Here is a 144179-nt window from a genome sequence, read left to right as displayed (position 1 = left end):
TCAAATTGAAACTAAGGCCAAAATACAAGCCTGTCTGGCACCAGCAGATACAGTGTATTCAAATTTAAAGAATGCACGTCATACATCTGCTATCCTGTTCACAGAATCATCTATGCACTAAAGGTTCCATATAGGTCTCAAGAACTGTGCACATCCTGTAACAGGGTTGAATGAACATTGTCCTCCCGATCAGAGCCACACCTCATTTTAGTGTAAACGTCACAAATCCAGAGCCTTAAGAGTTACTGCACAAAGATGGACAAAGTAGGCACACAGTCTGGACGATAATGTTGTTCCAACGTTATCATAACGCTCCCAAATTCTTGTGGAAAACATCATGGTATTATTGCTTATAGAAATCAAGGCCTTTTGTTCACATAAGGTCACTCGTGCATTTGGCTAGAATCAATTCTTTATTCAAAAAGAGCATAAACCTTTAATAAGCACAATAGGAACATAATACACCTCACCATAAAACACAGTGACTGTACAAAATATGTACAAATTATATGTTGTTCTAGGGTGTGTAGTATAAGTTTTCAGTGAAATGGTCCCAAACTTTAGGTTGGTTCTTCTTCTGTTGCGCAATTATTCTTCACAATGTAAATGATGAAGCGACACTGCACCCAGCAGTTCATGTTATGGTACTGCAGTAAAAGAACAACCAATGATACACCCACTTATTGATAGCCCCGCCCTCTCATGCCTGATACGTCAGATTTAAGATCACTACTTTCTGGGATAACCTAAATGGTTTTGATTGCTTTTTGACAGGATGTTGGGATCCAAGGTTCGGGATCCAAGATTCGTGACATAATTGATAATGTTGACGACAAAAATTGTGTTGACGGTTCTTTTAAAGGTTCCATGTCATGCTATTTTTCACCCATCTCCATTTGTTCTAAGAACTCTAAAAACATAGTATTTGAGGTTTATTTTCCCAAACTCGTCTGTTTTCCAGAGTTTTAGCCTCTGAAAAGCCACTTTCAGAGCAACTCTACACAAACGTGCTGATTTGCGGCCTACTTATGCATATTCATGAGTGGGTTTGTCTATAGACGGGACGCTGACTTCCTCCTCCCCGCACGGTGACGTAGGCCCAGAGGACGGCCCTCCCTCCTCCCACCCACTACGTAGTCGAGCTCATGCTGCTTTATAAACACGAGACAGAGCGTGGGGGCGGGGCGTTCACCGGTACATACATAGACTGTAGAAAATACATACATAGCACTGCGCGAAGGTCGCTGAAATTCTCACCTTTGTGGGCGTGTCTGTTTACATGTCAATCACGGCAGAGAGCTTCCTGGAGGCGCGGCTTCTCCAGCTCAGTGCTGCATCAAATTCGTCATCAAAGTGGGAATGCGTCATCAAATTGGAGCGAGGTGTTTGTGTTCACCCTGCAGTAAGAAAGGAGCAAATCACCCTCTAACTAACGATTGAGGGAATCAATGAAAAAAACACTTTGGGCCTGTGTATGAAGCCTTAATATTACTTTAGGATGTTTAAAGCACAGAAAAGTTCATTTAGTGTAACATGGGCCCTTTAATGTTGTATATTCATAATAAAATCAGGCCGGCAGCTGCTTTCAGCTTAATTTTTTCTGCAGTACCATACATGAACTGCTGGGTGCAGTGTCGCTTCATCATTTACATTGTGAAGAATAATTGCGCAACAGAAGAAGAACCAACCTAAAGCCTCAAAAGTTTGGGACCATTTCACTAAAAACTTAGACTACACACCTGAGGTAGAACTAACAATCTAACTAACTAACTAACTAATCTGTGACATAAAACTAACAGTAATATGTTAGAATCAAAGAAGAAAAAGAAGAAGAAAAAAAAAAAGTATTTTATCGAATTTGGGAAAATGCCTCTTCCTCTTTGTGTGTGAAGGTTTGACGCTCTGGCAGATGAGCCGAGGGCGGCCGTGCTAGACAACACGTTCATGGGAGGATCGTGCACAGTGAAGAGGCCTCGTAGCACGCTGCTCTACCACAGAGTTCCTCACAACTTTAAAGACTTTGAGATCAAGGTAGGGCCTGCACTAATGGTTCTAAGGGTTTGTGTGTGTCATATATTTTTGAAGTACTTTTGTATCTTTTTTTTGTTGTTTATTTGAACATTTGTAGTCGTCTTGTATGTTTTTGTAGTTATTCTCTGTCGTTTTGTTTTTGTTTTGTGTGTTGCAAGTCATTTTATATATTTTTTTTGTGATTTTGTGTAATTTTCTGTTGTTTTTTGTGTACATTTGTTGTCGTTTTCTATCATTTTCAGTTATCTTTGGGTATATTTGTAGTAATCTTGTATGTTTTTGTAGTTGTTCTTTGTAGTTTTGTTATCGTTTCATGTGTTCTTGGAGTAATTGTGTGAATTTTTCTTGTGTTTAGTAAATTCTGTGTATTTTTTGTGATCATTTTGTGTGTTCTTGCTTTTTTCTGTGTTATGTGTCAATTTGTGCATACTTTTGTTCTCATTTTGTGTTTGTGGAGTCACTTTGCATATTCTTGTCGTTTTCTATAATTTTTTGTTGTTTTTGTGTATATTTGTGGTCATCTTGTATGTTTTTGGAGTTAATCTTTGTAATTTGGTTGTCGTTTTGTGTGTTATGAGTAATTGTATGTTGGTTTTTTTTTCGTCATTTTGTATAATTTTCTGTTGTTTTTTGTGCATTTTTGTTGTCGTTTTCTGTTGTTTTGGGGTATATTTGTAGTCGTCTTTTATGTTTTTGTAGTTGTTTTTTGTAGTTGTGTTGTTGTTTCGTGTGTTAAGACTCATTTTGCAGAATTTTGTTGTCTTTTTCTATGTTTTTCTGTTGTTTTTAAATTATATTTCTCGTCATTTTTATTGTTTGTAGTCATTCTGTGTAGTTTCGTCGTCGTTTTGTGTGTTAAGAGTCATTTTGTGCCTGTTGTTGGCATATTGTATACTCTGCTGTTGTTTTTGTGTATTTGTGTAGTCTTGAGTAAGGAAGTACATTTATTTATATAGAACTTTTCACATATTAATCACAAAGTGCTGTACAAACAAAGCTAAAATTAAAACAACAGGAGCAACATCATAAAAGGATAATAAAAGTTAAAAAAATCAATTTAACCAAAAGCTTTTCTGAAGAGCGCGGCCTTCAAATGCTTTTTAAAAGAGTTCACGGAGGGACTGGTGCAGGCTATTCCAGAGTCTTGGTGCTCCAGCCTGGAACGCCAGGTCACCCCGGGTTTTAAAATGAGTTTTTGGGATCGTAAGGAGATCCTGGCCTGAGGAACTAAGTGTGCGCCCTGAAGTGTAGGTGCACAAGTCAGTGACCATGCATCGCATGGAAAGTCAGGACCAAAATTTTAAACTCAGTGCAAAATTTGACTGGAAGCCAATGAAGACTGGATAGAATGGGGGTAATGTGGGCTGTTCTGGGTGCACCGGTCAAAAGTCTGGCAGCAGCATTCTGAACAATCTGAAATCTCTTTAGAGTCGACTTGTCAAAACAGGTTAAAACAGAATTACAATAGTCAATGCGTGACGATATGAACGCGTGGATGATCATTTTGAGATTGGATTTCGACAAAAAATTCCTCACTTTGGAGATATTTCTCAGACGATAAAAAGGGGGAACTTTTTATCAGGAGCGATGATCAGAGTTTCCGTTTTGTTAGAATTAATCTGCAAATAATTCGATGTCAACCAGTTTTTGATAGCAGATGCACATTCCAGGAATTCAGATAAGAAGTGAAACTCTGAGTCATTGAAAGAGCAATACAGCTGAATATCATCTGCATAGAAATGATAAGACGCATTTTCAAAACCACGTATCAATCGACGAAGAGGCATCAGATACATTAAAAACAAAACAGGCCCCAGAACAGAGCCCTGGGCTACTCCTCATGACAGGTCGGACACATTCAACATTACGTCGTTAATAGTAACATTAAAAGTTCCTCCATTTATATGAGAAGTAAACCACAGTGTTTTTGTGTATCTTCTTTTATAGGTTGGACAGGCTGAGGACTTCAGCATTGACCCTCAGCAGCTTCACGCACAGTCCATTGATGTAAAGAACTCCAGGCAGCGTGGTGACTCATCCTCGGGCAGCTATTTCCTTCCCTTAATCTTTTACTTTGGTTCACAAAGTCGACAACAGACTTCCTCCAATCGAGAAGCTTTTAAAGCCTCAAAGACAAAGGTGAATAAAGTGTCCACCCACAAAGTCACAATATATTTTCAACACAAAGGCCATGTGAGGGTGTGTGTATATTCACATTTTTGGAGAAAACCCTCAGGATGAAGCGATGGAGGCAGCAGAGATGAGGCATTTTACCAACAGATGATTTCTGATTTATGATCACAGTAGCGATGTCACAGTGTGCAGATTTTAATTGTGCGTTATGTTTTTTTTCATAACAAATATTCTAAAAACAAATTAAAACGGTTAAAAACACCTAAATAAATATTCTAATGTACTTAGGTTAAAGTTTAATTTCAGTAAAAGGTAAGTTATCTAATATAGTGCAACCCGTGATGTCACATTGTGCAAATGAGATGCGAACATTTACTGTAATAATAAACTTTTCCTATAAATCAGGGGTGTCAAACTCATTTTAGTTCAAGGGCCAAATACGGACTTGTTTGACCTGAAGTGGTCCACGTATTTTAGGTGAGAGCAAATGATGTGTTCTGTTTTTCACTTCCACATTTAAATAATATATAAATGATAAAGTACTGTATGTGAGTATGTCAGTCCCTGCAGGAACTTCACTTAAATTACACTGATTTGGGGAATTTCATGAAAAAATGTAAGGATAATTTGCCAGATTTGAAAGAAAATTGATGTTTCATGTTTTCTCTATCATTTTGCCTTTCTCGAGCCAACTGTGATGTTCTAAAGCAGGGGTTCTCAAACCTTTGAGAGACCGGGGACCCCCACTGTACCTGAAGGTGGTTGAACACAGACATGAACATTGAAGAACAGTCTTGTGTAGACAGGACCATCTATAAGGAGGAATAAAGCGGAGAGATTTTTGGGGTCCATTCATAAAGTCAGCAAAATGATGGTCCATTGTTCTATGAATCTGTGATAACCACATTCATTTATTGATCTGAATAATATCCACTGTTATCAAGGAAGTTTATTATCATTCTCACCGTCGTGTTTAGTCATCTTAAAAATGTAAATCCTTGTTTTAATCAGAAATCAAATGGGTTAAAAGTGACCAAAAATTGTGAAAAATGTTGTGATTTTAAAAACAGAAATTGGTTAAAAGTTGCAAATTAGAGTAGGGCAAAAACAGACAGAGAAAGTGGTAAAAATGGGTTCAAAGTGTCAATATTGGAACAATTAGTTCAAACTGGCAAATAATGGGCATGACAAATTGTGAATGTGGCAAAAAAATAAGCATGAAATAAGGTGAAAAGTGATCAAAAGTGACAATAATGGGTCAACATGTGTGACATTAGGTGTTAAAAGTGGTGGAAAGGGTTTTTAAGTGTAGACAATGTCTTGAAAATGTACAAAAAAGGCATTGAAATTGAATGGAGAAGTAGCAAAACTTTGAAGTAATGGAGCAAAAATGCATTAAAAGGAGCAAAATTATGGCAAGAAAAAGTGATGAAAATAGGTTAAACTATGGCAAGTTTGGTGTAGTTGCAGAAATAGGTTAAAAAAAAGGGAAAAAATGGGCTCAAATTGTTCAAAAAATATTCTTCAGGCATCTGGAGACCCCTTCCCAGTGTCTTGCGACCCCAAATGGGGTCAAGACCCCAAGGTTGAGAACCCCTGTTCTACAGGACCAGATTTGGCCCCCGGGCCTTGAGTTTGACACATGTGCTCTATATCAATATTTATTCCCAGATGTCCTTTTTTTGCCCTCCAGGATTCTAAGTTTTTCCGTGTGCACCAAGTTCTTCCAATATCCAACTTCACCATGAAGGACCCAAGCGACCTGGTGCTGTCGCTGCCCTTCCTGCAGTTCCTCCAAGCCCTTCCTCTGGACTATAACTACGCTCTGTACAGGGACATCTTCCAACGCTTTGGGACACACTACTACAGCTCTGGGAATCTGGGAGGACACTACGACCTGCTGTACCAGTTCAACCGAGAGGAACTCAAAACCTCCGGTACATAAACACAACACAACGCTGAGATTTTTCCTGCTAATGTGATTTAAAACTGATTGTTGCATTAAAAAGGTGTAAAATTACAACTCAGATTATATAACAGACCTGTTATGTATTACAAAGCTGACAGTGCCTCTTCCCTTCCACATGTGGCCCTCGGTCTACATTTTTGCGTCGTCAACAAATAGCACAAACCCCCAAAAATTGTAAATTAAGAAGTTGGATTGACTCCGAAACTCAACACAATTCATTAAAGGACAGAAAAAAATACACAAAATGTCGAGAGAAATACACATCTACATTGAAAATGCACAAAGTGCACAACATACAAACACAAAAACATACAAAACCCAACAAACAAATGCGTGGAATGTCAACAAAAACACACACAAATAGTGAAATACCACCAAAAAACATAAAATAACAACATAAACACTATGGCGCGATGAGCATTTTTACTCCAGGGATGGTGCAACTGGTCTACATTTGTGCGTACCTGAAAAATAACACAAACTCCCCAAAAATTGTAAATTAAGAAGTTGGATGGACTATGAAACACCAAAATGTTTCGAAAAATACGCAAAACAACTGAAAAATACCCAAAACCATGACAAAAATGCACCAAAACAACTCCAAAACCATACAAACTCCTTGAAAAATGCATGTAATGTCAGCAAAAATACCACAAAAAAATATATAAAATAACAATAAAAACACACAGAATGTCAAAAATAAAAATGCACAAAAGTATACAAAAGAAAAACACACAAAATGACTTAAAATACACAAAATGATTCCAAAAACACTCAAATCTATTGTTCTTTCCTGTGTTAATGCTCAGTTTGGTCATTATTCTAAAAGCTGACATTAATGTTGATAATGTGGACCCCACTGTAATAAAAGTTGCAAATTCCTCATGTATTCCAATCAACAGAAGAAGAAATAATATTAGAATAGTGCTTTAATTAAAATTTCCCACACTAAACAACGTGAAAGATTGATTTAGAAATAAGCAGTTTAACAGTGTGTGTTTTTCTACTGATGGAGCAAAGCCGGGTCACTCAGTTTGTGATGCTAGCTTCTCATGCTAGCTTCAGGTGACCATACATTCAGTTTTACCTTGACCTTTCCCCTTTTCATGTCTTGTATGGGGATATTTTACAAATTAATGAAATTGTCCAGGTTTCCCACGGACCTTGAACACATCTCTGGTCCCGGTGTGACGGTCTGAGTTCACATCGGTCTGAGATCGGTTATGAGCATGCGCACTACCGGAAAATGAATTTATGCTACTACCGCTTAGCTTTTTTCTACTTCTGCCGTGCTGAGATAAAAACAAAGCTAATGTTATTCGACGAGTGCTGAATGGCTCATTTTTTTGTACTAAAATGTACAACTGCTCAATGTACGAGGCAGGAGAGGTTCCAACGCCACAAAGAAATGATAGACAAGTTAATCTTCTTCATGGTGATGGGCACGCATATTGTATATTTCATGTTCTGTAACGTTACAGTTTTAATTTCTCGGAGTCAATGTTTCTCATATTGTTTCATTGATTGATAGATTTGAAGGTTTATATGAGATTATTATAATGCGTAATAAAGGTGATTGACTTGAGTCATCACTGATTTCCGATTTTTTTTTTTTAAATCTTTGTTATAAAAACAGAAATGAATCTTTATACCTCATGGACAATAACAACGTATCTATTATTTTGTTGTTACAAGGTAGATTTAAGAAAACGTTGAGTAATTTTTGAATATGCCGAGGTCGGCCCAAGTGTACGGTGGCTGGGAAGTGTCAGGTGAATGCATTTACAGAAACGAACACAAATGGGTCACAACACGAACGCCAAAAGGTCACAACACGAATGCAAAATGGTCACAACGGAAGTGTTTCCACTACGGAAGTGTTTGTGACGGACCGGTATAGGGATGTAACGATTCACTCAACTCCCGATACGATTCGATTCACGATACTGGGTTCACAATACGATTCTCTCACGATTTTTACATTTACAAAATGGGACTGTAGACAAATTTTTTTTTTTGGGAAAAAAACTATAAAATACTGTATTATTTTCCTTATATTTTTCATTGTCAAAAGAATTCCTTGATAAACTATTCAAAACAATGCAATTTAACTAAAAATAAATCTTGAATTAAATAAATAAAGGAATAATACAAATGAAAATGAAGCCTATTAATTTAAATTCTGGTTCTATAATAAACAACGCAAAACTGCATAATAGTTCTTTTTCTTTTAAAAGTGCAACTGAAAATGTATTTTGTGCCTTAACAATTGGACTTAAAAAAAAAAAAAAAACGTCATTGCACTGATTTACGTCATATTTGTTTGGACCAGCAGAGGGCGCTGGTAACACAGTGGTCGGTTGGCATGCAGATATCTTGCAGTGAAGAAGAGAAGCTATGCTAGCAGACAGAGCTAATAGAAAAACGTGACTTTTACAGATATTCAAGTAAGATTACAGATATTCTTTCGGTGCTAAAGGGGTAATGAATCATTTATTAACATGTTTAAGAGTAGAAGGCAGCCAGAAAGAAAGTATTAGCAGACTCCGCCCGCCGCCAACACTTCCGGATAGCGCCATCTGCTGGTTAAAAAAAGTACTGCGATTCAATTGTCAAAATCGATATCAACCGTGATACCTATGAATCGATTTTTAACTGCCTTACGATTAATCGTTACATCCCTAGACCGGTATTATGATATGATAGCCTAATATGAAAAATATAAGAGTATCCTAATCAACTTTTACTTACTTTCATACGTGTTTCGATGTCTTCTTCTCTGTTCTCTGTTCTGTTAAAAACATCCGCCAGAAACGTGTCGGTCTGTAATACTGGTCCGTCGGATACACTTCCGTTGCGGAAACACTTCCGTTGTGGCCATTTTGCATTCGTGTTATGACCCGTTTGTGTTAGTTTCTGTAAATGCATTCACCTGACACTTCCCAGCCACCGTACAAGTGTCCTCTTATTTGGAAATCAAAATGTGGTCACATTCTCGTGCTAGCTTCTCGTTCTAGCTTCTGCTCCCCTTTTTACCACTGACTCATCACAACAAACTTTGTTTTAAGTCGAGCCGTTATTATTATTCTTCACACTATTGGACTGATTAATAACGATTGGTGCTTTTTTTTTTCAGGTGAAACTGAAGAACACACGGAAGGCTGCTTGAAGAAAGAGAGCACATTAATTCTGATCATCTACAACCAACATAGCAGCGCTAACCGATGTCGAAATAATCGGATGACTGAGAAATCCCAAGGTTGGCCTGCAAAAAAAAAAAAAAAAACTAAAACAATGTGGATTGTCAAACTCAGGTTTTCAATTTTGTTTCTTTATATAAAACTGTTTGGCGAATATGAACATGAAAGTATGAGAGAGTCATCATGAAGCCAGTGTTTGGATGCTGACAGGACTTTCTCATTCTACTAATTAGTTTCATGTTGCTGAATAAATGTGAGTTTAAACAAATAAAAAACACACGAAACTACAACGAATTAGATTTGCCAAAGAAAACCCTGAAACTGATCAAAGTCCATACATGAAAACTGTTTCTTGGTTTTATTAAGTGCAAAAAATACTGCTTGATGTCAGTCAGCTCCTACTTTTCTCAGCATTTTGCAAAAGCCGTTGTCGTTAAAGTTGTACCTTGTGATTATAAAAAAAAGTTTTTAATTGGTGTGTGCCAAGCTTTATTCTTTGTAGATATCCGAAATCTTGGAAGTTTGTTTTATTTAGAAAATAAAACACATATAAAATAAAAATAAAAATCTCCTTTTTTTTTTTAAATAATCATTTTTTTCTTGATTTTTTTTTCCAGGGTCGTACATCCAGTCAGCAGAGAAGTCTTTCTCTATGGTGAAAGGAGGTCGAACCAGGGAGGCCGAGGCTCTGGCTAAAGAGCGCCAAGGCGCCACTCCGGACCAAGAATCCTTCAAGAACTGGGCAAAGTCTGTTCTGGACAACCCGGCTGTGGTGGACTACAAGGTGAGCTAATACCTAACGATGACGTAGCAAGATGCTACGTTAGCTCAGGTATGTAGCCTGTGCTAATATAGCAAAGGGAACTAGGGTTAGGCCAGGGAGGTGTTGGAGTCAAGTGAAGGAGTAATGCGCGCCAAAGTGGCAATTTTTCGAAATAAAATATCCAGAAGACTCATGATAATAGAAGACATTTAGCCTCATTCACATTCAGAGGGCCAAAGTTGAAAAAATTTGTCTTCTCCCTTTTTTGCTATTCCACATTTTGTAAAAAGTGGATCGGTCCGAACAAGGTATCAGTGGAAAGGTCTGGTCCCCCCAAGTCCGAATATGTGCATCATTCTTGGGTAGAGTCCAAATTCCGCCTGCTAGAGCTGAACGTACAATTTTCGGAACGAAAAAAAGTGCTCATTACAAAATGTGTTATCAACGGACATGTTTTTTCCCCTGAGTCCGAATATGTGCTCGGTTTTCTGCTAGAGCCTGAATTGCCCTGAAAGTCAGTGCTTGTTGCTCAGAGGCCCATCGAAGGTACCATGGGCATCTCTGGTGCCCCTTTGGACAGATTGGGTACCTCCTCCCTGGGTAGAGTTCTGGCTGCCAGGGCCTTGTCCCTCCCATCGATTTTCCAACAAGTTATAAGCGGAAAGGTCTGGGCCCCCTGAGTCGAGTCCCAATATGTGCATCATTCCTGGTTAGGGTCCGAATGCGTATGCTGGAGGCCCTTAAAGTTCTGTTTCCCTCTACCAGGGGTAACCTTGGTCAATGGGAGTTGGCGTCTACATCCATATGCATGAAGGCCCAAAAACGGCCTGTTTTTAGAAGCGGTCTGACAGTGACTTTTCAGAGGGCAAAATCTCAGAAAAACCAGCAAGTTTGGGAAAATAAACCTTAAATACTGTGTTGTTGAGGTTCCTCGAACAATTGGAACTGGGTGAAGAATAGCATAATACTGGACCTTTAAGTATTTATAACTGTTTGCTTTCTTCATAGCACGGTACCAAATGGTCAATGGACCAGTATCGGTAGGTGACCCAGAGTATTTCTATTCTGAATGTTAACGTCCACTCCTCTGTGCAGCTGCTCCCCATCATAGACCTGGTCCGAGGCATTTCCTGCGCCTCCACGAAGCGCCGCCACCTGAGGAGAGCGCTGCGTCAGTACCTGGAGGAGTTCGACACCTGCAAGTGTGCTCCCTGTCCCAACAACGCCAGGCCTGTGCTGTCGGGCACAGAGTGCCAGTGTGTCTGCCAAACTGGGACGTATGGCACCAACTGTGAAATACGAGCTCCAGATTACACCTCCGGTAAAAAAACCTGAAAACCTCCTCCATTACTGCCCAATATCAGGATCTGATCCTACGAGATATCTTTGTGTTTGTCTTTAAAGCATTTGTTTTGGTATTTCTGGGATGTAATGATTGAATTTATTCCTTTGTTGTGAATGTTGTGGGGTCAAGTCCCAGTGGAGCTCATTAAGGTGTTTGGTTTTAGTCCCATTGTCTTTGTCTGTTCATGGGTTGTAATCCCTTCTTGTGTATGGCACACCTTATCTTGTCAGTGTGTAAATGTTGCGGCTCTCGTCTTCACTCAGGTGACTCCTATCCCCTGATTATCTTCCCGCACTATTTAAGTAGTGCTTGCTGACAATAATCAGAAATTATTCTGATTTTGTGTGTCCCATTTTTAACCATTTAAACTATTTAATTTCAACTGTTCTCAACTAGTTGTAGTACATTTGCACTGCCAAAAAAAATGTTCTATTTATTTTGAAAAAGGCTTTTGTTTTGGGAAGAAGTATAATCAAATGAAAGAAAAAGAAGTAGAATTTTTTTTAAATATAAATGAATTGTTAAATGAAAAAGAATGGATAAATAATAGTTAAAAAACTGGAAAAAAATCTTGGGAAAAGTGAAAATAAAAAGGAGTAAATCAGTACATAAACTGATACAGGCTATAGATTATTGGTGCCGTGTCTTAATTTTTCCTCAAAACAGAATGATATGAGGATGATTCTTTGTTATCATCGGCTTTTGAAAGAAATATTTTTACGCTTTGTTCTAGATTAAAACATTCCATGAAATCCGACTTCATGGGTTCTAAAAATGTGACTCCCACAGAGGCAGTGGATGGTTACTGGAGTTGCTGGGGCTCGTGGAGCCGCTGTGATTCGTCGATGAAGAGACATCGAACAAGGAAGTGTGATAACCCCGCCCCCCTCGGAGGAGGCCAACTGTGCGACGGTCCGGCCAGGCAGCAGGACACCTGCCACATCTCCATCTTTGAAAAGTAAGAATAACTTAAGCCTTTACGTTAAGAAAAATAACAAATAAGAAAAAGCTCGGCTCCTCGATCCATAATATACAATGGTCTGATGTTTGTGTTCACACAGCAAACAAATCAATTGAGCCTAATCCCTGGTTTGCATCTGGACTAGAGTCCAGTGATAACTTCACCCCAGAGCACTTTAAGACTCCCACACACAAATAGATACAAAATGATAAAGAAAGTACACAGTTATTTACAAAACTCACAAAATAACAAAAATACACAAAATGTCAACAATATAACTCAAAAGGGAGACAAAATGCATACAATTACAGCAAAAATACACAAAATGAATGAAAAATACAGAAATGACAAAAGAATAAACAAAATGACACTAATAAAAAACTAAATTAATTGAATAAATAACACAAAATGATGGACAAAATTCAGAAAATGACAACATAAATAGTGGAACAACATTCACAAAATTAAAGAAAAATGCACAAAATTACAGCATAAACACAGAAAATTAGCCAAAAAATATACACAAAAGACAAAACAATAAGACAAAAGAATACACTAAATGACACTAATGAAAACATAAAATAAGCCAAAAAACACACACACACAAAATGACAGAAATATACAAAAAATGGCTCCAAAACAGAACATATGGAATCAATAATACCAAATCAAAGAGAAAATGCAAAAAATGACAACAAAATTCACAAAAAAGAGACAAAATGCACAAAAGTGCAGCAGAAATCATAAAATTACAGCAAAAACTAAATTGACAAAGAATACACAAAAGAAAAAAATAATCCACAAAATCCAAACCCAAAATGGCTCCAAAAAGATGGAACAAATGGAATCATTTTTAAAAAATATATAATTACTTTGCTTCTTAGCTGTACCTTGGAGCACAGAGGTAAAAACAAACATATTTATATGCATATCATCAATGTATTTAAATCAATAATACATACATAAATTTAGTCAATAACACAAAATACAGAAAAAATATACAAATGACAATAAAATACACAGAATAAATCCAAAAACACACAAAACAATAGAAATACTAGTACAAAATGACTCAACACACACACAAAATGACTCAAAAAAACACATAAAACATCAACAAAAACACACACAACTGAAAAAAATGTAACGGTCCCAAATGACTACAAAACACACATAATGACTAAAAACATATGAAATGACATTTATTAGCTATGATGCAAAGCTAGAAATAGCATCAAAAAACACACAAAACGAGAAAAAACATAGAAAATGACAAAAATACACAGTGTGACAACAAAAATACGACAACTAATACACGCAAAATGACTCAAAAACCCAAAAAAGAACAACAAAACACAAAATGACTACACACATACGAAATGACTACAAAATTTACACAAAAACACGCAAAACAACAACTAATACACAAAAAAAACATAGAAAATGACTCCAAACTTACTAATGTGTTCCAAAAACAAACAAACTGAAGGAAAAATATATTCATTGCAAAAAGACATCAAAAACAAACAAAATGACAAACTAAAGAAATAAAATAGAATAACAAACCCTTTTTTCTATGCTGTGTTAATGCTGCGGTTGGTCTTTGTTCTAAATGCTGACATGAACCTGGTGATGTGACCCTCAGATCAGATGTTGTTTTGTGGCCCCCGCTGTAATAATATCTGATGCAGCTCATTAAAACAAGTAAAAAGACGAGATTTTGAAGTGAGTGATTGAACCAGTCGGTTTGACCTTACAGAGGGAACCATAGTGGTTGTTTCTGGTATCTCCTCTCAGACAGGAGACGTGTGATAATGATGATGACTTCACGGTCGGCTTGAAAGACGAGCTTCCTCCTGGAGTGGAAGGATGTCTGAGGCCCAAGAGTCCTGCCAACAGCTTTATCAGGGTAAAACCAGCAGGGCACTGGTTTGAATGGTTTTAGCTTCCATTTGCAAAGCAATGAGATGTTTATGTTTCAAATAGGTTTTTGTCATTTAAAGATGTTTGGATTGTCATTATGTGCAGCTTTTAATGAAAAGACACACTTTGATCTTGGGACAGAAAGCAAAGCAGTATTACAGTTTTGGTGAGGATGAGGAGTTCAAGTGCTTCACTGGATTTGACCTGGATGGTTTCCAGTTCTTCAACTGTCTTCCTGATGGGACGTGGAGCCAGCCCAAAGGCAGATGTGTCAGTAAGTCCACTAGAGTCCAGACAGTAGAGCAGACATATGCAACTGGCGGCCCGGGGGCCACATGCGGCCCTCGGTCTAAATTTGTGTGGCCCCCAAAACAAAATTCCAATTCATGAAGTTGGAAGTTATATGAAGCCCAACATAACACACAAAACTCCAGAAATACTGAAAACTACAGCGAAATGCACAAAATGTCAACAAAAGTACACAAATTGATAACAAAGACACAGTATACACATGAACAAAAATGACTACAAAAACAACAACAACACACAAAATGCCAATGAAATTGCACAAAATGACAGAAAAAAACCACACAAAGACAACAATAACACACAAAATATACAACAAAAAGCGCACATAATGACTCACAAAAACACACAAAAAAAGGCAACAAAAATTTGCCACATTGACGAGAAAATAGACTAAATTAATTCAAAAACACACTTTGGGGTGGGTTCACTAAAGGTTTAGGGGTATTCAAATGTGCGCAAACGTCACTCCACGTGCTGATAAGGGGTACAAACCCCAGGGAATCAAGACTGCTCGTGTTCCGCGCGTCGAAATGCGCCCACAATCCATTTAGCGCCTTTCCCTCTGATTAATATGTAATGTAGGCAGATCACATAAGGGGAGCAAAAAATTGGGAGGGGGGATGCACTTAATTTAATGCAGTGGACGCAATGCAATTAGGGCTCTATTCTCCCATGCGCGTAAGTCCAAAAAGCTGTGATCACTCAGCTGCTGCCGTGCGATGAATTAAAACTGTGACAGACGCAGACTTCTGTCCACGTTGGTCAAAGTGATTCAACTATTTTCATACGTAAAGTCACAGTTTGATCCACTACAGAGTGAAACAAGCTGTCATATGCAGATGAGGAAGGACCACAAACTGTTCCCACACATATTTTAATGAGGCTCAGCTCAGGTCACTTTAAACCATTTATATTTAAAACTGTGTATTATGGAAGCCAATAGTTGTGTTTCACTGCAAACATCCCTCTGTATTAAAGCAGGATGCTCTGCAGCTCATCTAACTCAGTCACGCTTTACAGCGATGATGATGATGATGATGATGATGATGACTGCAATAATTTGATCAATGATCTCATCAAATCAACCTGTTACATTGTTTACCAATGAAGGCGTTTCAAATTAAAAGTGAACTTTATCATTTTCACGGATTTCAATGACATTTACAAGCGTTGGGAAAACTCCAGGTTCTGTGATTTCTAGACAGCCCAAAAAAATGACATCACTGCCTCCTTTCCTTCAAACCCGCCTTTATTCACACATACGCGTTTTAGTCTACCTTATGCGCGGTAGGCGTGTCAGCAGCCTGGACCAGAGAATACGCATAGGAGAGTGATTAAAAAGTGATTAAGTCCAGACGGGAGAATAGACTCCTTAATGAAACCAGGAACTGTTTGCGGTGACTGTTTCTGCGCCGAAAATAGTTTGACTCACTGGCAGGTGCCAAGTCACACACAGAGATTATGGCTGCAGTGAATGTTAACACATCACACAGCAGAGGCCGATGGCATCAACAGATTATTGATACGTTGATCAATAGGATGGTTTCTGTCCAAAGTTGCTGCTGTTTTCCATGGACTGATGAGAGCAAAGTTACAGGAACTGACGGAGCAGCCACATTAAATTAGGGGAGTTTATTAAACAACACTTTTGTTTGCTTTGTTTTCTACATTTTTGAATGTTTGTGCAGCATACAGAAAAGTCCACCTGCCTCCAATTTAACTTCTTCAAATGTAATTTCGTGCTTCTCTGCACTCACTTCTTCATGTTGAACGAGCAAAATGTTCATTTGTATAGGGCGGTCTCAACCACGTTTCGACGCGCACCAATTTGCGCCGCGATCTTAGTGAATTCCCCACAGCTGGTGAGGAAACAGCGTCACCAGAGGTTTAGGGACGCCCGTGGTTTACGATCCTCTATTTCAGATGTTAGTAAATCTGCCCCAAAATGTCTAAAAACTCTATAAAACACCAAGAAAACCCACACAAAAGGACTACAAAGATACAACCCTTTGTTCTTCCCTGTGTTAATGCTCATATTGGTCACTATTAGTGAGGATGCTGGAGGCATCCATATGAAGGTAGATATGTTGCAAATGGGAGAGCTTGTAGGATGTGATGTGAGCTTGTACATAGAAAAAATCCACACACGTGAAATACATTTCATGTCATGCATGATCTGAATGTGAAGTCACAAATAAAAATATTCACAAATGTGTAGATTAATATTTACACAAAGCTGCAAACTTGTAATCCAACATTTATTAGCATGTTTTTTTAATTACATATATTTAATTACAACCGTAACTCTTCGGTTACAGCTTCTCGAATATGCCGCGACAGATGCACAAACTACTTTTCTTGCGTGAATCTGTGCTGCTTGAGTTTTGCAACACGTTTGTGTGTGTGTGTGCGTGTGCGTGTGTGTGTGTGTGTGTGTGTGTGTGTGTGTGTGTGTGTGTGTGTGTGTGTGTGTGTGTGTGTGTGTGTGCGCGTGTGCGTGCGTGCGTGCGTGCGTGTGTGTGGAGGAAAGGAGGGATTGGGGACGGAGCGCTGTGTCGCTTTAGCGCACCAGCTGCTGTTATAGGACAGAGTCCGACACAGGGTCATTGTTCTGCACTGTAAAGGCAACATGCTGATATTTGCCTCTCCAGATTGTTTGAAAAAGGTGGTTAGATTCATGGAGAGTGATTCTCCTTGTTTAAATGTAGGTAAACGCTATGTGAAGATGAGGATCTAGAGCTGACAGCTGATGCAGTGGCCAAGCGGTTCATGTATTTTACAAAATCTACAATCTTTCTTTATTTTTCCAGACCGTTCACATACATGTTCATTGTTTTATTGCTTCAGATTGTAGATGTCAGCTCTCGATCCTCATCTCTACATAGTGTTTACCTAAATTTAAACAAGGAGAAGCGCTCTCACATTCTACAAACTCACCCATTTTGCAACATATCTACCTTCATACATCTATAGTACTATTGTAATCTGTTTTTTCTTCCGTCTGCGTTAACCCCTCCTACACTTATTTTGATAAATAAACTATCAAAAAATTCAGAAGGTTCCTGAGATTTATGCTTGTACTTCTATAATTTGTAACTTTTAAACTTTTTGACTTATTAAATTTTTTCTTTCCCATTCATTTCTATTGGAAATTCCAGATTTTTCCATTTTTAACCCATTCATCCATCCATTATTCAACCGATTTTGACTTTTTTCAACTATTTCAACTTTTTCAATCCATTTCAACCTTTTTCAACCTCATTGCTAATGCTATTGCTAGGTAATGTTTAGCTAATGCTAGGTTAGTGTTAATGTTATGCTATTGCTATTGCTAGGTAAATGCTAAAGGTAGGCTGATGCTAATGCTAGGTTAACGCTAATGGTAGGTGAATGCTAATACTAGTGCTAATACAAGGTTAATAATGATGCTAGACTAATGCTAATGCTAGGTTAATGCTAATGCTAGGTTAATGTCATTGCAGGGCTAATGCTAACACTATGTTAATGCTAATGGTAGGTTTATGTTAATGCTAATGTTAGGTTTATGCAATTGCTAGAAGAATGCTATTGCTAGGTTAGTGCTAATGCTAGATTAATGTGAGTGCTAGGCTAATTCTATTGCTAGGTTAATGCTATTGCTAGGCTAATGTTAATGCTAGCTAATGCAAATGCTAAGCTAATGCAGTGTGACTTGGGCCAGCACCTGCATCCTCACTTGCATTTTCTTCAGAAAATGCAAATATTCTAGATGTAAATGCTAACATAAATGTCGATAATGTGACCCTCGGATCAGACAATCACATTTTTGTGGGCCTCACTCTGTTAGAAGTTGTTTGTCTCAGTAGAGCATCCTAACCCCTAACCTAGCCTGTTCCCCCTGTAACCTCCAGGAAAGATCTGCCTTCCTCCAGAGATTCCTGACTTCGTGACCCTGACCCATAGCAAGGAGGAGTACAATGTGGGGGAACGGGTGGGCCTGAACTGCAAGGAGGCAGGTGTGTTTCCCTTCCCGCAAGCTTCCTTTTGGTGCAGAGACAACCTCATGTGGGAGCCTCCTATTCCTGCTGACCTTCGCTGCACTAATGGTACGTCCAGCACTGATGCTATCCATAGAATACTGAACTGTTTTTTCCTCCGTTGTCGCTAACTCCTCCTGCACCGTATTTCTGATGTTGACAAATAAGCTATCAAAATATTCAGAAAGTTCCTGAGATTTATAATAGATTTATACTTTTATAATCTTTCTCATTCCTTTCATTTGGAAATTTAATTTTGTTCAACTTTTAAGCCCTTTATCCCAAGACATTCTTCAACTCATTTCACAACTTTTTTCAACTTTTTCAACTCATTTCAGCTTTTTTAATTCTTTTTCGACCTTATTGCTAATGTTAAGCTATTGCTAAATCATTGCTTAGCTAATACTAGGTTAATGCTATTGCTAGATTAAAGCTAAGGCTAGACTAATGTTTATGCCAAGTTAGTGCTAATGCTAAAGTTTATGCTAGATAATGCTAATGCTAAGCTAATGCAGTGAAACGCGGGCCAGCACCTGCATCCTCACTTGCATTTTCTTCAGCAAATGCAAATATTTTAGTTGTTATTAGGGGTGTGCATTGCCATGAATCTGACAATACAATCAGTATTGCATGTCACGATACGATATAGCCTAATACTAAACAATACGATATACATTGCAATCTATTGCGATAACAATGATTACAAATTACAAGTAAATGGTAACTAACTGTAATTCAAGTATCAATTTCAAAAACAAGTGATATGTTTATCAAAATGTGAAATTACATTTTTCAAAAAACTTTAACTTTTGTTTCTACAACAGATTCGGATCATGTTAAAGAGTAACTAAAATCCTGCTCTCTTCTGACCTGCCACTAAGAGAGAAATTCAAAAAATGACTTGATTATGGGCGGGGCTCCTGGAGGAGTTAAGACACGGCAGGTCTAAAATCTCAAATGAACAATCTATGCTATGCTAACTAGCTACTACTAGCTACAATCCAACCAACTCACCACAGATTGTAGAGCCGACAGGTGCTAGTTTTTATAAAAAGGGCGGGGCTAACCGTGCTTGTTTGTGATGCAAGATGGTCCCAAAACGTCACATGATCTTGTTTTCAGTCAATAGCAAAAATCAATTGTAATAGCCTGGTTTCAACCCATAGAGGGCAGTCACTCTGACATTTTACAACGAAATATACAAAATTAAAATACTTTGACTAAAATGTTGAGAGGTGGACCAGGATCAATCAACAGCACTACTTCACACCAAATACGTTTGTATTCAGCAGAAGAAAGTGGTTTTGGGGTTAAGTTACTCTTTAAGATCTTAAAGGGGCAGTATTATGAAAAAAAAAATCACTTTATAGTGGTTTTGCTACATTGATTTACATTCCTTTAGCCTCATTCAGAGGGACAAAGTTGAAAAAGTTCTGTTTCCTCCTTCCCTTGTTATTCTACATTTTTTAAAAAGTCAGCTCCAAACGGGCGAGTTGGAATAGTATAATACTGGACCTTTTAAATTATTTTTTTTAAAAAGTTAAATAATAAATAAACTAACCACATGCATCTATAAAAGTGCCCAGAATGTTTTATGAAAATAAAGTGCAATCAACTTCCAACTAAAATGCATTGAGGTGTGAGGTAGTTTAACAAGGTCTGATGTGGTTCACTGACACCTAGTGACTGGGCGTTTACGTGCTATGCATATGTTAGCGCAATTTAACGGTTGTTTTTGTTTCAACATTTTTTGGATTGATATGATAATTGCGCAGTGATACATTGCAATTTATATCGCTGAATGGATTTCCTCTTACACCCTTAATTATTATGATGTATAATATAATACAATGGTTCTCAAAATTTTGGGTATTCCACTTTGAACTATAGTTTTCAAGCCCCACCTGCACCCATCGCCCCCCAAATAAGCCTGACAAATAACACATTTTCAAATATATTGAACTTACAGGGAACCTCATATTTCATAATAAATCAAAAACTAAATTAACTAATCACCTGCATTAAAAACAAAAAGTGCAGTAGTCAAAAATACAGAAAATAACAAAACATTGTTTGGGATTTGTGCCAAAAAGCTTAAGAAAACAAAAAAAAGGAAATTAATAATTTAAGTCAGCTATTGAAAGTTTGCTTATTGTTCTGCTTCATGTGAAATACATGCTGACGTAAATCCTTATTTTTGCACTTGAGTTCCACGTTACATTTAGTTTTTGGTCCAGATCTAACGCAGGCTAATAAATTAATGTTTTTTTAAAATGTTTGATAAATGTTTAGGCTATTCATTATTACTTTATTTGTGTGTAGGTGTTTTGTTTAGTGTTAATGAACTTTATTGTCAATGAAAATGTCCTCCTGTCTTATCTCTATTCCCCACCAGGGGGCGCACCACACACTTTGAGAACCACTGATGTGATGTAATGCAACGTAATATACTACATTTTATAAACATATTATAATAGTTTATAACACCTTATAAAGTAGCATAGTGCAATATAATACATTATAATATACTAAAGTACATTATAACAAAATAAACAGTATAATATAATGTATTATAATGTGATTTTATATAGTATTATAAAATACTCCTTGGTGAATTGTATTGAATTTTAATAATATTGAATAATCTTACTATCATTGTTTAGTAATTTACGTTTTTTAGTTGGAAAATGGCTCTTCCACATTTTTCATGTCTTTTCCTGACAGTCTATGGACCAACTGTTTCATTTTTTTTCATTGGTGACTGGAGCTTCTGAGGGTCCCTCACATGGTTGATGCGGGCGACCTTGGGCCCGCGGGCACCATGATGATGACCCCTGATATAGACAGTATATAGTCACTGAGTTTGTAGTGTATAGTATGGAGTGTGCCATTTCCATCGCAGCCTAAAACTCTGATCCAGCCACCAGTTGATTAGCACATAGCATGTAGCACATAGCACGTAGCTGCACGAGCCAGGGTCAAAGCCAAGGGGTAAGGTGTTTCCAGGTTAATTATCGTTTCCAATTGTTCCATGGGACTGATCAGGTATCAGTCGTATCATTACTGAGCAGGGCTGATGTTTTGTGTTCGTGCAGAGCAGCCGTTTGTTTCTGGAAGTCAGTGCCGTCCAGGGAAGAAGCTGCAGGACTCTCAATGTGTGTGTGTCCAACGGGAGAGCTGCCTGTAAGTGTTTGAGCTGCTCGGCGAGCTTTATTCTCTGCCCTTTCCTCACACTGTGAGGATAAAGAATGAAATATCTCTGTGTGCAGCTCCGAGCCTGACGATCTGTGCGTCCTGAACACGAATGTTGGACAGCTTACGTCCATGTCGCTCTGCTCCTTCCACGCTGGCCGTTGCCACGATGACCCGCTGTTTTTTGTCAGCGAAGGTGTTTGTGACTCTAGCGATTTGCAGAAACTGGATTGGATCCAGTTCAGAGCCAACATGTCCTCCAAAAGCTCCGTTCAGGAGCCTTGTGATCTCAACACCTGCTACGAATGGGAAACCTGCACTGGTGAGTTTGGGACACAAAGGTTCGTACTTACTGTTTGAAAAAAGCTTAATGCTTATTGGTGGATCAGAATATCAGGACATGTGTGCTGGTAAAGTCCAGATCTAAACATTTGTTGTCATTTTGTTGGTTTTGTTTTAATCCTCCTATTATCCTCAAATATTACTAACACATTTGACCCATGGGGTCATTTTGACCCCAGGGATATTTGCATCCAGGAAAAGATTTTCAGAAAATTGTTGACCAAGTTTTTGTGTGAAACCTTGATCTGTTCTCTAGCACCATCATCAGGCCAAACTTCTAAGTTAAAATGAACTTATCTTTGATTAGTTTAAATCCAAATCTTCTCAAATTTACTGACAACATTAATGACCACAAGAGTATGAACCCTATAGGTTGTGGTTGTGATATGAACTTTCCTGCAGCGCCACCATCAGGTCAAATTTTCAGTTTTAGAGTTAGTTCATTTTGAAAATCTTTCATCCAAATTGTTTCTAATTTGGGGTGCACATTCGTGACTCTCACACAATGAACCATATTGACTGATGTTGGTCTTTCCAGTTTTGGAAGGGACAGTGTCTGCTGGAGGTTCAACACTCTCACTGTCATCAGATGACAAAAATCAGGGTCCTTCTCAACACAATCCTCTGTCCCAGACACATCCTCCTCTATGTCACTTTCACTGTGAAAGCGCTGTTCTAAAACCTCATCGACAGTAAACCTTTAACTTCACACATGGGTCACACACAGTTTTACACAGCTAAAACAGCTTGGGGTCATGAAATATGAAGGAAAAAAAAGTCAACTATTTTTTTTTCAATAATAAACATGGACGGAATTCAAATCACCTCCAAGGATAATAGGAGAGTTAATATAATTTTTCAAAAATATTTTTCTGTCATTTGGTGTGTTTTGTTATTTAAGAGCTTTTTTGTCGTTTTGTTTATTATTTCTGTTATTTTTGTGTATTTTTGTAGTCACTTTGTGTATATTGTCACGGCAAATTTGCGGTTGACCTCATTTGGAGACATGATTTATTGTTCTGGTTGAATGATTGAGTCCAGGCGAGGCATTGATGATTTTATAAAAAAGATTTATTATAAAATAAAATAAAAAACGAGTAAAAAAGAAGCTTCCATCCTGAAAGAATGAAAGGCAAAAGGCTCGTGGCAGAGCAAAAAGGCAAGACCCACTCTAACTAACAGTTTCACAGCTTAAGCTTTTATACAGATAACAGAAAAGTTTCACCCTGAGGTGAGGAGAAGGAGGGAGTCAGATGTCCAACAGTAGAAACATTTGAGGATGATGAAGACGTGTATATTATGAGGAAGGTTGGGCGCCAGTCTTATCTGTCCTTGATAGTGTGTGCGTTCGTGTATATCTGCATGTGAGTTTGAGTTTTGGCCTTCAGCAGAGACTCTGTGTTGCACTGAGTACATTACGATCTGTACTGTTTAATCTAACATGATTCAGCTGTTCAAAAGTGCGAAGAGTAATGGAGTCATCATGTATTAAAACATGACAAATTGTACACATGAACACACATTTGACGATATGATGATGAATATAAAAACTGGCATAACAATATTTTGATCATTTTTAGTGTTATTGGAATCATTTTGTGCATAATTAGGCTTACAGTTGCTCATGTCTGGTGGTAAAGGGATCCTCCAGTTTTTACAAATGTTGCCTAAAACCTTTGAAATGCACCTATTAGAAGATCTATGCCTAACAAAACGTATTATTTTGAGAGCCTGTTGAAGGACTCCCACCCAAAAGGAGTTGTGTCCTCTGGGTTTGTGTGTCTTCAAGAGTCCATGATTTACTCGCTAACTTCAGCCAAGAGAGCATCAGCAAGGGAGAGTAAAGGCCCCTTCGGAGAGCTCCTCTTCTCTGCTTCACTGTCTGCTACCAAACCACAGAGTTTGGAACTGTCGCCCTTCGAGTCACAACTGTTTTTATCCTCTTTCGGTAAACAAGAGGTTCACGTCAGCATCTTTAACTTTTCCTGGACATTTAGAGCAATCAAAAGCAGCACGCATTTTGACTAAAATAGCTGCTAAATGAGCTCAAAAGTAGGCTGAATGCTTCACTCCAATAGCAAACAATGGAATGTTTACAGGCAGTGCAGTGGGGCCGTGAGACATCAGTCAATTCAATTTCACGATAGTAGAACACAGGCTCTAAAAATGTAAAGTTTATAAAAGTTAGTGAAACAAAAATGGTACAAAATAATGTGTTTTGTTAGGCGTAGATCTTCTAATAAGTACATTTCAAAGGTTTTAGGCAACATTTGTAAAAACAGTGGAGGATCCCTTCAAGATAATACATTTTTCCTGTGTCGAAGATAAAAGCTCAAATGCTTCTTTCCCTTCTCCAGCTGAAAAGCAGTGCGCGTGCCGACTCGCGCTAGAGTGTCCCAAAGACGGGACGCACATGTTCTGTGTGAAGGTGGGGAGGAGTCAGAGGACTCTCAGCCTGAACGTCTGCAGGGTGGCCACCCTCAAATGTTCCAACTCTCAGTTAGAAATCGTCAACGAGGGAAACTGTGAGGCCCGATGAGCCGCAGAGGTGAATCCACGCCGCGCTTAAAGCATAACTTGCATCTTTTTATTACTCAATGAATTTTGCAGTTATAAAACTAAAGAGGTAATTGAAAGGGGCCATTTTTAAAAATTAAAATAGCAGAATCAGAAATACTTTATTTATCCCAGGGGGACGATACATGTGTTCCAGATGCTCAAGAAATATTACAAATAAAAAGAATAAACAAAGAAAGAAAAAGAAAAAACGTACATAACTAAGTAAAAATTGTTAATTAAATAAGGATTAAATACAATAAATAAGGATTGGATACATGTATATACGTAAAAAAAATCATTTCTAAAACCTTATCCTTTCTTTGGGGATTACATTTCATGTTTTTACTCCATTGACTGGCACAGGTCTGCTGCCCGGTGATTGGGGACCCCTGGGAACTTATAATTAAAACCAAATTTGTTTTTGTTTTTTTAGATGCTCCTACTTATTTTCAAGATATCTTGTGTATTTTCTTTACATGTGAACATGTAGCAATGTTATGAATGTTACATATGAAAAAAAAAATTCAAAAAGTTGCGCTGTTGTATAAGTCGGACCCTCGCTTTTCACTTTAAAACAGTCACAACTTCATCATTATTAGATGCATGGACTGCACAGTATTTTACATCTTGAATGTATTGATCCATCAACTCATCATCATCCACCATTTGTATAACCTTCTCTCATATGTCAGTCAATGTAAGCACCCAATAAAAGAACATTTTCCATTTGTCTGCACAATATTTTATTAGTTATTTGATCTATTTGGGTTACATTTATCAAGTGTCCCTACATGTAATGAAGTCTCACTGAAAGAGAGTAGTGACGATTAAGATATTTCATTAAATTGACTGTGTGTGCATTGATTAATTATCATAAGGTGCATGTGAATTTGTGAATTTTGCATTTATTTTGGTAACGGGGTATTAACATAGGTAGAACCAAAATGGCAATACAATACAGTATATTTAAATACACATTTAATGTTTATATACCGTAATGCATAAAAAGTAAATAAAAGAGCAAAAACTAAAATACAGAGCAGAATACAGAACTGTACATACACACAATTTTAATGACAAAAGTACAAACACTGGCTTATGAATTTTACCCACGTTTAACAGTGATAAAAGTGCTATTTTTCTTTAAAATGAGTTGAAAATAAGTTAACGTGACAAGCTCTTGCACATCCTCAAACTAATGTATTTTATATATTGTACAGTTTTACACAGAAATATGAAAAATAACATCTAACAGTATTATTGATATTATAACCACTGATGTTTAGGTAACAACAATCTTTCCAAATTAAAAACATTTTTCAAAATTAAAAAAAAATTACAAGATGACGAGAATTCAATGAGAATAATTTGCTCATAAATTGCAGCCAACATTCAATTAGAAGCTAAAAAACGCTTTCAGGGAGTGCAACCTTGGTATTTGTTTAATCCAGTTGTTCTCAAACATTTCAGCCTGTGACCCCCAAAATAAAGGTCCCAGAGACCAGGGACCCCACTGTAGCTGAAGGTGGTTGAACACAGACATGAACATTGAAGAACAGTCATGAGACAGGGCCATCTATAAGAGTTGTTTGTTCTATGAATCTGTGATAACCAAATTTATTTATTTATCTGAATAATATCCAGTGTTATCCAGGAAGTTTATTATTATTTGGGCCATATTATTGGAAAAAAAACACTAAAATTGGTGAAAAATTGCAAATTAGAGTGGAATTAGAGTGATAACTGACAGAAAAAAAAAAAAGAATTCAAAATTTAATGATTGGTACAATTACTTTCAACTGGAAAATTATGGCCATGACAAATGGTGAATGTGTTTAAATTAGGAAGAAAAAGAAAACATGAAATATGGTGAAAAGAGGTAAAAGTGGTGGAAAAGGTGGTGAAATGGGATTTTTTTTAAAAAAACAGAAACTTGTTAAAAGTTGCATATTAGAGTGGCCAAAAATGGGTAGAAAAAGTTGACAGAAATGGGGGGGGGGTGATTTAAAAAAGGTAGGAACTATTAGTTTAAACTAGCAAATATTGGGCATGACCAATTCTGAATGTGGTTAAATTGGAAAAAAAATAAGCTTGATGTGCAAAATGTGCGATGAAAATTTGATTGAGAGGTTGAAGAAAAGAGAGTAATGTAGCAAAAATGCAATGAAAGGAGCAAAAATATGGCAAGAAATAGTGATGAAAATAGGTTAAAATATAGCAAGTTTGGTGAAGATTTGCTCAAATTGTTAAAAAAAAATTCTTAGTTTCTTGAAGGCATCTGGCGACCTCAAAAGGGGTCCTAACCCAAAGGTTGAGAACCCTTGGTTAAGTACAACAAATTAAATAAAAAGTGCTAAACATCTTTAAAATATAACAATGAAACTTTCTTCTGGTCAATAATTATTGCAAAAGTGATCAGTATTGGTTGGTGACGCTTTAACTGATTAGTGAGTGGAACAATCTTCTCCTTCCTTTTACTGTGAACAGGCGTCGATACTGATCACATTAATCGTCTCTCCAGCGCATCGTCTGGCTCCAACCTCACATTCAGTCATCGTCATGGAAACACTATCAACACCCACGCTGACACACAGTGCGTGCGACTCCTTCGGGCAGTTTCCTTTTGACCATGAAACAAAGTAAAGTGATTCTCAAACACTCCCAGTTTAAAATCATTAACATGTTAAGTGACTCACCATCGCAGCTCATCCCCTGTTTGCAGTCCGCACACGACGCTTCCTCTGGCCAGCTACACTCGTTTTTGTTGACCAGCGTGAAGCGCCGCCCCATGCACTGCAGCGCCCCCAGTTGACAAGTTCCCATCAATCTGGCTCTCCCTGAACCAATCCTGGCACAAAGCTGCAGAGATGTCCTGGAAAAGCAACAAGGTAGGGCCAGTTACGGATCTGGACCATTTCCATAGTTAACAAATCTGATTACACCTCAACTTACGTGCACTGGAATGGCATTTTACACACACAAGCAGCTTTTACAACTGACTCCCACGGTTTACATCTCAGTCCAGGAGGGAGTGGTGTTGTCGTGGGTGCTAGGTTATGAGAAACACACAGGTAGATCATTATGAGAGGTTTGGTATAGATATCTAGTGGCATCATATCTAGAAAAATAAAAAACAAAAGACTTCACTATCAAGAGACATCAATATTGAGGGACATCAATATCTTACGAAAACGATATGAAAAGACATCGATAACTAGAGTTGTAGTTGTCAATATATAGAGACAGCCACATCAAAAGACATCAAACACTAGATATATCAATATCAAGATAAAACAATATCTGGAGACGCCGATATCTGGAGACATTATTATCGAGATACATCAATATCTAGGGAAAACAATATCAAAAGACATTGATAACTAGAGACATCAATATTCAAATCAATGTCTAGAGACATTAATTCCTAGAGAAATCAATATCAAAAGACATCATATCAAATGACATTGATATCAAAATACATCAATATCTGGAGACATCAATATCTAGAGTCATCGATTTTAAAAGATCAATATCTCGAGAAATTGATACCAAGAGACACCAATATCGAGAGTCATTGATATTAAAAGATACCAAGAGACACCAATATCTGGAGACATCGATATCTACAGAAATTGATATCAGAAGACATCGATATCAAACAAAATTTTAAATCTTGAGACATTGACATCTAGAGACATTGGAATCTAGAGAGATCAATATTTAGAGTAATCGATATTAAAAGACATTGATATTTAGAGACATTGCTATCTAAAGCCATAAATATCTAAAAATATCGATAGTAAAAGACAATGCTATCTGGAGACATCCATATCAAAAGACATTGTGATCTAGAGACATCAGTATCTCAAAACAGTGATACATGGTGACATCAAAAGATTTTATTAATAGAAAAATCTAGAGATGGATATATCTAGAAAGATAGATAGAATACAATACCGAGAGAGAGAAAGTGAGATTGATACAGTAGATTGAGATACAGATCTAAAGATAGATACACAGAGGAACATAGAGCAGGATACATAAGAGATAGCTAAAGACAGATATCGAGACAGACAAAATATATCTCAGGACACAATAGAGAGCTCTAGAGATAAACATGGTCAGTATTGACAAAGTAATAAAGTCCTACATTTTATCTTATCAGGGTGTTGATGATTTTTAAATATGCTTCCGGCAATCAGACCTGATAAATTACATTTATAGCCTTAGTTCCACTGGTTGAAACACAGATGTTCTGGGGAAAGTTCCAGCTGTCGAAATGTGTCCGTTGGTTAAAAACTGACTTACAAAACTTCTTTCTTTGTTCATTGCACCGTCAGAAGCTTACCTGCGGTACACTGAGCCCCAGCAGGGGACGGAGACCACTGGAGACTGGAACTACATGTCACCTCTGTCACGTCACCACTAAGCAACAACCCCTGAGGGCAGGACAGGAACACTTTGTCTCCAATCTGATAGGCTGCTTTGATGGGTGTGGCTGTAACTCCGCCTTTTAATGTCGGAGCTGTACACGATTGGACTGGAACAGAGAATGTTATAGTTATAGTTATTCACATTCATTCAAAAATAACCTTAAAATATTTTTCTGAACAGATGTATTCCTTGAAATACAACCGAAGGAGCAGACATGTAGTACCTTTGATTCTGGTGTTTAGCAACAGCTACAAACTTTTTTCTTTGATTTTACTCTTTTAGTGCTTTTCCCTTCATTTTCTTGAACATATTTAGTTATTACAACAAACAACACCAGGATGTGTTTTGGAGCTACCTTTGATATATCTGAAGATGGTATGTAACTTCTTATTCTGCACTCGAAGGGCCGAGCTTTCCCGTGATTGTGAAAAATAGACGGAAATTGTCGAATTCACTTCCTTTAAATGGAAATAGCATAACTGATGTTTTTATATCACGGTTTTCTACAGGTACCATTAAATGGTTTTAATGTTGCACAATTTAGCATGAAAGGCTGCAAGTTTGCAGAATATCGTTAGCTAGTGGTTATTGCATTACCCAAATAACTCAGTTTTACAACCTTTCGCAAGCTGTAAGTGACGTCAACACTCGTTTGTGAGGACATACATTTGCAATCCATTGCTCCTCTGCTCCAGGTTTGGTTTTCAGTACATGTAGCCAAAGCATTCCCACTGAGGTAAAAGCCATCTATGCAGGAGTACTGCACTCTGCTTCCCACCAGGTACAGATCTTTGGGATCCTGTTAAAGAAGTGTCAAAGTGGAAAACGGTTTTAAGTTACTCTGGGTTTTCTGACTGGGTAAAGTGTTTATTTGGTTTTTTAATAATAAAAACATGTTGAAGTATCACCAGAATAAAACCGTTTCGAAGACTCGGAGGCAAACCACAGGTTTTAGGAGATGATACAGAAAGACCGAAGCATTGAGGCTCCATCATTCTGTGAGCACATAAGATAAAAAGAACATTAGTTAGAAATGATTGGGATAATGTTTGAAATGATGTGCCTCGTGTCAAACCTTACTGTAAGTGCTGAATTTCTGAGTCCTCGCACTGCGTCTGCTCCAACTCCGGTCCAACGCAGTGCTGCCCCCCTCTGCTGGGGGAGGGGTTATTGCAGCTTCGAGTCCTCGACCTCTGACCTCCAGAGCAAGACGCCCAAGCCGACCAGCAACTCCAGCTGCCGTGGATCACCCCTGAATGAGAGAACGTCAATCATTTATTTCAATCGATCCTTTTTTGTTTGTAAAACACTTTTCATACACAGATCATAGTCCCTTCTTGTTTATTGCACCCCTTGTTTTGACTGTGTGTCCGTGCAGAGAGAATGATACATTTTCCTCTGTTCCCAAACAGGTGCGGCCCGTCTCCCTGATTACCTGCACTATTTACGAGTGCTTGGACACTGTTTTGCTGTTTCTTAAGGACTTTTTAACAATATTAATGAATAATATTTAATACAACACATTTAACTAAATCAACTTGTCAAACGTAAAATAAATAAGCTAAAGAATGTGGCCAGTATTGGAGTTGGACCTCCTGTTGGGAAAGGCAAGGATGTCTACTTTTTACTCTAACTGACTCATGTCTTCACCTCTAATTAATTCTCCTCTACCTGGTTGCTCTCCGATGACAGCTCCTCGCTCACAAGCGCTGCCGGAGGTTCCCGGGCGGCACACGCAGCGGCACACCGAGCCCGTCAGCAGAGGCTGCCCGTTGTTCCGGCAAGGTCGGCAGTGGCACGGATGCTCCTCGGATAAGTAGTCCTCAGTGGCTCGTTTCAGGTTCAGCTTCTTCAAACCTGAACACTGCACCTCTTTCACCAGTTCGTACAGAGGCCGAAGCTAGAACATCAGATCAGAACATTCCCGAAAAAAAGCTATGGAAAAAGTGAAATAAAGAAGCTAGCACAGTGAGTTTGGACAGCTCTACCTTCTGCGCGATGACGTCTGGGTAGTCTTTGACGGATGAGGCCCAGTTATCGTAGTTTTCCCCGTTTGTTTCTGGGTTTTCTAAATCCAAAACACTGAGAGCAGCTGTTAAGGATGGATCTCCTCCAACTGTGTTGGTTTTAATGTGAAACTTGTTCTCACCGCCCTCTGTTAAGAAACACAGACAGGGAATGGTTTACGGCCTGTCGACGTTCCTTAGCTGTCAGAGTTGAGCTTTCACTCACTGTCGTTTGACGATAGGGAACTTGTCAGTTTTTCACATGTGATTGTGATCTTCTTTCTGAACAAGCGTCGCTTCACTTTTCTCCAACACCTCTGGTACTCTATATCAGTCGTAGCTTCATAAGAACGGTAAACACAAACAACAGCTCAAATCATTGAAATGAAGGCTATAAATGTTCAACAATTGTTTCAGGAATACTTTAAGTCCCCTGAGTCTCTTCACAATTCATGTTTGTAGCTGTGTATATGCATATGTACACTTTGTTCCATATACTATTGTTGCAAAGTCGAAGCGGACTGCTGCCACCTCTGAACCTGGTAGCGCTGGAGATTTCTTCCTATAAAAATGGGGAGTTTTTTCTTCCCACTGTCGCTAAATGCTTGTTCATGTGGATGTTGTTGGGTTCTTTCTTTCTTACTATGGACTCTATTTTTTGTTATGCGCTTTGAGATTAATTTGTTGTAAATTGTGCTATATAAATAAAGTTCAATTGAACTGAAAAGTCATGATTCTAGTTTTATTGCATTTATTGTTTGAGTAATAACCAAGACACAGAAGGATTCTCGTCACGGTTTAAGTATTGTTGCAGAGCCATGGTTGGGGTATAGTTTAGTCTTTGTTTGGGGTCATTATTTAGGCATTGTTGCTGTTTCATGGTTTGGGTATTTTTGCAGTCATTGTTTGTGTTTTGTTGCCGATGCATAATTTAGGTATTACTGCCAAGTCATGAAGTAATAATGATAATAACAATTCATTGGATTTTATATAGCGCTTCCGTCAGTCTGCCCCAGGACAGCTGTGGCTATAATGACAGGCTGGGATGGCCACATCAGTATTGTTGCCGAATCATGTTTGGGTTTTGTTGCCGAGTCATTATCATACCATTGTTGCTTAGTCTTTGTTTGAGTATCTTTCCTGACTTATTGTTCTGGTTTTATTGCCATGTCATTGTTCGTGCATTGTTGCTGAGTCATTATGTAGTATTGCCGAGTCATGGTTTAAGTATGGTTACGGAATCATGGTTGGGTTTTGTTGACAAGTCATTATATAAACATTATTGCATAGTCATGTTGGTAATCTTTGCTGAGTCATTGTTCAGGTTTTGTTGCCGAGTCATGGTTTGGCGTCATTAATTAGGTGTTACTGCCGAGTAGTGTTGTAAAAAAACTTGATATAGAATAAAGTATCAATACCAAAAGGTACCGGATACAATACCCACTTGCTAAAGTATCAATGGTAAGCACCGTGTTCATCTCGTGTTTTTTTACCTTTTTTTTACCCCTCGCCTGTTTCAATTGACACAACTTTATTCGCTGCTGCAGTCACAGACACAGATGCAGCCCCTCCCCTCAGCTGCAGCTGAACAAACTATCCTATCATAACACTAGCTGATGTTGGCACAGCTGCAGCATGGCTAGTGCTGCTGCTGGGGGGCCTGCGCAACAGATCAGTTGGTTGGTAAAAAAAATATTGGTTAAATAATTTGGAAATGGTTTGGCTTCAGAGTGTCACTGTGTGCGAGGAGGGAGTGAGTGTGTGTGCTGTAGAGATCCGGAGGTGTCTGCGGGTTGATAACGTTATAAACAGGATTCAAAACAACTAGTTACCGTCACACTAGTGACGTATGCAGAGGAAGCTCAAACAATGCTTTTGTCGTTTCAGTAACAGTAACAAAAAAGTAACATTAAACTCTGTCCATGTGCTCCGTACGTATCAGGAAGAAGGCAGGTCTGACTCAACTTTAACATTACATTACCATGGGCCTTTAAAGGGACAGTCCTCGAAGGCGATCATTACAGCGCCTGTGTGTGTGTCTGTGTGCGAGCGCGTGTGTGAATAGTGGCAACTGTTTACATATTCTGTATCTGATAAATGCACAATTGTCAGTAATAATAAATAGATAATTGATAGTTTATTAAAATACTTAATTATACAGCACTTTGGTCAGCTGAAGTTGTCTTTAAGATGTGCACAAATGCACATGATTTGTTTTTTACATTTTGATGTTGTTCTCTACACCTCTGTTTTTAAAGGTCCCTGTGGCTTTAACTGACTTACCTTATTTTAAGTTTTTGCCTCTGAAAAAAGAAACTCCCTGGTAAGCTATGCTGTAACAGTTAGGGGAAAACCCATAAAAAAAACATCAATACATATTGAGTATTGTTATTCTGATTTGATTGTATGCATCAAAGCATCATCTCAAGGCAAGGGCAAAATATTGAGAGATATATCGTACGTCGTAATATAGCTTGAAAACGTTGAGATATCGCCCAGCCCTACCGTGGTATCGAAAATGGTATTGAGTATCGAGTTTGCTAGTATAGTTTTCTAGTATCGTGACAACCCTACTGCCGAGTCATTAAGTATTGTTTTCGAGTCATGTTTGGATTTTGTTTATGAGTCATTTTTTTAAACATTATTGCATAGTCATGATTTGGCTATCTTTGCTGAGTATTTGTTCGTGTAATGTTGCCGAGTCCTTATTTATGTATTATTGCCGAGTCATGGTTTGAGTATTGCTACAGAATCATGTTTGGGTTTTGTTGCTGAGTCATTTAAACATTGCATAGTCATGGTTTGGCTCTCTTTGACGAGTCCTTGTTTGTGTATTGTTAAGTCATTTTTCAGGTTTTTGGAATTGTTGCATAGTCATTGTTTAGTATTGTTGCTGAATCATTGTTTAGTGCTTTTGCTGAGTAATTGTTTATTTAGCACTGCAGTACAACTTACAGCTGGATGTGAACGCCTGCCGATCGAACTGCAGTAAGGCTTGGTATTCTCCACCCAGCGAGCCCTCGGAGAGGTAGTGCGTGCCGTATGTCTGTAGCAGCTGCCGGTACGCAGAGTAATCGTACGTCAAAGGCAACAAAAGCAACTCCTTCCAGAAACCTTCAGCCAGGGCCAGATGCTCGGGGGCGGAGTTTTGAAACTGAGCCAGCTCCACTCGGTTCTTCAGGACCAGAAGTCTGTAGCTCTGAGCAGTGGTAGAGAACAATACAGTATTTTTCATAGTCAGTTTTTTTTTTTACAGTTTTAGAGCATGTATAATTCTGTCTGTCTTGTTTGTTCATTTGTTTCCTACTCATTTACTTCTTCCAGCCTAACCTGGCAACACTGGCACGTCTTCTATTATTTATGTTCAATTACAACTCAATTATGATTATGGTGACCAGAATTTTTTCCAATTACAATTAAAATTAAAGCTGCAAGCAGCGTCGGACGGGTGCTCACACAAGTCGGGAGGTGGTGCACATTTGTCCCATATTAAAATATTCCCTCTGTAGGGGGCGCTAACACGCCAATGTCCGTTTTTCTACATTGAGATGGTTTTGGGCTGGGAGTTTAACAACTGATTCACATTTGACGCAAATCTGAGTTTGTATGTGCAAATGGGAGCCTTTTCCAAAAAATTTATATTTTGTCATTTTTGGCCAAAATTCATGGCTTCGCCCTGCAAATACTGTAAAAGTTAAAAATCTATGCATAGCATTCGGTGCCCCACATCTCTAGATTATCTCCAGCGATTTTGAACCCCGTCATTGAAACTCCCGAGGAGAAATGCTTTAAAATAGCAATTTTTCAATTTCAATCCAAGATTCTGGAACTTCCAGTGTATTCTTTTGGCGTGGTCTCAATCATATTTTTTACTTGTCTTGTCATGGTCTACTTCTGTGTCAATTTTCATGATTCTACGATTAATTCATTTTTTTGGCATATCCTATCTCGTAATGCATTTTTGACGTACTTGGGGGCGTTGGCGCGTCAGATTTTTGCATTTTTAAAACCGGAAATAGCCAGAAATTAGAGAAGCGCGCAATCTCATTTTGTTTGTATCATTGAGACTCTACATATTGGTTCAGTGGGTGAAAAGTAAGTGAGTTGGTTCCGACACCGAGAAAGAAAGAAAGAAAGAAGAAAGAAAGAAAGAAAGAAAGAAAGCAAAGAAAGGAAGAAAGAAAGAAAGAAAGAAGAAAGAAAGAAAGAAGAAAGAATAATAATCCAACCCAATAACAATATTTTCCCCTTTTTGAGTACCATGAACTATACATTTTCGGATAGCGCGGGGGCATGTCTACCACATGACAAGGGTCCCTGGTCTCTGTCGGGCTCGTGGGGTTTGCATAGACTCCGCCCCTTCCTTTGTAAAGCCCAATAACAATGTTTCCCCCTTTTTGAGTGCCATGAACTATACATTTTCGGAAAGCGCAGGGGCATGCCTACGATATGACAAGGGTCCTTGGTCGTTCACATAGGCTCCGCCCCTTCCCTGCCACTACAAGAGCAAGAGGCCCTTCACTAGCTCGTGGCGCTCGGGCCTAATTTAAGCAATTTCAATAGGTATCTTTGTCCATTCTGGGACTTCGGACCCTAATTACAATTAATATTTCCCCCTGAAAGTCCATTATAATTAATAAATCTCTTATGATAACAGGTAGGTTTTGATTCATGTCTTAAATTTGCTGTAAAATACACTAAAACATATCATCCCATTTATTTATCATCTCTTGGTTGGAATAACCTACGTACAAATACCAGACAAAGTAACTGAAGGACAGTAAGGAGGTATTTGTACTCTGATTTATGCTTTCATGTAGTATCATCATTACCTTATTGTCTGACAGCTCTTTGTGAAAGGTGCGACGGTCGTGTCCCACCAGGGCGTTGGTCTGGATGTGCTGCATATAAGTCCAGGAGCTGTCGTAGGACTCGTCGCTCTCCTCGTTGTTGACGTGAACCTGCAGAACCACAAACGTTAAAGAACGTAGCTTTAATCCTACAGTTACCACTGAGGCCGTCCTATGCTTCTTTAAACTGACCTTGTAAACTCCTAATTCTGAAAGAAAATGGCCGTTCCAAGTGGATTTGGACTGATTTTAATTCCAAGTGGAATGACTCCTCCATCTTGTAAATGTTTAATTCTGCTTTAAATTAATTCCGGTCGTTCTGTGCAAGCTCGTTCTGACGCGATTGTGACTTGTGATGACAGAATCCAAGATGGCCGCCCGAAGCAAGCGTTGTACTCGAGCCAAGACTATTTATTTAATAAGAGCCTTAAAAGATGTGGATGGAATGAAAATAATGGATGGACGGAAGCATAAACATGTGGACATTCACACAGACTTATTACATACACACGGACATCAGGAAACAAAGCTTCACTAATGACATGTGGATCGTCATAAAGTTCTCCTTCCACTCAGTGTCCTGTAGATAGAGGTAGAGCAGCCGCTGCACTAACCGCTGGCTTTGATTGGCCAAACATATGGTTGTACTCTATCTTCTTTCTCCTCCTCAGCTGACCAAAGTGAAACAGTCAAAATCAAAATAAAAGTGAAAACAGTTCTCATGTGGTCTTTTATGATGTAGCCAAAAAGAAAAGGTCATGTTCGCCCCCTGTCCAATCAGCTCCTTATCCAGCCCGCAGACCTAAAGCGGAATTGAACAAAGCCAAATAAACCTGTTTTCAATGTAAACCTCAATTCGGAATTACTGTTTCCATGTTAACATGAACCAGAATACTTTAATTCCAAATAATTTAATTTGGAATACTTAAAGCTGCAGTATGTACTTTTTTTTGGGCATCATTTCGTCAAAAATTCATAATCATTTTTCAGCATATTGTAATCCAAAGTGTTCGGAGTAGACAGTGAATCTCTTCTCCTTCTCCTGGCTCTGTAAATGAAGATTAGAAATCCAGGAGCGTGACGCTTGATGTCAGCCAATCAGAGATCTTTCTACAAACATGTGCTCCATGGGCTGTTTTTGGCGTCACTATTGGCTGCTCGACTGATGTCAGGCGCGTTCACATACCATCTGTGATGGCAGACAGTCCAGCAGAAGTCTCCATTGCGGCGTTAGACACAACAGTTACACGGAAAATCAAGTGGAAAAAGGCAGACCGAGGTGGAGAAGCAACAGAATAAAGTCACAAACATTAGGGAGGAACAAGCCCCTTTACGTCCTTGCGGATCCTTGTGTGTAAACAGAAGAAAAGCATATCTAAGATGAATTCATTTTACAGTCTGGATGCGGAGTGATGGTTGTCACTCTGCCCTCAGTAACTACAGAGTGATATGTGCATTCATGTCAGAGTCTCTAAAACACCAGAAAATACTCACATAATACTATATAAAGTCCATACATTTGTCCTTAGTCTCTATTGAGAAAAAAGTTGCAAAGAGCGTTCACAAAAGATACTGGTTAGGGAGGTTAAGTTTCAGTTTTGAAATGGAGCGGAGAGAGGTTTCTACATACTGCAGCTTTAATTCTGAATAAAAAACATCATGTAACCGTGGCCACTAATCCACATTGCTTGGTTGGCCATTGATTGTCGTCATGTTTTATGTGAACATTTTACTGGTGTAGTGATTACAAGGTGTCACCAAAGGACTCACCTCAAAGTTGTATCTGAGGATGTTCTGTGGCAGCCTGTAGAGAACCTGATGGTCTCCGCTAAACACCTTCCTGCACTGCCCTCCGAAGCTCCGGGTGTTGATAACACCTGCTCTGAGTTCCCCAGTTAGAACGTTGTACCTGCAGACACCGTCAACATCTTTTATTATAAACCAGTGGTTCTCAAAATTTTTTGGGTGTCCCCCCACTTTGAACGAAGGTGAACCTTCAAGCCCCACCTGCGCTTATCACCCCTAAATAATCCTGACAAATAACACATTTTCAAATGTATTGAACTAACAGGAAACATCATTTACATTGTTAATCAAAACTCAGAAACTAAATTAAACTAATCACCTGCATGAAAAATGAATGTAAAAGTGCAGTAGTAAAAAATACAGGAAATAATGAAACATTATTTGCAATCCGTGCCAAAAAGCTTAAGAAAACAAAAAATAAATTAATTATTAAAGTCAGCTATTAAACGTTTGTACAAAAATTTTAATTTCTGTTACTACTTATTTGTGTGTAGGCGTTTTGTTCAGTGTTAATGATCTTTATTGTCCGTGGGGCGCCGATTGCGTATACTAAAATAAACATGTTACTTTTGACCAGATTCAAGCAATATTTGTGAAATTTGTGATTTTTTTTTTCTTGTAAAAATACATTGTTAATGTTAAATCTAAATGTTAAATATTGAATTTAAATGTTACATTTAAAGATAAATCTAAATTTAAATGTTAAATCTAAATGTTAAATATTAAATCTAAATGTTACATTTAAAGATAAATGCTAAATCTAGATTTAAATGCTAAATGTTAAATATAAATCTTAAATGTTAAATCGAAATGTAAATTAATAAATCTACATTTTAAATGTAAATGTTAAATCTAATTTGTTTTGGTACTTCTTGTGAATTTGAATATTAGCCAAATATTTAGTTTCACATGTGACATTTATATTTAACATTCAGATTTAGATTTAACATTTATATTTAACATTTGACATTTGCACCACTCACTTTGAGAAGCACTGTAAGATTACTTAAAGTCTGTGTAAAGCAGAAAAAAAATTGTGTTATGAGTTTGTTACACCACAGAAACGTGTGTCACTGACCACTGAACCAAATTTAAAAGATGAAATCCCTGAGTATATAAAATTAGGTCTCAAAATTTTGTTACAACAAGCATTTAAATCCAGAACACCGACATTTGAAACACAGTTTGTGAAGCCAAGCTCTGCAATTATATTCTAAATGGTTGAATGGCTTTGTACATGTTTTAAGGAATACATTTATGACCTATTTAATGTGTTAAGAAGAAAATGTCAAAATTTGCTGTACACGGTCTTTAACAAATGCTCTCTGCTAATGTTAGCAAGCCCTCTCACCCTCTGCCCGTCAACTCAGAGTTAGGCAGGGTTTTGTCCAGGTCACACGAGTCCGACCCGTTGCTTTGGTCACACCGTCGCTCATCCAGGCCGTCTTCACAGTCCTGGTCCCCGTTACACACCAAAGATTGGCTGATACACAAACCTGCATCATCATAAATAAAGATTGATGGATTGATCAGTGTTTCAACAAAAAGTCATGACTCAGCATTGTTAGAGAATAACACAATAGACTCAAATCACGGTTGTGGTCAATTACAATTTTTAATTTCAATTAAATCCTGAATTAACCATGTCCAATTACAACTCAATTATGATTACAGTGACTGGCATTTTTTTCCAATTACAATTAAAATGACAATTGTTAGTTTTCCCCTGAAAGTTAATTACAATTACCTTCTCAATTACTAAAGTTTCAAATACAATTCAAATTACAATTGGAATTTTCCCCCTGAAAGTCATTTACAATTATGTTCTAAATGACCAAAGTTACAATTACAATTAATCACAATTTCGGAGCCTGAAATAAATAAGCTCCTAAAATGAATCCTTCCTCTTGTGTTAGCTTTCTGTTAGCATCTCCTATGATAACGGGTCAGTTTTGATACATCTTAAATCAGCTGTAGAATACAGTAAAAAAATATTGTCTATCATCTAATTTGTTTGTCATCTCTTGGTTGCCTCGTTGGGATTCCTAATCAATGAAAATAAATATTGGTATTGGTGTTTTTGGTGTGGGCGACTCAGCCTATTTTCTGTCAGTATAGCCTTCGATTTCAATTTTTTTGAAATTGTAAAACCATCCTCCAAAAAAGTGACAGTTAAACTTGATATGAAACATATTTTATTCATTGTTAGCTACGTATGCGTAAGCCATAGAACTGTAACATAGTTATACATGGTTCTCAAATAATAATTGACAATTTTTATCGAATTTCCATGCCAATTACAAAGTAAATTTTATGAAGTCATTTACAATTTAATTACTATTACAACAGCAACAGTTTTTTCAATTATAATTACACCATAATTGTAATTAATTATCATACAGGTTGAGATTTACCAGAAGCGCAGCGGAATCTGTCTCCACAGCCCATTTCCAGGGGACATGTTTTATCCGGGATACACGATACCGTTTGTGCCGCACTTCCTGCACATGGCGTTCCACCAAACTGGGCGTAAACAGCGATGTGACGAGTTCGTACCTGGAGAGGACAAAATTTTAAATATGAGGAAGACATTAGAAACCAATAGTGCAACAGGAGAAAGGGTTAAAAGTTCAGTTTTACATTTTGAGTACTGCAACACCGCCCTCTGGTGGTCATTGGGAATATGGTCTCAGCAACGTAGAGGGAGTTTTATGCCACAATCAATGTTTATGATTATGATTCTATTAGTCAACAAAACTGTGATTGCCTGATCTGAGGGCCACATTATCAACATTCAGGTCAACATTTAGAAATGACTAATCTGAGCATTAATACACGAAAGAACAAAGAGTTTTTGTCATTGTGTATATTTTTCTCATATTTGGTGCATTTTAGTTGTTTGGTGTGATTTGGGAGTATTTGTATATATTTTTGGTATTATTTTGTACATATTTTTGGTATTTTGTACATTTTCCACCAAGTTTGTGTGTTTTCTGTTGTTTTTTGTGATTTTATAGTAATTTTGTGTATTTTTGTTGTCGTTGTGAAAGTTTTTGGAGTCATTTTTGTGTATTTTTGTTCTTGCCTCATACTTTTATTGTCATTTTGTGTGTTTTTTGGTGTCATTTTGTGGGTTTACTTTTAAGGGCTGCACAAAACTAGACGGAGAGCATCACAGACTTTAAATGTATAATATCGAGATGTTAAATACTTTGATGCACTTCAACATCTTTGAAAGTGAACCAGTGCAGTGTTAGCATTGTAACGTAGCACCTTCGATCTGGCGCAGCCGTCACATTCAGACCACTCTCCGTAGGATCCCCATCTGCAGTTTACACGCTGCTCACACCTGAAACACAGAGGGCGGGATCATCAGGCAACTGAAGGCTCTTTAGCTCCTCCCCCACAGCTCAGAGACCAATCACAACGTCTCTGTCAGGTCTGCGTCCGATTAGTCCCTCCTATCTCCTTTTGATATACAGCAGTAGTCCCTCGTTTACGTTCCAAAAAAAAGTAGTCAGCTTTATTTGTTACAATTACTATACATGTTTTAAAGGGGACATATCATGGTTTTAAATCCTTCCTTTTTACATATAAATCATACAGTTGTGGTCTATATAAAGCGGAACTGCAATGCTTGGGTCTGAATTCCTCATTATTGTAGCTCCACCCCTTTTCTACCCATTTCTGATGTGCTTCTAAGAGCAACTCCTTTTGGTGTGGTCTCTTTAAATGCAATTGAGACACTTCATACCCCGCCCCCTCTCCAGGTTCAACTCCACCCTGCTCGGCCATTTTTGTAGTTTGATAGAAGAGATACGGCTATGTAGCGGCTCATAAACTTTTTATTAACAGGTTATTTACAAAATGTCAACAACAGAAGACTTGTCCATCCAGCCTTACATGTTCCAGCCAGAGTCTGACCCAGTGGACCGAGATGAAAATAAAGATGATGAACCTGCAGAACACTAACAAGTGAGCTAACACAAGCACCGAGCTAACGCTAGCGCCAAGCTAATGTCACAAAATGCATTTTAATACAGTCTTTTTGGAGACAAAAATGGCAAAATGAAATGATGAAAACTTTAGACTTAAATTAAATCACGTAGGCCATATCATCAAGGATCTAAAACGAGCACACAGCGCTAACATATGAAGATGGTGCAACTGCTAATGCTAACAAAACAATGACAGGGACGTCTTATCATCACACTTTTTAGCGTTATTTACAGCTTACCGAAGTGCTCTGTTCATCGTCTCCAAAGATAGAAGGAATTGAACCCTCAATCAGACAAAGTCTTTTGGCAAATCCTTCTTTATACTGGCGGAGGTTGCTGAAGCAGTCATCATTGAAGTGCTTCACGCACACAAAAATGACCTTACCCACAGATGTGGGTACATTTCCGTGAAAAATAAAACTCAACCAGGCACTTCGAAAAGGTTCTGATGCTGGGAGACATTTTGATTTCTCCTCTCGTAACTTCTGCATCCTGGAGCTTGGACTACAAAATAAAAGCGAGAAATAGAAATGGCGGATTGCTCGAAGTGTTGGGCCTGGAGTCGATCTCCTAATTTGGCAGTTCCGCTGACGTTATTGTTCAAAAAACGTAATAGAGAATCGAAAAATCGAAACAGATTGAAAAATATGACCAAAACAGAATATAAAGATATCAACGGAGCACCTGAAGAGATTAGTTTGAACTTTTCTGTGCTTCTAAACAATCTAAATATACATCAAAATGCATTCAAGGGCTAAAAAAGTGGATTTAGCATGATATGTCCCCTTTTAGGCTGTAAAACCCCTCAACACACACTTTATACTTGTTTAAACACTCTCAAAGTTCAAACCTTTGTAGATTTTAAAACATAAACCTGTTTTCAGACATACAGCGCTCCAGAGTCACACTGCTAGCGCTCAGACATTGATGTCAAATTATTATTATTGTTTTTTTTCATTGAAGCCGAATGCAATCAGAGCCTTTGTTGACGAAAACGATCACGTCAACATGGACACCGGGTCTGTTCACCCATTCAACCATGGAGTAGAAGCTGTGTGTGACCACCTGGAGCTGTATGACACGGTCTTTATAACTGGGAGTTTGAAATACTCAAATAGGCTGCAATCAACTACATTGGTTTATTCAAACATGACAAGCAGCTAACCAATCAAACTTTAATTTATATTGCACTTTTCAAACAAATCAAATACAATTCAAAGTAGAAGTGGACAAAATATAGGATGTAAAAAAAAAAAAATTAAAGATTTAGAAAACATCAAATAAGACAAAAATACATGTTGGGAAGTTAAAATAATAAAAGATAATACAAGCAATAACAATAATCATAGAATAATTAAATAGTAGTTAAAAGAATAACGTGATTAGAGTAAAACAGTAATATGATAATAAAAAATAGGATAAAATATGTAATGATTATCAATGGTAAAATGTTGATCAAACAAAATAGGATTAAAAAAAGAATGTCTAAGAAAGAATCAATAAATGCTAAAACCATACAATTATGTAACAGTAGATTACATAAAGGCCTGAAAAAATACATGTTTTAAGTTAAAAAATATCAATTATTTTTAGCTCCTCTATTATACTTTCTATTGTGATGACCTCTGATTGGCTGTGACCGTTTTTCAAATGACATTTAAAGTGACCAATCAGAAAGGAGGGGACGTCTATGCAATGCCCGCCAGCAAAGTGCCAAGAGATCGCAGAAGTAACAGCGAGCGCACAAATCGAGATGGCAAGCGTTCAGAAAGGCACCGGATTTGGCCCTTTAAAGACTTCCATGTAAAAAGGATCTATCAAAGGTTCAAACTGTATTTTTTCAGGGTTTTTTAAAGGTTCGTGAGTAACTTACCAAACTACAGAAGATAAAAGCACAAAAAAGGCTGTGACAGCAGAAACCAAATTCATCTGTGAAGTCAAAGACATGAGATTCAACTTTTTTTATTTACAAATGATCAACATAGATAATATTTCTGAAGGTTTGCAGGCTTACCTTCACGTTGTGCTTCTCAGATGTTCTTCTCGTGTGTTTTAGTTTTCAGAGTTCAGGGTTTTATAGATGAGGGAAAAGTTGCTCAACAGAGGAATTCCCAAACAGAGAAAAGCTTCAAAGAGAGCTGATGTGACATCCAGCTTTTCCTGTAAATTACTCAATAAATGAGTCCTGTTTGTCTCTGTGCTGTGAACAATCGTTGCGTCATGTAGTCTTGGCTGCACGGCTCGGCCAAAGGTTGGAAAAATAATCCAGATTAGGCAAATAATCATGGAACACCACAATCGCCTCTATTTGTAAAAGATTTAGAAATGAAATCACACACTAAAGATCATGGTGAATGGAAACTTGATCCAAAAAGGAATCAACAAAAACAATAAAATGACACTCAATTTATTATAAAATGTGTGACAAATGCTGGAAAACTAAAAAAAAAACTCGAGGATGTTTGAGTCAAAGAGCAGAAAAAAGTGCAACAAAAACCACAGCACCTCATATGGGCACGTATTTACACTATTTACATGCACAAACAAAAATATAATAATTGAAGTATCCTATAAAAATAATTTAATAACAGTGCATGGGTCAATGACGTGACACCTAAATATTTTAACTGCATTTCTTTTAGTTGAAAAATTGTTTAAATGCATAAAAAGACATCAAATATATAGTAACAGTAACTTTTTAAAAAAAAAATATTTCTTACTGATTTACTTTACTGATTTACTGTTATTCAAAATGCCAAAATATCATGTGCTGTTTTGACAGAATCTTGAAAATTATTCTAAATATTTTTTTTTTCAGTTCTGCCCTCTTTTAGTCAAATTATAGTCTTGTATAATATTTCAAAGTATTTCTATATTTCTTTCCATTATAATATTCATGCAAACCTCGTTCAATGATTCCCATTTGAAATCCTTATATGTAATTAACCCATGTAATAAACAACTATTATTATTATTATTATGATTATGATTATTATTATTATTATGCAAATTAAATCGGATTTTTTATTATTATTATTATTATTATTATGCAAATTAAATCAGATATTATTATTATTGTTGTTGAAATTGCATTTTTTTACAGTGTTGATATTGGCTGGTCATAAAAACAAAGAATTCTTCCAAAAGAACATTTTATGATTATTATTATTATTATTATTATTGAAATTGCATTTTTTTTTTATATTGACTGGTCATAAAAACTAAAAATAATTTTCTCAATATTATTATTATTACGATTATTTTATTATTATTTTTGATGATTATGCAAATTAAATCAGCATTCAACTTCAACATTTCCTTATGTATTTGTATGTTTGATAAAATATAAAAAATCATAACGTATTTCCCATGCAGTTTCCCACTGTCACCAGCAAGTGTCGCCATTTCCTTGATTCCAAAGACGTGTTCCCAGCTGTTTGTGCTTCAGTCAAACACACAAAAAACAAAGAGCCATGTTTACCAGAAGTATATATCTTTCTCATAAACAAAATAAGACTACATGCCAATCTATTCTCCACCATCATCCAAGACAGCTCTTTGTGCATAATCTCAACTCTGGCTCTAATGGAACAGCGGAGAGCAAGGCGTGTCGCTCTGTTCTGTGTGACTTGTAGTTGAGGCACATGGCCAAACTGTTGGGCAGTAGTCCTGATGAGACAAAACTGAAAATTGAATTAATAATTTTAACAATTGATTCATTTAGCAAATATGTGCTTCTTCTAATACTCTATATATTACAACTCACCAAGACAATTTTTTATCAATAGTCACTCCCAACAGTTTGGCTTTTCTGACCTGTTATATATCAACACCCTGCATAGAAAAGACATAGCCTAGGATCAGACCTCAGTTTATAGTTAGAACCTAAAACAAGACACTTTGTCTCCAGAGCATTGAGTTTTAGCTTATTCTCTGTGACCCAGTTAGAAACCAACACCAACTCTTCTTGACACAACCTGTTTACAGACTGAGCACGTTCCACAGAGAAATACATTGTGATATCATCCGCTTAGATTGTCATGTTTGCCTTTTTCAGTATATATGGCACATCATTAATAAAGATAGAATAGAGTAGAGATCCAAGGCAACTTCCTTGTGGAATACCACTTTCAAGGATTAGCGTAGGGGTGCCCAAATTATTTTCATTGAAGGGCCAAAAATCAATTAAGGTGGAGGGCCGCAGGCCTAAACTAAACATTCATGTTACAGCACATGAAATTGAATATACCAATAACATAACTGTGCAAAATAAAAACAATATAAATAACAAAATATGTAATTATATGAATTTAACAAAATGAAACAACGTACCCCGCCTATACGATCAAAACACTATGGGGTCTATTCTCCAATCTGGACTTAAGCGCTTTTTTGCGCGCCTGCAGTTACGCGCTTCTCTCCTATGCGTATTCTCCGGTCCAGGCTGCTAACGCGCCCACCGCGCTTATGAAGCCTAAAAGCGCGTATATGTGAATGAAGGAGGGTTGAAGGAAAAGAGGCGGTGATGTAATTTTTTTTGGGCTGTCTAGAAATCACGGAAAACTGGAGTTTTCCCAGAGCTTGTAAATATCATTGAAATCCGTGAAAAATTATAAAGTTCACTTTTAATTTGAAACGCCTTCATTGATAAACAATGTAACAGGTTGATTTGATCAGATCATTGATCAGATTATTGCAGTATGACTGAGTCACAGTTAAAATCTCTTTCCTTGATCATCATCACCTTCATCATCATCATCATCATCATTGCTGTAAAGCGTGACCAAGTTAGATGTGCTGGAGATATGAGGATATAACGCCCTACCTTTAATAATGAGGGATGTTTGCATTGAAACAGAACTATTAACTTCCATAATACGCAGTTTTAAATACAATACATTGTTTAAAGCAACCTGAGCTGAGCCTCATTTAAATATGTGTGGGAACAGTTTGTGGTCCATCCTCATCTGCATATGACAGCTTGTTTCATTCTGTAGTGGATCAAACTGTGACTTAAGGTTGGACGTAGTATGAAAATTGTTGAAGCACTGTGACCAACATGAACAGAAGTCTGCGTCTGTCATAGTATTAATTCATCGCGCAACAGCAGCTGAGTGATCACAGCTGCTGCTGCGCGACGCACAAGTTTGTGTGGCTTCAAATGTAACTAAGTCCATATTTCTAGTGCAATATAATGTTTCACCTTATCGGGGCGCTGCACTTATTCCAGGGTTAGAAGCGCGTAAGAGGAAAAGGACTTACGTACACCGGAGAATGCGCGTGAAGCCAGATTTTAATGGGAACGCCCAAATTTCAGGGCTGCTCCACCCACAGTGCGTAACTGGGATGAAGGCGCGCAGCGACTGACTTAAGTACAGGGGGAGAATAGCACACAACCAAAAACAGCGCCGCTGCGCGGCTTTTTGGCCTTACGCACACGGGAGAATAGAGTCCTATATTTTTGACCCTCAAAAAGTTTGCCCAAGACAGGTTAAATACTAACTGGTCTGCTGTTTGGTCCTGAAAATAGTTCTCTACTATTTTTAAGTAATGGAGTTATCTTTGCTATCCTCCGTGACTAAGGAAAAACACATTCACAAAGTCAAATGTATAGAAAATCGGCTCGATAATAATTCTGCTAGCTGCAATAATTTACCATCTAAATCAGGGATCACGAACCTTTCTGAAACTGCAAGCTACTTCAAATGTACTGAGCAATCCGAAGGGCCAACGGTTTAATACACACTTTTTGAATACTTAATTTTTACGGTTTCACTTTAAATAAAGGGTAAACTAATAAGGAAAACTAGCCTTAGGAAATATTTTAAAAATGTGAATTGTTAATTTTTGTTAAATGTCATAGGAAATTGTTTTTCCTTTATTCCAAACAATCGCAAAACATGTCAAATTTGTACAATTTAACAATTTTGTAATACTATACAAAAATCCACATTGCATTTGTTTTAAAAAGCATCTCATAACAATCTGCATCTTTAATAAAATTATATGCAACACTTAAATTTTACGTTTACATAATGTTTAAAGATGTTAATTTAATACAAAATCTTGTGAAGTCCAGCAATCTTTAACTCTACGACATCGGTCACCAGTATTTATCTTTTAGCTCGAAGCCTGGCAAGTAAATCCCATTTTATATGGAGCTCATTGGTTACTAGTGCTACTGTAAGAACCGGCCTGAGGGCCCCTCTTGTGGTCATTGCGGGCTACCTGGTGATCCTAAGGCCAGATTTTGAAGCTTTGGTTTTCATTATTAATGCTATGATGTTGTGGTCACTAAATCCAGTAGGTAGACACTGCTTTCGGACATGTTTCAGGGGTATTTGTACAGAAGTGATCCATATGCAAGTTGAGGAAAGTGAGGAATTTTTGTTAGCATATTAATTACCTGTGAGAAATGACAAACAACAGCTGTATCACTGTTTATTTTTCAAATTGCAATTGTCAGACAACTAATTAATATTCATATCTTCAATAAAAAAACATTTATTGACCTCTGTCTGTTAGATTTCACAGCACATTAAGTATATTGTAACGGTCAGTGCTGATCACCTGCTGTATTCAGTGCTGCTGTTTTCAGTGCTGCTGTATTCAGAGCTGCTGATTTCAGTGCTGCTGTTTTCAGTGCTGCTGTATTCAGAGCTGCTGTATTCAGTGCGGCTGCTGCTGCTACTTTCAACGACTACGGCCTGACTGTGTTCTGGGCCAGGTTGAGGATTCTGGGGAAGGACTCCCGTGGAACACACGGATAAAGAATGTGGGTTCTGGATCCGCAAACGAGGCCTTTTTCTTCTGTTTAGCAAAGATGGAGAATCCTTTGTGTTGGCGTTCTCTAAGCTACACTCTAAAAGGTCCGTGCTGTATTTTCTCTTCCGTTGTCCTGAGTTCGTGCTGAGTAGGGGGGCAGCAGAACTGCTGGGAGACTGGACATCATAAAGAATGGGTGCATCACGGATCGGTTCTGTGAGAAGCAGAAAACAATAGACCTCAAAGTTACAAAGAAACATCCATATGAGCAAAGTTACATTCAGCTTGTAAACAGTCTTCTAAAGCACAATCTGTTTATAAGTTAGCTTATAAGCTGGTTTATAGAAACAATAGATACTAAAAAAGATTATGTCTCGATGTTTAGTTTATTACTACATTTTAATCTTACCTTTCAGCCGCTTCTTCATGAACATTTTTTTTGATGACATGCGCGACAGTAAATAGGCAGAATTGACTGTATGGGGTGGGGGAATGACCCCATTCAGGCAGTGGTTATACCTGAAAAACACACAAGTGAATTCACAGTTCATTTTGACTTACTCAACAGTGGTGGATAAAGAACAGAAGCCTACTATTTAAGTATTAAGTATAACTCCATCTATAGATTGTAAAATTTCCCCAAGTAACTTGCTGATCAAAAATATATTAGAAAACATCTTGCCATTAGAGGTGGTCCAACAACTGTTGTATTGTTCTCCCAATGTATTTATATAAACTTGTAACCACGGTGCAAACTATGGGAGAGCCAGAAAGGTCCCCCTTAATGAGACATGAGCCCCTCTGGAGACATGATTTGTAAAATAAAATTTCGGGAGTGGGAGGGGGGGTGGTCACTTAAATATTGGCAAAATGCTGTTTTTCCCACGTATTTCCTTTATCGTTTTTTTTTTCTTTTTGTATTATCATAATCATGGATCATGTGTAGAATTAGGCTATTTTTAATGTTTTAATTACTGTGGCTCAGGTGGTAGAGGGGTCGTCTTCTGATCGAGAGATTGGGGGTTTGATCCCAGTCTATACCTGTCTATGTGTCCTTGGGCAAGACACTGAACCACAAGTTGCTCCCAGTGGTCGACTAGCACCTTGCATGGCATCTCTGTCCCATTGATGTGTGAATGTGAGTGTGAATGGGCGAATGAGCTGATAAGTAAAGCGCCTTGGGACTACTTCAGTGTAGGGATAAAGCACTATATAAATCAAGTCCATTTACCATTTACCATGTATGATTTGCGCATCACTATTTCACTTCAATAATGAAACCGGTCTGCATGCAGTTTTTGTCCTATTGGAAAAGTTTTGTACAGCAAGCAGAACATATCTCCCCACCTCATCAGAGTGTGAGAGGGGGTTTACTATCATCAATGACACTGACAGCAAAACCTGCAATAGACTGCGTGAAAACAGCCTCTCATCGCTCCCTTTTGTGGATCTTAACTCATCCAGTGCCAATGACGAGAAAACTCGTCAATTGCTTTTTTTTTTCACGGAAGTGTCTAGGATACACAGTGATGGAGTTCTACTGTCCATCGCAGGGCAACACATACACAGACAACCACTCACACTCACATTCACCACTACGGGCAATGTAGAGACTCCAATCAACCTAACAGTCATTTTTTTGGATTGTGGAAGGAAGCCGGAGTACTCGTACAAAACCCACACAGCACGTATGTGTTATATATTAATATATATATATATATATATATATATATATATATATATATATAACGTCATAATCAAAGAGGTGCCTCTCAATTTCAACTTTAAAGAGACATTTATTTATTTATTTATTTATTTATTTATTTATTTATTTTGAACAAACAAAATAACTGAATGGATAAAAACAAAAACAAATTTACAAATCATAATACATTTCATTCATTTGACAAGCGAGAGGAAGAAGCCTTGGCTTGTCAAGTCCTACCCCCATTCTTCACCACTAACAACTGCAAAATTCAATGAAATAAACTAAATTGACAATACAAATAAATACTCCAATCGAGGTATTGAAAAAAACAGAACAAAAATTATTATTATTGTATTATTATGATTATTGCATGGAGTATTTTACAATTGAAAAATGTTCATTTACTTATCTGTTGAACTGGTGATTTTAAAGAGATTAAATCATTGCTGTTATATTATAGTCCTCGTCTGACCGTTGATTTGAATTATTATACTGGACTAGGGAGAGAAATGTATTGTCACATGGTCACCCCCCCACGAAGAATATTTGTCACCAGCAGCCACTGAATGTAATCTCGTCGCGTTCAGTGTAAAGGCACCTTAATGATCGGTCTTGTAAGAGTGTGGAGGTGATTGACTCTGTAAGTTACTAGAAATCTTGTGTATAATCACCTGCCCTACTGAATGAAACTGGTGAGGATGTAGTATGTGTATTATAATGAATGGAAAAGGACTAAAATTGCTTCTTTCTTCCCATAGAAAATCATGCCTACTTGTTCATCCGCAGCTGGTATGGTTTTGTGTTCTGAAAAAGACAAGAAGATATTAATCAGATACTATCATAACTGTGGTGAGATGATGTAATCACATGCAGACGTGTACCTTCATAATGTCCAGACTTTCCGCTTTTTTCTGGAAACCTTGCACTGAGCTAAGCAGATGTTCTCCTTCCTTGTGCTTGTTTTTGAGCTGCTTAATCGGCTCGGAGGTTTTCATCAAATATGAGCTGAACTTCCTCTCCATGTGCTGGATTTGTTTTATGTTGTTTAAAGTCCTACACATCTCTGCATGCTGTTCCTTCAGTTGCCTCTTTAGTTTGACCTCTGCCTCCTGTGGACAACACAGATGGGAGTAATTCACACACAGAGCACACAGTGTAATAGCTCAAGTTTACAGTAAACACAAAATGTGATAGTTTCAAGCTGAAAGCTAGTGAAATTATAAAGAAAAGTTCATGGGCAGTGAATTGTGGCATGCAGGCTTGCTGGTTTCATTTTCTAGCTTTGTTGGAGTGTGTAAATAATATAGAGTCTATGGACCTTTATCTGCATCTGGTCTGATTCAAGCTTTTCGAGCTGCTCATAAATGCTCTGATTCTGACATCTCAGTTTGTTCTCCTGCCTCCTCAGATTGGCCTGTGGAAAGTAGAGAGAGATTAGACACATGAAAAACAAACGTGCTTAAAAGAGAAGAAAAAAACCCACACACAAACACACCTAAACTCTCCTATACCACTGTGTGACCTTTGGAAACCTGTCTTCTAGTTTGTAGTTATTACTTCCTCTAAAAGTCGTGGATAGACAAAGAAACCAAGCGGCTCACTCATTTGTTTGTCTCTAAACAGCGCAGAACCTAAAGTACGAGCATAAATACAGCTCTTATTGCAGCTGCTGGGAACAATCTAGTTTCTCTACAGGCTCATTCAAAACGGCAAGAAGATGAGTTTAAAATGTAGGATGAATATAATCCCCCTCGGTTTACTGCAGGAGATGGAAATCAGTCAGCTGAGAACATGGGAGGGCAGGTAGATTTTTTAATGAACTATTTCTGCATGGCAAAGGCATCATGGGCCAAATGGAAGAATTTGGAGCCAGAGTATGTGCAATAGGGTCCGGCGGGAGGAGCACTGGTAACATACCCATGTAGCGTACTGCCCAATCATAAATAAATAGTTTTATTTGTAAAATGTATATGTTTTTTTTTTATCAGATTCACCCTAAACTACCACATTAATAATTGACATCTTTACATAAGCTCCCACATGAAAGGAAAACAAGTATGGTTTAAATTTTCTACCTGTATTTCCTTGTGCTTTGTGCCCACATCGCTGACTGTGTGTCTTTGGTTGGTGCAGCGTGAGGTGCTGCAGGAAGGACACACAGCCACCTCCTCCTCTTCACAATAGAGCGACCTGTACTCCTGGTGAGTGGGACAGGTCCAAGCTGTCAGATCCTTGTGGGCCACTAGAAGGTGTCGCGGGGCAACACAGGACTGCCGCAGGAGCGTCTGAATGTGAGTTTCACAGCAGGGTTTTTTGCAGCATAGACAGACTCTCTTGACAGGCAGCGGTGGGTTTTGTGTACACAGCACACAGTTTAGCACAAGTGGGACTTGGGACAATGCACTCAGATTACTGACGTGCTCTACAATGTTAGCCAGCTCAAAGTTCTTCGTCAGTTCTGGTTTCTCCGTGTATGCTTGTTTGCATAACGGACAGTGAACCATTGTCTTGTCTTCCCAGGCCTTCAAGATGCAAGTGGTGCAGAAGCTGTGCCTACACGGCGGCTGGATGGGCTCTTTAAACACATCCAGACAGATGGGACACCGAAGCACATCCTCAAGCAATGATTTACAGATTGCTGCCATGACTGCAGCTCATTCGATGCTGATGGGGAGAGAGGCAGAAATGTAAAAAAGGAGAATAAGCGCTTGAAAAATACGAGCATCCTCAACCAGACTTCAGAGAACACAGACACAAATCAACCAAGTAAACAAACAAGCAGTGGAACTGATACAGTATGAAGTAAAGGCTTAACGTCCCAATGAGAGGACATTAACTTCTGGGGAACTGATTTAAAATACCTACATTAATAATGTAATGGCAAAACAAGTAAAAACTTTTTTTAAAAAAAACATTCCTTCTGAGGCCAAACCTACACAGAACTGGTTGATGATTTTAGAACTCATACAACATTAAAGGCTGATCGCTTTTGTGTGACCTCATCAGTTCTTTCTGAAAGAAGTGACTCATGAAGGCGATCAGTAGACAGATGCCTCTGGGGAAGACTGATATTTGGCAGTCGAAACATGTCAGGAGATCATTTTATTTATTATAATGTAGGAATTAGGGCTAGGCAATCTATCGAGATTGAAGATATGTCAGGTTTTTTTATTTTGGCGATATAAAAACTACAATATCGCATATAGCACATAGCTTATTTTGTATAAAAATACTGGTTTTAGGAGTCACTGCTTTTACTTCTCAGAACAGCATGAAAAGCTCAGTTAGATGGATTCATGAGTGTGTCCTAACCCAGACCTTCCCCATAACAAGCCACACTACAGAACTCACTCACACATGCTGTCCCTTAGAAGTGAAAAAGCCAAAAGTGCCACATATTGTGCAGCTGTTTGTTAATAAATGAGCCTGTGTGCCTCAAATTTAACCCAGAATTGTCTTTCTGTTCAAGACTTCATTTGAAATAAAATCATCGAGATTTATATCGTATATCACCATTTTGTGAAAATAAATTGGGATATGAGTTTTGGTCCATATCGCCCAGCCCTAGTGGGAATGTTGACAGCATTTTAATGTCAACAAAGGATGACCTACCAGATTCTGATCACCTAATTGTTTTTAGTAAGTGTTCTTGTCCATCCGTGGATACTGGAGCTTGGTTGGGGTGGTGGGACGGCTCGTAGCAGACACCAGAACATTTCCCGTATTTTTAAATCCGAAACTTGACTGGTATGGATCAAAGTCAATTTCCTGAAAAAGTTGTCTGATTAAATGAAACCCATGTTGTAACAATCAACACGAGTTGAAATGTATTTAAAGTGAAAAATCTTCACCCAGTGTTCTTTACTTTGAAAGGCTAGAAGAGGAAGTTGGTGGTCTTGTCAGCACCTAATGCTGAGAAATGAGCTGTCCATGTAATCTAAACTTAATGACCAGTGTTTGGAATAACGGCGTTTAAAAAAAAATGGCGTTAGGTAACGCTGATTGTTTTTCAGTAACGGGGTAATATAACTAATTACTTTTTACGCCGTTACAATGCCGTTATCGTTACTGAACGTTAAATGCGGTGCGTTACATGCATTGATTGAATAAACCGTGATACGAAAGCAACCCTGCTTTTGCAGCTGCTGTGAGGAGGTGGGTTAAAAACAAGGTGAGCGATTATGATTGGCTAAGGCGGCATCATGTTCCATGGTAGCCAATCAGATCCAGTGTTTTTACTCATGTGCCAACACACACACACACACACTACAGATTTGATGAAGCAGCCGAGGTGGCGAGCGTGGAGCAGTCCGATGAAAAGTTGGCATTTTTAAGGTGGCGATACAAACACTGCTTTAAATTAATTGTGGTCAAAGACAAGAACGTACATGTGAAGTGTTCATTATATCCACGAGTGAAGACTTTGTCGACATCCGTTGTAAGCAACTCAAATTTAATGAAGCACCTCACAATGACACACACGCATCTAAAAAAAAATCAGAATTTTTTGACATATAGCAACTTTTTTTTTTTTTTTTTTTTTAACAGTCTCGCAAATAGTTACTTTCCTTGGTAATGAGTTACTTTTATTATAGAGTAATTCAGTTACTAACGCAGTTACTTTTTGGAACAAGTAGTGAGTAACTATAACTAATTACTTTTTTAAAGTAACGTTCCCAACACTGTTAATGACACATTCACAAACGGATACTTTCCTTGAAAATTGTTTTGTACCGATATCAGATGTTCTTATTTCATTGGTCTGTAGAATACCAAGGTGATAATTGAACTATTTTATTGGTCAAAAAATTCTGAAGCCTTCAAGCAATATGTTTGAAAACGATTGGTATTTCTAACATAAATCTCAGAGTCATACAATTAAAGGTGAGGGAGCAGAGCCATGGGAATCACATTGACCAATACTTCTTTTAACATTTAACCATCCACTTATTCATGCCTGTTTCTTGTCTTTTTTTTTTTCACTAATGTTCTCTTTTTTCTGATGTATATTTATTTGTTTTTATCACTGCATTTGCTGCTGTTATTTGAACTCACCTTTAATTAGATGACGACATTGGTATTGGTAGAAGCACAATATCTCTAGTTTTGTTGTCTCTCCTGAAAAGGTGTCGTCTGCGTTTCGATTACCCTCGGAAATGCGCAAAATCTAAATAATAAATTTCGAAAAAAAACACTTAAATTTTGCAAAAAAAAGTTTTTAAAGTCGGGAGGTATTTCAGCCGTTTTGATATTGGAATGTGTTGCATAAGCGCCAATGGAAACGCTTTTTCCCCCAAACACACGTCACAAGACGTGACGTACTTGGTCACATGACCACTTCTCCGAGTTAACGTGACGCGGCACGTGTGAACAGAAGAGCAGACTGTGACATTTCTTAGCGTTTTGCTTGAAAAACAAAAAGATTACTGTCACATTAGACGTGAAACAACTCAGGAATACAGAGTGTTATAAGGAGGTTCTGAGCGTCCGTTTCCTGCGCTGAAGTCTTGACATGAATACTAATATAATACGTATTCATGTCTATGAGTGCAGTGCCTGTAGGAATTATGTGTTGCTGTAGAAAAAATGTGGGAGGTTAAGTCGCTTTTTCATAGATGTTTACATGAGAGCTTTAATTCAGAATAAAAGTTAAATCCTCTTTAAACTGACCTTGTAAAAACTCAATTCCTAATGTAAATTTAATTCTGAAACGCGCTCATGATTTTTTCTTATTATCATTACTCACCTTAGTTACAAACGTTAATCACTGAGGACCCATGCCGGTCAATATTTACGGGGTGTTGTTTTGAGGATATTAGACCCAATTTAGTCTTCTTCGTCTTCGTCTTCCTCTGTGTATAGTTTTACTGTGGTTGGCAACCAAGGCAAGGAGCTTTTACGCAGCCACTCGGAATTCTACACAGCTCTGAACTCATCCTGAGTTACTGGGACTACATGTCAACATTGAGCTGTTCTTGCAAAGCTGCATTTATGACATTTTTATATAATAATTCATGAATGTATCACTGCAGTCCAAAAAAATCTGACATTGCACACCCTTAAACCAAGCAGCAGCCATGTTAAAAGTGTCAGGTTAATCTGAGCCTGACTCGCAGGGATACTTTATCTCCATCTTACCTCAGACAGCTGGTCCCTCTCATTACATCAATGTCAATGGTGCATGTACTATTTACATAACCCTAACTTACTCAATTTTTAACCAATTTTCAAACAGTTTGATTTGTTATAATCATCAGAGACATAGCTGTCAAGTATCCCGTTTTGGCTGGGAAACTCGACTTTATATTCAATCATTATTTATATATAAAACATTTAATTGTTCCATGTATGTTACATTAGTAACTTCTAGTATAATTATAACTAAATACAAGACAGTGAAATACAGTCTATGTATTTATTTTAGATATAAACATCAGTATCATGTTATCTTTACATACTGGATCTTCGTTCTGTGAACTAGGAGTTGTTTAGAGATGAGGCTTCAAGGTTCATGGTTATTTTATTTTGTCTTTTGAGGTAAAGATCACATAAACACAATACAGTACAACACAAAATATGCACCCAAACAAATAAGAAGACAACAAACAAACACCCAAATCCCATCTGTCAGCAATAAAATCCAACCCAGCAAATAATTTTGTATTTTCACTTCTTCGTGAACATTTGTTTTCTAATTTATGGAATTTATTTTTATTTAGTCATGAAATAACTGGAAAAAAAAAAAAAAAAATCTTTGAATTTTGTTTTTAAAACGTTAAAAATAGCTTTTTGGGAATGAATTCTGAAAAACTTTTAAATAATGAGAGAACTGACTAATGAAAAAATAATTATGCCTTAAAGGCCCCTCATCTCACACTGGCAGATGCTTCAACTGTGTTTAGTTGAAAATAGTTATCTATGCATGCTTCTATTAATTTAAAAAAAGTTGGGTTTTTTAACCAGTTTGTCTGAAATCTCCACCTCGGAGAATGTTGGGCGAATTTCCATAGACACTGCTGCATGATTAATAATCACTATACTGTCGTACCAACAATTTTTAACATTGGTCAGCAACTCAACAGATATTAAAAAAATAATCAATGCAAGAGTACGTTTTATCAGTAGAAGAGTGACAGGAAAATCATTTTTTGTTTGTTTTGTTTTCTCCACACGTCCACTCATCTGAAATCTCTTGTAAATTCAACTAATATTTTCTTAGTAGATCCATTGTGGTATTTGGGGTACAATTACAATCTCCTCCTAAAATATAAAGACCCTCTAAGGCAGTGTTTTTCAACCACTGTGCCGCGGCACACTAGTGTGCCGCGAGAGATCGTCAGGTGTGCCGTGGGAAATTATCCAATTTCACCTAATTGGTCTAAAAAAAAATTTTGAAAACATATTAATTATTATCTGCAAATAATATACCATTGTCGAGTGTCCGTGCTGCAGTAGTGACTAAAGGTGCGTGCACACCGAACGCGACGGAAGCGATGCCGTTGCCTTAAATCGTCCCTGATCGGTAGTTTGCACATAGTGGTGCTTTTTTGTCAGTCCATCATTTCATCGCTCCAGCGACGCGATCACTAGGGAGCTGTGTGTGTGTGTGTGTGTGTGTGGCCCCGGTAACAGGGTAGAGACAGAGAGAGAGAGAGTGTTGATGACGTCTTTTTTTTCCCTTCTTGCTCCGTGTGTGTGTGTGTGTGTGTGTGTGTGTGTGTGTGTGTGTGTGTGTGTGTGTGTGTGTGTGTGTGTGTGTGTGTGTGTGTGGCCCCGGTAACAGGGTAGAGACAGAGAGAGAGAGAGTGTTGATGACGTCTTTTTTTTCCCTTCTTGCTCCGCTTCTACGGTTAAATGATCAACTTAACGGAGATATTAAAGGATGACTTCACTCAGAATGTGTTTGATCAGTAGTTACTGTGGTTTTAAAGAAATTTACCGCTTTAATTTTGAACCTGATACTTTGAGGAAGTAGAACAGCCTCCGCTGCAGCCGTCAGCACTGAAGCGGGAGCGGGAGGGAGGGGCTGCTGCCTCCGCTCTACAGACAGTGGAGGACGGGAGATATCGCTTCACGTCGCTTAAAAAGTTAAAATTTTTCAACTTTGATCATGCAAGTCGCGTCGCTGAGGGGGGGATAAATTGACGTTGCGTCATTTACATTGATTTTTAATGTAATCGCATCGCTTCAGTCACTTCAGTCGCGTTCGGTGTGAACCCACCTTGAGAGCGTAATCATGTAAAACTCTTCCAAAACACTAGGTGGCAGCAGGTAGCGAATTTCATTGTCCGTTGAGACAAGAGAATTAGTGAGGCATGAAAGTGACAGCTGGCTGTAAAAGCATTGTGGGTAAGCGAAACTACGGTGAAGTTTTTGAAGAGGAAAAATACCAATTCCGAACTGGGCCCTGGACAAAATTCGGACCCAGAAGAAGGCCCTAGTATGAGTGGAGGAAAGAAAGCAAAGACGGTGAGCTCGAGGCAATACAGCGAGAGTTATGTTTCATTTGGATTTACTTCCACCGGGGATGCAACGACATCGATCCCGTTGTGCTTGGTGTGTGGCGAGAAGCTATCCAACATTTTTGAAGTGGACATGTTAAGTGCACTTTTTATTTGAAAGAAGAAATACAAATGATGATAAAGTCCTTTATTCTTTGTGTTTATTTGATTCCTATTCAAGACACTTTGATGAGAATGGCTATATTGTTAATATAGGCTACAGAGTATCATTTTTTAACATGTTTGGCTGGTGGTGTGCCTCGTGAATTTTTCAATGAAAAAAATGTGCCTTGGCTCAAAAAAGGTTGAAAAACACTGCTCTAAGGTGAACACGGTCAGCAGAAATTTCTCAAAGAAGGACTGTGTATCAACATTAGGACCATAAATATTGACCAAGTTGATTTTCCGTGACGGGACATTTTCTTGTACAATGACTTGTGAAATTGACTTGTGTACCAGGATAGCAACCCTCTGAGCATAAGTATTATAAGAAGCATAAATCACTTGGCCCGCCCATCTTTTTTTTTTTTTTCCTATTTAGATATATCAGAGGGTTTCTTGAAGAAAAACAATTTTTGATCTGAGCTGTTATAATCTATTTATGACTTGTTTCAGTTTAACTAGTTTTCTGGCCCTCTGACATTCCAACTAGTAATCTTAATTTCAGAGCCGTTCACTGACTTCACGTTTCCAGTAGGTGACATATTTTTGAACAGTGGTAAGTTGCAATTGTTGTTGTTCAAAACCAATATATACACGTAAATATGGCACACACTAGAGGAGAAAATAGAAACAGCAAGAGCTGCTCGTGTAAGGGACTGAAAAAACACAGTTGTATATCAACTGCAAACTTGTGTGTCCAAAAGAGACATTCCCGAGTGGTGACATTATGAATGAAAAGGGAAAAAAACTTCCAAACACCTTCGAAAGAGGAACTATTCTTGAACTGGAGGAATGCTAACAACGTCTGGCAGGGAACAAGGCCAACACGAACAACGATAGAGAGGAGGAGGAATAAAAACAAGACAACACTGACTACAGATGAGAATACACAAAAAAGGACTGTTCAGAACAACTCAAGAATGTTTGACCAGAGAGACATGTAAACCCATGTAAATTTGCGATGGTAAAACAGGGGACGGGACCCAGATAAGCAAACTGCTTCTCTCGTCTCCTTTTTCGGCATGTACAAAAAAAAAAAAGTGAATGTAACCATGTCGGAAATAAACTGAATAAATAAATAAAATAAATAAATAAATATACACGTTAATACATTTAAGAAAATCAGTTTTAATATAAAACAGATGGAAAATGTTATGATGTTTTAACATAAAACAATAACCCCTCTATTTATGTTTTTTTCAAACATACAGAGTTGAACTAACTGAACATAGTGTGATCTTACTCCATCAAACCAATAGATGACACTCTAATGCTTCTGTGAGTCTTAAAGCTCGATGTAGCATCAGTAATAAATGGCTCTGGCTTTATGAAGACGTTAAATTCTTCTCTCTTCTTGATTCACAGGTACTGGTAAAACTATGACATAAACTCACTTTTCATATAACTAACAAGGAGATGTTTAGTAAACGGTTTTGGTTGGTTTATGATGACTGGGTGATGTTTATGTATCGTTTTTTAGTCTGTTTTTCATGTTTGAGATACTGTATATGCAGTGATCCAGATAGTCGTCTGCTCTATGCAGGGATGTAATATCACGTTCATAGATATATGTTCATGCATTCTACAGTCATGATTTATTCTACTGAATGTAAGTTTCTGTTCCTAAACATTGTTTTACTACTTAACCAGTGTTCTGAAGTGAGTTAAGTTGTAAGTTCTGCTCAATTGCAGCTGTTGCAATTCATTAGCTAGTAGCTGTAGCCATTTTGTCAGTGATAGATAATGCTGAAAAGAGATTGGATAAAGCAACAGTCAAAGTTTTTGTTGAACATTGGCTGTGTTTTTGTGTTAGACTATGTGAATTATATATTTTTACGTTATCCTAATGTGCCATGGTTTACTTTTGTAATTACTTGTACATTTATGTTTAATTGACTTTCATTGAAAGATTTATTTTTGTGCATTTTATTTTGAATATGTAATATATATATATTATTATTATTATTATTATTATTATTATTATTATTATTATTATTATTATTATTATTATTATTATTATTTTGCTGTTTTGACTGAAATTGAGAAAAAGGGTTGACAGATAATAAATTGTGTCAGTAATAAAATGGCACGGGCTTTATGAAGACATTGAATTCTTCTCTCTTCTTGATTCACAGTGTTTATTCTGTGCATCATATAGACCGGTCCAGCTACCCTAGAGCTGGTGCCGGTTACACTAGACCAATAACACCAAAAACAAAAGACAACAGTCCCATCCCACCCCCTTGCATTTCCAGACCCCACCTTTAACAAACTAGCTTTTCACAGCTTTGATATTGACTGGTTATAAAAACAAAAAATAATTCCCAAAAGACATTTTCTCAATATTATTATTATTACTCCTATTATTTTATTACACTTTTTTGATAATGCACATTAAATCAACATTCAACTTCAACGTTATGTATTTTTATGTTTGATAAAAATAAAATAAATCATTATTTTCTTTTTTGCGTCTAAAATGAAGCCACGTGTTTCCCCTGCAGTTTTCCACCGTCACCAGCAGGCGTCGCCGTTTCCTTCTTGTTGATTCCAAAGACGTGTTTCCAGCTGTTGTGCTTCAGTCAAACACAAACCAGTCGGACTGGGAGCTTTGTTCACCAGTGTGTCCGGCTTTTCTGTGTCTGTGAAACACTCACAGCCGAGGACGAGCAGTTAGAAGACTTATTCTGGACTACTTCTTTTTTTTTTTTTACCCTGTGTGACACTGACAGAGACTACAGCCGACTTTAGTCTTCTCTGAGGTGAGTTTCTCTCCGTGTTTGTGTGAATCTAACTCCAAACATTGAGTGTTATTTATTTCTGTCCTATAAAGTCAACATGTGCTGTGACTGAATTACAGGTAGAGATTCAATAAAGCAGAAAATTACACAGGGAGAGTTTTCCCACCAACATTCAGCATGTACCTCAAGTAGAAAGGCATCGGCAACCCGCGGCCCGGGGGCCACTTGCGTCCCTTGGACTATTTTTGTGCAGCCCCCAAAATCAATGCAAGTCTTCAAAAAATACACAAAATTACTGAAAAATACACAAAACCGCAAAAAATACACATTTACTCTTAAAACACTTAAATGTAAATGTATTTTTTTTAAAAAAAATCAAAGCAACACCAAAAATATGCATAAAATGACTCCTGAAACACTAATTGCAAACAAAAACACTCAAAATGACAAAAAATGACTCTAAAAAATACAAAACGACTCACACAAAACAGTAACAGTAATACACAAAATGTCTCTAAAAACACACCAAATTATGGAAAAAATACACAAAACAGCAAATACACACCTATAAACACTCAACATGACTACAAATGTACATAAAATAACTGAAAAATATGCTAAATGATGCCAAAAATACACAAAATGCTCTAAAATAATAACAGAATTACACAAAATGACAGAACAATACACAAACCTGCAAAAACACACATTTACTCTAAAACACTCAAGACAACTACAAATGTATATAAAAAATAACTGAAAAAATATACTGAATGACACCAAAAATACACATGACTCTCTACACAATAAATAACAACAAAAATACACAAAATGACTTTAAAAACACACAAAACAACAACATAAACCCAGAAACATTCAACACATTCCTTTTAATTTTTCTATAGAAAGCCATTGGCAACCCGTGGCCCAAGGGCCACTTGCGGCCCTTGGACTAATTTTGTGCAGCCCCCAGGGTAAATGCAAAAAAATAGGACTTCAAAAATACACAAAATGACTCCAATAAACCACAAAATGACAGAAAAATACACAAAACAGCAAAAACTACCCACATTTAGTCTAAAAACTACAAATGTACAAAAAATATTCAAAACGACACCAAAAATATACACTCCTGAAAACACTAAATGACAACAAAAATACACAAAATGATTCCAAAAGTCTACAAATCAACTCCAAAGTCACACAAAACAGCAACAGTAATACACAAAATGTCAGTAAAAACACACCAAATCAGGGACAAACACACAAAACAGCAGAAATACACACATTATAAACACTCAAGACAACTACAAATGTACAAACATTAACTGAGAAATATGCTAAATGACACTTAAATTACACAAAATGACTCCAAAATTCCCTAAAATAATAACAGAAATACACAAAATGACTCCAAAAACACAAAAAAAATGACAGAACAATGCAAAAACCTGCAAAAATACACATTTACTCTTTAAACACTCAAGACAACTACAAATGTACAAAAAAAAACACAAAAATATACATAAATGACTCCCTTAACAATAAATGACAACAAAAATACACAAAATGATGCTAAAAACACAGAAAACATAAACATAAACCCTGGAACCTTCAGCTCATTTCTTTAATTTCTTAAAAGAAAGACATCAGCTACCCGTGGCCTGGGGACCACATGTGGCCATTGGACTAATTTTGTGCAGTCGCCAAAGTAAATGCAAAAAAAACCAATACAACTTCAAAAACTTTCAAATGACAGAAAAATACACAAAACAGCGAAAATGCACACATTTACTTTAAGAACACTCCAGAAAACTACAAAACTACAAAAAATAACTGAGAAATACTCTAAATGACATCATAAATACACATAAATGTATCAAAAATACACAGAATGATTCTAAAATTCTATAAAACAACAAAAATTCCCAAAATGACTAAAACGCACAGAACAATGGCAAAATTACTCCAAAAAGCTACAAAATGACTCCAAAAACACACAATTGGCAGAAAAATGCACAGAACAGCAAAGAAATACCCACATTTACTCTAAAAACAATCAAGACAACTACAAATGTACAAAAAAATAACTGAAAAATATAAAAAATGACACAAAAATACACATAAAAGAAAACTAAATGAAAACAAAAATACACAAAATGACTTGAAATTTATGCAAATTAACAGAAATATACATGTTAATATGCTGTAATGAAAGTAACACAAGCAGCAACTCCTAAAACGAGTATTTTAATGCAAAATAAGCAATAAAATATATATCTCCGAAATATGGAAACTTTGTAAAGAAGGAAACTGTTTGAGTGTACGCTATGAATAATATTAAATACTTGTATCTGATGTTATTTCTATTGTGTCATTGTATAAATAAAAACAAGTTAAAATAAATATATCGATATATCTCTATCAGGGATATTGTCATTTTCTGTATCGCAAAAATAGAAAACTCGATATATCTTATATCACGATATATGGCCCAGCCCTAGTAAGGAACCCATTTGGGGTCCCGAGACATTGGGAGGGGTTTGCTAGGTGCCTTCAAGAAACCCAAAAAGTTTTTTAAACAGTTTGAGCCCATTTTTGCTTATTTTTACAATTTTTTTGCAGCTACACCAATTTTAACCTATTTTCAACACTTTTTCTTGCCATATTTTTACTCCTTTTAATGCATTTTTGCTACATTACTCCCATTTCTGCCACTTCAACATCAAAATTCAATGCAATTTCTGCATTTTTTTTTTCCACTTTCAAGACATTATCGGCACTTATAAACCCTTTCTACCACTTTTCCCACCTAATGTTACGACTCACACATGTTGACCCATTATTGTCACTTTTAACCTGTTTTCACTATATTTCATGATTTTTCATGCCCATTATTTTTCCAGTTTAAACTTATTGTTGCTACTTTTTCTGGGACTTATTGACACTTTTACCACTTTTTCTGTGCGTTTTTAGCCACCATGATTTGAATTTTTTAACCAATTTCTGTGGTTTTTAAAATCCCATATACCCACTTTTTCCACCATTTTTGTTAACTTTTAACCCATGTTATTTGCGGACTTCATAGATAATCACGGGCCCCAAAAAGCTCTTCCCTTTTTTCCCCCTTATAGATGGCCCTGTCTCCACATGACTGTTCTTCAACCACCTTCAGGTACAGTGGGGGTTCCCGGTCTCTGGAACCTTCATATTGGAGGTTGTGGCCTGAAAAGGTTGAGAACCACAGGTTTTTTTTTTTTTTACAAGATACAAAAAATCTATTGTTGTGATTAAAAAAAAAAACACACAAAAAGATTCTAAAAACACACAAAATGACAAAGATATTTAATAAAACAACATCAAACACACAAAACAAAAATAATTAAACAGAAAAGCTCCAAAAACACTCAAAACGCTCAAAGAAACGACGACGAACCAACAAAATACAACAAAACTATTGTTATTGTTATTAAAAACACACAAAAAGATACAGAAAATACACCAAATTACAAAAAACATTGAACAAAATGACAACAAACACACAAAACAGGAAAAAAAAAAAAAGTAAACATACCGACCCCATAAAACATACAAAACAACCAGAAATAAACCGAAAAATATGTGAAAAACAAAATATACACAAAATAATTCCAAAGAATCCACACAAAATTCCCAGAAATACACAAATGAATTCCAAAAAATACACAACATAACAGAGTAATACACAACAACAAGAAAAACACACAAACCCTCTGTTGTTAATCTCTTTTTCATTGGTCAGACAGGGTTCCCGCAGATTCTTGAAAAGTCTTACAAGGCATTAAATTTGTGAATCTCAAAATAAAGCCTTAATTTTCATAAAAATGTCTTAGATCAATGTTTTGAAAGTCTTATATTTTAACACATAAGAATGATTTAATGATTGTAATTAGTCTCACATTTAAAAATAAATGATTTAACGTAACATCGCGCAATCACGACAGCGAAACGAAGTACAAAACAGTGACGTGGGGAAAACTAAAATGTAACGAAAATTGCCTGTCCAACGAAGATTTTTCTGAATAGTTTTATTTTTTGTATTTTTGTTGTTTTATTTATTTTTGGCTATTTTTGTAGTCATCTTGTGTTTTTGGAGTGATTTAGATTATTTTAGTCTGGTTTTTTTGTGTGTATTTTACTGTCATTTTGTGTATTTGTGTGTGTTTACACTGGGGCCTCCAGTTGAACGTCTGCACTACACGCTGGAAAAAATTGACCCTACCCCTATGTAATTGATGTGACATTTTTTTTTCTTCCTCAATTGTGTTTACTGTGAAGTAGGGGTGGGCGATATGGGAAAAATATCATATCACATTTTTTTTTTTTTTTTTTTTTTTTTTGTGAAATCACGATCACGATTTTTTTCATTCAAATCATTTAGACTATTTTAAAGTTATTTACCAATAAAACAAACCAAATCACCTACTTAAAATCATCGCCCTAAATGGAAAAAAGGAATAAAAGATTATTTAGGACAAGGTAATTCTTTTTTTTTTTTTTTTTTTTTTTTTAATTGTATGTAAGCAATTCATCAAACTAGTTCCAAGTAAAATTAACATTAAACAAAAAGGCTGACAAGTTATTTTAGTCACACAGTCTTTTTACTTTGTTTAACTAAAGTAGTGTAGCATTAGCATTTGCAACACTTGCTACATAACAAGGCAGCATATCAGTCGAGTGATTTATATTTGTTATTGAGGTAACACGCTCATATTAATAAAATCCTACTTTAAGCAGTGTTTGAACCCCTCGTTTCAGGGAACGGAGTGTACTTCTGCCCTGTTTAAGTGCTTAATTAATCTTAATGTCTGTTATGCTGACATACTGACTAGCAAATGCTGTGATTTGGCAGAGAAAAAACCATTGGATGTTCTGTGTATGGTCCACAGACATATGACGCAGACACGGCACCGCAAGGGTTAAAATGTGAACCACAGACTCTAGCATCTCCGTGAATTGGGAGATCGTCGTCATGTTGTAATGCTTAACGATCAAATATCGTCAGATCGCACACCCTTACTGTGAAGTTGGTCTGAAATTTAGTTGCAATTGTTGTGTTGACCTTTGACAGCATGTGCAGACAAAGTGGGAAAAAAAAAAGAAAATTTAATTGCAAAAGGCAATAAAAAGTCTTGTATTGACTTTAATTTGACTGAAGCTGTAGAAACCCGGACAGAGAGGCTGTGATTCTATAGAGATGAGGAATAACCAAACAATATTATCACTGGGGCAGGTTTGAAAACACAACCATACACTCCGGAAAACCAGGGGAATATCTCACACCAAAAAGAGAACCACTGCACTATGGCACAGTATATGGACCATCATGTATAAAAGGTGCAAAAAAGACTGGGTCCAAATTCCATATTTTCAAGCGAGTCCATTTACAATATTACACTGGTTCCTGTTGTTTAGTGGGCGGGGCCTAATTGTTTCCTGATGTTGCTGTTATCATGCAGGGCTTTGGTTGCTGTGCTTCTCTAACATCTTCTCCTTCACAGCTCCACACCATGGCTGCTCCCAGCATGCACCTCTTCTCCTTCCTCTACCTCCTCACCGTGTCCATGCTGGAGTCCTCCTCTGACCAAGGTAGGCCTCAGTGTTTCCTGCAGCTGGGCTTCTTTATTCCTACACACTAGGGATGTCACGATTCACTCAACTCCCGATACGATTCAATTCACGATACTGGGTTCACGGTACGATTCTCTCACAATTTATTTTTCAAAATGGGACTGTAGACAAATGATTGACTGAAAAATTGTCCTTTATTTTTTGGGGGGGAAAAAAACATAAAATACTGTACTATTTTCCTTTTATATTTCATTGTCAAAATAATCCCTTGATAAACTATTCAAAACAATGCAATTTAACTAAAAATAAATCTTGAATGAAATAGATAAAGGAATAATACAAAGGAAGAAGAAGCCTATTAATTTAAATTCTGGTTCTATAGTAAACAATGCAAAACTACATAATAGTTCCTTTTCTTTTTAAAAGTGCAACTGAAAATGTATTTTGTGCTTTAACAATTGGACCAGTCTGCACTGCATTTACATCAGATGTTTGTTTGGACCAGCAGAGGGCGCTGGTAACCCAGTGGTCGGTTGGCATGCAGCTAATCTAACAGTGAAGAAGAGATGCTATGCTAGCAGACAGAGGTAATAGAAAAACGTGACTTTTACAGATATTCACGTAATATTACAGATATTCTTTCGGTGCTAAAGATGTAAGGATTCATTTATGAACATGTTTAAGAGTAGAAGGCGGCCAGAAAGAAAGTAGCAGCAGATTCCGCCCGCCGCCTACACTTTTGGACGAGAATGAGATATATATGTATATATATATATATATATATATATATATATATATATACACACATACTGTATATAGCGCCCTCTGCTGTTTAAAAAAAGTACTGCGATTCAATTTTCAAAGTATCGATGTCAACCGTGATACCTATGAATCGATTTTTAACTGCCTTACGATAAATCGTTACATCGCTACTACACACACACTGACTCATTATGATGGTTCCACTGGTGCCCAGAGGTGACTGCTGGTTGGTTTTTGAAGATGAAAGTTCAGCTGAAAGTGTCTCTGGGCTTTTGTCGTTTTCATGCAGTGAGAAAGTGTTGAGCCTGAGCTTTGAGAGCAGAAAGAAAGGAGTTGCACAACATTGGAGCTGTTTGGCAGCAGCACAGTTCCAGTGAAGAGGCTTCCTAGGAATCCTGGAAACAGGAGAACACTGCGGAACAATGAGGAGCTGTTAGACACACTCCTCCCACTCTGTGTGCGTGTGCGTGTGCATGTGCGTGTGTGTGTGTGTTTCTGTGGCTTTGTTTACACGGCTTGTTTACTCTTGGACTAACCATTCCAATGTTGTGTAACATTCCCAGGAGTGACAGAGTGAAGGAGCTTGCGACACTGTGTGTGCGTGTGTGCGTGTGTGTGTGCGTGCGTGCGTGCGTGCGTGCGTGCGTGTCTCCTCTGCAAGCGTTTCTGCTCAAAGCCGGTTTGTGTTTGAAGTGTTTACTGCTCATACTAAATGTGGTCTTTATGTGGCGTTGGTCCACTTTATGTGGAGAGCTTTGCTCCTGGTTTCCCGCGGTGGAAAAGAGAACATGTGAATCAACAACACACATGATTCTATCTCAGCGGGGGCAATCTTATAGTTCACATCATCAACATTCATGTTGGCATTTAAAATAATGACCAATCTGAGCATTAACACAGGAAAGAACAGCAGCTCTGGATTTTGTTGTTTTGTTTTCTTGGAGTAATTTTTCTGTATATATGCAATTGTTTTTCCACATTTTTTGTCATTCTTTTATGGGGTGCCAAGTGTAAAAATTTAGTATAAAAGTTTTAGCTAACACATATTCATTATTTATCTCACTTTTCTCACAATTAGCACATTTTCCTACATTTAACACAACATTTAACCACATATATAGAAGTAAAAAAAAAAAGCATTAAATCTAATTAATTAAATCTAAATCTAAATTGTATATGTTATATCTAAATGTTAAATCTATATCTAAATATTTAATCTAAATCTAAATTTTAAATCTAAATGTTATGTTATATCAAAATGTTATGTTATATCTAAATGTTAAATCTGAGTCTAAATATTTAATCTAAATCTAAATGTTATATATCATATCTAAATGCTAAATCATATATCTAAATGTTAAATCTAAATCTAAATATTAAATCTAAATCAAAATGTTTAAATATAAATCAAAATGTTATATATCATATCTAAATGCTTAATCTCATATCTAAATGTTAAATGTTAAGTCTAAATGTTAAATGTTAAGTCTAAATGTTAAATGTTAAATTTAAATCTAAATGTTGAACCTAAATGTTTCGCACATATGCTAATTGACTCCGCCCCTTGTAACCTCAACCAATACACAAACAGAGACACACACAGCCGCTCCCACCCACCTCTTCACCGATGCCTGCCTGGGCGATATGTATGACTGGTTCTCTCCCGGCAGCAGAGATCAAGTGCGCGGTCATGGCAGGTGTACGAGCTGCACTTTACAGTACACTCCCAACACCACAGTGCAACACAGTTATTAAAATGTATTTTAATATGTATATGTGGGCGGCGTCAATTAGCATATGTGCGAAACATTTAGGTTCAAGATTTAGATTTAACTCTTAACATTTAGATTTAACATTTAACATTTAGATTTAACATTTAACATTTAGATTTAATATTTAACATTTAGATATAAGATTAAGAATTTAGATATGATATATAACCTTTTCATTTAGATTTAAACATTTAGATTTAAGATATAATATTTACATTTAGATTTAAACATTTAGATTTAAATTTAATATTTAGATTTAGATTTAACATTTAGATTTAGATTGAACATTTAGATATAAGATTTAGCGTTTAGATATGATATATAACATTTAGATTTAGATTAAATATTTAGACTTAGATTTAACATTTAGATATAACATAACATTTAGATTTAACATTTAGATATAACATGACATTTAGATTTAAAATTTAGATTTAATGCTTTTTTTAACCTCTATATATGTGGTTAAATCTTGTGTTAAATGTAGGAAAATGTGCTAAATATGAGAAAAGTGAGATAAATATTGAAAATGTGTTAGCTACAACTTTTATACTAAATTTTTACACTTGGCACCCCATATTCTTTGTATTATTGTTGATGATATGTATTTTTGGAGTCGTTTTTGTGTTGTTTTTTAAACAACAGGGCCATCTGTAAGGGGGAATAAAGGGCAGAGCCTTTTGGGGCCCGTTCATAAAGTCGGCAAATAAAATGGGTTAAAAGTGAGCAAAACTTATGGAAACCATGGCGAAATGGGATTTTAAAAACCACAGAAATTGGTTAAAATTTGCAAATCCGAGTGGCCAAAAAATGGACAGGAAAAAGCGGTAAAAAGGATTCAACGTGTCAATATTGGCTTAAAAGTATGAACAAATAGTTTAAACTGGCAAGTAATGGGCATAACAAATTGCGAATGTGGTTAAAATGTCAAAAATAAGCATGAAATGTGGTGAAAAGAGGTTAAAAGTGACAATAATGGATCAACATATGCAACGTTAGGTGGGAAAAGTGGTGTAAAGGGTTTAAAAGTGAGAAAATGTCTTGAAAGTGGAAAAATGTCCAGAAAAGGCATTGAAATTTGATGGAGAAGTGGCAGAAATGGGAGTGAAGTAGCAAAAATACATTAAAAGGAGTGAAAATATGGCAAGAAAAAGTGTAGAAAATAGGTTCAAAGATGACAAGTTTGTTGTAGTTATGAAAAAAGGGTAAAAATAAGCAAATATTTACTCAAATTGTTCAAAAAAATATTAGGCATCTGGGGACCCCCTCCCAGGTTGAGAACCCGTGCTTTACAGCATAACTGCTGAAAGCTGCTTTACCATGTCACTTTCCCTTATTAGAGTTAAGAGGATTGAATGTGTTTATGGTGCTAAAATGGACTTTCTGTTTTATTTTATGGCAGCGTATAAACGTGGTGTTTAGTGCATTGAGTAAAATACTACCTACTACTCCTCAGCTGGGTAAATGTAGAGGTATAAGATGCTAAAAACATCTTTATCTAGTATTTCAATATCTTTTTAAATGTTCAATTATTGATCTATATTAGTTTTCTATACATTTCAACAATGTGACAACACAGTATGACAAAGAAGGCATTGATGGGGAATATTTGTTTTTCAGTGAAAGCTCCCATTCTGCTCCGTTCTGTGTAAACAAACTCTTACGCACTGATGTCGTGTCAATAGTGTGCGTCTGTGTGTAGTCAATCTGAGGTTCAGAACAAACAGTGTCACTGATGGTTCAGGTGGAAACGCTCCTCTCTGAATGACTCATCATTTCCGGCTTTGTTAGCAACAGAGCTAATAACTTCTGGGAAGTGATTGGTGCTCGTGTTGGTCAGGAAGTGTTTGTGTGTTTTGTTTACCCAGCCGATGAGTCTTAGGACATGTGACTTCAACTAAGTGCTCACAGGAAGGACATGAGTGATGGTTTCCTTTCCCATCTACGTGAAGATAAGCTAAAAGAGGAAAAACAAACCAAGAAAAAGAGACTGAGGGAGGCGCTCTGTCACACTTGTAAAAACACATCTACTCCCTCTGTTCACTCTTATCTTTATAGGTTCTGACTAGCGATGGGGTGCTACATTTGTCTCTGCAGATTTCACTCCTCTGCACAAAAATGACAACTTCTATCACAGCAGGGGCCACAAAAGTGTGTTTGTTTGATCGAAGCGCCGGTGTCACGGTCTGAGTTTACCTTGTGCTGAGATCGATTATGAGCATTTGCACTAGGGGTATTGGCAAGGATGTTGCAATACGATACGTATCGCGATACGTGGGTCACGATACGATATTATCGTGATATATCACGATATTCTACCCAGTTAATATCGGACCTGACGTGAGATCTGATCATAGCTTACGATCACGTCGGAATTGCGTGAATATGGTTGAATGCACGTCTACGCTCAGATCTGAAGGCACAAAGAGTTGATAAATGAGGGCCATTGAACCTGCCCTGCTGCGACACAAACAAAATGACGTAAGCAGACGAACTGACTTGATAAAAGTAAAAAAAATAAAAATGACCATATAAAGCTGTAAAATGGTCACATGCAGATGTGGAGCGGTGAAGAGGAGCAGCTGTGTGTGGAAGATTGTAGAAACTCAGGAATAACCAGGATTTGTTTTTTTTTAACATGTTTTGTGATGCAGATGACGGCCGTGAATTTAAACAATGCAAGTAACAAAGTCATACAAAGATATAAAACTAGAGTCACTACGCTTCCTGCTTAATGTTCTTTCTACAAATGAGCAGTTTTAAGAGCCAATCCTGTGTGGAATTGAATACATTTAAAAAAATAAAAAAAACTAGAGCATGCATTTTGAGTGCAGAACTCTTATAAAGAGATGTTGTGGTAATGTCACATAAAAGATAAATATTTCTTCTGGTTTGTGCTGGATTTGAGTGACGGCGCCCAAAACTGTTGGCTCAGTTTAAAGCTTTGAAAAGCACAGTGTGAAGCTGAATCAAGATATGACCTTCAGTAGCTTTTTTCTGTTCCATCGTTCTCTTCCAATTAGGAAGCACGGAGCAGAGAAAATTCATGTCCGTCAGCCGTTAATGCTTTGTTTTTCCCAGAAATAGCCTGTGACGGAGAAAAAAAAACCAGGCCGGAAACGTGTTTACTCTCCTCCGGCTCGAGCCCGTGGAGATAAATCCAGCCTAAATTGGCTTCATCGTGTTAGGGATGTGTTTGCAGGCGGTGCGAGTGCACAGCAGAGCGGCTGCTCTCCTGTTTGCTTACACCAGCAGTGACCTCTGGGCAAACACAGCAACTCAAACAGAAAAAAGTCTCACATCCTGTGCTCAGAAGCACCCTCCTGTACGCTGCACATGCTCTCACATTCATCCATTTATGTATTTATATATTTCAAAAATGCTAAGTTTTTGTAGAATCGAAGAAAATTGTTTTCATTCACAAACGACGACAGTAGCATTAGTGCACACACTGTACTTATACATACACGCCCCATGCACACCCCAGGGTTGGGGTCAATTATAATTGTAATTGCGTAATTGATTGTAAACTAATTACAATTATGGCATAATTGTAATTGTAATCTTAAAAATGTGTTGCTGTCATAATCGTAATTGACATTGGATAATTGACTTTGTAATTGTAATTGCCATGAAAATTGGATAAAAATTGTCAATTATAATTGAACGCTAAAATGGGGAACCATGTTAAAATTCTATGTACAGTTCTACACAGTTATAACAATTATTGAAATATGTTTGATATCAAGCTTTGCCACCATTTATAATAAAAAAAAAAAACAAATCTAGAGGCATAGTGACAGAAAAAAGGCTCAGACATCTACAGCAAAAAATATTAAAACCTATGTTTTACCAAGGCTTTATGAAGCCTAACAAGATAACCAATAGATAGGAAATATATTAGATGATAGATATTTGTTTTTAGTTTATTTTACAGCTGATTTAGGACCTATTATCATAAGAGATGCTAACACAAGAGGAATGCTCACTTTTATTAGGTTAGTAATTTCAAGCTCAGTCATTGTGATTAATTGTAACTGAACTTTAGTAATTGAGAACGTAAGTGTAATTGACTTTCTGAGGATAAAAAAATTATTGTAATTTAAATGTATTTGGAAAAAATGCTGGTCACTGTAATCTTAATTGAATTTTAATTGAACTTGGATAATTGAAAACGTAATTGTAACTGAAAAATATAAATGACCACAATCCTGGCACATTCATATGCACACCAAAGATTGCCTTGCTATATATTTAAATTTTGAAATTATATATATTTAAAAAAAATTAATAGTTAATTTATTTAATGGTTATTTAATTTGACAAATAATAATAATGATTAATTTGGCTTACATTTTGAACAATTTATTGATTAATCAAATGAATAAATAAAACTGGAACTTTACAACTATTTATGACGATTAGTCATTTTGTTCCCATAAATTTCTTTTTTTTAAATAAAATGTAATCATTCATTTATTATTTACCTGTTTATTTACATTTATTTCCTGTAAAAAAGATTATTTGTTATCATACATATAAATCCGGATCAGCCGTCACATTATGACCACCACGCTAATGTTAATCACAAGATATGATGTTAAAAAATATATATATGAATACTTAAAAGTATATAAACTGAAATGCCTAAAATTTACACAATGATTCATATTTTCTCTGTCATTTTTACTTTCTCCTGTGGGCCGAATTTGGCCCCGGCCTGGGGTTTGAGTTTAATTTACTATTTAATTTATATATTTATTTGAATTCACATAATACATTTAAATGTTTATTTTATCTTTTGAATGTATTTCATAAAAAGGATATTTGATTCAGTTAAAAAAATATATATATATTTTTTTAAAAGGCTATAATCGAATTATTTGCATGTCCCTTTTTCCTGATTACTGAAATAAAATCCCAGTCACTCAGAGTATCTTGTTGGTAAATACAGTTCCATGAATCCTGGAGGTGCTGCCTTGAATACGCTCCACATAGCTACGTATCAAATTGATTTTTCTCCTAAATCTGTCCGAGCACGCTTCCAAGGAGGAGCGGGGAATCTGGTAAACAGGTTATTTTCAACCCCTATCATGTCATCATCACAACCCATCAACCTCTCACTGACACAAGCTGCTGTTCTTCAGTCAGACAACAGACGGGAAAGAGCTTTGAACTTTCAAAAAACTACATGGAATGATACAGGAACCGTAATCTCTCAGACGGTTGATAAGATCAGCGATGCTAACGTCTAACATGGTGTAGATTACCTGCAGAGTCTTGATATGTTACTGTTTGTGTGTGTATAGAAAGTGTGTGTGTGTATGTGTATGTTTATTATATTTATATGATTTAGTGTCCCCGTGACCCTGAAAAACAGGAACAAGCAGGGCTGAAAATGGATGGATAGATGGATGGATATTATTTAGTGTCTATTCCTTTTTCTTACTCTATTGCATACTTGACCTTACTTTACTACTTACTTTTTTCTAGCTCTCTGTTTAGCTAGAGATCTTTATTGATATCTATTTTGCTATCTGTCTAGCTATCTCAAGCTCTTTCTAGCTATTTTGCGCTTTGTCTAGCAATCTCGCGCTAAGTCTAGCTATGTCACGCTCTGGCTTACTATTATGCTAAGTGTCTAACTATCTCAAGCCCGTACTAGCTGTTTTGCGCTCAGTCTAGCAGTCTTGCGCTCAGTCTTGCTAGCTCGTTATTTTTCTAGCTGTTTTGGGCTCTGTCTAGCTTTCTTGCTATCTGTCAAGCTATTTTGTGCTCTGGTTAAATGTTTTGATAATTGTCTAACTCACTCAAGCTTTTTCTAGCTATTTTGCGTTCTGTCTAGCAATCTCGCACTCAGTCTAGCCAGCTTGGTACCTGTCTAGCTATCTCGTGCTCTGTCTAGCTATATCACACTCTGGCTAACTATTTTGCTAACTGTCTTAACTATCTTAAGCTCTTACTAGCTATTTTGCGCTCCATCTAACAATCTTGTAACCTTGCCTGCAAGATGGATTCTCCTGGTGTTCATGAACACCAGAATCCATCTTGTGTTGTTCCAGCCTTTTCATTTTGTAAGCGAACCGAACTGGTTCGAACCAATCATGAGGCAGTGTTGTGGTTTTTGGCAGGATATCCGGGTGTGACAAAGCAAAACTGGCGCAAGCGCAGTTGCAGGGAGAGGAAGTAGCTGACTACCACTATTAGTATAGCTCCGAATCAAAATAGAAAGATGTCGACGCAGGAGGATGAACGTGTGGAAGCTGCTACAAACTCTGTTTTAGAAGAATCCAGCATTTCCTCTTTGAAAGATCAACAGTGAGAGGCGCTTTGTGCATTTTTGAACAGTAAAGACGGAGCCTTGTTGTTGTTGTTGTAGCGTCTCTGTGGCGCATGCCGTGTGATTGGCTAAAACAAATCATGGTGGACAGGCGCTTTGCCCAATAAGCTTCAAGCATTCTGTTCATGTCCCTCCCTGGTTCCGAAGAGGATTCGCCAGACACAGACCCAGATCGGTGTGGAGAACTCGAGTTAGAGGGAGGGCTACACATTAATCTGGCTCTTGCCAGGTTAGCAGTCTTGCACTATGTCTAGCTAGCTCGTTATCTGTCTAGCTATTTTCTGCTCTGTCTAGCAGTCTCTATCTGTCTCTCTATCTCCTGCTCTGTCTAGCTATGTCACGCTCTGGCTAACTATTTCGCTAGCTGTCTAACTATCTCAAGCTCTTTCTCGTTATCTCAAGCTGTTTCTAGCTCTTTTGTACTCTGTCTAGCTAGCTTGTGACCCTTTCGAGCTATCTCTCGATCAGTCTAGCAATCTTGCACTTTGGCTAGCTATCTTGACATCTCGCTATCTGTTTAGCTCCCTATCTTTTTGCTATCTTTATCTTCTTTATGGCTATCTCACGCTGTCTAGGTTTTTTAACCATTTTTTATCTGTCTAATTATCTGTCTGTTTTACTCTCGGCCTACTTATGGAGCTATCTCACTTTCTATCATTATCGGTCGAGTTCCTAAGCTATCTCACTGTCTTGCTTTCTGTCTAGCTAGAGTTTCCTCCCTCTCTATCTAACCCACCATTTTATTTCCTGATTTCTTATCTGTAAAATCAGATACAATCAAAGAAACTGAACTCTGTGACTGCTGGTTTCTGTCTGAAAGCAGTAAAAGAACTTCCAGGAATTCACTGCAGCTTCCTGGAGTTCAGTTACAGCCGAGGTGAGGCTGGAATGCAGCCCGGACTTTGCTGCAATAAATCCTAAGGGCTAAAATAGAGAAACCGCACAGAAACCATCAGAGTCATGTCAGGAGTTTGGTAATGATGAGCTTTACATGTCTCTTTTCTCCCTTTTCTTTTTAACCACAGCTCCCTCCCTGAGGCGTCCACACCTCACCGGCTGCGTCTCAGCCAACATGGAGACATTCCGCTGCAGATGGAGCGTCGGGGCTTTTCTCAACGTTTCGGAGCCTGGAGACCTGCGACTTTTCTACGTCAACATGAAGTGAGGGGAAAAACCTTCAGCATTTACACAGATATGTGCTTTCAAATACCAGAACGTTTCTGAAGACTAGGAGAAAAACAGAAGCCCTGAATGTGTGTGGAGAGAAGCTCCAGGCTGTGACACGTGAGGGGAAAAAACCCCAGCAGCAATAACAATTCCTGCTTAGACACATCATCGCTCAACTGCAGCTCAGGTCAAGGTCAGGCTGTGTGAAGGCCTCCCCTCTGGATTCTGCTGAGTCGGAGCTTTTTTTACACCCTCCGTGCTCTGTTGGAGACATCCCACCTGATATTGTAACTCACACCAGCATGAGAACGATATGCTAGATCAGTGGTCCTCAAAATGTTTTGGCCCAAGTACCCCCTTTTTATAACTTCTGAATCCAAGTATCCCCTTTATCCAACTACAACATTTTTCTATAAATCATAAAGAAGGAATAAATGAGCAATAACACACATTATAAAGAATCCCCTTGTAAATAAGTGGAATGAAACAGTATTTAGTGCCTCCTGAATATATTTATTTCTATAGTTTTTATCATTTTTAGAATTTTTTTTTTATATTTTCATTTCATCTTCTAATCATGATCATTTCCATCCTCATTATGATTATAATATTAAACTAAAAATAGAAATGATAAAATCCCATATGTTTAATGCTTTTGTTTGTTAAATTTACCACTTTTTTTCACTCTCAAGTACCCCTTGTAGTGCCATCGCATACCCCTTGGGGTAATCGTACCCCTATTTGAGAAACATTGTGTTAGATGGTAGATTTAAGAGTTTATATTAAAAATCGATCAGTTTTTAAAGGTAGGATAAGGAATTCAGCTTGATTTTTGAATATAGCTTCCTCCGACGGCTCCACCTTTACCCCCTCCCCTCTGTGCTCCCTCTTACTTACGTGCACGAGCAGCGCTCCTGGAGAAGTGGACCTAAGCTCATTGCTTGTATTGTGTAGGAACCTTGTTGTCTCATTCAGCAGTATGTAAACACTAAACTTTATCATTATATATGTTGAAAAAACGTGACCAAAAACTCAGTTTTAACTGTCAGCGGTGACGCACTTTCAGTGTGGGCTCGTGCATGCGTGGAATCGAGAACGAGCAGGGAGACGGGGAGTCGTGATTGTTTAAAGGGTCCATGTTACGCTAAATGGGCTGCGCTGTGCTTTAAAAATGATAAAAGTGTTATATGGGCTTCATACACATTCCCAAAGTGTTTTTTACATTGATTCCCTCAATATTTAGTTAGAGGGTGATTTGCTCCTTTCTTACTGCAGGGTGAGCCCAAACACCTCGCTCCAATTTGATGACGCGTTCCCACTTTGATGACAAATTTAACACGCCACTGAGCTGGAGAAGCCGCGCCTCCAGGAAACTCTCTGCCGTGATTGACATGTAAACAGACACGCCCCACGAAGGTGAGCATGTCAGCGTCCTTCGCCCAGTGCTATGTTTGTATTTTCTACAGTCTATGTATGTACCGGCGAACGCCCCGCCCCCACGCTCTGTCTCATGTTTATAAAGCAGTATGAGCTCGGCTGCGGAGTGGGTGGGAGGAGGGCGGACTGTCTTCTGGCCCTACATCATTGTGCGGGGAGGAGGAAGTCAGTGTCCTGTCTATAGACACGCCCACTTATGAATATGCATAAGTAGGACACAAATCAGCCTGTTTGTGTAAAGTTGCTCAGAAAGTGACTTTTCAGAGGCTAAAACTCTGGAAAACAGGCGAGTTTGGGAAAATAAACCTCAATTACTATGTTTTTGGGGTTCTTAGATGAAATGGAGATGGGTGAAAAATAGCATGACATGGAACCTTTAAAAAAAAAAAAAAAAAAAAAAAACCTTTTTATTTCATTGGTCGAAGAATTACAGCTGCTACAGTTGACAGATTTTCTTTGTTTCTTTTTAAGAGCACATAAGATCTTCATTTCTGTCAGATCATAAAGACAATTTAAACCAGAAACTTAAAAAGTGTATCTGGAGAAAGTTCCCTACCCCAGCTTTAAGTGAAAGCACTGCTACATTTACTGCTGCAGAACAAGGAAAGAGTCAACAAATTGATAAGTCCATTTGATAGCTTAGCTCCGCTAAAGTATTAAAGTATATGAAAACTCTGTCTTTACACTTTGTCCTTGGCTATGACCTTGTGAGCAGTGACTAACCTATCTAATTTTTCCTTCCTTGTCCGTGTGGCAGGCCGTCCGCCTCCTCTGCTAGCAACTGGAGTGAATGTCCTCATTACAGCACCGAGAGTCCCAACGAGTGCTTCTTCAACAAGAACCACACCTCCATCTGGACCTCCTACAGCGTGCAGCTCTGCTCCAGGGACCGAACCGTGCTCTACGACGAGAACCTCTTTCACGTTCAAGACATCGGTGAGTGTGTCATTAAACAAGCAGGAGCTGAGAGCAGCTGCAGAACCTCATTATTTATTATTAATGTTAGTCGAACTAATGATATATAACCTGCACATGTATGTTTGTAATACTCAGCATTAATGGGATGCGTTTAGCCTCAACAGAGCTGTGCATTGTCTGATCCGGCCACATTGTATATGTATAATGACTAGTTTGAGTTATAAAACTGGAAATTGCAAAAGTTTTAGTCCTTTTTTATGGTGTTTTTGCAATCATTGTGTGTCTCTTTTTTTGCCACATTTCATATGCTTTTTTATGTAGTTGTTTTGGATTTTTTTCTATCATTTTGTGCTTTTCTGTTCACATTTTGTAAGTTATTTTTTAATAATTTTATGTGTTTATGGAATCATATTTTTTTATTGTTGTTTTGTTTATTTTTCCTTTATGTTGTGTGTTTAAAATCATTGTTTTTTTCTTTAATTGTCATTTTGTTTATTTTCATGTTATTTTGTGTATATTTGTGTGCTTTTGCAGTCATTTTCTGGATTTCTTTTGTTTTGTGTATTTTTCTGTCATTATGTTGTCATTTTTGTTTTGTATGTTTTTGAAATCATTTAGTTGATTTTGTGTCATTACTCCGAGATAGATTAAAATGAACCTCAGGTCAGTTTTTCAGTTGTTAAATGGAGCGTACATCATTAAAGACTGATTTTCTGCTCTGTAGTCCAACCCGACCCCCCGACTGGCCTGAACTGGACTCTGCTGAACATGAGCTTCACAGGCTTTTACTTTGACGTCATGTTGAGCTGGAAACCTCCGGAGTCTGCAGATGTGAAGATGGGCTGGATGACGTTGGAGTACGAAGTTCAATATCGTGACGTCAGCTCAGACCATTGGGAGACGGTGAGATCCGACATGTATGGCGTTCTCTCTCTCTCTCTCTCTCTCTCTCTCTCTCTCTCTCTCTCTCTCTCTCTCTCTCTCTCTCTCTCTCTCTCTCTCTCTCTCTCTCTCTCTCGATGGGTTAATGATTTACAGGTATGTGTGTTTCCAATGGTGTGCAGAGTGTAACTGGAGAGACTCTTAGCAAGCACCATAGATGGAATTTGAGATTCTTGCTAGGGGGGGGAAAAGAAAAAATAGAATTGAAAATATAGACCATCTCGAGATTCGCACCAAACACAAACTGTGTAACATACACAATAATGCAAAAATGATAAGTAACATAATTGATAATGTTAACTACAAAAACTTGCGTCGACGTGTTGTTTAACCCCCTAGCGTCCGCCGTCCCAAATACGGGTCAAAATGCATGTTCTCACGCATTCACGCTCTTACGAGATTAAATGCTTCTCAAATACAGCAGCATATCATTTACTGTTTGAAAGCTTAGAATCTTTCATTTTTTACCATATAAACCATTCTAACGCGCAACCATCACAGCAAACATTTTGTCAAACTTGGAAAAAAAATGACGACATAAACAAGCCAGCACTGTTCATGTCTTACTGAATCCATATATTCCATCAAAAATGGTCACAAAACCTTCCTCAGACATTCAAAAATCCAATGAATCCCAGCATTTATTTCAAAACAGTAAAACTGCTGTAAAAAAATAAAATGTAAGGAAAGCAGCTCTGCCCTGATTTCTTCTTACTTTTTTAGCTCTGTGAGGCTGACCCTGTCATTAAAAATTCAAATTTTTATATTACTGTTGTAAATTAATGATAAATTCAGGCTGGCGGCCACTTTCTGCTTAATTTATGCTGCAGTACCATACATGAACTGCTGGGCACAGTGTCGCTTCACCATCTACATTGTGAAGAAGAATTGCGTAACAGAAGAAGAACCAAGTCACATGACTCGAGCACCAAAAAGGACATGTATTTTTAAAAAAAGAACAAATAAATTTATATTTTGTACAATCACTGTGTTTTATGGTACTTACAATATTTGTATATTATGTATATTATATTAAGAATTGTATTTTTTTCGAATTAATTTTGGGAAATCTGTAATGAATACTTTTGACCACTGGAGGGACGGGGGGGGTCATTGCAAGTGGGTAGAATGCGTTCTCCCGCTGTATTTGGTTAACGCTGAAGTTTACGTTTTCGCTGTGGTTTGTCACAGACGGATGTGGTAAAAAGCACACACCGCTCCCTGTACGGCTTCCAAACCAACACCAATCACGAGGTCCGGGTTCGATGCAAAATGTTTGGCGGGAAAGAGTTCGGCGAGTTCAGCGACTCCGTTTTCATCAATGTGCCGACGGAAGGTAAAGCTCGGTGTGTTCACCAAGCACTGACGAGCTGTTTGCTCTTTGACCAATCACATTTCTCTCCCTGTGTTCCTATAGTTCCAAGATTCCCAGTCATGGCTTTGCTTATTTTTGGGGCCTTGTGCTTGGTGGCCATCCTGATGTTAGTTTTCATTTCACGACAAGACAAGTAAGTCAATTTGAGTAAACTATAATTAAGATGACTATTTGCAACTTCGGTTCACAACTGCTCACAGACATAATTTACTATCTTAATATATTTTAAACCATTTTTTTGCACTACTGTTGGGGTAAATAAAATATTCTTTCTTTTTTCTTTTTTTTTCTTCTCACACAAAAAAAATAAAAATAATAAAGGAAATATTCCTTTCGGTTTGAGCAGAGGTGAAAGTACAGTAACTGAAGTACTCATGGTACTGTAATTGACTAGTGTACTTTTTTGAGTATCTTTCTAAATCAGTAATTTTACTTGTACTTAAGTATGTTTTAAAAGAAGCAATTTTTTACATTTCTACACCCAACTGTTACTGAGTAAATTATATATATATATATATATATATATATGCATCACATCATAGCCGACCAATCAGATGCACTTAATGCACGGCACTAAAACAGCATTGGATGCTGGTTATTTTCTCAGTTTTAGAGTTTATAAATGCAGCTATAGTTAGAGCCATAGAATTATTTTATTATGAATTGAATTAATTGGTGTTTTTTTTTTAAAAAAGAATTGCACATTTTGACAAACGTTTTATTTTATACAGATGCCTTTGTGGAAAATAAATTGTTCAAGAATTGGTCTCTTCCTTTATAAGTTTATTCATGAGATGTTTACTGGATGCAAGGGAACCGTGGCAAGATTTATTACCAACAATAAACATGGGGGGTGAAAGTAATTGGTAACCTTTTCTTTGAGTACTATTTAATTGAGCTACTTTTTACTTGTACTTGAGTATTTTATGTATGACCTACTTACTACCTACCTAATTTCAATCAAATAACAGTACTTCTACATCAGTAAAATATAACAGTACTCTCTACACCTCTGGGTTTGAGTGTCTTTTATATTTATATATTCAGTATAAATCCTAATTTTAGGCTTGTCCATGTCTTAATTACGAGTTATCTTGTAAATGTTGAAAATCCTGTTTGTGCATTGTTCCACGTGCACTGACATCAAACGTGTTTTACTTCCCCGATGTGAAACCTAATCGTCAGTCTTTTCTCTGCCTAAAGGTTGATGGTTGTCTTGCTGCCGCCCGTTCCTGGACCAAAAATAAGAGGAATTGACCCTGAGCTGCTCAAGGTAACTACCCCCACCCTCCACCCCACTACCACCACACACACACACGCGCACACATTCTGCTCACGTACACAGACACTTGACCTGTGGCTTCAGCTGCTGTGGTTTCAAGTTGCTCTGCAGGCTCACACTTGAATAGGTGAGCTAATGTTGGCAGGTGAAGAAGATGAACCAAGCCTCAACTTCATCCAGGTTAAGCTTTAGTCCTGTGTGATACTAATCAGTGTGTGACGTAGGGCTCGCAGAAGAAGGTCCACGACTCAACCTGTTTGTGCTAAAAACCAATGAGATTTCAACCCATAATCAAACATGCGTCACTTACTGACACGCACTATCTCAGCAAGTGATTATATTAAATGAAAAATGTATAGAGAGTTGGTTCTTGATTTTTTTTTTCTTTGAAGAGTGACAATTTTTTTTATGCCCCCCAATCCCAACAAAATGTAATGAGTAACTAAACCCCCAAACCACTTTTTTCTGCTGAAAACAAATGTATTTTGGTATGAAGTAGTGCTGTTGAGTGATCCTGGTCCAGCTCTCAACATTTTAGTCAAACTATCTCAATTTGGCATATTTTGTTGTAAAATGTAAGAGTGGCTGCCCTCTATGGGTTCAAGCCCAGCAATTACAAATACATTTTTCTATTGGCTGAGAATGAGATTCTATGACATCATTGGATCATCGTGTGTCACAAACGAGCACAGTTGGCCCCGCCCCTCCTATAAAAACCAGCACCTGTGTACTTGGATTGAGATTGAGAGAATTGTAAATAGAGGACTATACTGATAGATAAATAAATAGATTATTTTATTGTCATTCAACGTAACATCAGAGATGCAGTGCAGAACGAAATTGCGTTGCATTTAGCCACAACAAAAACAGTTGGATAAACGAGAATACAAGAATAAAAAGAATAAAAACCAGGTCAGAGAAGGATGCCGATAGATATATCAGTGCAAAATGTATGGGCAAAAAGAGTATGTGCAACAGTTCTTATTAAAATAGCTACACAGAGATAGATAGAATAAATAATCTTAAGGTCTGTTTAAAATTCGAGGTTTTTGCAGGGACGCGCCCCACAGTCTTAGAACCACTGGTATAGAAAGATGTGCTTTGGGATACACAAGAAAAATCACTATTGTTCCAAAATAAAAGTGGCGAGATTTTTCTCTTATATTATAAAAAAGTCCCTGCAGGATTTGAAATAATGCTAAAGATAGCCTCAAACGTTGCTAAGACAGTGGTCCCCAACCACCGGGCTGCAGACCGTTTTGTGCCAGGCCACAGAAAAGAAAAGTTTTTAAAAAAAGTAACCTTTTGTATTTGTTTCGGTAATTTTATTTTGAAAAATAAGAACTGCACTTGTTCAACGCTGATGACCAAACCACACCCCCTTCCTGCTTCACAATTCCTGAGTTAAATGCAGAGAAAGAATTTCAATATGGTTTCACTTCAGTGATTAATAAAGGATACATTATTATTATTAGTAGTATATCCATGTTTAGGGTGTGTAGTTTCAGCCAGAATTGATGTGAAATACAATAACATAAGGACATAATCTCAAAATGATTTTTTTATGTTGGTGTAATATTTGTCTCTGACAGTGCTCGTAACTCACTGACAGTTGATCCCATTCCTGCTGTATGATCTCTGTGCGCAGAAAGGAAAGCTCCGTGAGCTGACGTCTATTCTGGGCGTTCACCCCGACCTGCGACCCGAGCTGTACAACAGCGACCCCTGGGTGGAGTTTATCGACCTGGACATAGAGGAGCAGAACGAGCGGCTGACCGACCTGGACACGGACTGTCTCATGGACGGCGCCCTGACTTCTAACTGCTCCCCGCTGTCCATCGGCTTCAGAGACGACGACTCGGGCCGGGCCAGCTGCTGCGACCCGGATCTGCCCAGCGATCCAGAAGCGTCACCTTTCCAACCTCATATTCCAACGCTAAGCAAAGAAGTGTCGGTGTCGCACTCCACGGCCTCAGACGCTCAGCAGGTCCAGGGCTGCGGCACTGACGGGCATCTAGTGGTTGCCCCCAGCCGGGAGGCATTATACGCCCAGGTGAGCGAGGTCAGATCATCTGGGAAAGTGCTGCTGTCCCCTGAGGAGCTCCAGGAAAAACATCCCAATGAAGACCAGGAAAGCAAAGAGCTCAAGCTCTGCGTGGTGAATGCCGAGCAGAGGGACTACACCTCAGAGGTGAACCCAAAGTTACCAACAGGGGGCCTCACCGAGCATCACCCCCGAGCCACGGATGGACCGCTGTCCCCTCACCAAGGTTCTTTGTGCTACACGCTGGTGGAGGGCGTGGGCAGACAGAACAGCCTTCTGCTAACACCAAACCTGAAGCCAGCCTCTCATCTGATAATCCCAAAGACCATCCCTACGCCCAATGGCTACCTGACCCCCGACTTGTTGGGAAGCATCACACCCTAAATCAATGGCCAAGCCACAATATACAAGACTGCTCAGTTGAAGGTGGAAGCTTGGTGGAGGGCGTTTGTGCTCAAAACTTAAATAAAGGGAGGTTGTATATATACCACATTAAAGCTGCTCTGATCACCGCTTACATGATGGATGAAAAACTGGGCATCTTAATTTCTCCTGGATACCTATTACGAACATCGTTACCATATGTTATTGTGAAAACATGGAAATGTGTCATGAATTGCCAAAGTAGTACCAATAAGCACCGACATGTTCACGCCCAAGACCTTCAAAGGATCAACTTGAATTGCAAGTTCAAGCAAAAGATCCGGTCTAACACTAGAGCAGACACTGGCACGAGGGTCTAAATTTGTTCGGCCCTCAAAACAAATACACACAAAGACTCCAAAAATATACAAAATGGCAGAAAAATGCACAAGCGACAACAAAAAACAAGGCAAAACACTGCCGCAGATTCAACTGTACGGCAATTCCTTGGTAACAGATGAAACGCGATTGGTGTTGAAAGCTTGACTAGCACAGATACACTTTAAGCTAATGGGCGGGGCAAAGCTAGCAGCGACTTTAGCAAACTGAACATTTTACGTGTTATTCAGGCACTAAAATCAAGAGACTGGGATGTTAACGTCCTGTGCATGAGAAAAACTTCTGAAGTTTGTCGCGTTATCGTAACTTACCATCGGCTTTTATGAGAATTCCGATCGATCTGGTTTGACAGTGATTGGTTGATTACGATTGGAGCATCCCTAGTAGAAATGGTGACAGCTCTGATCTCTGCCGGATCGTCTGACTATGAAATGGAAAATTCTGCCAGGGAGCGTTTGCGTGTTTGGATTTAATGAGGGAATATTCATCCATCCATCCATTTTCTGATCCGCTTCCTCCTTTTTTAGGGTCGCGGGGAAATGAGGGAATATTTCAAAGAAAATCTTGTGCTAAAAACGTCTTTTAAATGCTTTCATAAAGAGCCATTCTCTAACATCAGGGAAACCTCAGCACCAAGTGGAAAGGATTTGGCTAATCTGTCAACCTTTCGCAGCAAATGTTGTTTTTCCAACTTTAAACTAGAGCTTGCTGTTTCTTCTGCAGTGAATCAATGTGAAAAAAAGCTCTCGCATCACAGGGTTTTCTTGTTTTTATTATAATGTGCAGCCTTACCCTTGTGGTATGGAGACTGTACATATTGTACATATTGTTATATTTTCTGAGAAAATCAGACCCTTTGTGATAAATGATCGTGCTCTGTGTTTACTGCATATTTCTTTTAGATCACTATGATAGGAATGAATGTTATTGGTTCGTTTACATTGACACAAACTCAAAACTGAAGGGAAGCCCAACTAGAATGTAAAAAGGTGAATGAATACTTTTAAGATGTTTGTCACGCTTTGACGCTACTTACCTTGAGGTCTTTCCTCAGGAAAATTACAAGTTTATATGGCCGCACAATCAGTATTTCCTTTTAACGCATTGTTATGAAGTCAGCTGTTTTTTGATATTATTGTTCTGTTTATTTGTGCATTAAAGTCTACATTTACATTACAGAGTGGGGTATATTTTCATCAGTAATAAAGATGTACTATTATTGTTTGTGTATGGATGAATAAAACAAATCTATTTTATGAATCAATTTGTCTATTTAAGATGATTTTTTGGTTGTTTATTAATAAGAAGCATATCTAAAATTAAACTGAGCATGATAATTCCGTACATATGGGTATTGGAATTTTTTTTTTTGATAATTACAAACGATAAAATAATGTCTGGAGTGTAGATTCATGACGTAATCTAAAATTAGTAATGGAAAATTAAGTGTCAGACCGTAGCAGTATATAGAATATTAGCAAAAGGAAATATTATTCTCAACGAGTTTTATATACAAATTAACAAATGCAGAGCAAATGTTTTGGTTTTGTATTTTATCTTGTGTAAAGTAAATGAATGGGTGGAAAATAATAAGACGCAATACAAATGTACATGAATGTTTTTTTAAAAAGTACGATGACGCATGATAGCATCGTAAATGTGACAACATTGTAGTTAATCAAGTTCTAACACTTTTTTTGTAAAATAAAACTCACAAAATTGGGTAAATACTTAGTTGTTTGCACTTGTGGATAAAATGTTTCCCACAATTAATAAAAAATATTCAAAATAAGTAAATTAGGGACATTCAAAATGGCGGTGTTACGGGATAGTGACGTCATTTATAGTTACGCAGTTGAATTAAATGTCACCTGACATTCGGATTCCTAAATCAGGACAATTCGATTTAGGTTGTGCAGTAGCTAGCTTTACCAAGTGTAAACTAACTAAACAGAATATTTTACTTTACTTTGAGTTTGTTTTGTAGTCGAAACATGACAAAGGTGAACTGTGTACATCTCGACAAGCTAATGGAGGAGTTTGGGCAACTGGAACAGGTGAGTGACGTTAGCTAAATTAAGCTAAGCTAATCTGTTTTAAAATGATTTTGGTTGAAGAAATAAATTAGGTAATATTATTAGTATCTTGTTTTTGAAGAATGTAAACTGCTCATTATATTTCTGATTGGCCTTTTTTGGTTTGAGTTTCTGGATTTATGGTGCAATTATTAGCTCTTGTGAATAGCTTTAGCTTAGCATCCCACCTCTATTCAATAATAGGTTTAAATGTTTTAACAGTGTTGTACACAATATACTCAATTAGATGACATATAATCCTCACTATTTGCACATTTCATGTAATTATCTGACAAAAATAATAATAATAATAATATTATGTTCAATATACACTAGAGATAAGCAACTATGGGGCCTCAGTTCAAATTAAAATGCAAAAACTGTTCACTGTGCATTTAATGACATTTGCTCCCCCACAGCTTCAGATTATCCCAACAGTTAAGTTGTTATACATTAACTTCACTGGAAAGCTGCTGTTAGTGTTAGGGTTAATGTTTAAGCCAAAACTGAGTCTGAAAACACATAAGAAACCACATAAATAAATTAAAATAACAAATGATTACAGTAAAAACGCAAAATGACAGTAAAATGGCTCCAAAACCAGCACAAAAAATGCAAAAAAAAAAAAAAAAAAAACTTCAACAAACAAACTTGAAAACAAAAGCCCAGTAAAAGAAGTCTCGCCGTGAGTGGAAAAGTAACCCTTGTTCACTTGTACAAACAGAAAATGACAGAGGTCAGCGGAAAAAACAGCATGTTGGAGATCCTTCTGGAAGATGCCAACAGACTGGTGAAGTTTAATCAAACTAAAGAGAAGAGTCTGTCTGAAGGTGAGATTTGGACACTTTAAGTCAGGGTTTTTCAACTTTGGGGTCGCCTGAAATGTCACAATAAAATGTAAAAAAAAAAAAAAAAAAAAAAACTGAAATGAATTTTTTAATATATTTTTAGTTTTTTCAAATGTTTTTATTTTTTATTATTTTGCAAAGTTTATGAAAAATGATACATAATTTAAGGATTCAGGGATTTTTTCCATTTGTCATTATGTGCATGAACATCTACATAATGAAATAACCTCCCCAAGTTCCCTGTTTGGCCTTTAAAGAATAAACGAATAAAAACAAGAGTATAACGCAATAAAAATAGAAAACAAATTGAAAAAAATACCATAGTAAAACACCAGTGATATAAGTCGAATATATACAAAATAATACAAATTTAAAATGAAGTTTAATCAGACTAAAGAGAAGAGTCTGAAGGTGAGATTTGGACATTTTAAGTCTGGGTTTTTCAACCTTGGGGTCATGAACCCATGTGGGGTCACCTGAAATGTCTACTAATAATAAAAATATAAAAATAAATGACTGATTATAATGACATTTTTATTATTTTAGTTTTTTTTAAATGTATTTTTTTTTTCATTATTACTGTTAAAAAATTACATCATTTAAAGATTCAAGGATTTTAATTTGTCATAATGAACATGTACATATTTAAATAATGTCTCCAAGTTCCCCGTTAGGGCCTTGAAGAATAAATAGGTTAAAAGAATAAAATGAGAAGAAATAGTAAAACACCAATAATATAAATATAATATGTACAAAATAATACAAATATAAAATTAATTTTAATCAGACTAAAAAGAAGAGTTTGTCTGAAAGTGAGAGTTGAACATTTTAAGTCAGGGTTTTTCAACCTTGGGGTCATGACCCCATGTGGGGTTGCCTGGAAATAAAATGGGGTTTAGTAATAATAAAATATTTAAAAAATAGTGATTAAAATGACATTTTTATTTTGTTTTATTTTGCACAGTAAAAAAAAAAAAAAAGAAACAATACATAATTTAAGGATTTGTATTTGACATTATGTGCATGAACATGTACATGATGAAATAATGTCCACAAGTACCCCGTTAGGCCCTTAAAGAATAGAGTAAAATAATGGAAATATTTAAAAAAAAAAAAATAGTAAATAGTAATATAAATAGAATGTAAACAAAATAATACAAATATGCACTGATATACAGAACAGTAGTTACAATAATATCACAGAAATAAATAGAGCGCAGGAAAGGGCAGAAATCAAACCAATCAATTAAATAATTAGGATTCTTTTTCAAATTAAAACACCACATACAAACTCTAACAACTGTATTCTGAACTTTCACTTTCTCAAATATAAATCTACTTGAAATCTGATGGCAAGGCAAGGCAAGGCAAATTTATTTATATAGCGCATTTCATACTCAAGGCAACTCAATGTGCTTTACATGATAAAACATTCAATTGTTTAAAATCAATAAGAACATTTAAAATCATCAGTAAAATCAATTAAAATCATCAGTAAAATCATCATTACATCAACAACATGACAAAAAGTCTCTCTCTCAATCATATGCAGTAGAGAAAAAAAGTGCCTTTAACTTTGATTTAAAAATGTTCACATTGGATGCTGACTTCAGCTCCGCTGGCAGTTTGTTCCACTTCTTTGCAGCATAACAACTAAAAGCAGCATCACCATGTTTACTGTGAACTCTGGGCTCCACTATCTGATCTGTGTCCATAGATCTGAGAGACCTGCTGGGTTCATACCTGACTAACATGTCACTGATGTATTCTGGACCAAACCCATTCACAGATTTATACACCAGCAGCAGAACTTTAAAGTCTATTCTGAGGCTGACTGGGAGCCAGTGTAAAGACTTTAAAACTGGAGTAATGTGCTCTGACCTCTTTGTTCTGGTTCAGACCCGAGCTGCAGCGTTCTGAACCAGCTGTAGATGTTTGATGCTCTTTTGGGGGATTCCTGTCAGAAGACCATTACAATAGTCCAGTCTGCTGGAGATAAAAGCATGGACCAGTTTCTCCTGATCTTTCTGAGCCATTAAACCTTTCACTCTGGAGATGTTCTTTAGGTGGTAGAAGATGTTTTTGTGATAGATTTGATCTGACTGCTGAATGTAAGATCTGAGTCAATCAGAACACCAAGGTTTTTGACTTGGTCTTTAGCTTTTAAAGATCGAGACTCAAGATAATTGCTGATGACAAACTGTGTGGATTCACATGCAGAAAATAAACCGTCTTTGTTTCTGTTTTTCACATTAATAAATGTATTCATCATTCCATCCAGTACCAGACACTCCAGTGAGTAAATAACTTCATTCCCAACGAGTCCCAACAGAACCAGAGGCGCCTCATGGCAGTGTAACGACTTTCCAGGAAAAACTTGGAACATTCCAACAATTCATGAGATTTAGTTTGTGTATGTTTCCCTCTAGTGGCGACTTGTCAACCAACGCTTTCTGAGATTTCCTTTTATTCAGTCAATGTTGTGTTGACCAACAATCATGGAAAATAATTTTTCATGTGCATTGAAGGCAGATAATTATTCTTTTTGAGATGAAAATGTAAATTTTCTGACATTGCGTCAGTGGATTAAACTGTTCTCATTGTATTCATTCAGTCCCTTGTGTAAAGGAAGGAAATGAAACGATCATGAAAACAACTTTGAAGTATTAGTCAGCCCTGAAATATTTCTGCAAACAGCCATTTGATCTCTGATTGGCTACTCCAATAAAAAAAACCACCCTAATTTATGGGTAAATGAAAACATTTTGATACTTTTCCGACTTTGTTGCAGCCTGAAAATTCAGTGCACAACCTCAGTAAATTTATAAAACAAATGACTAGATTTCTAAAGGAGTATTCTAATTTTATTGCAGATTTTTCTTAAAAAAAATGACAATATTAATATATTTCTGAAAACAGCCATTTGATCTCTGATCGGCAAGACCAATAAAGAAAAAAATAACTAATTTAAGGATCAATAAAAATTTTCTGATGATTTTTCAACTTTCTTGCATCCTGAAGATTCAATTTATTGTTATCATCAAACTTAATTTGTATTTCAAATTTTAAAAGAAATGACTAGATTTCCAAAGAATCATGTTAAAAATATTGCGTTAAAAATGTAATGTAATGATAAAGTCTCATTGACACAAACTCAAAACTGAAAGGAATCCCAACTAGAATGTAAAAAGGTGAATTAATACTTTTAAGATGTTTGTCACTGTTTGACGCTGCTTACGTTGAGGTCTTTCCTCAGGAAAAGTGGACTGTTTTTTGATATTATTGCTCTGTTTGTTTATTTGTGCATTAAAATCTACATTTTACAGAGTGGGGTATATTTTCATCAGTATTAAAGATTCACACTCCAGTGAGTAAATAACTTCAGTCCCAACAGAACCAGAGGCGCCTCATGGCAGTTTAACGACTTTCCAGGAAAAACTTGGAACATTCCAGTAATTCATATGATTTAGTTTGTGTATGTCTCCCTCTAGTGGCGACTTGTCAACCAACGCTTTCTGATATTTTCATTCATTCATTCAATGATGTTTTGACCAACAATCATGGAAAATAATTTTTCATGAGTATTGCAGTTCATTGATAAAGTCTCGTAAGTTTAGGATATTTCGTTTTATTGTTTAACCATAGCTGCAAACTTAAAAAAAAAAAAAAAAACTATATATTCTTAAAATGCATGTTTTTCATTTGAGAATCTATCATTTTTTTTTTACTTTAATAATTTAGGGGTTTAAATTAATACATTCACTTCATTTTCATATTTAAACCAGAACCACTGAACAAAATGTAGCAGAATTGAATTATAAATATGTTTATTTAGGGGTTAATGTTCTTCTAACACTTTGTGGACCAAACCAGAACCTTTGACAGCCCAGATTTGGTTTGAAAACTGAAGTTTTGACACCAATACGTCAGTTAACGAGTCCCTGCTGGACTTTGACGCTTCTCTAAAGTAAACTGAAGTTTATGGACAGGACAAACATTTCATGTCATTTTACTTTTTCTACCGTAAAGTCAGGGTCATCAGCTTGTTTTGGTCAGAGTTGTTCTCTGCGTGCCACCCACTCACACACGATTTAATCTCCCTTGTTGTATTTATTTCTAAAGTATTTCATGGTGGTTGTGTTTCAGAGAAGGACAGCCTCCTGATAACAGTGAACATGCTGCAGCTGACACTGCAGGAGCAATGCAACCTCAGAGGTAACTGCAGAAGCATAAACTCCACGTTTAATTTCTATGCTCCTAATTTCTCATTATCCTTCCAGTCGTACATACATGCTGCTCTCCAAACAAGCACAACCTTGGATAAAAAGCTGGTCAATACATTTCTTTTTTTTTAATTTTTAGTTAAATTAACAAAACTCTTCACTTTTCAGTAGAAAATGAGAGACTGGCGAGTGAAATAAGGAACCTGAAAGAGCAAAAGGAGCGAGCAGTCGAGGTAAGCCCCAGTCTATGTGTAGAAACTAAGGATGCACCAATTGATCGGCGCCGATTTCCCTGATTTTGGGGGATCGGGGATCTGCCAGTACTTGAATATGAAACTAGGGCTGGGCGGTATACCGGTTCAGACCTAATACCGGTACATATTTCCATTATGATATGAATTTTTAATATACCGCCGTATTGGTGTATTTGATTACACAGCTTTCGCAACGCTACGCTGCGGCGCGTTTCAAACCGGACCCTTTTCAAAGTTGCACTTCTAAATAGGAAGGTAAACAGTAGCGCTCTGGTGTTAGTTATGGTGTAAATCATACGTGTAAATGGATCAGAAAGACGCAAATAAAAGCTCTGAAGCTGCATGTGCCTGCGTGCGCATGCCTCTGCTACAGGAGAACAACACTCATGGACACGGAGGCACGGTTAGCTTAGCATGTAGGCAGTAATACACAAAAAAAGAGAGCAAAGGATCGCAGTTTGTAATTCCTATAATGCGGTAATAAGTCGTGGTAGAGCTGCAAACAAAACTACTTTATTCACCATAACAAACCACCACACCACTGAGTATGCAGCATTTAAAGCTAGAAATCAAGCTAATGCTAAAGCTAAGCTAGCACGGCAAAGAGCCATTGGGCTGCTGTTGCAAACTTGTATTATTACTCGTGTGGAATTATTCTACAATATTCACTCATTATGACAGTAAAATAGAGCATCCTAAGTCAATCTACTGCAGTCATTCATCTCTCAACCGGTAGAAAATGCTGTGAAAATACAGTTAGAATTTAGAAAAATACTGTAATACATTTTTGGTCATACCGCCCAGCCCTATATGAAACCAATATTTTCCACCAATCTTATGCACTTTATTTTTTTTTGTAGAATTTTTGACTTTCAGGAGCTTTTATTCTGTATACCAGTGGTTCTCAAACTTTTTTTGGCTCAAGCACCCCCTTTCTCGTATTTCTGACTCCAAGTACCCCCTTTGTCTGACTGCAACACTTTGGTTAGAAAACTATTTAAAAACAACTATAGAGCATAATGATGGAATGAATGAGTGATGTAACACACATTTTAAACAATTTCGTTTTGTAAATAAGTGGAAATAAACAGTATTCAGTGGTTTTCAACCTTTTTTGGATCATGATCCCATTTTGATATCAAGAATTTATGGCGACCCCCACCCACCAAAGATATTTTTTTCTAGAATTAGTTTTTGATCATGTTTCAGCTTATATATATATATATATATATATATATATATATATATATATATATATATAGTGTAGTTTTAATAAACATAAAAAATGACATTTACAAAAAATTTCAGGCGACCCCAAATGGGGTCCTGACCCCAATATTGAAAAACACTGATTTAGTCGCTCCTGAATAAATTTTATTTCTATTCTTTTTATAATTTCTGGTCATTTGGACCAAGACTGACACTTTATTTGTTAATTTCTCTCTCTCTCTCTCTCTCGCTCTCGCTCTCTCTCTCTCAAAAGTACCCCCTGTAGTGCCATCGCGTACCCCTAGAGGTACGCAGACCCCCATTTGAAAAACACTGCTGTAAGCTCTTGCAGTAGGGGTGGGTGATATATTTCCTATTTTAGTGTTATAGAAAATTGTTGTTTTTTTGTTATTAGCCAACCAAAAGTTACGTAATTAAAATGAAAAACACATCTCTACGGTTCTGGGCATTAGGGATTCTAAATCTGATGCCTATTTGACAATAATCTTGACTGGCATGGGAATATTTAACATTCATGACCAAAAATGTCAAAGCCTGACATCCCAGATCAAAGTATCCTTAATTGATCAACCAAATCAACTGTTAATAAATGTGTCTGTGTGGCATTTTACATTTCTGGTCAGACTTTATTTGACTTAAAGTTATTGAGATTGATATTGTATATTGCCATTTTGAGAAAACATATTGAGATATAAGCTTTGGTCCAAAAGGCCCAGCTCTAGTTGAAAGTTTAAAAACTTAAAACTCAGGTCACTATTGGTGATGTTTTGTTAGTTTGTCCTATAGATTATTCATTTAACATCTACGTCAAACCTTGTGACTTTCTTTATTTGTAAAACCAAAATACTGCTGTGCACTTTATATTTTACAAAAAGCTCAAAACAGGTCTACAGTGTATTCTGTTGCACAAGTTTTGTTTGTTTTTAAAATGTGAAAAATGAAAGACTAAAGGAAATTGTCATTTAGTATTTTGGACAGCAATGTTCTATAGTTTTCATTTATATTTGAGATAACAAGGGTGTATTGTTTCACGGGTGTTGCTCAATGTTTTGGCGTAAAAATAAGATTGGCACATTGAAGGTGTATACTGTCAGTTTTAAAAATCAATCGTGATCGCAGTTCTGCCTTTTTAAAGATCTGTGATTGGCCAGGAAATTGCGATGGGTGCCTCCTAGTGTTCAGGCTCTCTGCTCTCTGCTCTGCTCCCTGTGTGTCGGCTTCAGGCTGGAAACGCTGAGGTTCAGCGGCTGCTGGAGGAAATGAAAGCAGAGGACGACAGACGTCAGAGGGCGCTGCAGGCTGTGAGGCAGCAGTGCAGGAGGGAAGTGGAGGAGGCACAGAGAGAGGCTGTCACTCAGTGTAAGATCACATTTCACTTTGACTTTCTGAGACTGAGAAAATGCATTGATTCACACTTGACTTTGTACTCAAATAAAGAACTGTGTGTTTCACAGGTCTTTAAACAAACTTTATATAGAAATATGTAGAAGTTTGACATCATTTAACTCAGGACCTGTTTACACAGCAACGTGTCGCTTCTGTTTCCAAAAAGTTCCGCATTTACATGGCAACGTTTTCAAAACGATCTCTTTTTACATGGGACCGCTGAAAGCATAAAAGACGATGTAATTTGCATACCAGGCCAATAGATGGAGGTACGATTTTTGCAATCAACTAAAATAAACAAGTAAGAGTGTTTGTGCGCTTCACTCTTTAGAAAGTGTTGATTTTACTTCACCATTACTTGGATCAGACGTTTTTCATGTCTGCATCAAATTCTGACCAATCACAGAGCTGCACTCCTACTGAGAGACATTTGACCAAACCGGGCTTATTTTTGATCTTTTTAACACGGACTCTGGTAGGACTCTGCCCGGACGCTGCGCGGTGAAGGTGATGCGTTTCAATAAGCGCAAGATCACACACAAATGTTTACTGAGGAGGTGAATGGAGGCATTAATATGCTATGTTATAAAATGCATAAATATCTCGTGTTGCTGTGTGTGTCACATGTAGTAAACTGGTACATAGCGTCTGTAGCGACACATGAAGCTGTTTGTCATGTTTACAGTTGTATACAGAAACTCGCCTACATGTGCACGCTGTGCACGGATGTGAATAGTGTCTGCAGCAGTGGGAGAGATGGGCTTTTTTCTGGTTTGGGTTGTATTCTCACGGCTACGGGCTGGGTCAGGTTTAACTTTGTAGGTCTGATTAAAGCCGCAGTGCGCATGCCTGTGACAGTAAGTTTTGTTTCCCTGTTCACACGGAGAAGGAGGGGGAAGTGTTTTCAAAAACGTCCACTCTGTGGCCCGTTTTGAAGCGCCAAAATGTTGCCGTGTAAATGCACCGCCAAAACTTTTGCGTTTTCACTAGAAAACGTTGTCGTGTAAACAGGGCCTTAGTTTTTGTGACATTAAACCTCAAACTTGACCCTTCCTTGAGTTTAGTGGACATCAAAGAGGCTGAGGTTCGGACTCTGCTGCAGAAGAAGGACGAGGACCTGGAGGAGATGAGGAGAAAGCTGAAGGACCAGGAACGGGAGCGACACAGTGAGGTCCTAAAGTTACAGATGGAGGTAGGGAATTAACTATCAAATAATCAAAAGAGCAACTTAAGCCCCGCCCACCAAAGACACAGGAGGGAGACTCAAAAAATCCCTGATAATAAATTAAACCAATTATTGATCAAACACACAGGAAAAGCTGATATACAATACAGTTTATCACAGGCAGGTGTCCTTTACATACACTATTAACTGTCAATAATAATTCATAATAAAGAGATGTAACCATAATTGTAATGCTCAGCGTTACTGTACTTTGTCATATTTACTCAGAATTAACACCAAAAGTATAGAAAGATTTATAAAAAAAAAAAAAAAAAAAAAAACAGCTGTATCGTTAGTAAGTTGTTTATTATCTCCTATAATGTTGGTGTGTGTGTTCTTTGTTTTCCTTCAGTTTGGTGCCAAGTTAGCCAGAGTTCAGAGCATGACTCAGCGGAGCCAACAACAGCAGCAGCAACAACAACATGGATCCAACCTTCTTCCTCAGAGCGTCTTCAAGAAGGTAAGAACTCCCAGCATGAGAACATGTGACGAGATTGGCTTGAATTTCAAACATGAGAATTAGTTGCTTGCGAAGCGTTTTCGTAGTACGCTATGCTACCTTTATTTTGTCCCTATTTTGGCACATATTTGAAAAGCTTAAGGGTCTTGGTATTTTTCATCTTCCTGATTTCCTCTTTCAGGTTTTGTTAATGAATTGGTCAATGAATGTTGTTGTTTGTGTCACATTAACAAAAAACTAAATACATACTATGAATATAAAAGCAGTAGTGCCAAGAAATTTAAAAAAAAGTGAAAAATCAATAATTTAGCAACACATTTTTAGTTTTAGGAAAAGCTGCATTGTCCTGCTTTCAAAGCAAAAAGAGTGGTTTTGATTGCAGGGTTTTCACCAGGAATTTTTTTGATAATTCTAAATTTTTGAGGACCAAATTTAGTGAAGTAAAGCTTTGTTCCAGCCTTACTTTAAAGCTAAAAGTATCAAAACACGTATCAACCAGACGGTTTTCACATCCGTGCACGCGCATGTAGAATGATCCGTTGTGAGTTCTAAACAAAAATCATAGGAATTAGTTAAAAGTATAAATTAGAGTGGATTAGTAAAAGTGTCACTATTGGAAGAATTCGTTTAAACTGCCAAATAATTGGCATGAAATATGGCGATAAGAGGTTAAAAGTGACAATAATGGGTCAACATAGCAACATTAGGTGGGAAAATTGATGGAAAGGGTTTATAAGTGCAGAAAATGTTTTGAAAGTAGAAAAAAACGTGCAGAAAAGGCATTAAAATTAGATGGAGAAGTGGCAGAAATAAGAGATGCATTAAAAGAAGCCAAAATATGGTAAAAAAGTGATGAAAATAGGTCAAAATATGGCAAGTTTGGTATAGTTGCAGAAAAATAGTACAAAAGCAAAAATGGACTCAAATTGTTAAAAAAAAAATATTCTGTTTCTTGAAGGCCTCTGGTGACCCCAAATGGGGTCCTGACCCCAAGGTTGAGAACCCCTGGATTAGGCTACTCAATTCTATGTATACGTGTAGTGTTTTTCTGAAACTTTGGTATGAATCATTACGTGTCTCTGTGTCACTGTAGAAGCTTCAGTTCCTCCAGGAGGAGAAGAACAAGGAGATCGGGGCGTTACGTCAGAGAATCAGAGAGCTGGAGGAGAACCAGGTCACCACCATGAGCCTGAACACCAGCAACCGCCTGAAGAGGAGGAAGCTGTAGCGTGCAAATGTCATCCCAAAGTTTACCGTTTCTGCTGGCTTTGATCTGAAAGTAAAGCTGCATCGTTGAGTGTTGATGGCGTGGTGGAGTGAGTTGAGTGTGCTGCAGGTGATCAGTGTGCAGTGAGCACATGCTAACATATGCTGCGGTCGCATCTTAGGCTGTAATCCAATTGAGTATCTGCAGGTGGAGGGAGAGTGGATGAGGTGCTGCACGCGTCTGGATGGACCTCAGAGCTGGTAAAGCTGACCTCATTCAAGGAATTCTACACGTTTTCTGTTGGATCAAAAGATATAAAAGCTCTCACACCAAAGAGAGAGAGAGAAATAACAGGGAAAGTTATAAAGTTATAGAAATCCTTAATGGGATTTAGATAGAAATAAATATTAAAGTTCTGAATGAATTCAGCAAAATTCAGGGTAAGAATTTTAAAGTGATAAGGAAATAAATCTAATTTGATTAATTGAAATTGTTGTTCTTAAATCAATGTACACCAGATTCCTTAAAATGTGTTTTCACACTAGTCATACTTAACTGCCCCATGATGCATTGAGCGGAACTTAAAATCGTCCTGGTACCGGCTTCAATCTAAAAATCAAACATCCCCTTTTCAAAACAAAAGCATCTCTTATTTTTTAATGCTTTTATAAATAGTGCTCTTGTTTTGAAGTTAATCGAAAGTTTTGTCAGTAGCACAATGGAGGGTTTCCGAAAATCTCTGAAATGTTAGAATGAAATCTCTATACCCAGGGTTTATGGATCAAATGAGCACATGTTGATATTCTACTTAGTTACTTTCTCACTTAAAATGTTTTCAGTACTTTCAAATCTGGAGAATCAACAGAAATATTTAGTCTCAGTGTGTTCCAGGTTTTTGTTGTTGTAGGTTCCAAATGCATCTTGGGAAACTTGGAAGTATACTTCCGTGGGAACGGTCATCATCCTAATCATTCTTATAGGGCGATATATCGAGTTTTTTATTTTGGCATCTTTTGTATTAAATACTTGTTTTATTAGTCCCTACTTTTGCTACTTCTCAGAACAGCATGGAAGGCACAGTGTATCCCAACTCAGATTTACCCCCAAACCAGCCACACTACAGAACTCACTCACACATGCTGTCTCTTTTAGGAGAAAAAGACAAAAGTGGCACATATTGTGCAACAGTTTATTAAATCTGCCTGTGTGGCATTTTTCATCAGCAAATTTATCCTTGAATAGTATTTCTGGTCAGACTTCATTTTAATTAAAATTATCATGGTTTTTATTGTATCGCCATTTGGAGAAATTATATAGATATGAGTTTTGGTTCATATCGCCCAGCCCTAGTGTATAGTATGGAGTTTGCCATATCCAACAAACCCTGGGATAGCCATTTGCTACAGATAGACTGTAAACATGCCTTCAGCTGAACAAGGAAGACATCTGTAAACAGGAAGTCTACGCTACCATGGCAACCAACATACCTAAAACATTTAAAAACAGCTTGGTTGTGCATAATGCTGTGCGATATAACGATATATATATATTGTAGTGCGATATAAAAACGGTCTACCGTACAATATAACCCTCTGTTGTTTATATCGCTAATTGAATGTGTTTGGTCTTGGTCCCACTCTGTTGCTACAATATCATGAAGCAGGCTAATCTACTCACAGCAACACTGCTACTTTACAGTAGCACGTTAATGTCATCCAGAGATACTAGTTTACTGTACCATTAGAGAAGCAAGCTGGTCCCAGTCCATGTGACTGAAGTAGGTCCGCCTTGTGTAGTCACCATTAGCTACTGAAGCCACGCCTACTGTCAACCACCGGCCAGGCATGTTTAGCGCGACAAAGATGCTGGAAATGGACACGGTGGTATGTGGAGGTGAAACGCTTATTTCGGCCAGATTGGGTCCCCTGGAGCGACCGGATTCATCAATTAGTCTGGTTACAAACTGTCTCACTACAGCCAATATGACTCAAGAAAAATAGCGGCAAACATGCCTCACAAATGGAAGTGTTAATTTATTTCCTGCTGCTCTTGAAGAACTTTTAAAACAAGTTTGGATGAACTACGGCCAGGCCCGCGCAACGTCTCTGCGCCGGATAGCACTTCCCACGTTCCGGAGAATTCAGTCAAATTACTGGGTTCCACCAAGTAAAAAAAAAATGGTCTCCGAGAGGCTCTTGAGATCCGTTTAGAGAATATCCATGTCAAATTACAGCCCGGTTCCATGAGCATTAAGGGAGAAGTAGTCATTTGAAAAATGGGGCCCACATGGCACATACGGAGTAATGGGCCCCATTCATATATTGGTATGGGTCAATGATTTGGTACCACCAACTGTCGCAATATTTGACTCACAAATAAATGAGAAAATGACTAATGAAAATTGCGGAAAAAAGGGGTGTGGGCCCCTAATCGAATTGTGCGAGAGATATTCGTAATTTACGTTGAATTACATTTGAAGCGATATCACACTTTTGGAAATTACCGGAAATGGGGGGTAGGCCCCCAGGACTCATTTTTTTTTTTTAAAAGGGATCAGAGCATTTCATCATATTCGTCATAGAGTATTCATACCAAACTGCATTCTGATCTAACAAGAACTAACGGAGGAGTAGTCATTTAAAAAATGGGGAACCATCTGGCACCCCGTACGACACGTACAGGGTAATGGGTCCCATTTCTATATTGGTACGTGCCAATGATTCTGTACCACCAACCAATATAATATTTGATTCGCAAATAAATGAGAGATCGACTTTCGTTTTTTATTCTTTTGTTGCCCCTGAAATCGAAAATTGGGCTCAGAGCGTGGATGCGTACACATCCATGGATTATACTTACCAAATTTCAGCTCGATCAGTTCACGAATAACAGAGTAGCAGCGATTTTAACTAGTGTACGTAACAAGAAGAACAACAACAAAGTGAGTGGTGTTTTGAGTCCGGTAGCCCAGCCTAAAAATATAACATAACGAAACCTCTCCTTTTATATGTGATCTTTGATGGAGCTTGCGAGTAAAATTCACTACAGGTACGGTTTTAAACGATGGCAGTGGCCATTATTGTTGGTATTTGGCCCTTTTTAATTGAGAAAATTCTTAGAGAAGTACCATTTATTTTGGGATATTTATTTCTATAAATAGAAATACTATATTGGGATATAAATCTGCCTATATCTTGGTATAAAATTTTCTGCGCGTCGCACAGCACCAACTTGTGCATGCTGTCAATCATCCAGAACAGTTCATAATTTCAAAATGAACCAGCTGAAACTAACGCCGATGTTCTTGTGTGTATTTTTATGAGATAAGAGCAGAAACTGAGCACAGATGGTTCTCTGGTTCTCCTCTGCTGCTGCTGCTGCTCATAGGGACCAGACACCCGAATGAAGACGACGCAGTGCCTGCTGAGGTGTTGACCTTCTAATCTCTTTATCTGTGCTGTACAGGCCGCCTCTAAACGCTAATCTCTCTGGGAACATTGAGTAACACTGTTGCATAACCTTTCACCTTCACGAAAGCTTGGAGATCAACCTCAGCAACATCTGATTTCCCTCAGACAGTGAGACCAACCTGATGATCATATTTCCCTACAGATGAAAACACTTTAGCACCTTCTTCTGCTGGTGTATCTTTTAGGCCTCATTTGACCCTAAACAAACGTGTCATGGTCAATGATGATCATTAAATGGATGGAGTTGAGCCTAATTTGAAGAGGGATTAGGGTTCATTACACCCTCCTAATCCTTTGGGTCTGATGAGGGATGCTTTCACGTTGCTGAACTTTTCATCATACGCAGCTTCATCACCATGATCACTGGCTTTTTACATCGACGAGGACTTTTTCTGCTCGCCCTGAGCTGAAATAAGAACTTTAGGAGCAATGGATGTTACTGCAGGAATTTGATTCACAGGATTGATCAGAAAACTTGGTGAGTTTTTCATTCATTGAAAATCATTAATTCTTTGAAATGATTGTGATTGTAAATTGTTTTGTGTATTTGTGATGTGTGTAAACTGCATGAGGGATATGGCTCTTTAAAGGATCTTAAATGTTTGAGCTTTGAGAGTTTAAATGCAGACTTTGGCAACTTGTTGCCCTCGGTCTAATTTTGTGCAGTCCCTAAATTAAAGACACAAAATAACTCCAACAACACACAAAAGGACAGAAAAGCACACAAAAGGACAACAAAAATACATAAGACTCCAAAAACACAAAATGAGAAAAACATGTACAAAACTCCAACAAAATAAATTCATATCATAAAAACACAAGTAAATGATCAACATGAAAACGTGCATTCATAACATTCACCATGTTGTATTTTATGGTATGATTAAAACAACTTGTCTAGATCTAAAAAAAAAATTGATGACATTTGAAAACATTTCTTCATCTGCGGATATCCTGAGAATGCAAACTACAGCAGGAGGCGGAGCTTTTAGGGAACAGTGTTAACACTGTTCAAAATAACATAAAATACCAAACATTTATGTACATCAGTTATGTTTCGCTGTTATTTGCTGTTCGGTTCCTGGTATTGGTTTTGTTATAATAACTTAGCCGAGCAAAGCCACACCCACTTCCTTACTTTTTGTAGGAAAAATTGCCTGTATGAATAATACAAGGAGATTAGATTGGATTCCAGGCTAATAACTGTTACGCTTACTAAAACCAGTGCGACCAGTAGAAAGAACAGGAATAGCAGCTCCAGGTATTTAACAATAGCACGCCGTACTGGGTGATGAAAACAAAAGAAAAAAATCACATCTCAATCATTTATGAAGAGTTGATTTTGTGTACAATAGCAACATGTGTCCATACCAGCCTGTCATTGGCTGATCCCGTTAGATCTCGCAAGCTAAGCAGGTCTGGGCCTGGTTAGTAGTGGAGACCACTGAGAATTCCAGGTGCCATACTGGGGGACAGTCGCTCCAGTGTTATCTGTCATTGTGTCCTTGGGCAAGGCACTTCATCCACATTGTCTAGTATGAATGTAGAGTTTGTGTGAGTGAGTGTTGGTGGTGGTCGGTGTGGCCGATGGCGCACTATGGCAACCTCACCTGCATCAGTCTGCCCCAGGGCAGCTGTGGCTATAATAGTAGTTTACCACCATGATATAAAATGGATGTATTATTATTATTATGTGACCCTCTAAGTCAGTGATTTCCATCCTTGGGGTCAGGAACCCATTTGGGGTCGTGAGTTCAAGAAACTTTTTGAGTTCATTTTTGCTTATTTTTAGCCTTTTTCTGCAACTCCACTAAACTTGCCATATTTTAACTTATTTTCATCACTTTTTCTTGCCATATTTTGGCTCCTTTTAATGCATTTTTGCTACATTCTTTTTTTTTTCCACTTTCAAGACATTTTCAGCACTTATAAACCATTTCCACCTAATGTTGCATATGTTGACCCATTATTGTCACCTTTAACCTCTTTTCATCATATTTAATGCTTATTTTTGCCAATTTAACCACATTCACGTTTGGTCATGCCTATTATTTGCCAGTTTTTTGCCACTTTTAAGCCAATATTGACACTGAACTTTTTTTTTTTTACCACTTTTTCTGTGTTTTTGGCCACTAAATTTAAACTTTTAACCAATTTCAGTTTTTTTTTTAAAAAACCCATTTCACCACCTTTTCCACAATTTCTGGTCACTTTTAACCAATTTTATTTCTGATTAAAACAAGGATTTACATCTTTAAGATGACTATATACTATGGCCCAAATAATAATAAACTTCCTGGATAACAGTGGATATTATTCAGATAAATAAATAAATGTGGTTATCACAGATTCATAGAACAATGGACCATCATTTTGCTGACTTTATGGATGGACCCCATAAATCTCTCCCCTTTATTCCTCCTTATAGATGGCCCTGTTTCCACATCACTGTTCTTCAATGTTCATGTCTGTGTTCGACCACCTTCAGTTACAGTGGGGGTCCCTGGTCTCTGGGACCTTTATTTCGTCGTTCGTCTCCATATCAGAGGCTGAAAGAGGGAAAGAACTCGATGGTGGTGTTGTCCAGTTTCTAATGATTCTGTTTTCCTCAGCCTACAGCGAACATGCCTGGGAGTCAGTACAAGGTGACGAGCACCAAGATCCACCACAGCCTGTACAGTCTGACGGACAGCTCGGAGGCGGGACCCGAGGACGAGGAGCCGGACTCCCTGCTGCAGCTCACCCCGCTGCAGAAGCTCACCACGGACATGTGCAAGAACGAGAAGACCATCAAGGAGCTCATCATCGGCCGCAGGGTCGGCTTCTACAAAGTGCGTGGCGAGATCGGCAGCGGGACCTTCTCCAGGGTCAAAATGGCTTTTCATGCTCTGACTAAAGGTTGGTGTCATGGCTCATTAATGAATGCGACGAGTGAAAGTTTAAAGTTCTCAGATATTAAACCTTGATTTTTTGTTTCATTGTTTTTCCCTATTTTTATGGCTTTACTGGATAGTAAACTCTCCAAAATCATACTAAAAATGCTAAATAGAGTAAATTACTGCTAATTTATATTTATATGCTTCAGGGGATGGTTACACTGAAATCACACAAGAACACATTGAAATACATTAAAAGAATGTTCTGTTTTTTTACAGGTAAAATTTTATGGGAATTTGTGTTATGGGCCTAAAACTAACGATGCACTGAAATGAAATATATTGGCCTGAATACTGAAACACATAAAATCAATAATGCTAATTGATGACAGCAGAAGTCGTATCTTTTGAATATTTGTTTTACTGGGCAGTTAGGAGGAGACTTTATGTGGGGGGATGGAAACTCGTCTGTTGAAACTAATCAGAATACACGGAAACCTCCGTTAACTAGACTACAGCAACCCGCCTACCTGCCCGTTCTGATTGGCCGAGTCATTTGACAGGCACCCTCATCAGCCAATAGGGTACAGCCTATTTCACGAAGCGGCCTTTATGTGCATTTTTCTTGTAAAATTGATATAATATTGGAATGCAGCCAATACAGCAGTGCGTTCAATAGCCCGGAAAATGCGGTACTAACTTCACAAAAATTAAAACATTGCAATTGTATGAATTAATATTAATACTTCAAAGAGTAAATCAATTAAAAAATATTGAAATATTTATTTAACACTGACATTCCAACAATGCACAATATAGAACAAAATAAAATGTTTAACTTGACCTCACTCATGCGTTCATTAACAAATAATATACATGTTTTTTCATCAAAACACAAAGTGCATTTAAGTTGTTGATGAAAAGCAGCTTCTCTTCTTCATCACTGTGGTCCGTTTCTGACAGTCTCTCACTGTCTCTGATCTGCTTCTTCAAACGCAGATCAAGTACAGTTGCGATGAAGTCCAGAGGATCTAAATAGAAGTCAGTGAAACGTGCGCTGACTGATTCTGAAGCCAAATATTTGCTTCTGATGCGTCGTTTGAAGGCACTTTAGGCGTTGAAGCAGAAGCTTCACGGAGTTACAGCAATGGAAGTGACACACAGACATATCGCACTGAGAGTGAACTTTTCATTGTTTTCTGTCCATCAACCTCTGCTTAGAAGTAACTTTAGGGCTTAAACGTGTTAAAATACGGCCGCTGCGCACCATGTCCGTATCTCGACGGCGCTCACTGACCGCAGTGTTGTCGGGTCATCACAACGTCTTGTTTTGGCCACGTTGTTTCAGTAAAAAAAGTGTTTGGGTCAAAAACAGAGAATGCACTTTTGGTCCATTTTCGGATGAACATTTTTGGTGGTCAAATTTTGGGTGTTTCGCTACCTATTTTATTTTTATTATTTATTTATTTATTCAGTTAACATATGTAAGTAAAATAAAATGTAAATATGATAAAATTGTTTTTATTTTTTTTATTGTAAATTTTTTTTTTTTTAAGTTTATCTATTTTGCAGAATTAAAAAACAAGACAGAATTTCACAGAAATAGATTTAAATACAATGCAAGAGGAGGCAGAAAGCTCAGATTAAATAATTTTAAAAAAAAAACGTTCAAATTAAAACACCACACAATTTCAAACAACTGTATTCTATACTTTTCAAAATTTAAATCTATAGCTCAAATAAAATGCAGCATAAAGATATTTGAGCTCTGGGGTTGCCAGAAATGTGTGATAAGAAAATGGGGTCACGACGAGAAAAAGGTTGGGAACCACTGGTTTAGTCTGTGTCGTAAAGATATTTCGATTTCATTTTGCACAAAATCCTACACAGCCGTGTGAAAATTTTACCCTCATTTATTTGCTACACTTGTTGCTAGAAATTCAGTCACCCGTTTTCCAAGGAAAAATAGCGTGTAAATGTGTGATTTTGTCCTGAAACGTGCTGGGATTATTTGGGCCTGATTTTGAATGAAGACCAATAAACGTTTGCGATTGCTTTTTCCGTTTTTTATCGTGATTCTGCGTTTTCACTCTGCTCCCTGTGATCACTTCCATATTTCTGACATCTGTTCCTCTCCCGCAGACAAAGTGGCCCTGAAGATTCTGGACAGAACCAGGATGGATGCTCAGGCACAGCGTCTGCTCTCCAAGGAGATCAGCAGCATGGAGTTGCTACAGCACCCCAACGTGGTGCGTCTGTACGAGGTGGTGGAGACGCCCAGCCGCCTCTACCTGGTGCTGGAGTACGCAGGGGGGGGAGACCTCCACAACCGCATCTGCAACGAGGGGAAGCTCTCAGACAACACCAGCAAGGTCACCTTCGCTCAGATCCTCTCTGCCGTTAAATACATGGTGAGTGCAATAGGAATGGATCCTCATGATTCACCCTGAACACTGTACATCTCAACAATGCACCTCAAATTAAAGCTAAAATAATTCAAATAAAATGTAAAATGTTGAATTTGAGGCTCCAATGTTCACTCTCGTATTGACATTGTCGGAAACGTTTCCTGCATTGCATTGTGGGATGTTAAATCCCTTAGATGGATGCATAGAAGTGTTTTTACACCATTCTTCCTGTGATTTCTTGTTTCCCTCTAAAAACTCTGCCAAAGTGACTTCCCAACAAATTTCTGGTGTTTTCACTGAAAGCTGCAGCAAAAAAATGAAGGATGTTTATTTTTGGGGTTTACACAGAAAGAATCTGGGTGAAATTGAATGTGAGGTGGTGATATGGGGAATACCGGGAACAAACTAGAACAAAAATGGAGTCACTATGATACTATTTATTCATCACTAGGAAAGAAATCACAGTAACAATGAAGTGAAAAACAAAAAAAAACGAGACTCCACATCCCACAATGCAATGCACCAAATTTTTCCGACAATGTTACTATAGAGTGTTGACAGTGGAGATGAAAACAAACTGTAAAAAGTTTTAAAAAAGTGGCATTTTTAACCTTTAACATCTTTTTTTTCCCAAGTAAATAATGCAGCTTACACTGTGCATTATAAATACATAAAATAAAAAAAATAAAATCTTTAACTTGACCCCAGTCATACATCTTATTGTACAGGCTTATAACTGACTGAGCTGTTGAAAAAGACTCAAATTAAATATGTTCTCTCATTAAAACACAAAGTGCATTGAAGTTCTTGATGAAAATCAGATTCATAACTTTATTAATTATTCAAGACGCACACAGCTCTGTGTGCTATGATTGCAGCGTGGATAACTTTTTGTGCGTGCTCTTTTAATACCATCCAAGTAAAGATCTTTATAACACGGACAAGGTACAGTCGTGATGTAGTAAAGAGGATCTCTGTGAAATGTGCGCTGACAGACTCTGAAACCAGATTCTACTGCTGATGCGCAGCCACACGTCAAGCCAGAAAGTGACACAGAAACATAAATCACAGTTGCGTGCTCCATCAACTCCCCTCAGAAAACGCTTTAGTGCTCTGATGTATTGAAATACAGCCTGTTTCCAGACAAGTACGCACATCTATCACAACATCCTGTTTGGCCATTTTTGTCCGAAAATTTTCAGTGGCCGAAATTTCGGTGCATCACTAAAAAAACACAACCTAAATCCAGGTAGAAAAAGTTTTTTTTTTTTGTTTTTGTTTTTATTACAGAAAAAACCTTGTAGTTAATCAGGTTTGATTCTGTGATTGAGCAGACTTTATTTGTTGCCCGGCTCTAAATAAAAACAAACGTTGTGTTTTTGTTGGTGCAGCACAACCTGAACATCATCCACCGTGACCTGAAGGCCGAGAACATCCTGTTCACCTGCAGCGGCTGTGTGAAAGTGGCCGACTTTGGCTTCAGCACGCAGCTTTCCAACCGCAACATGATGCTGGACACGTTCTGCGGCTCCCCGCCGTATGCGGCCCCTGAGCTGTTCAGGGACGAGTCCTACGCCGGCCCCCTGGTGGACGTGTGGGCCATGGGCGTGCTGCTCTTCTTTATGGTCACTGGCAGCATGCCGTTCCGCGCCGAGACCATGGGAAAGCTGCGGCGCTGCATCATGGGCGGCGCCTACAGCGTCCCGCCCTGGGTGCCCGGCCCCTGCCAGAGACTGATCCGGGGCATCCTGAAGGTGGCCCCCAATGAGCGCTATGCCATGGATCAGATGCTGGGCTGCGATTGGCTGCTACCGGTGGAGTTCCCGTGGTCGCTGCTGCCGCCCGAGCCCATGCAGCGCCTGCAGAGCCTGATGGACTTAAAGCAGGAAGACGAGGAGGTGCTGAGGTCCCTGGAGCAGCTGGGCTTCACCGCCGAGCACCTGAGGAGCAACCAGCTGCAGGACAGCCGCAGCCCGCTAACGGGCGTGTACCGCATCCTGCTGCACCGGAGGCTCAAACACAGGGGCTTCGACAGCACGCCGGTGGTCCGCGGGATGGTCCGGGACCCCAAGAGGGAGGGGCTCCGTGCCTACAGGGGCCTCAGACACACCTCCAAGCTCTGCGTGATTTCATAAGGTTTTTTGTTTTTTCAATTTTATTAATGAATTGCAATCATTTATAAATCAGTAAAACAACACAAAGGGAACAAAGTCATGATGTCAGTAGTTTAAATCACACGATGCTTTATGATGACGTCAGTCTGAACAGTAAATACGTTTCATTTCATAGATACACGAAACATCTGTGTTTATGGAAATTTAACTATTGTTATGTTTTCTTTAGCTTGTTGTTGTTGTTTCTCCATTTTATTATTTTTCATTTTTCATTTGCCAAATATTCGTCTTGATTAATTTCCAAGCAGAAACTCCAAGAACGCACGACTGATTTATGAGTCTTTGACTCTAAAGTAAAAACTTTAAACTGTAAAAAAGTTTTTAATCATGTTAATAGGAATCAATTTTGTTAAAGAATAAATAAAGCTATTTTTAAAACTACAGAAACAACTTACACCCTATATTTATATAAATATAATTAAATGTTACTTGTTCACTCATATCAAGCCTGATGTACAGTATATTATTATTATTTATGTTTTGTATACCTGATTTTTATTCAAAGTGCCTTTTCAATAAATATTGTTATTAAATGCAAACGTGATGGGTTTTTGTTTGTTAGGCCGCAACAAGTGACCAACTTTATACAACAGGAAGTTAATGTAAATCTCTTGATGCAACATCCACCCTGTTCACTACAGTGCATAATACACTGATTATTTAATCACAGAGTGAAATGTGGATCTTTAAAAATATATGGACTCCAAGTAGATAAACCTTGTGTGTAATAAAATATTGAACATCATCTCGGTGGGCCGGCTGTCGACCCAAAGTGGGCCGGTCAAGTCTGTTACGTTTTTTTTTTTTTTGACAAGCAAGTGGAGGCAGACATGTTAACAGGTGGCCAAGAGTGGCAAAAAACATGGAAAGAGTGAAAAGTAACCAAAGTGGACGATACAAAGAGGAAGCAGGTGGTATGTAAAGGAAAAGTGTTGCAAACGGTAGTGAAAAAAGTGCAAAAATGCGGAACAAAAAGAGGCAAAATGTAGGATGAAAAGGAAACAAGTGCTTTCTTTGTTGGCTTATTTGGATGAAAAGGGGTCAAGAAAAATTAAAGAAAAAGATAAGTGTCAAAAATAACTTGCAAAAAGGAACAAATAATAGGAAAAAAGCGGTATATAGTGGCAAAAAAGTGTCCAAATGTTTTGAAATGGGACAAAAGAAGTTACAAAAATAACAAATAAGAGCTGATAATGTAGTGGGCTGAATTTGCCATGGCTGAATTTTTGTCGCAGTCCACCCCTGCTTTTCAGGTTTGAACAACTAGAGTAACTTTACTAGTTTGTGTAAAATTTGTCGTTACTGGTGCACAACTTTCCGTCCTTGCTATCTCACCATTACTTTGTGCAGGATTTGTTTTTGCTCGCTCACACTACACACCAGCAGCTGGTAGGACACCAGATGATATGTAGGACCCCTCCCTCATCCCTCTGACCCTGTGTGACCCCCAACACAAGCGGCAGATGGCTCAGCGTGGCAGACATCTGCAGAGCCCAACAATGGCCGCTCTGTGCTGGGCCGCTGTGAGCAGCTGCACCATTGTCCCACTAAACCATACACATGCAGATGAGAGGCCTGTGTGCACCTCACATGCAAATCTAACACTTTTGTTGGTTTCATTTAGCCCCGCCCACTCCTCTGACCCTTCCAGACATACAACACACAGCAGGACATCTTTTGTTTTCTCACTTTTTATTCAAAATTTGTACAAAAGTGTTGGAAAAATATAAATTTGTTTGTCTCCAGTGGCAACAAAGTAAGATTTTAATCATTTTGCACAAAGTCGAACCTTTAGATTAAAGGAAGCAACTAAGGAAAAGTGAAAACGTCTTTATAACTTCTACAAGTACAATTAAAATAACAGGAATTCAATCGTTTTTCATCATTTTAAACATTTTCTTAATTCAAACCATATATTTCCATCAATTTTACCGTGAAGTTCATTCAAACTTCACTTTAATGTCAACAGTCACAAGATTTCAATTATTTCTTTATCATTTTGCACAAAGTCAATCATTTCTCTCTAAAGTGAAATCTTTAGATTAAAGGAAGCAACTCAGGAAAAGCGAAAATATCTTTATAACTTCTACAAGTACAAATAAAGTAACACAAATTCAACAGTTTTTCAATATATTTTACATTTTCTTGGTTCAAACCAAATATTTCCATTAATTTATCATCATTTTAACCTGAAATTCATTCAAATTTCACTTTAAGTGTCAACAAAGCCACAAAATTTCAATCAATTTGTATCATTTTAAGTTATTTCCATCCTTTCTCTAAAGTGAAACCTTTAGATGAAAGGAAGTTATTCTGAGTGTTTTTAAATATTTTTTTTTTAATTATTTTAAGTATTTGTGTGGTGTTAAACTTCTAAAGTGAAACCTTTAGAGAATTAAGACAATTCTGGAAAGTGGGAAACTTGTTCGCTGGCTGCAACTGTTGTGATGTTGCTCAGCAAAGAGGCCGATCTTAAAAAGTCTCTTTCTAAGACGACCTCTTCCTCAGCACCGCTTCTTCTCCTGCTGCGCGTGCTTCAACGTGACCTTTGACCTGCGGGAGCCGCAGGCCTCGGAGCTTCTCCTTCCTCTCCAAACCTCATCCGCACAAAGAATGAGGGTCGACGAGTCGCCCCTCGTGGCGTGCCCGACCTCGTTCACATAAAGAATGAGAGTCATCTTGGCACGGACGGGACAAGGGGCGACTATGACGGGCCGGGTGCCCCGCTCTGTGCGGGGCGGCGCCGTGATGCCTGGACCGGATCCTCCTCAGGAGTGTCCAGAAGAGCAGAAACTAATCATCCTTCACATCAGGATGAGGATTTCCACAGAAGAAACTTCAGCTTCAGAGCTAAGGTAAGGTAGCGTAGGCGGGGAGCCGCGTCAGCGCCCACCCCCGGGGAGGCTGACCTCAGGAAGCCAGTCGTTCTGGCGCCGCCTCTCCTCGCAGAACACATGCAGCTTCTCCAGAGCCGGCTCGTCCCAGGAGCCCTCAGATGGGTTCTGTTACAGAGAGGAGAGAGAGTCACACACATGGTCCACAAACCAGGAGTTGGACACACTTGTTCTAGCTCTATAAATGTATACGTGAGCACCTGAAACTGATTCACTGTCAACCTATGATAATCTGAGACACAAATCTTTGAAATAAGTGAAAAAACACAGGCCAAGTTTGAGATTCGTACCACAATGTGTGGAACATATACAATAATGCAAAAATAATCAATAACATAATGTTGACTACAAAAAATTGCTTGTAAATTTGTACAACAGAAGAACCAACCTAAAGTCTCAAAGGTTTGGGACCATTTCAGCTCAAACTTATGCTAAACACCTGAGGCAGAAATAACTATCTTGGTACAGTCACTGTGTTTTATGGCATTTCGAATCATTGTATATTATGTGCATTATATTAAGAATTGTATTTAATGAAAACTTTTGACCACTAGGGGACAATGCTCCCCACAAACTCTGTATGGTGAAAAATGCTGAATATAAAGCATCACAAAGATCAGAAATACTTCAATAACTTAACTGTCATTTACACATTTGTTGTGTTTTCTTTCTGCTGGTGTTTTTCTAATTTATGTATATATTCCTATGTCAGCTCTTATATTATGTTGCTGTAAATGTGAATTGTATTCTATTGTAGGGGACTCCCTGACTGACGCACCGTGATGAGGACGCAGTGCGCGTCTTCCAGCTGCTCCGCTTTGTCTCCAACGATCTCAGCCAGTCGCTGCGTGTCGCTCACTCGGACGATGCTGATGTCGTTGTCGAAGCAGAAGGACTGGATGAGGGTGAAGTGGATCTGAAGAGCGATGTCGCACTCAAACTCCTCGTCCGTGGCCAGAACGCAGAAGGACACGCTGTCAGGGTCTCTGTGGACACAGCAGGAGGAGGAACACGGTCAGATTCCACTCACAATCACATCACGCACTCATTCAACAGTGGGAATGAAAACTTACCCATTCATGACTTTTGCGCTCTCGTACACGCCCACGGTGAGGGTCTGGTTGTCTTTAGCGGACTGCAGGACGTCCTCCAGGGCTTGTCCGGTGCTTTCCGCCGGTTTGTGGATCAGGATCTCCTCCAGAGTCATGATGACAGGCAGGTATTCCTCAGAGATGAAGAGCTTTCACAGAGTTTGGAGCTAAATCCCAAAAGAAGTAGCAGGAGTAGGAGTGTGGAGGGACGCGCCGCGTGCAGCTTTTATAGCCCGCGGCTCGTGCGGCGCAGTGAAAGCGCTGCGCTCTGATTGGCTGCGACCAGAGGCTGTATTGGTATGATAATCCTATTGTCGCACTCCGGCTCGTGGCAGATTGATGGGGGTCACTGAGCCAAACACACACACCCAGCCCCCCCCGCTCCCTACCAAACACACACACACACACACATGCGCGCACACATGGTTGCCAAACTTCTGCATCACTTTTACTGTTTGAAAGTTTGATTTCAGGCGCAAAACATCTTCAACAATGACTCAAACTGCACAAGTGCGTGCACTTTGCTGCTACATGCATGCGCACTGAGTTAACTACATTTGTTTTGCATTATTGTTGTGGTTTTTATACTGTTTTAGACTAGTTTGTATAGTGGTTTTTATGCTATGCATTGTAAAGTGACCATGGGTGACCTGGAAGGCGCTGGTTTCTAAATAAAATTTATTATAATTGCAGAATGTTTTTTTTTTTTTGTTTAGCTTAAAACTCAAAAAATCAAATGTTATAAAATACAAGCATTTCCTTCATTCTGTCCCAGTTTGCACTCAGTGTTGGATCCACCCAGAGAAAGTGTGACCCCCCCCCCGATCCGCAGCAGCAGCAGCAGCAGCAGGGGGAGGGCAGGTGCTTGGTGCCATCTGTGGACTATAAAACCTCCCCATTGTGTGACTCTTTTTTTTCACCCCTTTCCAACCCATACAAATGCAAATGTCCAGCGCGTGCCAGAGCGATGGTCCGTGCTGCACAATCTGCACTTACTGACCCACACTGACCACGTGGCCATCAGCTGGCGACCAAAGTGTTTATTTACTTTTAGACGAAGAGTTGTTGGAGTTTATTACAACGGTTGAAACTGTTGTCCAGGTGCGCTTTTACGCACCGCAAAACTTTTACGCATGGCTGTGTTTCATCTCTGCAGGGGGTTAATAGCTGATGCACAACAGAAGATTAGTTTTATTGATAAATCAGTGTCTAGTCACTTTTGCATGAGTTACGCACTCTATGTGGAGATTTTTTCTTGAGTTTTACACAATTAAAGATATGACAGACCTTTTAGCCTTGAGTCAGTAGCAGATGTTTGAATGTTTGGTTGCAGGCTCTCGGCGCGCAATGGATAGCGCATTGAACTACTAGGCATGGGAAGTGATTCAGTGGTTGTGGGTTTGAGTCCCATCAGGCTCTGTTTTCAAAACACTGGTGGAAAATCTCCCTCTTACGCCTTTCAGAAACTGGCTGTATAAACCAGTGGGCGTGCACTGTAGATGCTCCCACTCAGCGTTCTTGAAGACAAAATACGGCACTTTGGGGCACGTCCATCTTGCAATTTTGGTTCCAGAGTTTGCGCAGTAGGGTTTGGTGGGAGGAGCTCTGGTAACATACCCCGCCCATTTAGCGTACTGCCCTGATAACTTACGCAGCCCAGCTACACCAAAAACACAAGTACCTTTTCCGCTGGAAATTCTACCGTCAGAACAGTTAACTGTAGAACAACTGATTTTAACAGCTCAAAAAAATGGGCTTTCCTTCACGACGTAACTGCTATTCACAAAAAGAACTATACGCGAGATCCACAGCTGTCAATCATCGTCATATATGACGGAAAATCACGTTTTTCAACCTCAAATAATTTATTTAAAACAAACTTCACAGAAAAATGAGCACATGAACACAATTGATAATAACTAATGATCACAGCAGAGTTTAGGTTTCTAAAAAAAATTACGTGACGAGTATTTTAACTTTACAGTTTGACCCACATCCCATCTGTTATCACTGAGGAGGCGGGGTTTATGACCTATACTGCAGCCAGTCAGCAGGGGGAGCTCTAAAAATAAAAGCTTCACTCCACCGGGGAGCTTGTCCCGTCAATTCTTTTATTTATGGTATAAATGTCAAACTCATTTTAGTTCAGGGGCCAAATATGGAGCAGTTTGATTTTTAAGAGGGCCACAGATTTTATGAGGGAAAACGAGTTCAACATTATTGTGACCTAGTTTGCACTTCTACTTATTCATAAAATACTAAATATGTAAGAAACCGACAATACCCAAGCAATAATTGACAGACATCAGTCCCAACAGGAATTTCACTTCAAATTTCCAATATTTTGTGACCAATTTTTATTAAATTAAGGAGAATATTATGTAATAATTTGAAGAAAATTGAAGGATTTTGTAGGAATTTTGAGTTTTTTCAACAGTTGATTATTAAACATGACTGCAATCATGCGATATAAGTACCAGGAAAACTGTGTAGGCCTGCAAATATTGTTGAGTTTCATTTACACAATGATTCATGTTTTCTCTGTCATTTTTATTTTCTCCAAATTGGGTGCTCCAAAGGGCCAGATTTGGCCCCCGGGCCACGAGTTTGGCATATGTGATATATATAAGCACACCAAACGAACCAGTCCTACGTCTTTATCCACAACTGGCATAGTCCCAGCAACCTTAATAAGTTTCAGTGTTTACTTCATATTTAATATTTATTCACTGCCTTTATTTTTAATCAATCTGATTTTATTTTCTCCTGCTTAAACAAATCTGATTGTTTTGTTGTTCTACATCCCAACAATGACAATACAGAATTTTCTTTAAAAACATCCTGAACTGGATTTACTTTCAGCTTGAATATTTGTGCACATGTTCTGCACATTGTCATCTTGTATTTATTTTTTTATTTTCTAAGGAATTCACTTTGTGCTTCATCTCACAGCATCACCTCCTGCTACTTTTACGCACGCAAAGCGCGTGTCGTTCCATAACTTTTACTGCCATTTCTCCTCATTGTGCGCGGTGAGTGGGTGAGCGATAAATCTGTTGTAGAATCTCTAAACGTTTGTGTGCCTTTAATCTGCATCACAATCCCACCATCCAGTTCAGCATCAGGCCCGGCCTGCTGCCACTGCTGCGTAAAGAGACACAGGTGGGCGGTGAACGCTATTGTTCCGCAGAAAGCAGAGCGGCAGATGGAGAACTGTCGCAATGAGGGGGGACCGGGACCCCCACCCTCACCCACCCGCCCCCACTCCTAAAAGCAGGGTCAACTCCGACCTCAGGGCGCGCCGTCCTTTGTCTGCGAGTCTCCGCATTCACTCTGTTGTCTGAGTTTGGATTCAATTAAACCGTGAAAGAGAACGTCCATGTGGCACAAACTTTACAATGTGTCTAAAAAACAAGGAGGAGCAACTGCTATAAAAATAACTACAAATAAAAACAAAAAAACCTTCAAACGCTGTTTTGTTCCATCACGGGAAAAAAATACGGAAACAAATTAGGGCCAGTTTTGAGTTGAAAAAAATGAGATGAAAGAGGAATTTTTCTAAAATGAACTCAAAATACTATATTGCGATAAAAGTTGAAGGTTTGCTAATAAAGTCAAATCTACAAAATATTGTGTATCGATGAATGCGTTAAACTATACTTCGAAGTTGGGTTTAATAACAAAGATGTTTTTCTCTTTTAGCTCATAAATGCAGCGTTGTCACATTTGGTGAATTGGCCCTAGTCAGCTTCCGTAGATTTGACTTTATTAGCAAACCTTCAACTTTTATCACGATTTTGTGTTTTGAGTTTGTTTTTGAAATTTCCACTTTAATCTCGACATTTTAACTCAATTCTTGATTTCTCCAAAATTATTTTTCTCCATCAAAATTCTTCTCAATCTGCAGATTTAACTTTTTTTTTTAGCAAACCATCGACTTTTATCACGATATTGTATTTTGAGTTTATTTTTGAAATTTTTACTTCATTCTGGTGTTTTTGACTTAAATCTCAACATTAAATTTGAACTTTATTCTTGACATTTCGACTTTATTCTTGAAATTTCAACTTTCATATCAACATTTCAACTTTAATATCAACATTTTTACTTTATTCTCAAAATTTCAAATTTATTCTCGACATTTCAACTTCAATTGCAACATTTTGACTTTATTCTTGATATTTCGACTTTAATCTCGAAATTTCAACTCTAACATCAACATTTCTACTTTATTCTCAAAATTTCAACTTTAATCTCGACATTCCGACTTTATTCTTGATTTCCCCAAAATGATTTTCTCCATTAAAATTGGCCCTAATCCTCTTCCGTACTCCTCCAGACACTGGCACTACCTGATCTGAGAATCGTCAGCTGGTGTCCGCAGTTTGCTGTGAATGATGTGAGTAATTGTGGTCTATTTTTAGGGGGATCCTCTTGCATGCCCCCCTCCCTCCCTCCCTCCGTGCACATCGATCGGATCCTTTGTTGCTGCAGCACATCTGTCGTGGTGCACGCGGAGCGCGACAGGTGTTGGTGCTAAAAGCTCTGTTTGTTTGAGTGCACGCGCGCACATCTGCTGCGAGAAAGAAGTGCACGAGTTAAAGATAGACGTGGACCGCGCTCCTGAAATGTAAAGATAGAAGTCTGAGATTAGATAGAGATGATGTGGCTCAGGATGAATGAATGAAAGCTCAGCAGGTGCTACGTGACTTCCTTTGTCCCCTCCCCCCTCCCCCCCAGGGACAGACGGGGTCACGCGCGCACAAAGCAATAAAGCCCTTATCTCCAGATGCCACGCGCCCAGAGTGTGGAGCGACTTTACGGCACGACGCACCAACGTGGCGTGACGTGTCGCGTGCCACCGTCCAAACTACAAATCGGTGCGTGACATTTGCCTTGTTGTTGTTGTTGTAAACATTGTAACTTTATGAATGGAGGCTTGTTTTACTCCCTCTACTCTGACTAGTGCTGTTACAAATATTTGACACAACTTTCTGAGCTGAGACAATAACAAACACAGAAAACTGTTTTAATAAAAAAATAGTAATTTTTGATTAAAATAAAAAAGAAAGTCACTCCAATCAAAAAACAATGTAATCCCATTCCTGCCAGTAAAAAAAAATAAAATAAAAATCTTTTATTTTTGTTTTTTTTCTGTTATTCAAACCAATTACAAAGTAAAATTCCTTGTACTGTTTGTAAACTGTACTTGGTGAATAAAAACCTTTCCGATTCACTTAGATTTTTTTTTATTTTACTTCTAGGCTTTTTGTTTGTTTGTTGTTGTTTTTTTTACTGGTGGGAATGGGCTTCCATAAAAAAAACATTTTCAATTAAAGAAAATAAAAAAATAAACACCAAAAGTAGTATTTTTTAAAAAAGAGAGAGAATACTGCACTTTTTATTTTTATTTTTGTTTTGTTTTGTTTTTCAGGTGAGTTATTAGTTGATTTAAAATAATTGTGTTGATTAAAGTGATTATTTTGGTATGTAGACTGTATTATTAGTGAAACATTATATATATATATATATATATTTTTTTTTTTTTTACATCAATCAAAAAACTGTTTTGGAGTCATAGAAAAAAGTGTTCAAAAGCAGTGTTTTGGGTGTCAGATATTCATTTTCATAAAAACACCTTTTTTTTTTCTTTGATTGAAAAGCAGTTTTTGTGAGTTAATTTTTTCCACTTAAAAATGTTTTTTTTTTTTTTTTAGATTGAAACAACTTTTTCTGTGATTGAATAATGATAAAGACACAAATGTACCTCCACACTGAGAGATTTTAATAATTTTTTATATCTGGGTTTGATGTTTAATGGTGTTAAAGGTCCATCTGATATATCTGTATCTGTGCACATTCAATACACGTATACACCAATACCAGCCCATACATCATAAAAGACAAACCATAAAGCTCTATTTCTCAATCCGTATTTGTGACAACATAGTTTTTTAAATGTTAACATGAAAAAATGTAAAAATACAATGAATTCCAAACTTTTCTTTATTGGCAAAAAACTGTGAGTCGACATCAAACAGCTTAATAAGGATGCATGTGATTGGTTGCTGGAGCACATGTCTCATTTAATCATTAGTTATATTCTGAAAATATTTATACACAAATCAGAGATCTGAAACCTTTCAAAATAAAGCACCAGCTTCAATCAAATCAGACACACTGCATATAGAACAATGTGTGTTAGGTTATGAATGATATTGTCTTTCTTTGTGTATTTCTTGACTGTAAGTCGTATATGAATAAGTCGCCTTACTGCAAATACTTTTGATCTAAAAAAAAAAACCATAGTAAACAAAAATGTAAATGCTTCTATTTCTATTCGGGTGCAACAAAAAAGGCTAGATTACTGTTGGAAGCCATCAGCTCTTACTTATCTCAGCATTTAACAGAAACCATGGTTGAATGACTTTAGGAAAAGAAACCAAGTGAAGGTCAGAGAGTTCCTCCTTTGATCCTTTGATCTTAAAAAGACTTTCTAAGAGTTTCTCTAAAGGCACGCGTCCTCGGGGGTCGCCATTGTCCTGCCCTCAGCCAATGGGAGGGCCCACACGTGCCGGCTGTGGAGTATAAAAACCGTCTGACTCCTGCAGCATCACACACACATACTCTGGACTGTGACTGTCTCACACACACACACACACACCCGTTGGAAGGATGAAATCTGCTGGAAAGTCCCTGAAGGAAGCTCTGCTGAGCGCCCAGAGCGAACAGCGAATCACTGTCGGCGTTTACGAGAGCGCCAAAATCATGACAGAGTGAGTAAAAGATACATTATTACTATAACATATCAGCAAACATCTCCATCCCAACACACAGCACTCAGCAGACCAACAAAAAGACACAACACTTGGTTTCTGTCTTTACATTGTAAAGATTATTTATGGCAATTTATGTATGTCATGTTTTTGGTAATTATGTAATTTTTTTGTTGATTTAGTCAATTTTTTAATGAATTTTTGGTCATTTTATCTTTTTCGTTGGTCATTTTTTAAAATTGTTTACCCATTAATACTATTTCCTGCAGTTTTCTGTCGTTTTAGGCCATTTTAAATAATTATCTGGTCTTATTTTGTTATTTACTTGTCATTTAATATATTTTATGGTACATTTTTAGTTAGTCTTGGTCATTTTTTGTTTTGTTTATTGGTTCTTTTTATCTTCTAGTAATTTAATTTAATTTATGTAATTGTGTTTTTTTCTGGTCATTTGATAATTTATAAAAAAAATGTTCCTTCTCAGTTCTAATTTATATAAAATGCGTTAAGCCTCGTCTTATTTTTCTAGAATTTATTTTATGTAATTTTATTTTTCTTCCCGTGTTATTTGGAATTTTACTTTTATTTGTTTTTTACAGTTGAAGTTTATATTAAATACCTTCAGCCTATGGTCTTATTTTTCTAGAATTTAATTTATGTAATTGTATGTTTTTTTTCTAGTAATTTGGTATTGATTTTTTTTTTTTCTCAGTTTAAGATTATATTAAATACATCAAGCATATGGCCCTGTTTTTCTTAAATTGATTTTATGAATTAAAGATATTTTTTAAAATGTTACTTAGAACTGTAATTCCTTTATTATTCAAGTTTACTATAATGACCATTTTCACCACTTTTGCTCCAAACCCAGAGGATGTGATGATACATCAACGTGAAATCTAAAACTTTGAAATTTAAGATTGGCTAACATGCTAATGCTAACACACAAACATGCTAATTAAGCGATAATATCTACTGTCTCGTGTACTTTCTTAACTCTGACTAAAAACCTCAGACTAGCCTTAACCAACGCCTGTAAATCAAACAGTGGTTGGCGCCCCCAAGCTGAGCAGCTGTTATTCACTCTATGTGATCCAGATGTTAAAGATCCTCCTCCTGCTGTGTCCACAGAGACCCTGACAGCGTGTCCTTCTGCGTTCTGGCCACGGACGAGGAGTTTGAGTGCGACATCGCTCTTCAGATCCACTTCACCCTCATCCAGTCCTTCTGCTTCGACAACGACATCAGCATCGTCCGAGTGAGCGACACGCAGCGACTGGCTGAGATCGTTGGAGACAAAGCGGAGCAGCTGGAAGATGCGCACTGCGTCCTCATCACGGTGCGTCAGTCAGGGAGTCCCCTACAATAGAATACAATTCACATTTACAGCAACATAATGTAAGAGCAGACATAGGAATATATACATAAATTAGAAAAACACCAGCAGAAAGAAAACACAACAAATGTGTAAATGACAGTTAAGTTATTGAAGTATTTCTGATCTTTGTGATGCTTTATATTCAGCATTTTTCACCATACAGAGTTTGTGGGGAGCATTGTCCCCTAGTGGTCAAAAGTTTTCATTAAAAAATAAATACAATTCTTAATATAATGCACATAATATACAATGATTCGAAATGCCATAAAACACAGTGACTGTACCAAGATAGTTATTTCTGCTTCAGGTGTTTAGCATAAGTTTGAGCTGAAATGGTCCCAAACCTTTGAGACTTTAGGTTGGTTCTTCTGTTGTACAAATTTACAAGCAAATTTTTGTAGTCAACATTATGTTATTGATTATTTTTGCATTATTGTATATGTTCCACACATTGTGGTACGAATCTCAAACTTGGCCTGTGTTTTTTCACTTATTTCAAAGATTTGTGTCTCAGATTATCATAGGTTGACAGTGAATCAGTTTCAGGTGCTCACGTATACATTTATAGGGCTAGAACAAGTGTGTCCAACTCCTGGTTTGTGGACCATGTGTGTGACTCTCTCTCCTCTCTGTAACAGAACCCATCTGAGGGCTCCTGGGACGAGCCGGCTCTGGAGAAGCTGCATGTGTTCTGCGAGGAGAGGCGGCGCCAGAACGACTGGCTTCCTGAGGTGAGCCTCCCCGGGGGTGGGCGCTGACGCGGCTCCCCGCCTACGCTACCTTACCTTAGCTCTGAAGCTGAAGTTTCTTCTGTGGAAATCCTCATCCTGATGTGAAGGATGATTAGTTTCTGCTCTTCTGGACACTCCTGAGGAGGATCCGGTCCAGGCATCACGGCGCCGCCCCGCACAGAGCGGGGCACCCGGCCCGTCATAGTCGCCCCTTGTCCCGTCCGTGCCAAGATGACTCTCATTCTTTATGTGAACGAGGTCGGGCACGCCACGAGGGGCGACTCGTCGACCCTCATTCTTTGTGCGGATGAGGTTTGGAGAGGAAGGAGAAGCTCCGAGGCCTGCGGCTCCCGCAGGTCAAAGGTCACGTTGAAGCACGCGCAGCAGGAGAAGAAGCGGTGCTGAGGAAGAGGTCGTCTTAGAAAGAGACTTTTTAAGATCGGCCTCTTTGCTGAGCAACATCACAACAGTTGCAGCCAGCGAACAAGTTTCCCACTTTCCAGAATTGTCTTAATTCTCTAAAGGTTTCACTTTAGAAGTTTAACACCACACAAATACTTAAAATAATTTAAAAAAAAATATTTAAAAACACTCAGAAAAACTTCCTTTCATCTAAAGGTTTCACTTTAGAGAAAGGATGGAAATAACTTAAAATGATACAAATTGATTGAAATTTTGTGGCTTTGTTGAGACTTAAAGTGAAGTTTGAATGAACTTCAGGTTAAAATGATGATAAATTAATGGAAATATTTGGTTTGAACCAAGAAAATGTTAAAAATAATGAAAAACTATTGAATTCTTGTTACTTTATTTGTACTCGTAGAAGTTATAAAGATATTTTCACTTTTCCTGAGTTGCTTCCTTTAATCTAAAGGTTTCACTTTAGAGAGAAATGATTGACTTTGTGCAAAATGATGCCACTGTTAGGAAATTGCTTTGAATTAACTCTATCTTAAAGATTAAAAAATAGAAAATAGTTTGTTTTTATTCCTTTCTAGATGTTTAACAATGACAAAGTGACCTAAAATACTAAAAAATAAGACTTCTCTAAACGTTTCTATTCAGTGAAGGAAAGGTTGAATGAACTTATTGATTCAAATGTTCAAACTTTCTATCCATGAAGAACATAGAAATATTGGAAAGATTTACCTTAAAGGCTCTGATAGTTTCACTTTAAAAGAAGCTTTGATCAGCTTTGACTGTTTGTGTGTCGGATATAAAAGTGTAAAGTTTGGAATGTATTTTTGATGAATCCACTCGTAGTTTTCTACACATTATTTTTATTGAACAAATAAAGACGTTAAATCGATGACTTCCTACGACCATGTTTTTATTTTTACTCTGTTTTATTGACCAGATTTATTCATTATTACAGCTCTCTCACGTCACTGAATAACTTACTTTTCAGTTTCATCTGGAGATGTCGATTTAGAAAATAATAAAAATGTGTTCAATATTCAACAAATTATAACAACAAAACTTTTTAAGAGAAGGAACTCCTTTTTTTGGGTGATTTTTTTGTTGATTTAGTCAATTTTTAAACATTTTTTCTCATTATTTTAACTTATTTTCTGCCGTTTTCTGTGATTTTAGGCTATTTTTAAAAAAAATCAATTTGGGGTCTTATTTTCTTGCAATTCAATGTAATTTTTTTGATAAACCTTTTGTTATTTTTTTTTTTTTTTTTTTTTTCTTTTTATCTTTTTATCTTGTATTAATTATATTTAATTTTTGTCAAATTCTGGAATTTTTTACCCAGTAATTTTGTTTTATTTTTTTCTCAATTTAAGTTTATATTCAATACATTAAGCATATACAGTATGGTCTTATTTTATAGACTTTTATATATAAATGAAGCATATTTTGAAATGACAACATATTAAAACATAAAAGCTTGTTGTGAGGAAATGTATTTTTTGTGCATGTTTGTCCATTCAAGGCTAAAAAATGAGGAACTATTAAATCTGACTCCCTAATTATTTCTACTGGGTAACAATATTAGGTTTTTATTTCCATTGGGAACATCATGTGGATGCTATTAGCATGTTTAAAGTAAGTCCGCCCTTACTTTACTCAGCATTTAAACAAATCAATAGGCTTTAAAGTGACAAAGCCTAAAGTTTATTTTCACTGCAAATTTTAGTGTTTTGACTAAAATGGAACTTAGTTTCAGTCAAAATGTTGTCGTCGGGACTATTTCAGTTATCGTCTAATTTTAGTTCACTTTAACAGATAAAGTCAAATGTTTTCAATTAACATTTATCAACCAGTACAAAAAATATTATTGCTTTTAGTGCGTAGCATGCAACAAAAGTAGTTTTGAGTGGATACTTTCCAAAAAAGAAATGCAGTTATTATATGTGAACAATCGAGTTTAGTCTTTATTAGTCGACAAAATATCAATATTTTTAGATTTTGTTTTTGTTCACATGTATATATTTTTTTAATTAGCCATTATAAGTTAAGGTTTCTTTTATTCAGACAACTGTTCCTCAGGAAATCCACTGTGATCTCCTGACATGTTTCAACTGCCAGTCTTCTTCAGAGGCGTCTGCTGAAGAGAGATCGCTTTGATGTTTCCTTTGATAATTCCTTGACTTCCGCGTAATAATTCCAGCAAGATTATTTTTTTTTTATCTTCTATAGGGAATAATCCATATTATTCAAAAAGAAGACCAAAATAATCTTTCTGGAATTAGTCATAGTCCAGTGTGTGTGTGTGTGTGTGTGTGTGTGTGTGTGTGTGTGTGTGTGTGTGTGTGTGTGTGTGTGTGTGTGTGTATGTGTGAGATGCAGCAGCTGCCGAGGTCACAAAAGTCCACACTATTGACAGCGCGCACACACACACACACACACACACACACACACACACACACACACACTTGGTCTTTATCAAAGTAAAATAAAAGCAGGGATGCAGAGAAGCTGTAATCTGAGTGAAGTTGTGCACCGTGGGTTCACAAACAGTGAAACCTCTAGCGTTTCCATGGCAACACGGTGACTCCATCTGCTGTCTTGAGTGACAGGAAGAAAGGAGGAGAAAGAGAACCTGTATGTGGCACAAGCCTGCAGCCGTGTGTGTGTGTGTGTGTGCGTGTGTGTGTGTGTGTTAAGACTGCACAATTTTAGCTCAAAACCAACATTTTTTACTCAATTTTCGATTCCGTTTGTTTTTCCCCTTTTTAAAGAAAAGACACGGGATTTAATTATTACAAGTTTTTTCTTTTAATCGAAAAAGTGAAAACACATTTGTGAATAAAGACTGTAAAACTCCAAAGCCTAAACAAAGAATGTTAAATCTTTGTGGGATTAATAAAATAACAACCAGCCAGACCAAAAATGAAGCCCTCAGCATTTTTATAAAAGAGAACCTCACACAAAATTCACATTTTAAAAAGACGAGGTTGTAGCGGGTCTATCATGTTAAATATGTGTTTGAAACTTGTTTTTCAACAGTTTGTAAAGGAAGAGAGAGATTTGTGCCGTGATTACACATTATTAAAATGACACATTATTAAAAGGGAAAATGTATTGCCTTTAAAAATCCTCCTCAATAAATAACCTGAGTTGGATTCTACATCGATGAATCGTTCAGCCTTGTGTTGAATCAGAGCTGTCGTGTTGCATTATGGGAGGAAAACTTGAAAGAGGCAGACATTTTTAAAGTCCACAAACTAACGTGCACGCTCCACAACGTGCACTCCTGCTGCTTCTCAAGTGTCCTTTCAACATAAAAGCCCTGTCGCCTCCACCCAAAGTCTTTGTTTGTGTGCCGCAACAGATGGTCCATGTGTGCATGTGTGTGTGTGTGTGTGTGTGCACGTGCACGTGTGTGTGTGGGTGTGTGCATGTTTGAGTGTTCCAGCCTGTCATTTTACATTATTTTGGGGTCATTTTTTGTTTTCTTTGAAGGATTGATGAAGCTGGATTTTTAAAAACCATGTGTGTAAAACTCATGGCTTTGGGGCCAAATCCGGCCCTTTGGAGCATCCGATTCGGCCCACAGGAGAAAGTAAAAATGACAAAGAAAACGTGAATCATTGTGTAAATGAAACTCAACACTCCTGGTGCTTATATCGTATGATTGCAGTCATTTTTTTTTTAATGTTAAACAGTTGAAAAAAACTCAAAATTCTTACAAAATCCTTTAATTTTCCTGAAATTATCACATAATATTTTCCTTAATCAAATAGAAATTTGTCAGAAAATCCAGGAAATTTAAAGTGAAGATCCTGTTGGGACTGAAATCTATCACGTATTGCTTGGATATTGTAGGTTTCTCACATATTTTGTATTTAATGTATATGTAGAAGTGCAAACTATCTCACAATAATGTTGAAATTTGTCGTTTTTCTGCATAAAATCTGTGACTCACTTGGAATCAAACTGCTCCGTATTTGGCCTCTGAACTAAAATGAGTTTACTGCTTACTTTTACTGCTTCAAACAGTAAAAGTTGGAAGAGAAAAATCAACACTTGCTCGTTTCTTTCTGCTCAGGCTTTACATCCAGATTTCAGGCCAAAGTCGCTCTAAAAACTTCCAACTATTGCACAAACAAATGTGTGACATCACATCCACATCCTACAAAGTCCAAGTAATGTCATCTAACAGAAAGCGTCCCGTTCTTTGACCTCCACTGTCTGATAACTATGCTAATGTTCTCACAGCTAATGCTAATGTCTTGCTCCTCGTGCTCGTGCCGGGTCACTCGACACACTCTGTGTCTCTGATTCAGTCCAATCTGTGTGCACACGCCCACATGTCAGCTGTGATGCTAATTCCTAGCTGTGCAGTCCGACCTGCTGCAGCCCATAATTAATCTAATTACATTATGGAGCCTTAAGGGCCCCTTAGGATGATTCATCGTCACATCATCTGCATTTTCCAACCAGAGCTGCAGCCAAACTGGGACAAATTTAAATGAAGTGTGTAGTGTGGATGTGAATTCTTATTCATTTATTATTTGTTTCTTTGTTGACATACTATAATTATATATCCTCATATCAATTATCCATACACCAAATATAACCCAACATAAAATAATGATACAAACCAGTCAGCCAACTATTTTAAAGTCTTATTTTCTGTGACAGAAAGTTTCAAAACGTCTGATTTTGATCTTATCGAACAAACAAAACAAGCTTTACGCAAGCGACGAGGCCAGTCAGATGTAACCACCTCAGGGACCGTCAATTTATCATCGAGACCAAGTGCAAAAATCTAAAAAACTGACAAACTAAAAAGTCTGCCTTCTCTTTTAAATACTAAACTTAATACACATTAAACGACTCATACACGTACACCAAATAAATCAAATAAGCACACACATTAGACCTCTCAATGCTAAATAATAAATCAATTAATGATAATTTCTATTGCTTTAAATCAACAGTAAGTGTCATCTTTAAGTAACTGCAATAATTTGATTTCTAAATGTAAAAGTCTTCTAATTAAAGTTAGATACACAGTAAACTTTTTTTCTGCCTGGCTCCAATAAAATGTGTGTGTGTTTATCTCTTTATCTCTGATGTTTAGACTCTGACAATCACAAACGTTATACGTAACATAACATAAGAAGACACGTTTTGTTACCTCCCTCCCTTGTTATTCCACATTTTTAAAAAGTCTGCTCCTCCTCCTGACAATCCTGGCTCCTCCTACCCAATAAGAATGTGAGCTCCTCCCTATCAAACTACCTCACAGATAAAACAAACACTGCAGTTTAATATAGAATATATATTATACTTTATTGTCATATATGTAAAGCTACATACACAAAATGTGTACTGTGCATTTAACCCCTCCCTGAGGAGAGGTGGGCAGCAACAGAGTGGAACCAGGGAGCAGTTCCATTTTTAGTATCCGTTATATCGCCTTGTATCGCCTTTGACTTGATCTGACGTGTTTGTGACCCAATGCGATGCAGCGATTGGACAAAAAATGGACTGTCGTCTTGAATGCACAATTCCTGTGGTTTGGAGAGGTGAGGATGACAAGAAAGCGATGTAGTAGCTCCAGTGAGTGTTTGAAACAGCCGACTGTCTCCTCTGCTGCGGTGATAAACACACACCGTGGAGCACCGTTTGTCTGACTCACAATCACAATTGCCGCTTAAATAGCCATGTGTTTTACTGTAATGTGCAGTTTTTTGGCTGAAAACAATAACAATAGTGATCAGCTGTGGTGTGGAGTCTGCGTCTACAGACACGCCCACTCATGCATATGCACGAAGGCCCCAAAACAGCTTGTTTTTAGAAGCATCATTAAAGTGACTTTTCAGAGGCTAAAACTCTGGAAAACAGGCGAGTTTGGGAAAATAAACCTCAAATACTATGTTGTTGGGGTTCTTAGAACTAATAGAGATGGGTGAAAAATAGCATCAAACTGGACCTTTAAGGTGAGAGTGTAATGTGATGTTACAGTTGTGCGTATTGCATCGTGTATTCAGTTCAGACACATTTAAACTCCTGAGCAACAAAAGCTGCAAGTGCTCACACACTAAGTGACTCACAGCTGACACACACACACACACACACACACACACACACACACACACACACACACACACACACACACACACACACACACACACACACACACACACACACACACACACACACACTTGGTCTCCATCTGAGCAGCAGCAGCACTTATCGCTGCCTGTGTGCACAGATCAGGTGGCTCAAAGTGCTCGTCCTGCAAACAAAACTCACACAAAAGCCCCAACCCAAACGTGGACGCCCCCGCATCAACGTGCACAGCCCCCCCTCAACGTGCACAAAGAGCAGGGCGAGCACACAAAGGTGGAGGCCGGCCTCGGGGCCTCTCCTTTGTGACAGAGAATGGAGAGCAGCAGCTGCTGCTGGCTGCACTGGGAAGGTGTGTGTGTGTGTGTGTGTGTGTGTGTGTGTGTGTGTGTGTGTGTGTGTGTGTGTGTGTGTGTGTGTGTGTGTGTGTGTGGGTGGGGGGGCAGTTGAGATCCTTTCACCACAAACACAAAGTCTGGAGTCGAGAGTGTGCAAGAAACAGGGGGCGGGGGCAACACAAGCAGTGACACACTTTGCTGACTCTCCATTGACCCTCATATCAGCAGCATGGTCTGTGTGTGTGTGTGTGTGTGTGTGTGTGTGTGTGTGTACATGCGACGTGTGGTTGAATATAAACATTAAAACACAAAGTAAAGCAGTATATCTATATCTTTACATAGACTATATAGGGTCTGTACTACGAAGCTGCATTTCCTTGTGTCGTGCTAACTTCCAGGATTTATTCTGTGTGTGCTGTACGATGGGGCTAAATCACCATGGTAACTTGGGCTGAACACCTTACGGTCATGAAGTGGATAAGATCTGAGCGAGAACTAAAGTCCCGCCTCCTGACCAATCAGTTCTCTTGTAAAATGAGCTTCCCATTGTTATTAGATCCTGGTTGGTGCAGATCTGACAGCTGTGTTTAGGAAAGAAAGATTATTAATGGATAAATAAATGCAATTATTTCATTTACTGATGAAATTCATTAGGAAAGATATAGATTTATATCTGATGGACTGATCTACAGTCAGCTGATGAAGCCTGTGGAGAGACACTCTATGTATCGCAGATGGATTAAGTCATAAATTTATTAAATAATTAATTCATACTTTGTAGTGATGCTCACGGCATCAACAGGAACATAATACAGTGAAACAATGCACTCTAATCCAGTGTGTGTGTGATAAATTGAGGTTTACATTAGAATAGAAACACATCTGTGATGTAATAAAGTGAAACTGATCAGAGCACTGTCTGTTTATCATCCCATAGATTAATATTTGATAATCTCACGCACAGTGCACCAAATTTCTTGTGTGTTAAACATACATGGCCAATAAAGATGATTCTGATTCTGATTATTTTACGCATTAACAGTGTCAGCAGCGTCCTGCCTGTGTTCTTTCCTTCCTGCTTTTTGTGCAGCAACAGTGTTGTTTTTGGTCTGAATTATTGATTTTAAATAATTATTCTCCAATTGTGACAAAAGTTGCTCTACAGTTTCTAAATTATAGTGGTCGGTGTGACGCTGTAATCTCCATCCCTATCACAGGACCGTGCACATAGCCAGGCTGAAACCAACACGCTTCAGTAAACGTATTTATATCCTGCTTCGTAGGACAGGGGCTCTCTGACAGAGAATATTTGGATCGGTGAAGCTAATGGAGATAAATCCAGGATATATGCTACGTAGTACAGACCCAATATATTCAGATATCAATCCATGCTACTTACACCATTACACCATAGATATAGTCTATATAGATCAGGAAGAAGCAACTTTATCACAGTGACGGCCACATTATCAACATTCATGACCACATTTAGAATAAAGTCAAATCTGAGCATCAACACAGGAAACAACAAAGGGTTTGCGTGTTTTAAAAAAAAAAAAAATTTGTGCAATTTTGTTGTTGTTTTTTGTATTTTTGTTGTCACTTTGTTGACAGACTAGATGTACATCTATAGATAATGTATAGATAAAGATAATGTATAGATAAAGAAACAATGTATATATATATATTGTTTCTTTTGTTGGTGTGCTGTGGGCCTCCCACCACTAGGGGCCTCCCTTTCATTCAGCAAAAGGTGAGAGCCACAGGTGTTTCTGATTGGAGGAAGCAAACACTTTCAGACCATGCTGTGCCTGTCTACATAGATTTATAAATATATGTATTCATATATTAATTCATGTATGGGTCATCTTTAAGCTGCATAGCAGGCAGTTAAAGTCTGAGTGAAAGTTATCTTGTGAAAAAATAACTATAATTTCCTTCTGACGGGTGGAGAGGAGCTTCAACCAATCATTGGACACCATCACACACCTGTACACAACCGACACCACGGTAAGGCAGCGCTATGTTAGCATGCTAGGCTAACTGTACGTGTGTGCATGCAATTTAATTGTAAAAAGCCAACGCGTTAGTGCTGACAGACTGAGCAGAACAAGGCCTATGAAACTGTTCATATGCAAATATTCAACAGTATAAATATGCTTAAACTTTCAAAGGGAACTTTCTGTGATTTTAAACCAGAAATTCAATCAAATACCATATACTGTATAAAAGTAGAGGTTTAATCACGTTATTTTCTTTAATACTCTGCAAGGTGTTGTGACAGAATCTGTGACCAGACAAAATGGTGGCTGAAGTTGCTTAAGGGGGAGATTTACTGTCCTCTGAAACAGGGATTTTGTTGGCATTTTGCGTCTCTTTGGAGTCATTTTGTACTTTTGCTTTCTTCTTGTAGTCATTTTATGTCCATTCATACCCAGTGCCCCTCATTGGCCAGTTGAGGTGACAAAGTTCCATCAGTTTTATTTTAGCTCATATTTATTTTTAGCTACCTCACTAACCCTTTTATTTTAGCCCTAATCCAGGAAATACCCTAAAATGTTAATTTTTTTTTTGTATATTTATTTTTAAAGGTGGATTTTGCCTGGCGAAAGCCCCGATTTAATCTTTAAAAAAAAAAAAAAGAGGGGGAGTGGTGGCCTAGTGGTTGTAATCGGAGGGTTGCCGGTTCAAGCCTCACCTGGACCATCACTGTGGGATGTTGAGCAAGTCCCTTAACCCCGAACTGCTCCCCAGACACCGCAAAAATGGCTGCCCACTGCTCCTCAGGGAGGGGTTAAATGCAGAGGACAAATTCCATGTATGTAACAACATTACATTACATAGAATCTATGTTAAAATGAAAAAATATATATGACAAAAAGTGGGATTTGAACCCACAGGAGCAGAAGGATGAATCCTTGACCACTCGGCCATCCTTTCACAGTGAAAACACATTATGGTTATGTAGAAAAGGTCTGGAAAACGTACCCATATTCCCGGGTTCTATTGATACTTTTCGTATCAATAGACACTTCCCTTTATGTATTTTAGTGGTTGTTTATTGAATATTTGAGTGATTTTGCTGTTATATTTACTTTTGTTGACGTTTTGTGCATCTTTCTCTAATTTTGTGCATTTTTGGTGTCATTTTGTGTATCATGTTGGCTTTTATTTTTGTTTTAACTTGGACAGAGGGCCACATGGAGCCCCCGGGCCACCAGTTGACCTGATATATTCAAAATCTAAAGTATCTCTCATTCTATATATAGATATTCTAGTGGAATCACCTTTTCCAGATATCAGGGACTGTGACTGGTTATAATTTATAATGTATCTTTTTCAGTCTTTTTATTGCAGATCCTCAGGCTACAGATCAGATGGTTTTTATGACACCTGGTGGTGATTTAAGGAAATACAGACAAAACTCAACTTTACAGAATACTATGAAATGCTACCATCTTGTGGTTAAATTTGCAAACAGCCTTTTACTGATTTAATTTAGTTACCTTTTTAAATCATTTTTTTTTTTTTACAGATTTGTCTTTGTTTATTATAGTAAAACTATACATTTCTGTAAAGTGCTGGAAATATTGAATTTAATGGGAAAAATAAACAAGTTTAGATTGCCCTTCAGTACAAAGTAACAGTAGTTAAATAGATGTATATATAAAATTAAAAAAGAGAGTTTTGTTTGATAAGAATGAAAATTAACAATGCAAGTGTGTTTTTAATACTTTATTCCAACATTTAACATAAAATTCATAGTAACAGACAACTGTCATTGATAGTACACTGCATCAAGTAATATATTTAAGTCTAGCAACAAAAACAAAAAAAATCGAAACAAACAAAAGTGTTTTTTAAAATAAAAATATCAAAACACAATCAAATAAGGAATTAAGTAAATAAATAAATATGTGAAAAATAATACCTCATCAGATGCTTTTTAAAAAGAGAAAATTAACAAAAAATAACTATTAGTAGATACTGAAATCAATGGGAAATGACCAATCACTGTCCTTTAATCTATTTTTAAATGCGTCTCTCTTTTAATATTTTATACCCATGCACTTTTATATTGATGAACTTTTTTTTCTAACAGTACCGTAGCTTATGTTTTTTTTTTTTTTTTAATGATTATTGTGTCTTTTTGGCTTGAGTCTTTGAGTCTTTGAGTGTAGTTGAAGGTTGTTGTGCAATTTCATTGTTCTTGTGCAATTACAAAGGATTCTTTTCTGTTCTACTGAAGTGTAATAGGACAAAAAAAAACCCTTCACAATAAAAGCACATTATTTCCCTTCTTTGTCCTTGTTTTACAGCTAAAGCTTCCAATACTTTCAGGAAGCAACTAGCAACATTTGAATTTTGGAAAAAATAATTCCTTTGTCTTGTCTTTAGGATTCAGTTTTTGATAAACGTTTAACCTTCACGTCAGGTCAGTGTTGGTGTTTCCTCCTCCACTCTGTGCTTTCCTGTCTCCTGTGTGTGACGGCTCTGCAGCTACAGTGAAGCCAGGCAGAAACAAGCAGAAGCTTGAACATGTTGAGCCTTCACTTCACCTCCAGTCTGTTAACCCTGAGACGGATGAGTGAGAGTTTCATCGCTCCACTGCAGAAACACAGTCCCACGCAGGAGAAGTCCATCATCGGGCGCTTTCTCTTTCATTATGTGGGCAGTTAACATGCAGACTCTGCAAATGTTTATCCACTAGTAAACTTCTCAAACTCTGTTTCCACATCGCGTGATGGCAGAAGTTTGTTCCCCAGCCTCGGATTTATATCGATTTTTCAGTTTTAATGAACAAACTCATGAAACTGTTCAGGCCTGCATGAATGGGCGTTGACCCAGGGCCAAAGAGGCATCAGCCCAAAGAGGCATCAGCCCAAAGAGGCGTCGGCCCGGGCCCACTGAGGCGTCGGCCTTAGGCAATAGAGGGGTTGACCCAAAGAGGCATTGGCCCAAAGAGGCGTCGGCCCAAAGAGGCGTCGGCCCAAAGAGGCGTCGGCCCAAAGAGGCGTCGGCCCAAAGAGGCGTCGGCCCAAAGAGGCTGCGTGGGCCCACTGAGGCGTCGGCCTCAGGCAATAGAGGGGTTGACCCAAAGAGGCATTGGCCCCAGCCAAGAGGCTTTGGCCCCACACATAATCAAGGCATTTTTTGAATTTGCCCCCTAGTGGCAGGTCAGCCAAAACCAGAAAGCTAGTTACTTTTTTAGAGAGTAACTGAATTCCAGAACCATGTTTTTCTGCTGAAAGCAATGAAGTAATGTTGATTGATCCTGGTCCAACTCTCAACTCTTAGTTAAATTATTACATTTTTGCATATTTTGTTGTAAACTGTCAGTGTCTGCCCTCTATGGGTTGAAACATGACTATTACAATTGAATCTTGCTATTGGCTGAGAACAAGATTGAGACCATCTTGCTTCACAATCGAGCACTGTTGGCCCCGCCCCTCTTTTAAGAACTATCACATGTGGACTCAGTGGTCAGTAGGTTGGATTGAGAGAAGTGTGAATAGAGGTATACTGAGTAATGAGTAGCTAGTTAGCATAGCATAGATGGTTCATTGGAGGTTTCGTCAAATAAAACATGTATTATGGATTTTAAAATGAAATAAAAATATTATGAAAATGTTTTTTGTTATATCAAAATAATTACAACACAAATCAGTTTAAATTTAAATTTTATTGATGTGATAAAACTGAAGTTATAAACAATCGTTTCTAAGCTTTGAATCTCTTATTTCTAACTACAGATGTGGATGTCTTCCAAATCCCTTCTTATTTAGGGATTGTGTTTTATTTGCTGTTTTCTTTCCTTTCCTCTCTCTCTCTATCTTCTTCTCTGTCCTTTTTCGGTCCCTGCACGAACTCACAGGAAGTCATTCCACACAGACTCAAACACTTCCCACTAGGAGTAAATTGGATTCTATGCTTCACTGACTCTGAGCATCAGTTTGTTGCAGAACACAAACGTAAACCCTCGGATGAGACGCCGCCGACTTTAAAACAGAGGCTGCAGTGGGATTTTACACACGACTGTTATTCACGTTTGGACAGAAAAGTGATATTTGAACCACTTTATCCTCTGCTCCAGGTTTCCTCCTCAGGACTTTGTGATGAATATGGTTTTAGATCAGTGGTCAGGAGAAGCTCTCAGGGTGCACAGATAAAAAGTCTGAGTTTAGAGGATGAAGGAGTTTGGTGGAGGAGGGATCAGGGTATTTTTAAGGGTTTTTCCTCCTTATCGCCACCAAAGGCCAATATTAATGCTTCAGCACAGCAATAATATAAATATAATAGAATTACACCATTCATGTCAGCGTTTGGAATAATGATCTGAGCATTAACACGGGAAACAACAAAGGGTTTGTGTGGTTTTCCAACATTTTGTCAATTTTTCTGTCATTTCATGTATTTTCTTCTAGTTTTGTGTATTTTTTGTCATTTTTGTTTTTGTGAAATGTTATCATTTTATGTATTTTGTCATTTTGTGTATTTATAGTATTGAATATAGTTTTTAGTCATTTTTGTCCATTTGTTCTTTTTGTTAATGGTCCCTGATTTTTGTCTCTGTGTATTATTCATGTATTTTTGTCCTTTTGTGTATTTTTATCGGCGTTTTCTTTTTCTGTTTTTTGTATTTTTTTAATTGACTTGTCTTTTGTTGTATTTTGGTCATTTTGTTTATTTCAGTCTTGTGGTTTTTTGTCGCTATGTATGTACAGTATATTATTTGTGTATTCTTATTGACATGTTTTTAATTGAATTTTTTGTTTTTTTTTATCGTTTTTTTGTGTATTTGTTATTGTTCTTTGTAATTTTGTGTTCCTCTTGTCATTTTTGTGTATTTTTGTTTTTTTTATTTTTGTTATGGGTCTCTGTTTTTTCTCGCTTTGTGTATTATTCATGTATTTTTGTCCTTTTGTTTTTTTTCATTTCTGTTTTTTGTATTTTTGTATTTACTTTATTGTTTATTTAAATTTTTTTCGTTTATGTAGTTTCGATTGGTTTCTGTTTATTGTTGCTTTGTGTATTTTTGTCTTTCTGTGTATTTCTTTATTGACTTTTCTCTTGTGTTTTTGTGTATTTGTTATTGGTCTTTGTTTTTGTGTTCCTCTTGTCATTTACTGTATTGTGTTGAATTTAGTTTTTCGTAATTTTTAGCGTTTTTTAAAAAAAATTATTTTGTTTATTTGTCTTTCATATTTTTGTTTTTTGTCGCTTTGCGTATTTTCATTAGTGTGTTTTTTGTTGTGTATTTTTGGCATTTTAGTTTATTTCTGTGTTTTGTTGCTTTGTGTATTTTTGTATTTTTGTTAACTGTCCACAGGTGGATTCTCTTTATTCCAGTTGCCGGTCGCTGGCAGAACTAGCACCTGCTCTGGACCACAACTGGTCGAGAAGTGGGTAAAATACAGCTCTTACCTTGCTTTGCTTGGCAGGTGCTGTCTCCGCTTTGTCCTACATGCAGCGGTGCTGCAAGGAGAAAAAGAGAGACAATGAGGCTCTCCGCCTCTGTCTCCCCAGGTTTTTCCCCAGACTCCTCTCCAGGGTCCGAAGTTTAAGGCTGCGAGACCTTCCGTTCCCCGGCCAGCCCCACCACGGCCTCGACGAGGCCTGCCTACCTGGCCCGGTATCCTTCCTGCTCAGTGAGTGCAGACGGGGAGGAAGAAAAACGACTGCCTGACAGCTTTCTTCTCCTCTGATGACGAAACTGACGTTCCCTCGTTTTCCAGCTTCGTCCCCTTTGCTGTCACCCGTGCATTTTTGGGCAGTCCACGCCCGGGAATGCACACCCTCTGCCAAGGCTCGGCCCTCTGCTCTTTGAGAGAGACAGACTGGTTCCGCAGGTCGCTCGGCTGTAGCCCCCTCCTGGATGTTCACATGCACGCACTCACATGTTTAAAACAGAGTGTGTTCATCACCTGCTCCCCTAGGCCAAAGACCAGGGGCGCATCATGTGAAAGGAATATCTGCCACTATAAGCAGGGTGATGACGGGTCCCATTATTCCCACTCGCAGGGAGGCTCTGGCCCTCTCCTGGTGGTTTCCCCGTCATCACTCTGTCCCCTGGAGCGAGTGGTGTGTGCTCCACCGTGCTGCGGTCGGGCCCCCTGGTGACATACGGCCCACTGCAGCGAGGGGGGTCTACTGTTGTGCGGTTAGGATACCTCGTTCTGCTCGGGCGGCCTCTGATAGGGGGTGTCGTTACGCCACTTATGGGCTCTCCAGTCGTTTATGTTCTGCCTCCTGGAGAGGGCGCCTTTGCTCTATGTATGGCTTTTCTCTCAGTGGATGCACCAGAGTGCTTGACATCTCTCTCCCTGAGGACAGAAGGATGGAGAGCGCTTGTGGCTCCTCTTTGGGTGTTACGGACGATATCGGAGGGTTACAGGCTCTAGTTTGCATCTGTCCCTCCCCGTTTCACCGGCATGAATCACTCTCGGGCCCATGGCGAGTCAGCCTGTGTGTTACAGGAGGAGATCACATCCCTGCTGCACAGGGGAACGATCTCAGTGGTCCCTCCCGGTCGGACTCGGGAGGGGTTCTACTCCAGGTACTTTCTGGTCCCCAAATGGGAGGGGTCTGAGATCCATGGACCTACTGGGCCTACAAGTCCCTCAGGAAATACACCTTCAGGATGCTCACGCATTCCTCACTATTGCGTCTGGTGTGCTAGAGCGATTGGTTCACGTCTGTCGACCTCAAGGACAAGTATTTCCACGTTCCAATATATCTCCCTCACAGAAAGTTCCTACGGTTTGCTTTCTGGGGGGTGAGTATCGCATTCTGCTCTTCGGCTTCTCTTTGAGCCCGAGGGTGTTTGTGCACTGCACGGATGCTGTGATCGCTTCGCTAAGGAGGAGGGCCATTTGTCTGGCTACGTACCTGGACGATTGGCTGCTTTTAGCACAATCAGGGGCGGAGGCCAGGGCGCCTGTCAAATCTGGGATTTTTGGTGAATACAGAAGAGTGTGTTGTCCCCTACACAGGAAATAATTTTCCTGGTTTTGTTCCTGTGCTCAGTACCGCTCACCTCGCGTCTTTCAGTTCAGACTGTGCCTTTGTTTACTCGGGTTGATGGCTTCGGCCATCCTCGTGATCCGCTTCGGTCGCCTTCACATGAGGAATTTCCAACTGTGGGTGGCCTCACATGGGCGTGCCCCGGGCTTCCTGACGGATGGGGTGCCTATGGGCATTGTTACATCCAGGAAGGTGGTCTCCGCAGACGCCAGCTTAGCAGGCTGGGGTGTGACGCACGAGGACTGGGCTGTGATGGTCGCTGGAATGCGGTCCTCCAGCGCGCACACATAAATTACATGGAGCTGTCAGCTGTGCTCCTCTCGCTGATCCATTTCCTTCCGTCTCTCAGCGGACATCATGTTCTGGTGAGGACGGACAATACCATGGTGGTGGCATACATCAATCATCAGACGGGGTGAAGCGCTCTCGTTGGTTGCTGTCATTGGCACGCAGACTGATCCTGTGGAATGTTGGGCGTCTGCTCTCGCTGAGAGTGACGCACGTTCCGGGGATCATGAACGTGGGAGCCGACCTGTTATGCAGGGTCACGCTGTTTTGCTGTAAATAGATGCTGTGGGCCCGTTACGGTCATTCCGTTACGGTAAGGCCAAGGTGGACCTGTTTGCAGGGGAAGAAAATGCGCAGTGCGCAATGTTCTTCTCCCTGCGCAACACGGAGGCTCCCCTCGGTGTAGACGCACTAGTGCATGTTTCTTTACGCGTTCCTCCCGTTGGCTCTGATTTCCTTCACCCTGTCCAGGGTGAGGGAATGCGGGGACACACTTTTCTGCCTCACAAGATGAGCAGCGGCCGAATGCGTTATGTCCAGTTTGTGCGATCCGCACTTATATGGATATGATGAGGAGTTATGTATATAACCCCGGTTCTATGAGTGAGATGTCTCACCACACAACCCTTCTTGCTCGAACGAGGAGAAGAGGTCCTTATTTTGAATGGTGCGTGCCTGTCCGCATCCTCTTTTTATAGGTGGTGGGTCTCCCCCTAGGGGATGGATGCACTTAACCGCCCAATCAGGAATGGCAGATTGAAATAAATGCTTCTGAGGAATGCAGACAGAGGTTGCATCCCATAGTGAGACATCTCACTCATATTACTCATAGAACCGGAGTTATCACCAAAGTTACCATGGAGATTTAGCTTCGTAAATAAGAGGTAATCTTGCATCGAAACATAGGCCTTTGGTGTATTTATTGTGTTGAATTTAGTTTTTAGTATTTTTTTTTTGCATAGTTTTTGCAAATTTGTTTTTAGTCATTTTGTTTTTGTCTCTTGTGTTTTTGTTATTGGTCTGTTTTTTGTTGCTTTGTGTATTTTGGTCATTTTGTTTTTCACTTTGTTTCTGTCATATTTTTTTATTGATTTCTGTGTTTTGTTGCTTTGTGTTTTTTTTTTTAATTTATCGATGTGTGACTGTTTTTCTTTTTTCTCTCTCGTTTTTTTTTTTTTTTAATAATTTTGTGTATTAGTTATTGGTCTTTTTTGTGTTCCTCGTCATTTAGTTTTTTCGTTTTTTGCACTTTTTTTGGGGGTGTGCAACAGTACACCGGTGGCCACATGTGGCCCGCGGGCCACTAGTTGCCCATCATGTCTGCTTTGGTCTATATTGTGTAGCGTTGTGTGCTGCTATCAGGACACATCATGTTTGAGTGACTGACAGCCCTGACCCCTCACAGCTATTGGATGTTCCATGATGAAGTGCTCAGGCAGTCAGTGGGCCTGATTTCCACATGTGACGAACACGTTCACAACATCGCCTGTTTCTGCTGCTACTCCTTAAACACTTTTCCCTCGGCTCCTTTCCAAGCTGCCACACAGCCATCATCACTCAGCTCCACAATCCCCCAAATTCACGCATAATCGAACAAATTAGCCCTTATGCAAATTCCTTATGACTCAATTATGTTAAAAGGCCGGTTTGAATGACACTCATAATTAGTGCCATGATGACGGCGGAGGTATCGGCGGTGTATAATGTGTAATGTGGTAATTGATATCAAAGGAGGAGGCATTATCTGCCATGTGTGGACGAAATAAAGTAAATAATGTGTTTTCTGATGAGCTGCTATGTGCTCCACAAAACTGTGCAGAGGTCACACACACACACACACACACACACACACACACACACACACACACACACACACACACACACACACACACACACACACACACAATGACTCCTAGGAAAACACACACACACACACACACAATGACTGATGGGAAAATGCACACACACACACACACACACCTTTCAGCTCAGTAATTACATCTGATCCCTTTCACTCTTCATCAAGCCAACGTTCTAATGACTGAGAGACAAAACAGCACAGTCTGTTGTTATGGATGTGATTGTATTTGAGGGTCACATGATCAACATTCATGTCAGCATTTACAGCAATGACCAATCTGAGCATTACCTCAGGAAACAACGTGTGTGTGTGTGTGTGTGTGTGTGTGTGTGTGTGTGTGTGTGTGTGTGTGTGTGTGTGTGTGTGTGTGTGTGTGTGTGTGTGTGTGTGTGTGTGTGTGTGTGTGTGTGTGTGTGTGTGTGTGTGTGTGTGTGTGTGTGTGTGTGTGTGATTTTGTTGTTTCATGTGTTATTAGACTAGTTTTTGACTAGATTTGTTTTTTGTTGGACTCATTTTGTGTATTTTTATTTCTTTGGTTCTTCTAAGGCTGGGCAAAAATAGATTTAATCGAATTTGTAGATAAAAACAATTTTCATTTTGCAAATTCGAGTTTTAAAAAAAATTAACATTTTCCACCACAGTTTTTTTCTGACTTTTTTGTGTTCCGATGTGTTCCCGCCTCCCCTTTGTTTACATTTGTTTACTCTTTGAGTAGGCTATAAGTGTGTCACAGACATGTTTAATCTTTTATTCACATTATGCTGCGATGCTAAGAGAAGAGATTATTCGTTTTATAATTGTAATGTTATATGTTATAGAATATGTAGTTATCTGATTTCTTAAACAGAAAATTTAAGCCACTGTAAAGTAGCTGTTACACTTTTGCTTAAACCTGGGCTAAAGCTTGAAATTGTTGAATGACAGCACCTCATTTACTTTCTATTTTGGGATTGTTCTATGTATTTTAACTCTTGAGGACAATCACAGAAATAAAGTTGCACTTGACAATTTATCTGATGTCTGCACTCATTTTTAAGTGCATTAAAAAAAAGTCGCCCAGCCCTAGGTTGTTCTTGTTTTGTGTTACGACTCGCTGTGTGTGTGTGTTTTTTTTTGTAAGGTATGGGAATCATTTTGCGCTTTTGTAACCTTCGCCATGAATTTATTGTTTTTATCAACGTTTGTCTGTTCGTCCGCCTGTTAATGTGAATGTTCGTTAGCAGGATAAATGAATAAGTTCTGAACGGATATAAATTATACTGAAAAAAAATATAAACGCACAAACAAAAATGCAGAGTTAAATTGATCTATAGTGAAATATGCTCACAAATAGTGTTTTATTAGTGAACTGAATAATTGGTTTGTGCTCAATTCTAGTGACCCACTTCTAAATGACCACTCCCTGTGAGATAACTCACTTATTTAATATTCCACCCCTGTGTTGCATAGAGCAGTGCTTCTCAAATGGGAGTATGCAATGACACTACAGAGAGAGAGAGAGATTTACAAATTAGATTATGAAAAACATTTGCTTTTATGTTTATTTTTTAGTTAAAAATGATAATCATACTAAATATTTCCAGCAACTCACAAAACGACAACAAAAACACACAAAATAAGAGAGGAATATACTGAACAACATAAACAACAGACAAAATACACAAAATGACACCAAAAAACACACACACAATAAGAGAGAAAAACACTTATTAGCAACACACAGAACGACAACAAAGGCACAGTAAGTGAGAGAAAAATACACAAGATCACGACAAAATACACAAAAAACAGAGGAAAATACAAAACGACATAAACAACCGCACACACACACACACACACACAGAATAATGTAAATAAAACCGAAAACACACAAAATAAGAGAAAAATATAATGAAAAGGACAGACAAACAACAAAATACACAAAATGACACCAAAAATACACAATAGAATTGATCTTGATTAGAATGTTCTAATGTTCTAGTCGGACAAAGGGGGTACTTGGATTCAGAAATAAGAGAAAGGGGGTACTAGAGCCAAAAAGGTTAGCGAAACACTGGCAGAGAGCATTGATCAAGTATCGTGACCAATACACAGACACTTACTGGAGCTGGGTCAATAATAGGCCACGCTGAAATGTGCACTTTTGTCATAAGTCATGATGGAGTGTGCCATGGACTGATAGAAGCTGGGATATCTGCGACTGCCGTGTAAACACACTTGAACTGGCAGCATTGGGAATAGTCGTAAACACCTGTGGAATGTTCTGGATCACCAACGTGTTGTGGTTCCACGAAACGAGCGCCAGGTTCGAGTTGTGCTGCAGGAGGAATGGGATAATATAATATTCCACAGGCAACTATTGACAATCTAGTTAACTCTATACACCAGATATGTACCGCTTTACGCGATGCTAATGGTGGATCCACTTGGTACTGAGGAGTGTGAACTCTGCTGACTCAGCCCTGGTGGGTTGAGGCTGTGATAACTCCTGAATTGTGCACAGTAACTTGTTTTTCTTGCTTAAATAACAAGGCAATAATAGAATAATAATAGCTCTTAGGGCTATGCAATTAATCAAAATTAATTACAATTTCAATTATTACACCCAACGATTACAAAAATAACAATCAAGAAAAAAAAATTATTAAAAATATTAATATATATTTTTAAATTTTACATACACTTTCTTAGCTAAATAAACCACATTTCTATACAATTTTGGACATTTACAAATCATAAATCTTGGCACACACTGATTATTAATACTAACTTTGAGTTGTTTTATTCATGTTTAAAGAATATATTTTACATTGTTTTGTGCAAAAAATAAATAACCTTTGGTTTGAATAATCGTTATTTCAATTATGACTAAAATAATTGTGATTATTTTTTTTTTATACTCGAGCAGCTCTAATAGTTCTGTTGAAATATTTCCTAATTGGTGAAAATGAATACCTTGTGCATTTATATTTTTGTTCAGTGTAATTTGGTGAGCTGATAGAAGGTAGAACCAGTTCTATTTTGGTTCTATCTGATCCAGATTATCCAGAACAGGTTTTAGAGCTTAATGTGGATGTTTGGCTGGTTCTACAGCACCACCTGCTGGTCACTTTGCACCTTGTTTGTGTGTTTTTAGTGTTATTTTGTGTTATTTAACGTTGACTCATATCATGTATTTTTGTATTGTGTTGTTGTGTTGTGACCTTTGTGTATGTGTGTTTTTTGGTTATGGTATTGGTATTTGACTAATTTGGGTAATTTGTCATTGTGTTCTTGTTGTGCGACATTGAACTCACCTTATTCTTTGTT

The 144179-nt window shown here is 37.9% G+C and overlaps 8 protein-coding genes across 13 annotated transcripts in view; 5 read left to right on the top strand and 3 right to left on the bottom strand.

Moving 5' to 3' along the window:
- c6.2 (complement component 6, duplicate 2) overlaps positions 1-25471 on the top strand; it is a 33341-nt gene extending 7870 nt beyond the window's left edge. The window contains exons 6-18 of the mRNA XM_028462742.1: positions 1893-2031; positions 3979-4170; positions 5858-6101; positions 9270-9392; positions 9951-10117; positions 11192-11417; positions 12231-12399; positions 14200-14311; positions 14467-14599; positions 18525-18719; positions 21746-21833; positions 21920-22164; positions 24542-25471. Of these exons, the coding sequence (XP_028318543.1) occupies positions 1893-2031; positions 3979-4170; positions 5858-6101; positions 9270-9392; positions 9951-10117; positions 11192-11417; positions 12231-12399; positions 14200-14311; positions 14467-14599; positions 18525-18719; positions 21746-21833; positions 21920-22164; positions 24542-24723 (2215 nt within the window). The 3' untranslated portion in view covers positions 24724-25471. The remainder of the gene's footprint in view (positions 1-1892; positions 2032-3978; positions 4171-5857; positions 6102-9269; positions 9393-9950; positions 10118-11191; positions 11418-12230; positions 12400-14199; positions 14312-14466; positions 14600-18524; positions 18720-21745; positions 21834-21919; positions 22165-24541) is intronic.
- Positions 25472-26403: 932 nt separating this feature from the next.
- On the bottom strand, positions 26404-43984 carry LOC114473369 (complement component C7-like). Its single transcript, XM_028462939.1, has 18 exons — positions 43852-43984; positions 43711-43766; positions 41113-41188; positions 40254-40395; positions 39191-39335; positions 37804-37942; positions 36016-36144; positions 34139-34382; positions 31410-31523; positions 31166-31332; positions 30849-31077; positions 30258-30429; positions 30086-30173; positions 29844-29976; positions 29092-29283; positions 27696-27792; positions 27440-27615; positions 26404-27363 (listed from the first exon to the last, which is right to left on the bottom strand). The coding sequence occupies exons 2-18, from the start codon at positions 43764-43766 to the stop codon at positions 27218-27220; spliced, it is 2445 nt and encodes an 814-aa protein (XP_028318740.1). The 5' UTR covers positions 43852-43984; the 3' UTR covers positions 26404-27217.
- A 4370-nt stretch (positions 43985-48354) lies between these two features.
- On the bottom strand, positions 48355-55554 carry LOC114473370 (probable E3 ubiquitin-protein ligase TRIM8). 2 transcript variants are annotated; one of them, XM_028462940.1, is made up of 7 exons: positions 55366-55554; positions 52386-52974; positions 51629-51724; positions 51192-51419; positions 51083-51114; positions 49012-49121; positions 48355-48816 (listed from the first exon to the last, which is right to left on the bottom strand). In XM_028462940.1, exons 2-7 carry the CDS (start codon positions 52953-52955, stop codon positions 48404-48406), a joined length of 1449 nt encoding a protein of 482 aa, XP_028318741.1. In that variant the 5' UTR covers positions 52956-52974; positions 55366-55554; the 3' UTR covers positions 48355-48403. The 2 variants fall into 2 exon arrangements, with proteins under 2 accessions (XP_028318741.1, XP_028318742.1); XM_028462941.1 differs by lacking the exon at positions 55366-55554 and adding an exon at positions 53176-53235.
- Positions 55555-61544: 5990 nt separating this feature from the next.
- ghrb (growth hormone receptor b) lies at positions 61545-87301 on the top strand. Of its 4 annotated transcripts, none has more exons than XM_028462315.1 (9): positions 61545-61735; positions 67255-67342; positions 77224-77359; positions 79560-79738; positions 80445-80623; positions 81854-81998; positions 82080-82170; positions 83241-83310; positions 84968-87301. In XM_028462315.1, exons 2-9 carry the CDS (start codon positions 67264-67266, stop codon positions 85745-85747), a joined length of 1659 nt encoding a protein of 552 aa, XP_028318116.1. In that variant the 5' UTR covers positions 61545-61735; positions 67255-67263; the 3' UTR covers positions 85748-87301. The 4 variants fall into 4 exon arrangements, with proteins under 4 accessions (XP_028318116.1, XP_028318118.1, XP_028318115.1 ...); XM_028462314.1 differs by lacking the exons at positions 61545-61735; positions 67255-67342 and adding exons at positions 74636-75117; positions 76970-77075; XM_028462317.1 differs by lacking the exons at positions 61545-61735; positions 67255-67342 and adding an exon at positions 68420-68543.
- A 660-nt stretch (positions 87302-87961) lies between these two features.
- Positions 87962-99088, top strand: ccdc152 (coiled-coil domain containing 152). The gene is made up of 8 exons (XM_028463526.1): positions 87962-88182; positions 88925-89030; positions 93195-93263; positions 93440-93504; positions 95979-96114; positions 97206-97333; positions 97719-97826; positions 98920-99088. The coding sequence occupies exons 1-8, from the start codon at positions 88120-88122 to the stop codon at positions 99052-99054; spliced, it is 810 nt and encodes a 269-aa protein (XP_028319327.1). The 5' UTR covers positions 87962-88119; the 3' UTR covers positions 99055-99088.
- A 146-nt stretch (positions 99089-99234) lies between these two features.
- Positions 99235-110446, top strand: nim1kb (NIM1 serine/threonine protein kinase). Of its 2 annotated transcripts, none has more exons than XM_028463525.1 (5): positions 99235-99293; positions 102499-102981; positions 105116-105401; positions 107522-107790; positions 109179-110446. In XM_028463525.1, the coding sequence occupies exons 3-5, from the start codon at positions 105128-105130 to the stop codon at positions 109920-109922; spliced, it is 1287 nt and encodes a 428-aa protein (XP_028319326.1). In that variant the 5' UTR covers positions 99235-99293; positions 102499-102981; positions 105116-105127; the 3' UTR covers positions 109923-110446. The 2 variants fall into 2 exon arrangements, with proteins under 2 accessions (XP_028319326.1, XP_028319324.1); XM_028463523.1 differs by having other exon boundaries at positions 99246-99293; positions 102362-102981.
- Positions 110447-112104: 1658 nt separating this feature from the next.
- Positions 112105-114170, bottom strand: LOC114473287 (growth arrest and DNA damage-inducible protein GADD45 gamma-like). Its single transcript, XM_028462815.1, has 3 exons — positions 113929-114170; positions 113634-113841; positions 112105-112963 (listed from the first exon to the last, which is right to left on the bottom strand). The coding sequence occupies exons 1-3, from the start codon at positions 114060-114062 to the stop codon at positions 112844-112846; spliced, it is 462 nt and encodes a 153-aa protein (XP_028318616.1). The 5' UTR covers positions 114063-114170; the 3' UTR covers positions 112105-112843.
- Positions 114171-119722: 5552 nt separating this feature from the next.
- On the top strand, positions 119723-123381 carry LOC114473298 (growth arrest and DNA damage-inducible protein GADD45 gamma-like). The gene is made up of 3 exons (XM_028462833.1): positions 119723-120722; positions 121854-122061; positions 122739-123381. The coding sequence occupies exons 1-3, from the start codon at positions 120622-120624 to the stop codon at positions 122856-122858; spliced, it is 429 nt and encodes a 142-aa protein (XP_028318634.1). The 5' UTR covers positions 119723-120621; the 3' UTR covers positions 122859-123381.
- The last annotated feature ends 20798 nt before the right edge of the window (positions 123382-144179 follow it).

This window comes from Gouania willdenowi, chromosome 12 (genome assembly GCF_900634775.1).
Source record: "Gouania willdenowi chromosome 12, fGouWil2.1, whole genome shotgun sequence".
NCBI classification, from domain to species: Eukaryota; Metazoa; Chordata; class Actinopteri; order Blenniiformes; family Gobiesocidae; genus Gouania; species Gouania willdenowi.
This window is presented reverse-complemented; position numbering and strand designations above follow the sequence as displayed.

Coding starts and splice junctions, on each gene's coding strand:
- nim1kb (XM_028463525.1), top strand. CDS start 105,128: ATGCCTGGGAGTCAGTACAAGGTGACGAGCACCAAGATCCACCACAGC. Junction 105,402..107,521: donor TTTTCATGCTCTGACTAAAG/GTTGGTGTCATG, acceptor CCTCTCCCGCAG/ACAAAGTGGCCCTGAAGATT. Junction 107,791..109,178: donor TCTCTGCCGTTAAATACATG/GTGAGTGCAATA, acceptor TTGTTGGTGCAG/CACAACCTGAACATCATCCA.
- LOC114473369 (XM_028462939.1), bottom strand. CDS start 43,766: ATGAATTTGGTTTCTGCTGTCACAGCCTTTTTTGTGCTTTTATCTTCT. Junction 36,145..37,803: donor TCCTCAGATACAACTTTGAG/GTGAGTCCTTTG, acceptor GTGGTTCTGCAG/GTTCACGTCAACAACGAGGA. Junction 31,524..34,138: donor GCAGGCGTTCACATCCAGCT/GTAAGTTGTACT, acceptor GTTCTTATGAAG/CTACGACTGATATAGAGTAC.
- LOC114473287 (XM_028462815.1), bottom strand. CDS start 114,062: ATGACTCTGGAGGAGATCCTGATCCACAAACCGGCGGAAAGCACCGGA. Junction 113,842..113,928: donor AGCGCAAAAGTCATGAATGG/GTAAGTTTTCAT, acceptor CTGTGTCCACAG/AGACCCTGACAGCGTGTCCT. Junction 112,964..113,633: donor CGCACTGCGTCCTCATCACG/GTGCGTCAGTCA, acceptor TCTCTGTAACAG/AACCCATCTGAGGGCTCCTG.
- LOC114473298 (XM_028462833.1), top strand. CDS start 120,622: ATGAAATCTGCTGGAAAGTCCCTGAAGGAAGCTCTGCTGAGCGCCCAG. Junction 120,723..121,853: donor AGCGCCAAAATCATGACAGA/GTGAGTAAAAGA, acceptor CTGTGTCCACAG/AGACCCTGACAGCGTGTCCT. Junction 122,062..122,738: donor CGCACTGCGTCCTCATCACG/GTGCGTCAGTCA, acceptor TCTCTGTAACAG/AACCCATCTGAGGGCTCCTG.
- ghrb (XM_028462314.1), top strand. Junction 77,076..77,223: donor GGAGTTCAGTTACAGCCGAG/GTGAGGCTGGAA, acceptor TTTTAACCACAG/CTCCCTCCCTGAGGCGTCCA. Junction 82,171..83,240: donor TTCATTTCACGACAAGACAA/GTAAGTCAATTT, acceptor CTCTGCCTAAAG/GTTGATGGTTGTCTTGCTGC.
- LOC114473370 (XM_028462940.1), bottom strand. CDS start 52,955: ATGGCAGCAATCTGTAAATCATTGCTTGAGGATGTGCTTCGGTGTCCC. Junction 51,725..52,385: donor CAAAGCACAAGGAAATACAG/GTAGAAAATTTA, acceptor TACTTTCCACAG/GCCAATCTGAGGAGGCAGGA. Junction 51,420..51,628: donor CAGACCAGATGCAGATAAAG/GTCCATAGACTC, acceptor TGTTGTCCACAG/GAGGCAGAGGTCAAACTAAA.
- ccdc152 (XM_028463526.1), top strand. CDS start 88,120: ATGACAAAGGTGAACTGTGTACATCTCGACAAGCTAATGGAGGAGTTT. Junction 93,505..95,978: donor AAAAGGAGCGAGCAGTCGAG/GTAAGCCCCAGT, acceptor TGTCGGCTTCAG/GCTGGAAACGCTGAGGTTCA. Junction 97,334..97,718: donor TCCTAAAGTTACAGATGGAG/GTAGGGAATTAA, acceptor GTTTTCCTTCAG/TTTGGTGCCAAGTTAGCCAG.